The sequence below is a fragment of the Nomascus leucogenys genome, chromosome 14 (assembly GCF_006542625.1).
Source record: "Nomascus leucogenys isolate Asia chromosome 14, Asia_NLE_v1, whole genome shotgun sequence".
Taxonomy (NCBI): Eukaryota; Metazoa; Chordata; class Mammalia; order Primates; family Hylobatidae; genus Nomascus; species Nomascus leucogenys.
The window spans coordinates 70,681,085-70,784,395 of record NC_044394.1 but is presented as its reverse complement, the minus strand read 5'-3'; the positions used below and the strand labels follow the sequence as shown (position 1 = coordinate 70,784,395).

Here is a 103,311-nt window from a genome sequence, read left to right as displayed (position 1 = left end):
CCCACTTTAAAGGCAGTGCTGCATGAACACCTTCACACCTGCCTTATTATGCTCAGGTATGAGGAAGTATATTTTGCTGCACACAGAGCTAGACGTGATATTGGTTGAGAGCTCAGGCAATCTCTGGGAAAACATTGATAAATAGTCATTACAATGGATGGGAGAGGGGAAAGACGAGACAAAAAACAACTGTAACAAATAGAAAACAGTTACAAACAAAGTAGATACTAATCCAACTATATCAATAACCACTTTCAATGTGAATGGTCTAAATATATCCAAGTAAAAGACAGAGATTGTCAGAGTAGTAAAAAGCAGGGCCTAACCATATGCTGTCTACAAGAAACCCACCTTAAATATAAGACTCAGATGGGTTATAAGGAATAGAGAAAGATACATCTTGTTAACACTATCAAAAGAAAGCTGGAGTCGCTAATTTCAGACAAAGCAGACTTTATAGCAAGGAAAATCATCAGGGATAAAGAAGGACATTACATAATATTAAAGGGGTCAATTCTCCAAGAAGACAAAACAATCCTTAACATGCATGCATGTATCAGCAAAGCATCAAAATACCTGAGACAAAAAATGATAGGTATGCAAGGAAAAATACACAAAGTCACTATTATAGTTGGATATTTCAATACTTCTCTCTCAATAATTGATAAATCTAGCAGGTAGAAAGTCAGTAATGATTTAATTGACCTCAGCAGCACTCTCAACCAGTTTGATCTAATTGACATTTATAGAATACTCTATCCAACAACAAAATACATATTCTTCCAAGTTCACATGGAACATTTACCAAAAGAGATTGCATTCTGTCCCATAAAACACACTTTAACAAAGTGAAATGAACAGAAATCATATAAAGTATGCTCTCAGACCACAATAGAATTAAACTAGAAATTAATAACAAAAAGAGAGCTGAAAAGTCTCCAAATATTTGAAGATTAAACAATGTGCTTCTAAATAACACATGGGTCAAAGAAGACATCTCAAGAGAAATTTTAAAATATTTTGAACTAAATGAAAATGCAACTTCTCAAAATTCATGGGATGCAGCATTGCAGTACTTCGAGGGAAACTTATAGCATTAAATACATATATTTTAAAAAGAGATCTAAAATTGACCATCTAAAATAAGGAAACGAGAAGGAAGAGCAATATAAGCCTAAAGCAAGCAGAAGAATAAAAATAATAAAAATTAGAGAAATCAATGAAACTGAAAACAGGAAACAATAGAGAAAATAAAACAAAAGCTGTTTCTTTGAAAAGATCAATAAAATTGGTAAACCTCTAGTCAATCTAACCAAGAAAAAAAGAGAGAAGACAAAAATTACTCATATCAGAAACAAAAGAGAGATCATCGCTATGGCTCTCATAGACAATAAAAGGATACTGAAGGAATATTACAAATGAATGGAGCCACTTGTGTATGGCAAGCTTGGTTATTCCTTTTCTTTCTTATCCTGAAAGAAGGCAAAGGGTCCTAGCTCTCCATAATACTTTCCCTTCCTCACCACCTCACTCCCTTTCTCTGAGGGAAATTGAGACATGAATCTATCAATCCCAGGATAATCATGTAATCTCACTGGGCATTATTTTTTTCCATATTTTAGCCAAAATATATGCTAAAATCTCACCACTCAAAAAAAAAATGGTTAAAGAAGTTTCCCAAATTGCATAAGCTTTAGGCCCCATAGGAACTCTATCTGCTTTGTTTGCCACACTGAAATTTCTGCTAAGATCCAAGGGGGGAGCAGGGGCAGTCAGGGTGAATTGAGGCATCGGTTTGGTGCGCCGGAGTTTTTCTTTTTCAATAAAGTGTTTTGTGGTTGAAGAAATAGCATTGTAATTCCTACAGTGTAAGAGCTGAAAGACATTAACCTCCTTGAGTTAAAAGTTAGAAAACAGAAGCACAAAAGGACAAGAACAGACAATCCACAAACAAAAAAGATAATTCAAGTGATTACAGATCTACAGAAAAACCGTCAACCACAATAAAAATCAAAGGAGATTGTAAAAATTGTCCCACTTCTTGCTTCTCTCAAAATAACATTGATGCATGTACACACATACACACACACACACACACACACTCCACACATACTAAGTCCTCACTTAACTTCATGTATAGGTTTTTGGAAACTGATTTTAAGTAAAATAACATACAGCAGATCCTCAAAAAGTATTTTTTCATTCAAAGTTGTTTTGTTACAATGTTGATTGAAAAAATGGTTTTATTATATGTTGTTTGGCTTAAAGTTGCAGTTTCCAAGAACCTATGGATGACAGTGAAGACTTACTATATGCGTGTGTGTGTGTGTGTGTGTGTGTGTGTGTAATTTTTTTTAATTCCTGGGGCTGACCATGGGTTAGTGAAAGAAGAACTCTGATGCAGCCAACAGTATACATCTGTCAAATCTTTAAAAGGCCAACTTGCCTTTAACAGCCATTTCCTTCTAAAAATTCAAACCAAGAAAATAATTCAAATGCACAAAAAGATATATAAGCCAAAATGTTTCTTTGTTTATTACTTTAACAGCCATGTGGTTTTTATATTCCATAACATCACTTTAAAATATATAATGCACAAACTGTTAGAAATATAAAGAGGAGGCCGGGCGCGGTGGCTCACGCCTGTAATCCCAGCACTTTCTCGGAGGCCGAGGCGGGCGGATCACGAGGTCAGCAGATCGAGACCATCCTGGCTAACACCGTGAAACCCCGTTTCTACTAAAAAATACAAAAAATTATCTGGGCGTGGTGGTGGGCACCTGTAGCCCCAGCTACTCGGGAGGCTGAGGCAGGAGAACGGCATGAACCCGGGAGGTGGAGCCTGCAGTGAGCCAAGATCTTGCCACTGCACACCAGCCTGGGCGACAGAGCGAGACTCCGTCTCAAAAAAAAAAAAAAAAAAAGAAAGAAAGAAAGAAATATAAAGAGGAAATAGTAAATCCACAAACACATTTGAAAAACTTACAGCTCTTTCAGAAATTAGATCAAGTAGATAAAAATTTTAAAAAGACATAGCAGATATGGATAATACATTTTACAAAGCTTGATCTAATATAAAGAATTTTGTGCCCAATCATTTATACAAAACTGTGCCTAAACTTATTTACGATATCAACCATCAGTCAAAAACTTCAATTTCGAAAAGCGTAAATACAGCCACATTCTCAGACCATAGAGCAATAAAATTATGAACCAATGAAGGGGGAAAAAATATATCCACTTAAAAATTTGTTATCACCTTTTAAGAACTCTTATGATAACTAAGAAACAAAAATTGAAATTATACACTATTTAGAAATTACTGTATCATAATTTAAAAAGTACACACGACCTTAATGTCTAATTAATTGGGCAAAGTGTGAGTGGAATATTATGCAGATATCAGATAAGATTCATGAAGAACGTGTTATAAAAGAAATTGGCCGAAATAAAATTTTTATGGAACTTTACGATTAAAAAATTTTTAAAGCAGGCTGGAGACCTGAGTAGGAAATATGATGACAGTGATGGAAAAAAATTAAAAATACATAAGCATAAGATAAAAAGGAAGCAAATACAAAACAATATACCAAAATGTTAGGAGTGATTATAATTCCATATTGGCACTATAAGCCATTATTTTTGTTTTGTTTTCTATTCTCCAAAATATTTTTAACCTAAAAAAGACAGCAAAAGTGAGGCAGAGAGGAATTTAGGGACTTGCTAAAGTCACAAATTCAATGCACGGCCCAGGCCACCCCCAGCTTCCATTGCTGTGTCTAATCAGCCCGGGACTTCAGTAAACAACAACAACAAGAACAAACGAGGATTCACATCACCAGGAGAGAAACGGGCTCGGCCAAAGGACTTGGTGGTGGCTGACAGCAGGACACGCTTCGACTAAGGGGCTCTGGTTCCAAGCACCCCCAGAGCCAGCGCAGGAGAGGACCTTCCAGGTAAACTAAAACCAAGAGCGGAATGAAATCGGTGAATAAGCCAAAAGAACCTCAGAGGGACCTTGGCTCCCGCACCCCCGCCCCGCACCTTAGTGCTGCGAGCCTTTCCCCGTCCCTAGCACGCAAGGCTGTCAGATCCTTACGCCGACCCTTCTCTGCACCGCGACCTCAGTGTCCTGCGCGGGACATCAGAGGCCTGACGCTCCATCTGCCCCAGGGCACGCCCCGAGCGCCCAAGCCCATCTCCTTCCTGCCGGGTGCTCACCTCTTCCTCCCTGCGGGCCCAGGGCCTTCTTGAGGGGCTGCGGATGCGAATGAGCCAGTGAAGGGCCGCCCGCGGCCCCTCGGCACCTCTGCCCAGCCGTCCCGACCAGGGGACCAGCTCAGCCCCGGTCGGGGCCCCGACACCCAGCACCGCTCAGGATCTCCATTCCAGTCCCTTCGCACTTTCTGACAGGGAAGGAGAGTTGGGAGAACGAGACTCTCAAGTCTGGGAACTTCTACCCAGCATTAAGGCTTTGACATTCTGGCCATTTCTTTCTTTCTTTTTTTTTTTTTTTTTTCTTGAGACGGAGTCTCACTGTCGCCCAGGCTGGAATGCAGTGGCGCGATCTCGGCTCACTGCAAGCTCCTCCTCCCGGGTTCACGCCATTCTCCTGCCTCAGCCTCCCGAGTAGCTGGGACTGCAGGCGCCCGCCACCTCGCCCGGCTAATTTTTTGTATTTTTAGTAGAGAGGGGGTTTCACCGTGTTAGGCAGGATGGTCTCCATCTCCTGACCTCGTGATCCGCCCGTCTCGGCCTCCCAAAGTGCTGTGGGATTACAGGCGTGAGCCACCGCGCCCGGCCCCATTTCTTTCTTTTTAAAAAATTATTATTTTTTTTATTTTGAGATGGGAGTCTCGCTCTGTCGCCCAGCTTGGAGTGCAGTGACTCCATCTCCGCTCGCTGCAACCTCCGCCTCCAGGGTTCAAACGATTCTTCTGCCTCAGCCTCCCGAATAGCTGGGACTACAGGCTTGCGCCATCACGCCCGGCTAATTTTTTTTTTTTTTTTTTTTAAGTAAAGACGGGATTTCGCCATGTTGGCCAGGCTGGTATCGAACTCCTGACCTCAGATGATCCGACCGCCTCGGCCTCCCAAAATGCTGGGATTACAGGAGTGAGCCACTGCGCACCGCGCCCGGCCCATTCTGGCCATTTCTATAGATGGATGCATTGCACAGGAGGCTCAGCACTAATTGGTAGATGCTGCGAGATGCTGGGAGGTTAAGGGGCCTATCCGCAATATCTCTGGCCAGTGTCTTGGTCTAGAAATGCCGTAATTAGCCGCTCTTTTGATACCTTGCAAAATGCGAATTCCGCCGCACCTCCACCCCACCCGAGTGGTAATCTCCTAATGGTAACCTAAGTGAGCCTGTGATAAGATAGGTAGCTCCTGGTGGTGGGGGTGAGAAATTGGGGAGCTGGAGCCCCAGCCAGGGGCGAGGCTGTAGGGGCTGGGGCGAAGATGGAGGCTGCTGGGCTCCCAGATGGAGGACGGTAACGTGCACCCGCTTCGTTTTTGCTCGAGGTCAGTCAGGTGCAGACTGAATTCGAAGTCGCTCCCTCCTCCGCTCAACCGCGACCAGGCCAAAACTAAAGCAGCACCGCCCCCTGCTGGGCCGACAGGGCATCAGATTTTGCTGGACGCGGGTGACGGGCGAGATAGAAAGTGTCCCTGCTGCTAGCCTCCAGTTACCTGCAGTGCTCACCCTCCCTGGGCCTCAGTTTTTCTTCCTCTGTAAAATAAATGCGCTGGGCCGGATCTTTTCTGAGTTCTCTTCTCCCTACGAATTCTAGATCCCTCCTCTGTCCTCCCTGCGTCAGGGACCTTCGGGCGACCCTTCCCTGTACCCCCACCCCATCCTGTCTGGACCCCGTTTCTGCCTCCGTACGGCGCGCTGAGCTCTGCCCCCTGCCCAGGCCCTGACCTCCTCAGGAGCCGCGGCTTCCTGGGGTAACAGTGGGAAACGTGTCGGCCGTCTCCGCTCAGGGACTTGCTGTGCACAGAAAGGTGAATTCGTGGGAAAGGTGGCGGAGGGATCCAGGCTCTGGTGGACGCTTTACAGCTCCACCAACGCTGGCCCCGAGATTTGCGCAGAATGAGCGGCTGAGGATGGAAGGGCCGCAAGATCCACCGCCTTACTTAGCTGGGACCCGGCCTTACCTCCTCTACAGCCGACCCTGTCTCCACCGGTGCGGTTGGTGCTAGGTTCCCATACACACTGCTGCCGTTTCTGGTCTGATATCGCGGCCCTGCCCCTGCCTGCCTTCAGCCTGGCTAGCCCCCCGCACTTCCCCCAGCTCCCTGCCCCTGCGCCCACCACACTCGTCCTCCGTCTCCTTTAGGCTGATTCAGGCGCACACCGGCTCTCGTCCTCCTGGTGGCCCTCCCCAGCCCTCCTCCGCGCCTGCTCCGGGTGGCGCTCCGCCGGGCTCCTCGTGCGCCTGTCCGCGACCGCACCCACCGCATCCTGGCACCCCCATCGTGGCATCACGTGTTCCCTCATCTGTCCTCCTGGCTGGCGTGCCCCTCTGCGGTGGGACCTGCAGAACAGGAATTGGTGCGGGGTCAGCAGCCGGCGATGAAGCCGGACGAAGCCTGCAAACCCCACCCATACGCCAGCTTCACATAGCTCCTCTCCATTGCACAGCAGCGTGGGGAAGCACCGTTCTCTACCCTCCAAGTAAGAAGCTGACTATGGGGCACAGGGGAGATCCTATAGCATGGCTCTACTTTTGGGCACGGGCAGAAACATTCCCAAATGAATTTTTTTGTTGTTGTTTGTTTTGTTTTGTTTAAGAGACAGGGTCTTGCTCTGTCGCCCAGGCTGGAGAGCAGTGGTGCAATCACGGCTCACTACAGCCTCGACTTCCGGGCTCAAGCGATCCCCCACCTCAGCCTCCCAAGTAGCTTGGACCATGGACCCTCGCCAGCACGCTGGCTTTTTTTTTTTTTTTTTTTTTTTTTTTTTTTTTTTGAGAGAACCTGATTTCCTTCCAACCAATTGTGCTCTCCTGATTCCAACAACCAAATGAAGCTTCAGCGCTTCGTTTTGTTCAGAGGCCTCCTGAGTCCTGTCCTACTCACAGTAAAGGCTCTGGTAAAAACAAAAACAAAAACAAAAACATCATGGGGCAAAATAAACTGCATCTTAAAAAGGCTCATTTCTCTCTCTCTCTCTCTCTCTCCAATTTGTTATCTTGAAACGGTTTACCCAAAATAGAAACTTGAAAAAAATAGTGGAAAATTTTCTTTCTGCACAAGATGGTTAATTCTTTTGGGTGCTGGCCTGGGATCCATGATATAACCTACACTCGACCATAAAGCTTTTCACTCCCATGTTTTGCAAACTGACGACCTTGCTGGGGGCAAGCTCCCCGTGTGACTTTACGAGGGAATTTGAGTGGTGCAAGCCGAAGGATGGGGCCTCACTATGTTGCCCAGGCCGGTCTCCAACTCCTGGGCTCAAGTGATGCTCCCCTCACGGCCTCCCAAAGTGCTGGGATTACATGTGTGAGCCAACGTGCCCCGCCCAAAGGGCAGTTGACCTCAGCGTCTGAGATGTGGAGGGAGCAGCTCGTTCCTCTTTTTCCTGCTCTACTGGGACGGTACAAACCATACTAAGAAATCCTCTCCAGTCTGTCCCCACAAAAAGAGAAAGAGGAGTTGCTGCAGGCCAAGGACAAGGAGGAAGGGAGGAGAGAGCCCTTGACTTCTCCCACTTCTTGACTTTCCTTGCCGTGGTCTTTCTTTCCTCTCTCCAGGTCCACACCTCTGCTTCTATAGTCCTAGAAATGGGTCACCCCCTACGGGAGTGAGAGCCTTCACCCAGCCCTCATGCTCTGAGGGTAAGTGGGTGGAAACAGTCGCCTTCCCTCTCGCAATGTTTCCATCACTGCATACTCCAGCTTGCACCACTCAGATCCCCTCGGAAAGTCACACGGGGGGCTTGCCACCAACAAGGTCGTCACTGTTTGCATAACGTGGGAGTGAACAGCTTTATGGTCGAGTTGAGGTTATTTCATGGATCCCAGGCCAGCACTCAAAAGAATTAACCATCTTATGCAAAAAGAAAAATTTCCACTGGCTTTGCAAGGTTTCTATTTTGGGCAAACTGTTTTAAGATAACAAATTGTCACATACACATAAGAGAGAGAGAGAGAAAGAAAGAAAAAGAAATGAGCCTTTTTTTGGATGCAGTGTATTTTTCCCCATGATTTATTTATTTATTTAGTTAGTTAGTTAGTTATTTTGCCAGAGCCTTTACTGTGAGTAGGACAGGACTCAGGAGGGCTCTGAACAAAAAGAAGAGTTGAAGCTTAATTTGGTTGTTGGAATTAGGAGAGCACAATTGGTTGGAAGGAAATCAGGTTCTGTAAGCATCGACAAAATTCGTATTTTAAGTGATGTGAGTTATGGAAGGCAGAGAGTTCTTGGTATATGGAAGTTACTGAAACAGAGCAGTGGACCAACAGGCAGTCTGCAGAAGAGGAAAGCTGAATAGCCGGCAAAGATGGGGCCAGATGCTCGGTCTCAACCTTAATAAGAGAAGTCAGGTTTAAACAACAAGATACCATCACACCTTATCAGATTGGCAGAATTAAAAAGACTGACAAAACCAGAAATAACAAAGCTCGTGGGTAAATGAAAACTCCTCCACAGCTGGTGTGAGTGTGGGCTGGAACCATGACTTTGGAGAAAAGCGTATCAAAAGCTATGGGGCACATCTTTCGAATCAGTCATTTCTCACAAGGTTGCCATACTCCTCAAGTCATTCCTTTTCCAGGAAAACACCCTAGAGAAAATCTTGTACTTGGACTCTAGGGAATGTATACAAGGATGTCCATTGTAGTTTAGCTTATAACAGCAAAACCCAGCCGAAAAGTACATCAACAAAGGAATGAATAAATAAAAGTAGCAGTTGTCATTAAACCTTTTTCTTGTTCTTGTATCACCCCAAAGTATGGAAGACTAGGGACTCCTTCACTCATTAAAAAAAAAAAATTTAGGTCAGGTGTGGCTCATGCCTGTAATCCCAACACTTAGGAAGGCTTAGGCAGGTGGATCACTTGAAGTCAGGAGTTCGAGACCAGTCTGGCCAACATGGCAAAACTCTGTCTCTACTACAAATACAAAAATTAGCCAGGCATGGTGGCGCGTGCCTGTAATTCCAGCTACTCAGGAAGCTGAAGTAGGAAAATCGCTTAAGCCCAGGAGGTGGAGCTTGCAGTGAGCCAAGATCGCACCACTGCACTCCAGCCTGGGTGACAGAGTGAGACTCTGTCTCAAAAAAAAAAAAAAAAAAAAAAAGATTTAGCAAGGAACAGTGAATGGCTCACACCTGTAATCTCAGCACTTTGGGAGGCTGAGGCAGGAGGACTGCTTGAGCCCAGGAGTTGGAGGCAGCAGTGAGCTGTTGTCACACCAATGCACTCAACCTGATTGACAGAGCCAGACTCTGTCTCTAAAAAAAAAAATACTAATTTATTGTGGCAAAATACACATAACAAAATACACATTTTAACATTTTAAGTGTACAGTTCAGTGGTATTAAGTTCATGCACATTGTTGTGCAACCTTCACCACCATCCTTCTCTGTAACTCTTTTCATCTAGAAAAACTAAACCCTATAACCGTTAAACATAACTCCCAGTCCTCCCTCTCCCCAGCCTGTCCCAACCACCATTCTACTTTCTGTCTCTATTATTTTGACTACTTTAAATACCTCAAATACATAGAATCATACAGTATTTTTTTTTGTGACTGGCTTAATTCACTTAGCATAATATCCTCAAGATTCATCCATATTGTGGCATGTGTCAGAACTTCCTTTTTAAGGCTGAATAATATTCCACTCTGTGTATATACCACATTTTGTTTGTTTAAATAAATTTTATTGTGTATATGTAAGGTATATACAACATAATGGTATAAGACACACATATTTAGTAGAATGGATACTATAGTGAAACAAATTGATTTATCCATCATCGCACTTAGTTACCCATTTATTTCCTCCTGTAGCAAAAGCAACTATGCTCATCTAGCAAAAATCCTGGAATAATACACTATTATTAACTATAGTCTTCATGTTGTACTTTATTTGACTTGTTCATCCTGTATGTTTGCTACTTCGTATCCTTAGGCCTACATCTCCCCATTTCCTCTCTCCTACTCTAATCTTGATAACCACTGTTTTATTCTCTCTATATTTGAACTTTTTAAAAGATTCTACAGGCCAAGCACAATAGCTCACACCTGTAATCCCAGCACTTTGGGAGGCCAAGGCAGGTGGATCATCTGAGGTCAGGAGTTTGAGACCAGCCTGGCCAACATGGCAAAACCCCATCTCTACTAAAAATACAATTAGCCAGGTGTGGTGGTAGGTGCCTGTAGTCTCAGCTACTCAGGAGGCTGAGGCAGGAGAATTACTTGAACCCAGGAGGCAGAGGTTGCGGTGAGCCAAAATTGCACCACTGCACTGCAGCCTGGGCAACAGTGAGACTCCGTCTAAGAAAATAAATAAATAAAAGATTCCACATACAAGTAAGATCATGCAATATTTTTTGTCTGCGTCTGGCTTATTTCATTTAGCATAATGTCCTCCAGGCCCATCTAGATTATGGCAAATGGTATCTCCTCCTTTTTTAAGGCTGAATTCCCTTGTATATATCCATACCACAATTTCTTTAACCATTCGTCCATCGATGGTTGTCTAGGCTGTCTCCCTATCTTGGTTATTATGAATAATGCTCCAATAAACACACAAGTACAGATACCTTGGTGAGGTGGTGATTTCATTTCCTTTGGGTATGAGCCCAGAAGAGAGATTCCTGAGTCCACATTTTGTTTATCTATTCATCTAGTAGTAAACACTTGGGTTGCTACCACGTTTTAGCTATTGTGAAAAATGCTGTTATAAAATGAATGTACTTCTTTACTCACTTTTAACTTGACATCAAACATTTTTCATCACTATAAAGGATATAATTTCCAAAGTAAATGTTGATTTTTAAAATAAAACCTTATTCTTTTTAATTATTTCTAATAGCACATAAATAATATATCAATTTTATTTCAAGCATCACTCATTTTTAAAATGTAAGAAAAAGTTCTGAACTTTTGGAAATTTTTCATCACTCCTTTTTCTCCTTAAACTTATGAATTCTAGGCCAGGCGTGATGGTTCACACCTGTAATCCTAGCATTTTGGGAACGCAAGGCAGGCAGATCACTTGAGGCCAAGAGTTCAAGACCAACTTGGCCAATAGGGTGAAACCCCATCTCTACTAAAAATACAAAAATTAGTCGGGTGTGGTGGTGCACACCTGTAATCCCAGCTACTCGGGTGGCTGAGACACGAGAATCACTTGAACCAAGGAGGCAGAGGTTGCAGTGAGTGGAGATTGTGCCACTGCAGTCCAGCCTGGGTGGCAGAGTGAGACTCTGTCTCAAAAAAATAAAGAGTAAAAACAAATGGACTTACGAATTCTATTCTACTTCCTCCATAAAAGTTTAATATAATAGGTGCATATGCTTAAGGACCTTATATTGATCAATATTTCATACTTCTCTGCCAAAAAAGCATATTTATGAGATGAATTTTTAATTTCCTGCAACCATAAGTTTCTAAATATTAAAAGTCTTAGATTATGTCATCATTGCGACTATTAATAGTGCACAATTGTCCTTTATAGCATAAATAAACTGCAAGTCTTCAAAATTAATGAACATTAAAAGTAACCTTTGGCCGGGCATGGTGGCTCACACCTGTAATCCCAGCACTTTGGGAGGCCGAGGCAGGCAGATCACTAGAGTTCAGGAGTTCGAGGCCAGCCTGGCTAACATGGCAAAATCCCGTCTCCACTAAAAATACAAAAATTAGCCGGGCATGATGGCGGGTGCCTGTAATCCCAGCTACTAGGGAGGCTGAAGCAGGAGACTCACTTGAATCCAGGAGGCAGAGGTTGCAGTGGACCAAGATCACACCACTGCACTCCAGCCTGAGCAACAGAAGAAGATTCTGTCTCTAAAAATAAATAAGTAAATATAAATGTTAGGGGAAACTGGGTGAAGCGTGTGGAATTCTCTGTACCCTTTCTTGTATGTGCATGTCAATCTACAATTATCTCAAAAAAAGCTTTTTAAAAAATAATTTTGGGGGAAAATTCAGCTCTTAATGAAAATGGACCCCCCACAAATGAATTTTGGGGTCCAATTAATTAATGCACCCATAAAATAATAGGATTTATTGATTGCTAGAATGAGACGAGTTCAGCATTAATTTTATTTTGTTTTTGTTTGTCATACAATGTAAGTACTGAGAAATTGTGTCTCCATAAATAAATAGTTGGCTTTGTTATAGCAGAATCACTAAATCTTTTAACTTTTTCCTTTTTTTTTTTTTTTTTTCAAAAAGACAAAAGCATGAACCAGGTGCAGTGGCTCATGTCTGTAATCCCAGCATTTTGGAGGCAAAGGTGGATGGATGGATTCCTTGAGTCCGGGAGTTCAAGACCAGCCTGGGCAACATGGTGAACCCCCATCTCTACAAAAAATTAGCCAGGTGTGGTGGTGTGCACCCGTAGTCCCAGCTGCTTGGGAGGCTGAGGTGGGAGGATTGCTTGAACCCAGGAGGTTGAGGCTGCAGTGACTCCACTGCACTCCAGCCTGGGCAAAAGTGCAAGACCCTCTCTCTGAGGAAGAGAGAGAGAGAGAAAGGGAGAAAGAGAGAAAGAGAGAGGGAAGGAGGGAAGGAAGGAAGGAAGGAGGGAAGGAAGGAAGGGAGACAATGTTATCTATCATCAAAAATCAATTTTAATGATCTATTAGTTGCTATATTGGTTTGCCAGGGCTGTTTTAACAAAGTACCACAAACTAGGTGGCTTCAACAAAAGAAATTTATAGCCTCACAGCTCTAGAAGCTAGAAGTTCAGGATCAAGGTGTCAGCTGGGTGTGTTCCTTCTGAGGGCTAGAGAAGGCATTTGTTCCATGCCTCTTACCTAGCTTCTAGTCAGTTGCAGGCAATCTTTGGCATTCCTTGGCTTGTAGAAACATCATTCCATCTCTGCCTTGTTTTCAGATGATGTTCTCCGTATGTGTGTCCTGATTGCCCCTTTCCATAAGGACACCAGTTATATTGGATTAGGACCCATCCTAATGGCCTCATTTGAACTTGATTACCCCTGTAAGGACCTTGTCTCCAAATAAGGTCACATTCTGAGATGCTAGAGTATAAAACTTCAACAAATGTACTTGGGGGGACACAATTCAACCCATGATAGTTGCCAAATCTAGAAGGCCTTCTTCCAATTTTGTTGAAAGCAAAGACTTGGGAACCACTGACCTGCACATGGATTTGTTACCATCTTTAGATTTATTCACTTTCTCAGGTTTTGGAAGCCGTAAACTAGGTTTTACAGAAGCCTACCAAGTAGCCATCAATGACACCATTCTTCCTCCACCTAAAAACATTGCTGAAATTAACTTGGAAAGTGTTGGGATATTAGAAATACTTTAATTTAATTTCAAGGCAAATTCCAGCACAATTATATTGTAATATAATGCTTTCATCTTTTTTTTTTTTTTTTTCCTGAGACAGAGTCTTGCTCTGCCACCCAGGCTGTAGTGCAGTGGTGTGATCTCGGCTCACTGAAACCTCCGCCTCCCGGGTTCAAGCAATTCTCCTGCCTCAGCCTCCTGAGTAGCTGGGATTACAGGCATGTGCCACCATGCCCGGCTAAATTTTCTTTGTATTTCTAGTAGAGATGGGGTTTCACCATGTTGGCCAGGCTGGTCTTAAACTCCTGACCTTGTGATCCGCCCACTTTGGCCTCCCAGAATGCTGGGATTACAGGCATGAGCCACTATACCTGGCCAAATGCTTTGATCTTATCATAGATTTTAAACTTGTTAAAATTGTTTTCTTTTTTTTTTTTTTTTTTTTTCCTTTTCTAAGCTGTTTCTTAAGCGCTAAACTTGATTTTCATCAAAACCTTGGAGCTAAAGATTTGGCTTATTGGATTCAAGAAAATTAAAATACTGCCATTAACCTCATTGGCAAAGCTGGTCTTCAATGTCAAACCAATTAACAAATCATACTTACTTTCTGTTCAAAAAAAAAAAGAAGTCTGGCTCCTTTTGTAACCATAATGAACATGTTAATATGCATCCTCATAATGACTGTCTCACATCTGAACTCTAGCTCTACGATAGAGAGCTGAGTAGAGGGATGAGGCCCCAAAGTCTGCTGTGAGGCACTCTGCCTCCCGCATCCCCTACCAGATGACTCTTTTTTTTTTTTGAGACGGAGTCTCGCTCTGTCGCCCAGGCTGGAGTGCAGTGGCGCAATCTTGACTCACTGCAAGCTCTGCCTCCCAGGTTCACGCCATTCTCCTGCCTCAGCCTCCTGAGTACGTGGGACTACAGGCGCCCACCACCACGCCTGGCTAATTTTTTGTAATTTTGGTAGAGACAGGGTTTCACCGTGTTAGCCAGATGGTCTCGATCTCCTGACTTTGTGATCCACCCGCCTCGGCCTCCCAAAGTGCTGGGATTACAAGCGTGAGCCACCATGCCCGGTCCCCAGATGACTCTACCTGGATACTGGGGACTCTGCTCAGGAGAAATGCATTCTTTGGCAATTTCTAATGGATGGAAATTACATGAAAAATGTTTGGATTTGTCTTTTTATTGGTGGCCCAGAGGATTATGCATCCACCTCTGGGGCATAGTAAGGAACAGGAGGGTGGGAAGTTTGCCTTTCAGTTTTAAAGTGGGAAATAAAACAATCATGAAAGAATAGGCCAGAATGGAGAACCAGCTCAAAGCCTAAACACAGAGACTTGTTCTTGGGCAGATCCATTTTATGAAAAGAGAACCAATGGGAGTTGAGAATCTGGAAAACAATTTCCTTAAAATTATGTGTATCCCCAAGGACAGCCTCCATATACCTCCAGAGAGATGAACACCCTGGTTCAAGAACCACTGAACATGAAACTGTGGCACATTCACAGGATAATACGCCACAAGGCATTTAAAATAAATCTATATGTATCAACATAGCTCAAAGACACACAATATGATGACATTTCTGTATTTTGAAACTCTCAGAAAATAAAATTATATAGCATTTATAGATATATATACACATATACATGTATACATATCTAGTAAAAATTTCAAAACACAGAAGGGGAAGTTGAAAGTAAATGGATAGAAAAAGATACATTATGCAAGCTGGGCACAGTGGTTCATGCCTGTAATCCCAGCACTTTGGAAGGCTGAGGTGGGCAGATTGCCTGAGGTCAGGAGTTCAAAACCAGCCTGGCCAACATAGTGAAACCCCATCTCTACTAAAAATATAAAAATTAGCTGGGCATGGTGCCGCACACCTGTAGTCCTAGCTACTCAGGAGGCTGAGGCAGGAGAATTGCTTGAACCCTGAAGCCAAAGGTTGCAGTGAGATGAGATCGTACCACTGCACTCCAGCCTGGGCAACAGAGCTAGACTCTGTCTCAAAAAAAAAGAAAAAGGAAAAGATACATTATGCAAACGGGAAGCATAAGAAAGCTGTGTTTCTGGCCAGGCACGGTGGCTCACGCCTGTAATTCCAGCACTTTGGGAGGCTGAGGTGGGTGGATCACCTGAGGTTGGGAGTTCAAGACCAGCCTGACCAACATGGAGAAATCCTGTCTCTACTAAAAATACAAAATTAGCCAGACTTGGTGGTGCATGCCTGTAATCCCAGCTACTCGGGAGGCTGAGGCAGGAGAATAGCTTGAACCTGGGAGGAGGAGGTTGCGGTGAGCCAAGATCATGCCATTGCACTCCAACCTGAGCAACAAGAGGGAAACTCCATCTCAAAAAAAAAAAAAAGAAAGCTGTGTTCCTTATGAATAAAAGGTAGACTTCAAAACAAAGTATTACCAGAGGCAGAGGTAAAGATGAACATTTCATAATGATAAAAGAGTAAATTCATCCAGAAGACACAATTCTAAATGTGTATGCACCTAATAACAAAGCTTCAAAATATAGGAGACAAAATATGAACTAAATTAAAAGGAGAAATAGACAAATCCACACTCATTGGACATTCGGCATCCTTCTCTCTCAGCTCCATAGGAAAGGTTAACAAATTAAAAATTTAAAAACCTACCATCTTTCTGTCAAAATTAATGAACAAAACTCCAAATTTAGCTTTTGGTGAGAAGTCAGGTGGGGTGGTACTTGGGAGGGTACAATTTTATCTATAATGTTCATACAAAGGAAATGCGACAAAATGCTAACAACTTATAAAGAGTGGGCATTTTATATTATTTGGCATATTGTTCTATGTTAAAATGTTTTCAAAACTTTTTTTTTAAGTGAAGAGCAGAAATATTTAAATGAGTGAATAATGAATGAAGTTCGGAAGTCAACATCAGTTCATCTGACATTACCCTCCACAGTTCCCCATGCTGCCCCTACCCTCGCTTGTTGGCCTTTCTCCTATGAGTTCTCCTCATCTTATCATCCACCAATGGCAAACATGTGGGACATCCTCATGTGGGTCAGGGACAGACATGAGCTTACAATCTCTACCTGCCACAGGCTTTGATGTCCTCTCTGTGCCTCTCTTATAGCCCAAACCTCCCCTGTGAAGTTTTTCCACCTTCTCAAGCCCCATTCTGAATTTCCTGCACTACCTGGATTCCTTGCCAATGTTTTATTTCCTGCTCTTCAATGTGAGCCTTCCCTGAAGGTTCCATATCCTCTTCTGTATGTTCTTTCCACACCACCTTCCTTTGCAATGACACCCACTCTCACAATTTATCACCTCCTTCCCAAGGCTACATCCCCAGCCCTGGCCCCTCTCCTGAACTCAAATCCTGGCTCTCCAGTTGCATTCAGAATGCTTCTGTTTCAGTGTTATTGAGATTAAAGATCCACAACAATTTTGTTACCAAAACACCAGGGGATCCATCAAGGTCCTTCTGCTCACCTCGCAGAAAGCCAATCACTGAGACAACAAGTATTGCCAAGGAAGAAGAGTTTTGTCAGGTGCTGCGGCCAAGGAGATGGGAGATCAGTCTCAAATCCATCCCTCTGACCTGACTAAAATTAAGGGGTTTATATAGCAGGGAAGACATGTAACCATGTGTGGGAAAACAGGAAGTCGGGAGGAGTAAGGAAAAGGAGTTGGGCAACAGGAAACAGGAGGTTGGTTAGGCCATCATACCAGGTGAAGAGTCTGACGTCTTACTGTTCACAGTAAGTGATCTGGTGAGTTTCAGCTTGTTGCTACTATCTGGGAGGCCTGATAGTTGGTTTCTCTAGAAAGGAACTCAGATAAGACAAATGGAACTTTCTCAGGTTTTAAGACTGCAAGGATCAATTTATATGTTTATTCAAAGAAACCACAAACATCAACTCTATGGGACCATTGGATCAGTTTTACAGTAAGCATGTGTCAGCACCAAGGGAGGGGATGACAGAGAGTCAATGCAGGGTGTAACCAAAATGTGTATATTTTTCCCCATTACGGTTCAGCTCCTTACTCTCTCTGTCCAATCCAAACTGCAACAAGCATTCTCTCAAGTATATTTCAAACATCCTGGCTTCCTGAGATGCCCTCTTCTCTTTACTCTTGATGTTTATAATTCACTTTGATATGTGCAAAGATGTATATGTTTTTATTCTTGGCACTAAGTATTTTTGATCTGAGAATGTTTGTCTTTAATTGTGAAAAATTTTCAGCCATGCTTTCTTCCCATATTTCTTCTCCACATTCCCTTTGTTCTCCCCTTTCTGAAATCCTGTTAAAGACTTCACCATGCTAATATACATCTGAACAGGTTTTTCAAACTGCTTCTGTCTTCATCTCCCTGTGTTGCATTCTCTGTGAGTTTCTCAATGCTAGCTTCCAATTCATTAATTATCCCTTCAACTATGTCCAACCTAGAGTATATCCTAGTTTAATATGTAGAGTGTTCATTTCTAGTATGCTCAGTATTTATCATCTTCAACTGTTCTTCTTTAATTTCTGCATTTTCTACATTTGTTGTTCTCTTTGTTTTAAACTTTTTTCAAATTGTTCAATAATTTGCATCTTTTTGGAAGTGAATTCACATTCCACTTGTTGAGTCTTTTTTATGTATACTTTGAATTTTGAGTGTGTGTGCAGGGTTATCTTGAATAGAAATTTTTGAAAATCTCTTCCTCTCTTTACTCTCTCTTTTCCTGAGTGTTTTAAAGTAGTGTCTGACTTTCCAGGGCCCACAGTCAGAACTAGGCCTTACATGGGTGGCTGTGGGCTCTCTTTCAATCAAGAGAAACCCAGATCCAAATCCCTGTTTCAAGCAGAGAGCCTGGCTCCAGCCTTCCTCCATAGGCAAAGCACTGTGAAACTCTGTTAGCTGAAGGAGTCAAACTCTTGGTACCTCCACACTAAGAACAGACCCTCAAGACCCAGACCCAAGAATGGTTTGCTAAGAACAGATCCCAGCAAGCCAGCCCCTGATTCCAGCCATTGCCCTGCAATTACATCCTTGAAGATGTTTATCTTGCTTTTGAGTACATCTGCCTTCTCCCCTTCCTCCTCTTCCTTTTGTTTTTAACTATACCATTACTATGTGTTAAAGCATTGTATCAGCTGATCTTGATCAGACATATAAAATGCCTTATTCTAAACAACCTCTCTCCTAATTCTTCCTTTATCTTCAAACCCAACTATGTGTGAAGCCTTTCCTGACCACTCTTACTTGGAATGAACTATCTCAGCCTCCTCTGGTCTGCTGTACCCTACTTCTACCTTCCTTTAGCTTTTACTGAGCAAGAATTTCTTGAGTGTGTGCCACTCAAGTGTGTGCCAAGCCCGCTGTTTGGCACCCTGGTGTAAACATGAGAGGGACAAGGCTTCTTCCTCAAGGGACCAAGGGTTTGGTTGTCAAGCTGGACAGGCAAACAAACCATTGTGCTCCAGTCTGCAGATACCCAAGGTCCGGGTGACACAGAGAAGAGAAGGATGTGGTCTGTACTGTCTGGGAGTGGGAGGGGGAAGGAGCTGAACCCCACAGGAAGGAGATGCTTGAGGTGGGTCTTAAGGGAGAGGAGGTCGGTAAGCAGAGAGCAGAGGTGAGAACATTCTTGGCTGAGGGAATAGCATGTTTAATGGCTCTGAAGTGGAAAGGACTAGGGCCCCCTTGAGAAATGAGAGATGCTGAGCCTAGGAGGAGTGAAGAAGGTGACGGGCGAGAGGACAGAGACTATGAAACCAAGTGTGCAGGGCCTCACAGGCAACATTAGGGATCGCTGACATTCTACTAGGAACACCAGGAAGCCCTTTCAGGTTGAAGCAGGGAGTTGGCATGATGAGATTTTCACTAGAAGGGACCAGAGTAGAAATGGGGTTGGCAAGTTAACAGGCCATTGCAAAAGTCCAGGAAAGAAGGACGGCAGCTAGATGAACTTGGGGAACTCGGGGTGGAGGAAAAGAAAGATGACAGAAATGAGGCCAAATTGATTGGTATTTCTAATTAAGATAAAACAAAGCCCTTGATAACTCTACAGTTTCTAGCCCTGGACAAGCTAACTCCTTCCAAGAACAGTGACATCTCCACAGACCTGAATTGGTGATGGGGACAAAGCAGGCAATTTCCCAGCCATGATTCCAAGTTGTCCCTGCAGTTCATGTCTTAGAAGCAGTGGCACAGAACCCTGATGAATTTCCTACCACTGCTCTGCCCGGTTTTGCATTTTGAATATGTCTTTAGTCTACATTAAAATTTTCCTTTTCCATGGACCAGTTTAAATCAGTATAGAAACTGCTTACTATCTTTATCTACTTCTGGATATTTTTTAAAATAAGGGGCTTCCTTAAAGGAGTGCAGTCATTCACATTTCTTCATGCCATCCCAAGTGAGTGCTACAGCGTGGGGTTTCGGAGCTTACCTGGCAGTGATGGACAGGCCCAACCCAGCCCTCTGCACACCTGGTCTACAGAAAGTTTCTCCAGATCTTGTGCAATTGCATCTGTTCTGCCTACTGCAAGGCGGATGTCATTGTGGTTACATCGAAAATCCACCACGTTCTGCAAAAAATATCACTGGGGTCACAAAGCCTCCTTGATGGGTTTGACATGTTGCCTTGTCCTCCCCCCCAACCCCCATGGTGCTCTGTACAAAGGGGCTGCCACCCCCCGGCTGACACTTTTCTGAGTTGCAGGGCTAGAAGGCCCCCAAGCTGATTTCCGCGAGACTGAGATGGAACTACTCCATTTTAAAGCAGTACACCCCCAAATCTGGCCATCATCATACTCAGGGTCCTGATTCCCAAGATCCAAATATGTGGAGGTTGACTCTGGCCCCCTCAGTGCTTCCACTACTGGACGAGTGCAGTTTCGTGTCTAGCCATCTTCCTTACCACCCTCTTGATTGTAGCCTTTGGCCAGCAGGGCCATTTGACACTCCTGATACAGTGCTGGTGGTGCTGAGCAAAATGGCAAACTACCATCTACAGCAAGGACTGATGTGTTGGTGGCCTGTCTGGACTTGATTGCTTCCTTGTCTCCCTCATTCATGTGAGTTGAGGGACAGCACTGTGTCTACACAGCGAGGGACCCACGTACCATGCACACACACACATGCACACATCGATAGGCCAGTTATAACCATCATTGTAAAGGTGTTTTCTTCGCCAACCCCCTCATCTCCCATTTGAAAAAGCTGCAGGTACTGGTGCAAGCCCTCAGTGATACAGATACATTATATCTACCACAGCTTTGCTAGTGTTGCAATAATGAGAAATTGCCTAAATGATCACTAACAGCAGAATTAAATTATGGAACACCCATATAAAATGCGCCCATTTATAAGAATGGGGTGGATCTTCATCTGCTGAAAGCTCTCCTTCTACTGTGAAACAACATAGGTTGCAAAAAAATATATATCTCATACAATCCCGTGTGTCTAAGATGATGTATAAACATCTGTTTATGTACAGATAATATCTGAGGGACACATTCAACTGTAACAGTGGTTTTCTGTGGGGAGCAGGTGACAGTGGGGAGAGTTGAGACAGGGGACTTCGTGTTTGTTTTTGTACAAGAATATATTGCACTGTTGTCACTTAAAAGACATTTAAAAAAAATTCTGAATATAAAATGTTACATGTTCCATGCTAGAATAAGCATCTTGGATGCTTTGAGGGAGCTGGAAGGAGGTACTGAAATCAAAATAATTACAAAAAAAAAAGCCCATCCAGGCCCTGATATGGTGGCTCACACCTGTAATCTCAACACTTTGGAGGCCAAGGTGGGGCACAGCGCTTGACCTCGGGCATTGGAGACCAGCCCGGGCAGCATGGTGAAACCCCATCTCTACCAAAAATACAAAAAATTAGCCGGGCATGGTGGTGCACTCCTGTGGTCCCAGCTACTTGGGAGGCTGAGGTGGAAGGATCACTTGAGCCTGGGAGGTAGAGGCTGCAGTGAGCCGAGATGGTGCCACTGCACTCCAGCCTGGGCAACACAGCCAGACCCCATCTCAAACAAAAAATAGCAACAACAACAAAGAACCCATCCAACACTTAAGTTTGGACCTCACAAGGACAAGGAGAATGCAGTTCAACAAGCACAACTCAGCCCATGCTGTGTTTCTGGGGATGGAGGACACATCATGAAGTCTGGGGCATGGTCCTCGCCCAGCAGAACTCATGGGTGGGGCAGACACATGGAACACAGAATGCCAGGTGTCTTGTTTCTAGGATCAAGCAGTAGCAATGTGAGGTGCAGCCACTATGGGATTCAAAGTGGAAAGACTCAGAAACCCTGAAGAAATGGGAAGGGGGCATGCCACTGGAGCTGGAAGGTTTCAGGACAGCAACAGGCAAAAAGGAAAGATGAGCCTGTAGTCCCAGCTATTCAGGGGGCTGGGGCGGGAGGATCACTGGAGCCCGGGAGTCCCAAGGCCAGCCTGAGCAAAACAGCGAGACTCCAGCCTTTTTTTTTTTTTTTTAAAGAAACAAAAAGGAAGGGGACACACATGTGTTAGGGATAGAAAAGAGAAAACCGCCTCCACCCAAGCATTCACCCACGTCACCCACACCTCCCTGCAGAGCACCCAGAGCTGGGGTGAAAGAAATGAGGTCCAAATGAGACAGCACAGGAGCTGCCTCCAGGGCTTAAACAGACCAGCATTCCATGCGGAGGGACCGCAAGTGCAAGGACGTGAAAGCACAGAGCGCAGGGGTTGAATGACTTCAAGCCTGTGAAGCTGCAGCTGCAGCTGCAGGTGTATGGGAAAGGCAGGGCAGGGGGCTGTGCAGAGGCTGGGAGGAGCCAGCACCCAAGGGCTGGTCAACCAAGCTGGGGGTTGAGTTTCCATCCAGCAATGCAGGCCATGGGAGGCTGCAGGAGTGACGCTGTCAGATCCCCTTGGTGAGAATAATTTTTATAACAACGTGGCTGGAGGACTGGTCAGGAGAGAGACTGGTGTGGAGGCTGTTGCAATGGCTCCAAGAAGAGATGAGGCTGTGTGGTGAGTTTAGCCGCTGGATGAAAAGCCGGAAGGATGAGGTCAGCAGCGCACTGACACCGCCACCCAAAGCTTCGGCTGCTGCCGCCCTCATGGAAATCTCCTGGGGGAAGGGAGAGGGTCCTTCCTCGGTGAACACTGGGGCTGCTCTACGCGAGTTCCTGAGAAGCGGGCAGGTCGCTAGCTCCTCTTCCTTTTCAGCCCTCAGTGCCCATTTTGCCGACAAAAAGCCCCAAGGTGACAGTACAAGAGACTTCTTTAGTGAAGGCAAAAGAAGGGACACTCCCCTCCTTTCCTGCCTACTCTCGCCCTCACTTCTTGAAATCTTTGGTCTCCCTTCACCCACTCTGTCACTCTCACAAGACAACCATTTCCAAGGACTATTTCCAAGCCCTTTTCCTTATCCCCAAACCCGCACTTTTCAGCTGCCCCCAGTTGCCTGGCCAGGCTGCCTCGACGGCCCTATTCACGGGCCCCAGCCTCCTCACTGGCTGGAAGGCGACAACCGCGAAAAGGAGGGTGACTCTTCTCGGCGGGGGCTTCGGGTGACATCACATCCTCCAAATGCGAAATCAGGCTCCGGGCCGGCCGAAGGGCGCAATTTCCCCCGCTCAGCGCCCCACCGGCTCCCGCGCGCCTCCCCTCGCGCCCGAGCTTCGAGCCTAGCAGCGTCCTGGGGGGCGCGTCATGTCCTTACCCGTGACCGCCTTGCTCCTGCCGCTGGCCTTGATGCTCCGTGAGTTAGAGACCCCCAGGAAGGCAGGGGATGGGGCGGGCGGGGCACGGGGGGCGCGGGATTCGGGGCTCAGCCTCGCTGCTTGCCGCCTGCAGACGCCGCCAGGCCGAGCCAGTTCCGGGTGTCGCCGCTGGATCGGACCTGGAACCTGGGCGAGACAGTGGAGCTGAAGTGCCAGGTGCTGCTGTCCAACCCGACGTCGGGCTGCTCGTGGCTCTTCCAGCCGCGCGGCGCCGCCGCCAGTCCCACCTTCCTCCTATACCTCTCCCAAAACAAGCCCAAGGCGGCCGAGGGGCTGGACACCCAGCGGTTCTCGGGCAAGAGGCTGGGGGACACCTTCGTCCTCACCCTGAGCGACTTCCGCCGGGAGAACGAGGGCTACTATTTCTGCTCGGCCCTGAGCAACTCCATCATGTACTTCAGCCACTTCGTGCCGGTCTTCCTGCCAGGTCCGGGCGCCGGGTGCGGCACCTCTCCGCGTGGGGCTTGGAGTTCACCTCAACCTGTTTTCCACACGTGGGCCCTACTTTCAAGCCTGTTAGCGCACCTGGAAGCGACTTAGATACTGTTCCCATTTCACAGACACAGCAAACTGAGGCTAACGTGCGGCTGAGTAGGGACTGGGGATGGCTTTTTACGTCCGGCCGATCTGGGCTCCAGTTAGGATTCTTGTGTGGTTCTGGGCAAATGACTTAAATTCACTGCGCCTCCGTTTGCTCGTGGGTAAAATGCGGACAGGAATCAACCCGCTCTCCAGGGTTGCTGGTTCAGCCCCGGAGAGAGGCCAGGTGCAGGGGAGCCGGCTCCTGCGCTCGGGCTCTGGGCGCCGCGTGCGCCGGGCTGAGCCGAGGCCCGAGCACAGGGGTCCGCGCGCATCCTGGGGTCCCCATCCTGTCTCCTCTGCCATCCCTTCTCCCAGGAAAACCGGGGGGAGGCGTCCCCACGGGGAAAGGTGCGCGAGGCCGGGGCTGGGGCGGGGGCGCGTCCATAACCCCAGTCTGGCCCCCAACCACGCTCTGTTGCTCCTGCAGAGAAGCCCACCACGACGCCAGCGCCGCGACCACCCACACCGGCGGCCACCACCGCGTCGCAGCCCCTGTCCCTGCGCCCAGAGGCGTGCCGGCCAGCGGCGGGGGGCGCAGGTGAGGCGTGCAGGGGCCCGGGGCGGGGGCGGCACGGACCGCGGGGAGAGCGCATGCCAGGGACAGCCCTAAAACTGTAGGTAGAGTCAAGGGCTGTCCAAGTGGTGGGAGACCGAGATCTGAGGCGGAGAGACGTGCCTGGGACGGTGGGGCGGTTGGGAGGTCCCCGGCCCGCTCCTAAATGTCTGCGTCTTTGGTGTCGTCAGTGCACACGAGGGGGCTGGACTTCGCCTGTGGTATCTACATCTGGGCGCCCTTGGCCGGGACCTGTGGGGTCCTTCTCCTGTCACTGGTTATCACCCTTTACTGCAACCACAGTAAGTCCCGAGGAATCGCGGCGGAGAGGAGTCGGCCCCGCTCCTGCGCTTGGCTCTGCTAGCTCCAGGCGGACCTTGCGGGGAGGGGTGGGGGGGCTTGGGGTTGAGTTTTCTGGGACTCCCGAGCTGCCCCGCAGGTACAGGCACTTCTTTCCTGGAGATAGAATGCGAGAAAGCCCTTCCCGCTCCTCGCGCTCTCGGAGAGGTTTTGGGAGACAAAGCCCAGTTCCCAGAGCCGCTGCAGCGTGTGTGTTCCGTCGACGAAGCCCGCAGCGCGCGCACATGTCTGGACACACGACAAACGCCCGCCGGGAGGGGCTGCTGTGGCCCTGGGTCAAGTGCCCAGGAGGGTTAGTCAAAACTACGACCAGTTTGAGGTTCGTCCTTGGCCCTCTTCCGGCGAACCGCCCACCCTGCTTTGGGTCCCATGAAAGGGAGGTGCCTGATCAGGTCTGCAGGCTCACCGCTTTCGCCCGCGTCTGTGGTTGCAATTTTTTTTTTTTTTAATTGATGCCTGAGACGAAGGATGGATAAGAAGCCCTTACCCGGCTCTCAAGAGTTATAATCCTCAAGGAAATAGGGGAAAGGAAGGAGAATTCGTAGAGGCAATTCCCTATTTGCCTCATCCAATTTCAGCCCATGATCGTTCTGAAATGATTTTTTGTAAAACCAAAAAACAGCAGCAGCAACAACAACAACAACAAAATACACTGTCTTTGGGGACTATTGATGGATGGGGCACTCACTTTTTCCCTTCTTTTTCCTTATCCAGGGAACCGAAGACGTGTTTGCAAATGTCCCCGGTGAGTCTCTTTTGAACTCTCAGCCTGCTCACCTTGGCCAGCCCTGGGGTGGGGTCCTGGTTTCCCCAGAAGCAAATAGTGGGAACTTTTCCCAGAGAGAGGTCATGGCGGTGGAGTCCTGGAGCAGTGAGTCAGCTAGCTCCTGAGCAAAGGGAGACCAAGGCTGGCATCTGGCCTGTGTCTTTGAGAAAAAGGAGGCCCGGGTTAGGCTGGTGCCGACAGCAGTGTGACTCCAGTAAATCTCCATCTTATTTGGCCTGGCACTTCAAAAAAAAAAAAAAAAAACCTGAGGGATTCCCCCAATTCATCCTAGCTCCTCATAGGACCTGAACTCCTCTTTATTCTGATTATTCCATCTGGGTTTTGTTGTTTTCGGAAGAAAACAATTTTTTTTTCCTACTTGGCTGGTCTAGTTTTTTGAGGGAGAGCCAATCTTTTATCAGCTGAACCAAAAAAATAATGGCTTTGGTTCCTAACTTCTATGTGTCATGTAGGACCTTGGTTTGCTGCCAAGGACTGGAGTAGAAAAAAGGAGAATGAGATACAGGGACAATTGGCTATCTGGCAGCTCAAGTGACTGCCCCATCCAGTTTCAGCCCATGATCACACACGCGTGCACACACACACACACACACACACATTGTCTGTTAAAAACCTCTCTTCACCCGTTGGTTGAGGCATCCCCGTGGTAGCATCTAACAAGTGCCTGCTCTAGTCAGGCACTGTGGTAGGGGTAATACTCCCCATCTCTTTTAATCCTCACAGCAACCTTGTCCCGTCTCACGGCTCAGGGATTAGTAAAGTGGCAAAGGCACAATTAAACTCAGATTATCAATAATAATAACCATTTGATGAAAGTCTACAATGCACGTTACTTGCTTTATAGATTTTTTTTAATTTTAAGTTTTATGACAACTTTTAAAGTAGTCATGATTACCTGCATTTTACAGATAAGGAAACTGAGGCTTAGAACATTTAGTGATTTGTCCAAGGTCATACTGCCGGGGAGCTGCAACTTCCATCCAAAGCTCAGACACCTTCCCCATGGCTGCAGGCTGAAGTGTTAAGGATAACCGACTATGTACATTAGTTCTTTTCAGTAGATGAAATATTTTACATTTTATACCTGGAGTTTGCATTTTGTACTCCTTTACATTTTTTCTGAGGAAATCCAAGTTCAGGACTTTACACATTGTTATTTTTAGCAATGGAAATGCACTGAATTTCCAATGCATATGTTACAGGTGATATACCAAGGGAATAAAGACTCTTTAAAAATGAGCAGGGTGTTGTGGTGCATGCCTATAATCCAAGCTACTCAGGAGGCTGAGAAGGAGAATCGCTTGAACGCAGGAGGCGGAGGTTGCAGTGAGCTGAGATTGTACCACTGCACTCCAGCCTGGGTAACAGAGCAAGACTCCATCTCAAAAAAAAAAAAAAAAAAAAAAAAAAAAAAGTTTTTATGTTTTTTTTTTTTTTTTTTTTTGAGACGGAGTCTTGCTCTGTCGCCCAGGCTGGAGTGCAGTGGCACGATCTCGGCTCACTGCAACCTCTGCCTCCCGGGTTCACGCCATTCTCCTGCCTCAGCCTCCTGAGTAGCTGGGACTACAGGCGCCCGACTCCATACCCGGCTAATTTTTTGTATTTTTAGTAGAGACGGGGTTTCACCATGTTAGCCAGAATGGTCTTGATCTCCTGACCAGGTGATCTGCCCACCTCGGCCTCTCAAAGTGCTGGGATTACAGGCGTGAGACACTGCGCCTGGCCAGTTTTTAGCATTTTTATTATTCAGGGTGCACTTGGAAACTTTTGCAGAAGAACCATCCCTTTTCTCAAAACTCTCATTTTGAGAGGAATAACTGAGAATAAAGTTCTGCCTTAAAATACAAAGCTATACAGATTAAACACATCTGGGAAATTCCAACACCTGAGTTAATATACTCAGTGATGATGGTGGGCCGCTCAGCTTGAGCAGAGAGGTTTTAGAGGGCTGAGAGTGCAGACATGACACTCGTGATGAATTAGCATGTTTACAAGGTGCTAGCCTGGTGCTGAATTAACCATGTTTTTAGCGTAACATCATTTGGCTGATGGTGGTGTTTGCTCACATCCTCCTCTCTCCCTGTGATCCTCCGGGGCTGAGAATCAGGTCAGCTAACGACTTTGGCTATCAGTCTCACTCTCACACCTCTGTGGAGACCTTGACAAGGGCTCCAGGAAGCTAGACTAACTCCGTTTAGAGCCTGGCTCAGCCACCTCCTAGATGTATGACCTTGGGCAAGTTTAACTTCTCAATCTCAGTGCCCATCCTTAAGGCTGCTGTGAGGATTACATGAGATGGTGCAAGTAAGGCATTTAGCAGGGGTGCTGTGCTGAGGTCATTCACCCAGTCCCATGCTGGTGCCCCAGGAACAGGTTCTCAGACCTTTCAAAGGCTGGGGGATTGGGAGGCCGGACATGGCTGGATGGATGCTGCACTGATGGGGTTCTTGCTACAATAATGGTCGCTTTCCTCTCTTTCAGGCCTGTGGTCAAATCGGGAGGCAAGCCCAGCCTTTCGGAGAGATACGTCTAACCCTGTGCGACAGCCACTACGTTACTTCAAACTGAGATCCTTCCTTTTGAGGGAGCAAGTCCTTCCCTTTCATTTTTTCCAGTCTTCCTCCCTATGTATTCATTCTCATGATTATTATTTTAGTGGGGGTGGGGTGGGAAAGATTACTTTTTCTTTATGTGTTTGACGGGAAACAAAACTAGGTAAAATCTACAGTACACCACAAGGGTCACAATACTGTTGTGTGCACACCGGGTTAGGGTGTGGAAAGGGGCAGGCCAGAGCTACCCGCAGAGTTCTCAGAATCATGCTGACAGAGCTAGAGGCACCCATGCTGTCTCAACCTCTTCCCCACCCATTTTACAAAGGGGGAGGCTAAAGCTCGGAGACAGCTTGATCAAAGGCACACAGCAAGTCAGGGTTGGAGCAGTAGCTGGAGGGACCTTGTCTCCCAGCTCAGGGCTCTTTGCTCCACACCATTCAGGTCTTTCTTTCCGAGGCCCCTGTCTCAGGGTGAGGAGCTTGAGTCTCCAACTGCAAGAGAACAAGTACTTCTTGATACCTGGGATACTGTGTCCAGAGCCTCGAGGAGGTAATGAATTAAAGAAGAGAACTGCCTTTGGCAGAGTTCTATAATGTAGCTAAACAATATCAGACTTTTGTTTTATAATCAAGCCTAAAATAGTATAGACCTAAAATAAAATGAAGGGGTGAGCTTAACCCTGGAAAATGAATCGCTCTGTCTCTAAAGAAAATCTCCGTGAAACCACTACGTGGAGGCGGAATTGCTCTCCCAGACTTTGCATTGCAGAGGGGCCCGTGAAAGAGGACAGGCCACTCCTTTACAAATAGAATTTGAGCATCAGTGAGGTTAAACTAAGGCCTTCTTGAATCTCTGAATTTGAGATACAAACATGCTCCTGGGATCACTGATGACTTTTTATACTTTGTAAAGACAATTTTTGGAGAGCCCCTCACACAGCCCTGGCCTCTGCTCAACTAGCAGATACAGGGATGAGGCAGACCTGACTCTCTTAAGGAGGCTGAGAGCCCAAATTGCTGTCCCAAACACGCACTTCCTTGCTTACGGTATGGTACAAGCAATGCCTGCCCATTGGAGAGAAAAAACTTACGTAGATAAGGAAATAAGAACCACTCATAATTCTTCACCTTAGGAATAATCTCCTGTTAATATGGTGTACATTCTTCCTGATTATTTTCTACACATACATGTAAAATATGTCTTTCTTTTTAACATGGGATTGTACTATGCTGTTATAAGTGGCGTTAATGAATAAACATTTGTAGCATCCTCTTTAATGGGTAAACAGCATCCGATTTTGGTTGTGCCATCATTTATTTAACTATTACCTGGTATTTAGTTGTTTCCAACCTTTTCCTACTGTAACACTATTAAAATGTTGCATATATCTTTGTTTCTTTAGGATAAAAACCTAAAAGTAAAATTATTGAATCAGTCCGCACCTTCACCTGAGCCTGCCATTTTCACATAAATCAAAACAGATTAGCTTCATCCTGCATCACCCTTCTTCCTTTTGTTCTTTCTTGGTAACAGAGGAGACGATGCTCCTTTCATGATAAATCACGAAGTCATCTTGTTGTTGAGGTAAAATATTTGTACTGAAAATTGCTTAATTTGTAAATGTACAGCTCGATGACATCATAAAGCAAACACACCCATGTAATCAGCCCTCCAGAAGTCTGCCGTTAGTTTTAAAACCAAGATACTTTTAGAGAACAGAAAGCAAGAGTGGCTTTCCGTTCCCTAAATGAAATAGCCTATGTGTGAAAGCAGAAGAGAAAGCTGATAAATTACCCATGAGACAAATTCTCCATGTCGCTCCTCCCTGAGCCCAGCTGACAGGGCAGGAGGTGCCCAGCACACCCAGTCAGGGCAGGTGCCAGGTTTTGAGGCCTCCTGTGGAAGCAGGGCCTGGGCTCGGGGCTATCTCTGGATTCCCTGGGAAGGATGAGCATCTCACAACAGGTCGCTCCCCTTCTCATGGGAGAAACTTGTGAAGTTGACCCTGGAGCACCAATGAATGTCAAAGAATCTGTGCCAGGGCAAAAACAGGAAAAGGGCATTTCTGCCAAAAGCAGCATTTCCTCTTCAACCTTGAGCTCAAAGTTGGTGCTGGTGAGCGGTGGAGGGGCCACCCTTAGGCGGCTCCGGAGAGGGCCAAATACTCACTGATTTTTTTTATACCCTCAAAACAACCAGGATTTCACTTGCCACAAGTAAAATGGTAAACAATAATTTGGAAATTAAAAATATCAATATAGGAACACCCATTCATTAGAGTTGGCCCTCTGGACCAGGAAGAAAATAGAAAACAAATCTGCAAGCCATGCAGGCCTAAAGCATGCTTGTGGTGGGCTGTGAATTCAGGCTTAGCAATCACTGACAACCACAGACCTCCAACCTGTTCATTCTACACATGCAGAAGGAGCACCCAGCAGTTCAGACCTGCCAGCCTCGGGTCCAACAATGTTTATTTGCCACCTGCTAGCCTGAGACATTGGTTCTACAAACCCTCTTACTATGTGGAAGATGCCCATAACAGGTTTTTTTGACCCCGAAAAACACAAAGGAGAGAAATGACTCCTCTATTATGCTATAAACTTGGTATCAGCTGCTGGAATCCAGCCTCAGTGTGGTTCATTTAACATTCATTCATTTAATAAAAACATATCCTATTTGTGGAAGAGAAAAGCCAGAGAGAAATTTGTCATTTTCCTTCTCCAGCTTTCAATTGGTTTTAAGAGAGCCCATTCTACCTTTCAAAATTCCCCATGAATCTTTATCCGAGTGGGTTAGGAAGAAATCTCCCTTTTCTATCAGCCAGAAACTGCCCCCATTCCTGCCCTGGGTCTGTGTGCAAATACTTCTCTGCACGCAATTTTATAAATACCTGGGGGCAGCACCACTTAAGCTGCTCCTAAAAGCAGGGTTGAGCAGCATTTCTCCACCAAAGGGAACTAAAGGATGCCTCAGTAGCATAGTGGTTAAACGCAGAGGCTCTAAACCAGCCTCCTGACGCCAGGCACAGCAGCTCAGGTCTGTAATCCCAGCACTTTGGGAGGCCATGACAGGCAGATCGACTGAGTCCAAGAGTTCGAGACCAGCCTGGGAAACATGGTGAAACCCCATTTCTACAAAAAATACAAAAAAATTAGTCAGGTATGTTGGCACAGAGCTGTAGTCCCAGCTACTCAGGAGGTTCTCTTGGGCCCAGACGTTTGAGGCTTCAGTGAGCCAAGACGGTGCCACTGCACTTCATCCCGCGCGATGGAGCACAACCGTCTCAAACAAAAACAAAATAAACCAGCCTCCTGGCTCTGCTACTTGTCAACTATGTGTTCTCTGGCAAGCGACTTAATGTCTTGATCCCTCAGTTTCCCCACTTATAAAATGGAACTAATAATAGTCCCTACCTCAAAGTACATGAGTTTATACATGTTTTCTCAGTTGCCTAGAACAGCTCATGGAACATGGTAAGCAAATAATAAATATATGCTGAAAAAATGAACTTGTACTGAATTTTCCAAACCAGTGTCGTATTGATTATACTCTGAATGTAGCTACTTGAGTCTGATTCTTCTCATTTCTATTCTTCCCCCAAAAGGGTAAACAGTAGCCCTTTCTGACCGGTATATATGTTATTACATATACCCCAGGATCTCAGCACCCAGTGCACAGCAGGGCAACATCTCAGGAAAGCTCCATCCCAGATAGACTCAGCCCCTGACAGCACTGTGTCATTTGAAATTCCCCTCAGCCTTGAATCCTGAGTGCCACCACCCCACTTCTGCTGTTGATGGCTATGGCCATTCATTCTACAAGGGAGCTCTGTCATCCTCTGGGCAGCTGAGGAAAGGCGGAGGAGGAAAAAAGTGTGCTATACCATCTTGCCATCTCGGCACCTACTGAAGGCCCCTCCATCCCTTCAGACACATATCACTTCTGAGTGCCAGTTACTATTTCCCCCTTTTCTGTTCCCCCTTAGCTGACAGTGTTCTGCAAATGTCATTTATGTTTTATTGAGTTAATAAAACTACCAGTTTATTCAACGTTCACCATAGGTCAGTACCTCATTTAGGTCTCATCAAAACTATGATATAGGAACTACTATCATTCTACTTTGCAGATGAGGAAGCAAAAGTGTAGGAAGTTTCTATCACTTGCCCAAGACCACACAATTAGAATCTGAAAAGGTGGTAATGTGTCCACCTAAAAGACCACGTTTCCCAGACAACCTGCAGCCATACACAGTGAATAAGGTGCCAGGTGGGGCTTCCAGGAAGGACTCCTAGAGGGGCTATCTCAATGGGGAAGTTCGCTCTTTCCCCACCCACTTCCTCTTCCTTCCTGCCTGGAACACAACTAGGATTAGACAAGGGTAAATTTGAGGTCGTATGTTAAGGCCATGGAGCAGAAAAGAGTCTGGGACCCTGATGTTCATGAAGCCACCATACAAACCCCACGCTACCTACTCCACACCTGCCACTAAGCCTAGTCCTAACGGCACACCCTAGGAAGGACAGAGGCCCTCAGCCCCATATTTCCTGAGCTACCCTTGAAAGTTTTCAAGACAATTTAATAATGTCCCATGAAATTCCTCTTTAGGGCAGATTAGCTCACTAATCTGAAATAACTAAAGGCAACATAGTCTTGTGCTTAATTAAGAATGAAAGAAAACCTAAAATGCATTTCTCATCTATTCTGAAGGGGAGAGCTTGGCCTTGAATGCTGAGGACATATCTTCTAAGAAACATTTTTACTTCAGAGGGGAAATGACACACCAGAATCCTTCATTTGAATGGATCCAACACTTGAGCGATGGCTAAATGTCTTATATATTATTTATTTATTTAGAGACAGAGTCTCGCTCTGTTGCCCAGGCTGGAGTGCAGTAGCCCAGTTTCAGCTCACTGTAACCTCCACCTCCCGGGTTCATGCAATTCCCCTGCCTCAGTCTCCCAAGTAGCTGGGACTACAGGTGCACACCACTGTGCCCAGCTAAGTTTTGTATTTTTTAGTAGAGACGGGGTTTCGCCATGTTGGCCAGGCTGGTCTCGAACTCCTGACCTCAAGTGGTCCCCCCCACCTCAGCCTCCCAAAGTGCTGGGATTACAGGCATAAGCCACCGTGCCCAACCACTAAATGTCTTTAAATAGAGTAAAAAGGCCAACCCCAAGTGGAATTTGGGAGAATTTTACACAACCCACACAGTGTAGGAGACCAATATACAGCGACTGGTGAAGTTAGAAATTCATCCTTCTAGAAAACATAGATAACAGAAAGAAGTGGGAATACAGATAAAATGCTAGAGCAAGGAAGCCCACTATCACCTGAGACAAGAACATCATATTGCTTCTCTAAATAATGGGAGGTTCAGAGCACTGTGTGATGTGCACATTGCCTTCCTGTATTTCCTTCATGACCTTGATTCTCACTTAGAGAACAAGTCTGCCTCGTTTACCACTCTATCCGAGACCTCCAAGAGTACCCGAGACCAATACTCAATAAATACTCACATTGACTTTAATTACCTACTGTCCTCCCTGGCTCTAGCCTTATCTCCTCCCCAACCACCCTTCATCCCATTGTAGCTAGAGTGGGCCTTAAAAACACACGATTACAGCTCTCCTTTCTCTTCCAACACCCTCTTGTTACTAACCTCATTACAGGACCTTGGCTCTACTTTTCTGTATTTTCCAGCAGTTTGTAGGCTGTTTCATCTCAGCGCCCAGCAGAGTGGAATTTTAAAAATCTGTTAGATGAGTGACTGCTAAGATGTCATACCACATGTTAAAATACTGTCTTTTTATTAAAGGATTCTACTTTACATGCCAATGTCTAGCATGAAGCACTTTGTACTTTTCTAAGCCAAAAGGAAGTATAGCTAAATAAATGCAACATTGCCTGACACACAGGAGAGCTCAGTAATTAGTAGCTCTGGATTATACAAGCCTTGTAACATTGAGATGTATCGCCACATCTGCTAGCATAGGAGGCTCACACAAAGACATGAAATATCCTACTGCTACAAGGAAAGTGTTTTTTTTTTTTTTTTTAAAGTACTTTCTATCATAGATATATTGACAGATTTCAAAGAAGTTTGGTGGATAAGTGGACCACTGCATCATTGTCCCGTCACGCAAGGTTTTAAAAACTGGCTCATTAGCAGTCCACAAAATCAAATTAGTCTTGGTGAGCGTTAAAAATAAAATCACACATTTGTAGCACTAAATATTGTTTTGTAAAATGTTTCATAATTCTAAGTTTTGTGTACACAGAGTTATGCTATTAAGCTTCTTACTAGGTGCTGAAGGAAAAAGAAAAGAAAGCCTATCTTCTGCTGGGATATTGTTTATTATCAAGTTTCTCTGCTGGGGGGTGAGAAGCATCAAGCTGTTTGGTTTAAAGATGCATTTTTAGTCCTTATTTTGTCATTACGAAAATTATTTTTCATCTTTGATGCTCACCTTCCCCATTTTGGTGGAGGGGGTGGAAAATGCTTTTTACCATACTGCAAATACAGTACTCCCTCAATTACCTACATGCTTCAAGAAATACACTGATTTTTAAAATTAGAACTAGAGTTCAAAGCACACTAAATTAAAATTTTCTTGATGACTAACAGATTTACCCTTAGTTCTCAAGGGTAAATTCTGTTCAGTATGTGTGATCTTGACCTGCCACATTTAAGAAGGAGGATACTTCCTGAATAGGAAGCATCCAGGACACTCCTTATAAGGAAAGCCCGTTTTCTCATGAACATGCAGATTTTGGTTCAGCAGGGTTGAGCTGAGGCCTGAGATTCTGCATTTCTCACAGGCTCCCAGGTGATGCTGATGCTGCTGGTCCCTGGACCACACTTTGAGTCCTGAGGAGCCCAAATGCTGGAGGGAAAGGTGGTGAGACCTTGGCCTGGCCTGCCAGGCCTCTTCTATACTACCTGGGCCACTAGCTGCAACCTGACTAGATGGGACCACAAGGGTTTCCATAGGTAAGAAACATTCTAAAATCTCAGGTAACACCAAGTCTTTCTCTTAAAAAATATACAAAAGGAGTACAAATAAATGCTTGGTCTCTACCACCTTGGCCTGCCATAGAGGACAAGGCAATTCAGTTTCTGGTCTTCCCTGGTAATACTGACAGCACAAGTTCCACCCACTCCAGCAGCCCGGACATCGAGCTGTTTCTGGGCTCCACTTTACCAGTCATACACTCACTGTCACTCTGGTCAGTACACAGGGCAGGGTCCCCGCTGTGCACAGGAGGGGCGAGAGGGGGCAGCAGCCTGGAAACATTAAAACAAACCCCTACTCAGAAACTTGGGACTCAGCCGGGCGCAGTGGCTCATGCCTGTAATCCCAGCACTTTGGGAGGCTGAGATGGGCAGATCACTTGAGGGTCAGGAGTTCGAGACCAGCCTGGCCAACATGGTGAAACACTGTCTCTACTAAAAATAAAAATTAGCTAGGCATGGTGGCATATGCCTGTAATCCCAGCTACCCGGGAGGCTGAGGCACGGGAATCGCTTGAACCCAGGAGGTGGAGGTTGCAGTGAGCCGAGATTGGGCTACTGCACTCCAGCCCAGGCAACAGAGTGAGAGTCTGTCTCAAAACAGTAACAAAAAACAACTCGGGACACTGCCCAGTCACCTTCTCTTCTCACTGCTGGTGGCATAGAAACAGGGTTAAGATGGAGACAGATATTTTCTTAAATTCTTGACATGCAGACCCTTAGCAAATGCAGACAGCAATTTTCTCTTCTCACAGTCAGCACCTCCCTACTCCCTCCCTCATATCTTTGACACCTGGCACATTTATACAGACTGGTTCCACAAAACACTTTTTAAATGTGCATTTCTTTAATTTTTAAAAATATACACAGGAGAAGCCATGTGTTTTACATAGGAATACACACATTAACAAAGCATTTCTTATAGTTTTCCAAAACTCTATTGTATCAGTCCGAAATTTATAAATTAAATATATCAGAATTCTTAAAGTTAAAATGAATTCCCTGAAACTACTGGATATGCTAGACTTTTTCCAAAATCAAATGAACAGAGGATATGGATGTGGTTTGTGTTAAATAAGGTTTATTGTTAGCTTTATTGCCTATAGTCTATAAGATGCAACTTTATTGTGCCTTTGCAAACAGGATACATTTCTTAAAAAATTGATCAAAATTTTCCATACATATAGCTCTATATGATAGATTACAGTGCAACACTATTCTCGTTACATAATTATAGAAATACTATAGAACCCAAGAGCACGGGGTAAGCAAAATAAATACAATCCTGAGCCATCTGAACAAGATGATTTGATGAATCCTTTAGTGTAAGTTTAGAAAACACAGAGAAGGAAAAAAATACATGCATACTGCAGTCATGAGCAAAATACATCAAACACCTGTTCCTTGCTAGGTGCAGGTGGGGGCAATGGTGAACTTCAGACACATGCACACTCACTCACGCTCCCATTTTCTTCTGCTTCCCTCCCAGCCCCAACACATTCATTCCCGCCCCTTCCCAAAAAAAAGATCAGGCACTAAATCCTAGTGAACCCCACAACTGCCTTGCTGGAGAAGGTTAAGTGACTGCTAAAATAAGAGTGTATGTAGGTCCTCACCCATAACATGAAACAAAGCATGTGCTGTAAGCCAATTCCAGCTGCTTTTGCCTCTTTGGAAGTAAATGAAGCATATGCCCACTACAGCTTGAAACTGTAGCGGAAATGTCTTGAAAACAAAATTTTGTTTCTCTTGCTATGTCTTGAAGTAAAATCAACAGTGGAAAATTCATCCTAAAACTGCCTCATCTGCTATTAAAATACATTTGTCATTCTATTTTTGGTATCTATTCAATTATAGTTCATTAAGAACGGTTCATGAAGCTTGTACCTGCTTATGATAAACATCAGTGTACCACACAAAACCTGACACAGCTAGACAGGCTTATGAAACACCAAACCTTCTATGCGTTCGTTGCTAACATTCCCTCAAGACCACAGCATTCTAGTGTTACCAGAGATAAAGTACATATAGTTAAGTGATGAAAGAAAGGTATTTGGTTTGTGTCGTCACCTTATACATCCTAGTGATGAAACTAACCAAACTATGCCTCCATGCCTTCCCTGAAAATAACCTGAGTCGGCTGACTAAACAGACTGAGCAGCGTGGCTGTCAGTCCACTTTATCAGAGGTTGAGCTGGAAAACCAGAGGGCTAATGTAGTCTACCAGCAGCTTGTGCGGATAACCAAGTTCTTGGCTGTTGCAGTGTCCACTGTCCCAAAGGCTAAGCCACTGAGGTGGAAATCAATCACAGCATAAAGAAGACTGAACTTAAGCTGCATAACCTGCGAGACTACCTGGAGAGGACAAAAGAGGATCCTCATCTCCCACAAAATGTGGTGTGGGTTTTAGTGTCTCTGTATACATTAGCTGCTACAGAAAAGTTAAGATTTACTTCATAACTTTCTTATTTTCAATTAAATGCTCACACACTCAAAAAATACACACCCTATGAATATGAGGTGGCTCTTTTCTTCAAAATTTTTAAAATAAAGAGGCACCAATACCCGTTCATTTATGTATTAGAAGTCTTGTATAATCACCAATAAAACAGAAATAGCATCTGTGATCACACAACGGAGAAAAAAGATCAAGAGACAACCTTAGCCACTGTAAAACTGTACTTGAACACTCAGATGCTCTGGCTAAGTCGGAATCTAAAGATTTGCTAATAAGGTTTTATTGGTTTAGCATAGTCCCATGGCCTTTGTCTATAACTGATATGTGGAAACGGTTCCCAAGGAAATTTAAGAAACCATTCTGAAATTCTGTCTTTGATGTACATTATAATTAAATGTGACTGTTATAAACGTTGCCTCTATCATATTATCTTTTGTAAAGTGGAGGCAAAGAGAGACAAAAAGCATCCTCCTGGACTGCTGACATGCAGAAAGCATCAGTGATGATAGGGTTGTGACAGCATTTATGGAGTTTCTAGGGTAGGGAGGACAGAATGCTGTATCTCAGCATCTTTGGTTAAGGTCTGGCCTCTTTAAATCCACCTCTCCCTCACATTTAGTCTCTCATGAATTTTAAGTCCATGCACTTAAAGACGGTCACAAGATATAATTTCCATGTAATATGTCAGATTCACAACAGTTTCAGATTTTTGGTCCTCACCCTGCCCAGTGGGAGTACACAGGCCTTACATAGAAAGCTGCAGAGTCCAATGCTTCAGTTAAAGCATGTTCTTTTCAAAGTTTTCTTGAGCTGCACAAAAAACCGTCAACAGTTTTTTGGCTCCCAGCACTGGGAGAGGCATAAAGCTGAGCTCTGGCTTTTGTCCTTAGAAGTGGCCCGAGCCGATTGTATGAAGTGTCTGGTCATCAAACACATTTACCACCAGCCTTCAGAGTACACCTGTCTCATTCAAACCTTACAGGAAGCCTAAACGTTGTGTAGGTGTTTGGGGTGGTGGAAAGATGAGAATAAGCTAAACTTGGCCTAAAGAGAAAAAGGGGAAAAAAAAAAAAAAAGAAAAAAGAAACAAAAATACAACACTCTAGGTTTTAATTCAAAGGAAAAATATATATATAATAAACTGGTTTACACCCTTGGTCAGACCGTTGCCTGGAATTCTCTACCTTCTCTTTCACAGTCCAAAGAGTTTGTCTCTGTTCTCTTCCTTCACTGCTTTAGTAAAGAGAGGGGGAACTTCAAAGAAGATTCCAACAGTGAAGCAGAATCATGGGGCAAAAGTCACTATGGGGCCAGACTGAGGTTGGACCACACAAGCACTCCGAGCTGGGCCAATCCCAAGCGCTGGTGAACCCGCACAGCACGGAGTAGCCATCCACGTAGACTTGGCCACACGGTACTCATGCAGAGGTTTTCCACAGTACTCTTTCTCCTCACAAACCAACCCCAGCTCTCCCAGGTAAACATTTCAGAAAAAACATCCAGGCTGGTGTACTACTGTAAAACGCTGCCAGTTTCTAATTAACTTAGCACCAAATCTGTGATTCCCCCTCCCTCGAACCAAGTCCATCTGTAGTTTAAAATGTGAAGTGCCACATTTCTCTTTGCTTCTGTGTTTTCTTTTTTCATTTTCTTTGAAAGTATTCCTATTGATGTTCACTCTATGTCAGATGAAATAAAGTTGCAAAATATTTGGTGATTTCCGTGTAACATTCTTCTTATACTGAAGTAACTGCATGGGTTTCGGTCAGAATTATGTCCACAGAAGTTTTTTCCATGTAGTTCGTCATACAGAGAGACTCTTACACATGGCTATTTTTTGGACAGTGCATTAAATCAAGATACCTCACAAGAGAAAAGATCATTATCTGTATCCATTAGAATAATATACAGATTCACAGTCAATGAGATGATACACTTTGCAGAAGAGAGGCATCAAACATTATACTATTCAAACACAAAAACAGCAATAAACGTTCTGCACTAGAGAAAATTTGCTAGCTTCTAACTTTAAGGATTTAAAGTGATGGGTCTGGTAACTGCATTTTAGAACTGGAACATGCTGCTTTCCTTCCAGATACACAATGTTTGATGCTGGTGCACATATATAATACACACATGCACAACACTGTGTCTGCAATGATATAATAGGGCTACCAAGACCAAGAGAGCAAATATCAACTTAAGAACACTTCTAACTTTAGAATTTCATTTTATTAAACATACTTTTAAAACAAGCACCTCTTGGCAATAAAAGCAAAAAAAAAAAAAAAAAAAACCCCAACCAAACAATAGTACTCCTTCCACTCTATGCTAACGGAAGACTTCTCACACCAGCCGGTTAAACAATGAAATTCTTAAACACGCAGCCTGCTGGGGCTGCATGCAGAGCTAAAATGCAGGTGTGCTGACTTCTTGGAGCTGGAGCAGAGGAAAACATCAAAAAGCAAATCTGGAATCTATCACAGCTTTCTTTCTTAAGCAAATAAAAATGCAAATTAGTTTCATAACCACAATTCCATTTATCAAACTTTTTCTGAAGAATTTTCATTTAATTATGTATACATAACAGGAAATAAAACTTTTTCACAAACACTCTCAAGGCTTACGATTATCAAGAAAATGACAAAAGTAAAAGCAGGAGAAATATTAAACACATGGCGGGGAGGTCAATTTCCTTTTCTGCTCTTAAAAAGTAAAAAAATCACCATATAATTAAGTACAAAAACCTGCATTGAATGACAACTGCTGGTGTATTTACTTGATCAGAAATGAAGACCAAGAATATAATAAAGCCCTATGGTAATATTCACCGGGAGCACTCCCCTCAGTGTGTGTACACTAACAGGTTGGCAAAGTTTCTGGAGCATTAGCTTATAGAAACACAGGAGTCCTTGGTTAGCTGCATTATATGGAACGTTCTCTTCTGAAATGCACCCACGATTCAGTTTCACTTACAAACTGCAAACTAAAGTTATCTCTTCAGAAAAATATCTGTTTGGCATCTCCTGGACTTTGTTCCATTGGACAGTAGGGACATTTTAATCTAAAGACAAAGAAGGAAACACTGAGTGAAGGAGCAGGCTCAGTACTGTGTATTCAATTTTTATCTAGTTATAGAGTATCTTTAACAATCATACACACACATAAGAACACACAAAAACAAGTCTGTTTGTATTTTGCATTGAGGATGAACTATGCTTTCCCTTAATATAAGTGCCAAGATTTGAAGGGTCACAAATACATACCACCCATGCCAGATCCTAAATTGTTTCTTAAACAAAACAAAGGTAACTTTTCTGGAAATTGTTTTTGGGGTTTCGAAAATAAATTCAATTTATCTTTCCCAAAGGTTTAGGTTGCATCAGTCTTTAAATGAATTTCAAACGTACTGGTCACACAATCCATTCAAGGGCAGCAAATGTGATGGCAGCTACAGGCCCACACCAAGAATGGTCCACATGCCTCACAGTGACACATGAAACCAGTACAGCCTGAACTAAGATCAACAATTTTGGCCGGGCATGGTGGCTCACACCTGGGAGGCTGAGGTGGATGGATCGCTTGAGCTCAGGAGTTTGAGAACAGCCTGAGCAACATGGTGAAACCCTGTCTCTACTAAAAATACAAAAATCAACCAAGCATGGTGGTGTGCATCTGTAATTCCAGCTACTCAGGAAGCTGAGGCATGAAAATTGCTTGAACCCAGGAGGCAGAGGTTGCAGTGAGCTAAGACAGCACTGCTGCACTCCAGCCTGAATGATGGAGTGAGACTCAATCTCAAAAAAAAAAAAAAAAAAAAAAAAAAAAAAGCTGAGCTCACTAACTAAAATAAATTACAAATGCATATATCCTTTGAACCAGCAATTTCAGTTCTACGAATTTATGTATTAGGTATAGATAATTCACTCAGCACTCTGTTTTTTTGTTTTGTTTTGTTTTTTGTTTTTATTTTTTTGAGACGGAGTCTTGCTCTGTCGCCCAGGCTGGAGTGCAGTGGCATGATCTCGGCTCACTGCAAGCTCCGCCTCCCGGGTTCACGCCCTTCTCCCACCTCAGCCTCCTGAGTAACTGAGACTACAGGTGCCCACCACCACACCCGGCTAATTTTTGTTTTTGTATTTTTAGTAGAGACGGGATTTCACCGTGTTAGCCAGGATGGTCTCGATCTCCTGACCCTGTGATCTGCCTGCCTCGGCCTCCCACAGTGCTGGGATTACAGGCATGAGCCACCGTGCCCGGCCTTCACTTAGCACTGTTTAGAGAAACAAATGTTCATCAATAGGGAACTGGCTACCCAATCATATTTCTATACAGTAGAATATACTGTAGCTTTAACGAAAAAATAATGAGGGCTGTTTCTGCAGCATAGAAAAAGATCTCCAAGATACATCACTAAGTGAAAACAGCAAAGTATAGAACATTTTTTAGTATGTGACCATTTGTATAGAAAAGGGGAAAATCTATCACCTACCCCAAAAGTTAAGTTAAAGACATGCTTATAAATCTAATCACCAAATCCATAGACAAATTAAAAATACTTAACTCAGATACCACCCACTTTGCCAGATGAATAGTTAAGAAATTTATTTAGTTCTAAATCTAGCTACATTTTTAAAATCCTCATCACTTCTTATTCTCCTACCAAGTTCCAAAACAAAATTTATTTGCTAACATTTTTTAAAAGTCAGACACTTACTTGCTACCATTAAACATTTTATTCAGGGCATCTCTTGATATAATATGACCACAGACCAATTTCATGGGTGGATTGTTATCTGTTGTTTGCTGACGAAGAATGGGGCAGGCAAATATAGAGTGATACCAGCACTTTTTACCAAGGTCCACTTCAATCTGTTAAAAAAAAAAAAAAAAAAAGTAAAAAAGCTGAAGTCACATTTCACAAAACCATACACATGGTAATATACACTGTGCAGCAAAGAACACTGATCAGATCTATTCACCTGAATGTAACTTTCTATAGCACTCTTCTAACTCAGATGGACAGTCTTAGTGATTCAAAGTGTTAAATTAACCTTCAAGATTATTTTCAAGAAAGCTGACAAAGTATAAAAACAAGTCTGACAAACAATGACCAGATCACCACCTCTAATGGCTTTAGTGGCTTGACACACAGTCTTTAGGTGAATTCAGATTTTAGTCTGCTCTTAGTGCATGTCAGAGATGCTTACAACATAAATGGGAAACTGCCAGATGCCAGGCACCTGCCTCCACAAAACAAGTGAAGGCTCAAGTTCTTTTCACTTGTTCAAGTTAGCAGCAGTAGAGCAGGAGTGCTACTTGTGTCCTGACCACACTCAGGACCAGGACTGCACCTGTGCCTTTAATCAGAAAAGATCTTTGAGGAGAAGCTGGGGCAACCAACTGACAGGGTTACCCACTGGAAGAACAAGGTAACTGCAAATAAACCTGTGTACAGGTGTGGTATAAAACGGGCAAAAAAACAAATGCGTATGTTAGCTTTTCAGGGTCTGTGACACAATCATGACAGGAATGACAATTCCAGGCCAGAGCCTCAGTGCCTGTCAGAGACCTGGTGGAAACATACATACAATGACCTTTGCCACTTCACATCATAACTGCACCATGGCAGCCACAATTTGAGTGCCTACCATGTATCCCGTCTTGTTCTAAGCGTGCTTATGTTATCTCTAGCCTTCTGCAGCCCCATAAAGAGAAAGCTGGTCCTTGTCTTAGAGATGAATACACTACTGCTTAGAGAAGTTCTAGAGTTGGCAAGTGATTGCGCTGATGTTTAAAACCATGGTCTTTCCATGAGAGCAGTAGAAATACAGTACTAGAGACCCACTGATGACTGCAAGTGTTATGACCTTTAAGAGCTCTATACTTATTCTATTGGCATTAGGAAAATGTAACCAGAACAAACTCATGATCTGATCGACACCAATAGTTAAGACAAAAGTAAATCCAATTAAATTTGCGTTTATATTAGAAAAACAATCACAGGAGTGGTTTGTGAACTGCACTGAACACACTGCATGCTACTGTATGTACAACCCTCCCCACTTCTGATGTTTCCCTTCACCAGCTTTCAAAGGCACCTCGAGTCAAAATTATAATACTCCTCCTCCAGGGTCCCCAAAATGTACTAGGCTCCTCATTTGTATTGTTTAATCTTTTATATATCCATAAAAGAACTCCTGTCAAATGGCTACAATGTTTCCTGGTTAAAAGGTAAGATGAACATTTAAAGACGCCATATTCTTCTAATGGCAGTAAAAGTAAATAGCCAATAGAAAATGCAACTCACAGGTAATTCATCTTTCTGATTCCAAACTCCAGTACACTGCCTCTGTTCAATCACGGCTTTGATGTTAATTAAAGCTGGCAGTGCCACACAACCTGCTGAGAAACTGGGAGAGCAGAAGAAGAAACGTCAGTGACAGGCCAGGTGTCAGGCCGCTTGGTCCAAGGAGACATCAATTTCTCCAGACTCTATGTGCCACAGACCCTGGCCACTGGACAGGGTGAGAGCCTTCTGTTCTGCTAAAAGTAAATCCAGCCATTTCCACTAGAAGAAAAATAACTTGTTTTCCCTCCCCTTCTTCCCCAGGCCCACTGGTATATTTCCTGAAGTTACTGAAAACCAATCCCAGTTAAAAAACAAAACAAAAAATAAAACTCTAAATTTTCTAAATAAACCTCACCAATATGGGGGTAAATGCAGTTAAAGAATGCAAACGTTAAAAAAAAAAAAAAACTCATCTGCTAGGGTAATTTAACTTTAGCTTACTTCCTCACAAAATAGAAAAATAAAGTTTTAAAACATGCATTTTAAAAAAGAAAGCAACTTTGGAGAACCAACTAATTCAAATGAAGAGCAGAAATTAAGAACTACTACTCTTCCAAATACGGTAGTTTTAGCATCTGAGTTTGAAGGAAAAAGAGATGTTCTTGCACAAAATTCTTCATTCAGCAATATACAAGACATAACTTCCTTTCCTATTCCCTTCCTTACAGACCATATACCACCATATTTATTTTTCTTACAAAATGTGCTCCAAGGTATACGCTAATTAGAACAATGATACTCAAAATGTGGTCTGCAGATGGTGCTGATTTATATACCATTTTCAATCCATAGGAAAGAAGTATAGAATTGAGAATAAGGTTTTTAGAGAATTTCATAACAGCAGATGGTGGTGGCTCACTCCTGTAATTGCAGCACTTTGGGAGGCCAAGGTGGGAAGATTACTTAAGTCTGGGAGTTTGAGACCAGCCTGGGACATAGTGAGACCCCCGTCTCTGCAAAAGATATAAAAATTAGCCATTAGCCAGGTGTGGTAGCGTGTGCCTAGAGTCCCAGCTACTGAGCAGGCTGAGATGGGAGGATGCCAGGAGGTTGAGGCTGCAGTGAGCCACGATCGTGCCACTGCACTCCAACCTGGGCAACAGAATGAGACCCTGTTTCAAAAAGTAAAATACAATGAATTTCATAATAATCTTACATTAGTGCCAAAAAAGGTTTTATATTGCACAAAACAACTGGATTTAATGGGCTCAGCTTATCAGTCAAATGACATGCTTGCTCCTGAAACATGTTTTCTGCATAGTTCCCCTTATCCCCAGATCACCCCTGTCCAGGGTGGAAGCACTCGTTTCTCAGATCTGGAAGTGTTGGCAGCCAACTCTCAGCTGTGTCCGTCTCTTCAGTACTGTCCTCAGTTGAAGAGAGTCATCTCACCACAGTCACATCCAGCAATTGCTCCATGTGAGGGTACAAAAGCCCAGCCCTATAGGCCCAATTTGGGACAACTCCACAGGCCCACAGCAGCTCCAGAGCTCCTCAGGGATGGGAGAGACCTTGTTGCCACTCTAATACAGTCCAACTTTCCTCTCTGCCCAATCCTGCTGTTTTCATTCTCCCACAGGTGCTGATGTCAATAAAGTTTCTGCATGTACATTCCCACTTCACAGTCTTCCTCAGAGAACTTGATGGCATCAACGCCTCACATTATAGCTAATTGCATCTGTCCACTCCTACTCTAGGATGGAGCACCCTGTGGAATGCACCTTATTCATCTTCATATCCAACACGGTGCCCACAGTGCCTGGCACATAGCAGGTATGCAAAACATTTGTGCAATTAAATGAATAGAAGAGCTAAAAAGGAGTTATTTTCTTACAAGAGTTTCTTAAAATGTTTTGGTTTCAGGACCCCTTTATATGCTTAAGTATTAAGGATCTCAAAGAGCTTTTCTTTTTGTGGATTATATCTTTAATGCATTAGAAATTAAAATGAGAAATGTAAAAGGTGCCGATTAGTTCATGTAAAAATAAAATACCATGCAATTATTGCAAACATTCTTATAAAAAAATAACTACCGTTTCCAAAACAAAAATGTATTTGTGAGAAGAGTGGCACTGTTCCACACTTTCACAACTCTCCTGAATGCCTACCTTAACAGAAAGACAACTGGATTCTTATAGCTGACTCTGCATTAAATCTATTGTGATATGTTCTTCTGGTTGAGGTAAGTGAAAAAAAAACCTTGTTTCACACATATGTGTAGTACTACTTTGATCGCTTTGGATCACTGTGGATACTCCTCCTTAATACCACACCAAAACTGACTTTTCATAGTTTTGGCTAAAATAGGTAGTAAAGTTTTCTAAGGTTAGTTGCAGAGCAGAATCTGAAACTTTACCATTAAACTTTTTGTACCCTGCTACATTGAAATCCATTTGTCTGTCTTGTACTTTGAATGACTCTTTTACTTATGCATGCTTTCGTAAAATCATACTTAATTAAGACCTTTCAAATGTGACAGGCTTGCTTCATTCACTTAAAAAAATGGCTGGGTGATGTGGCACACAACTGTACTCCCAGCTACTCAGGAGCCTGAGGCAGGAGAATCACTTGAGCCCAGGAGTTTGAGTCCAACCTGAACAACATAGCAAGACTGTCTTAAAAATTTAAGAAAGAAGATTTAAAAAAAAAAAAAAAGAAAAAGAAAAAGAAAAAAGACTGCCAAAAACCTGAGTGTGAGTAACTATGTTAATGACTCTTCCAAGTAAAAACTATTCCATGGCTGGTGCGGTGGCTCACGCCTATAAACCCAGCACCTTGGGAGGCTGAGGTGGTGGATCGCCTGAGGTCAGGAATTCGAGACCAGCCTGGCCAACATGATGAAACCTTGTCTCTACCAAAAATACAAAAATTAGCTGGGCGTGGTGGCAGGCACCTGTAATCCCAGCTACTCCAGAGGCTGAGGCAGGAGAATCGCTTGAATCCAAGAGGTGGAGGCTGCAGTGAGCTGAGATTGCGCCACTACACTCCAGCCAGGGGACAGAGGGAGACTCCATCTCAAAAAAGCAAACACAAGAAAAAAACAAGTAACAAACAAAACAAGTATGCCATGAAAAAAAGTGACTAGCTAGCTCATAACTCAAAACAACATACTTTTTCTCAAGACAATTACCATACTTTGACATGAAACTGAAGTGCTTTATGCGGATTTCCTATTTTGTCATACAAATTATTAAGATGATGTGTACTGAAAGGTCAAGATTTAATAAAACTAGTAATTTTAATGTTTCACCAAGAACATCCTTTTTTTTAAAAAGTTTTTTGTAGAAACGGAGTCTAGCTGTGTTGCCCAGGTGGGTCTCGAATTCCTTGTCTCAAGAGATTCCCCCACCTCAGCCTCTCAAAGTGCTGGAATTACAGATGTGAGCCACCACACCAGGCCAAAAATATTTTTTTTTTTTTGAGACAGTCTCGCACTGTTGCATGGGGCTGGAGTGCAATGCTGCAATCTCAGCTCACAGCAACCTCCGCCTCCTGGGTTCAAGAGAGTCTTCTGCCTCGGCCTCCCGACTAGCTGGGATTAAAGGCACCCGCCACCACGTCCGGCTAATTTTTTGTGTTTTTAGTAGAGACAGGGTTTCACTATGTTGGCCAGGCTGGTCTCAAACTTCTGATCTCGTGATCCGCCCTCCTAGGCCTCCTAAAATGCTGGGATTACAGGCATGGTTAAGTAAAACTAGCATTTCTTAAACTGCAAGTGTGTGGTGGTGAGGAATCCAGCAAGTATTTGTGGAGTTTGTACCACTGCCCCGACTTGTGCTAAGGCTCTAGCAGTTTAGTCCACCACTGTTTCTGGACCATCTGTACTAATGTCAACACAGTGGAAAAGGCTCTCAGGATCCCGTGAGGTTCATACACCACACTTTCAAAACCGCTTCTCTAAAACAGCGTCATTGCCAATTGTGATATCTTTTGAAATACCAATTGCACTCTTCTTCAGAAAGACAAAAGTTATTTTGCCTTTAAACATCAAGAACCAAACAAGTTAAGGGAAGGTGATAATGCAGTGCATACTTCAATAACAGACAGGGCCAATTTCCATACCTGACACTGAGAGGGGACTCCACGGAGAGCCCCAGGAGGGCACAAGCATCCCGTGTAAAGATGTCACAGATATCAGCCCACTGGTTTGCATCAAGTAGGTGAACATATGGTGAGTTCTCAATCCCTTGTCTCAGGTACACAAGGCTTCCCATCAAAACCTGAATGTCTAAAAAAAGCACCAGCAAGAAAGCATTAGTTTGCTTGCAGTAATAAGCTGGGAAAAGCAAGAATACCCCCACCCATACTGATACAGCCTAAAATAATGTATTAACAGGTCTTTTAAAATTCCGGTCCTTAAGCTTGGTTTCTTCCTTCATCCTAAATTAAACAGCATGGAGAGAAAAGGGAAGAAAAGGAAAGTAGTGAAAATACTGAACTTATAATTTAAATTCTTACCTACAGCATAGTATAATTACCATTACCTAGAGGAGTAACAATTATGTCATCACATTATCTCTGACTGCAGAGTTAATGTATTCCTACACAGATTCGTGGGGTTGACAGTTGCCACCTTGGCTCTCTGACACTTTGCTGTGGCAAGAGCAGCAGCACACAGCCAGGTGGGGGTAGAAAAGAGCAAGTGCACACCTTGCTCTTTCTCAGATCTCCTCTTAGTTTAATATGGAATTCCAAAATCTGCAACATCTCTGACTTCTAAGACGCTTTAATATTTTTGTTTTTGTTCTAGAGCCAGTCAGAGCTTTTCCTGTAAGTGATTATCAACTACAACTGTTTACTGGCAAACATGTATTAGCTCTAGTTAAGAACTGTTAAGTTACAGTGGTGGCTATAGCCCTGTTTCAAACATTAATAACATCTGACTCCAGACTCACCTTTTTGATGATTTAGGGCAAATGGCTGAAAATTTTTAGCATATTGTAATGCCTCTCGCTGATTTGTGGTTCCACCCATTAACAAGCTAATAAAATACAGTCTGTGTAGCTTAAATTCCAAGGAGCTGTTTTGAGCTATAAGCATTTCCCGGTTTGACACTGCCCACCTAAAGAAAAGGCAAAAAAGACTTTAAGAATAATCAAAAGCATAAGCCAGGTGTCTTAAAAACTATTTGAAACCCAGTAAAACAAAAAAGGGGCTTGGTCTGCCATCTTGTGGAAGTCTATGGTAACATCAATCTCTAGGGCTGAGACTTTTGTCAGGAAAGTAACCACCAATAACTACACCTGCAGAGGCCCTTCAGCCAGTGAAAGAAACAGCATTAAGGTAGATGACAATCACTAGAATGACTCTGATGTGTCACATGATGCATCTGAACTTGCACAGGACCACACTTTGAAGCAGTGTCAGCCATGAGATTCACAATTAGATTGCCTAGGTCCACTGCTCTTTTCCTACAAAACTGGCCTAATATATACAAGAATGAATCAAAGATCCTGAAAGGGAACTATACTTTTAAACTTTCAACAGTTCCAAGATTTTGTTCACTTTGGGATTAAAAACAGTAAATACCATTATTTCCCCCCAAGGTGCTTTCAATCTGATCAGGAAGATAAAGCTAGACAAGTATCATACAGTAAATCTTACTCTGCAAAATGATTTGTACAAACAGTTCTAATAAGGGAAAAAACAAGATTCAATTTTAAATGAGCCAAAATACAGCCCCTCAGGCTTCTATAGAACAGTTGGAACAATCAATCTTGAACTGGAACTACCAGGTCAGGTGAGGGCAAAGGCAGGAAAGTATATAGCCAGCTGTTAAAATCAAATTTTGCGATAAGGCAATAAGGAAACATTACTTTATTTCTCTAAATATATTAACATATAGAAGTTGTTAGCATTGTATTACTTAATTTGACCATCAGTTAGACAAATACTCCCCACCTAACCTAATTCACCAAAGACCACTAGAATCTGAACTGGGTAAGAATATAAAATCTCAGTAACTCCATAAACTACAAGAGTAAAACCTTTCAAATTATTTATAATGAATTTGCTGATTGGGATTGGACTTCACAGAGCTGCACTTTACTGGGTCCTAACCTTCCCAGAAAGGGCTGCACAAGCATATAAACATTCTAATTAACTTGCTGATGTATTCACATCTTACAGTCAAATCATGAGGCATCTCTGACTTCAAAGTCAAAGTGGTTTTTAAAAATATTAATCATCTGGATTTAGGAAATATTTACCTAAATTTGTAAGCCTTGGTTCCTTGCCTGGCACTAAAATTATGCAGTCAAGTGGTAACACCAAGTCAAGTAAACCTGCTGACAATAATGTACTTTTTTTTTTTTTTTTTGAGACAGGGTCTCACTCTGTCACCCAAGCTGCAATGCAGTAGTGTAATTGTGGCTCACTGCAGCCTCAGCCTCTTGGGCTCAAGTGATCCTCCTACCTCAGTCTCTGAAGTAGCTAGGACCACAGGTGCATGCTGCCATTCCTGGCTAATTTTTTTAAAAATTGTTTTTGTAAACACTATGTTGCCCAGGCTGGTTTTGAACTCCTGGGTTCAAGTGATCCTCCCGCCTCAGCTTCCCAAAGTGCTGCGGTTACAGGTGTGAGCTTCCGTGCCTGGTCAACCAGCAAAGTACTTCTGGCAGTGGTCTTTCGTCAATGCCCCACATCAATCAACAGTACCAACAGCACTGTGCTTTTTGCAGTCTAATCTGCCAGGCACCTTATGGATTTCCAGTTCCAAGTAGTGCATTTAAATTAGATCACTTTCCAAAAGTTTATACACCCCTTCAATCATATAAGCATGAGTATGTTTTCCTACTAGCAAATAAGGAAAGGCAGTAAGATTTTTCTTTTTTCTGTTTCTGATATGAGATGTATGTGTAAGGGCTTGTAAAGTCAAAGACTGGAGCCAATAGAGTAACTACAAATTTTAATTTTAAAAAAGTCAATAGAAAAAAAGGAAAAATTCATAAATAGACAATTCACAAAAAAAAAATCTCATTTTCATAGGAATATGTTCATGATATAGTGTTAAATGGGAGGAAAGTGTGATTTTTTTATTTTTTATTTTTGAGAAAGGGTTTCACTTTCGTCGCCCAGGCTGCAGTGCAGTGGTATGGTCTCAGCTCACCACTGCAACCTCCACCTCCCAGGCTCAAGCGATTCTCCCGCCTCAGCCTCCCAAGTAGCTGTCACCACAGGCGCACGCCACCGCACCCAGCTAATGTTTTGTATTTTTTTGTAGAGACAAGGTTTCACCATGTTGCCCAGGCTGGTCTTGAACTTCTGGACTCAAGCCATCCTCCCACCTTGGCCTCCCAAAGTGCTGGGATTACAGGCGTGAGCCATCGTGCTCAGCTTGAAAGTGTGATATATATATATATATATATATATATATATATATATATGTGATATGATATATATATATATGATACATATATATATATAAAAAATATAAATTTTTTTTTTTTTGAGACAGAGTTTCACTCTGTTGCCCAGGCTGGAGTGCAGTGGCAAGATCTCAGCTCACTGCAACCTTCACCACCCAGGTTCAAGCCATTCTCCTGCCTCAGCCTCCCGAGTAGGTGGGACTACAAGCATGCACCACTGCACCCGGCTCATTTTTGCATTTTTAGTAGAGACAGGGTCTCACCATGTTGGCCAGGCTGGTCTTGAACCCCTGGCCTCTGGTGATCCACCCGCTTTGGCCTCCCAAAGTGCTGGGATTACAGGCATGAGCCACCATGCCCGGCCAAAAGTGTGATATATTTTTAAAAGTAACTTTTAGACACCAGAATGTTTAGCAGTAATGACTCTGGGATTTCAAGCATTATTTATCAACTGCTATACCATGGGCCATGACTAATCGGAACAAGGCACCAACTCTTACATCAGCACCAGGCGTCTGAAACCACCAGGAAGACACACCAATCAATACCAGCTGACCAGCAGTCCATATTACAGTGATTTCTATAACAGTTTATGCTGTCCTATATTTTCCAGGTTTTCTGTAATGAACATGTATTAATTTTACACTTTAAAAGGTAGTAACTTTTTAAGCTAATGTAAAAGTAAAATTTCTTAACTTCCTTTTTCTTAAATGAACAGGCCTATAGAGTAATTATAAATTACTTTTCCTGAAAGTTATGAATTATCAATTTAAGCTTTATAAGCTATAAACACCTGTACTCCACTTAACCTGGAGAGGCATTTATTTAGACAAATATAATTTTTAATGTACTAAATTTATGTTTGCACAGTTTCAAATTTTGCTATAAACAAGGCTATGAAATAAGAAAAAAACTAGCATTGCTTAATTCCTCCCCCCTCCTTGCCAAGAAATATTTAGAAAAGGAAGTAGATACCTTTACAAAAAGGAACTGGGAGGAGGAGAGGACAACACAAAACCCAAATTCATAGAATACAAGTTTTCAAATTTCTTAAAAGTCATATTTCTTTTCATCCTATTCTGAAACAATACTGTCCTCATTTAACTTCTTAATACTATATTAAGCCTAAATTGTACAAGGCAAGGGACTTCCAAGCTTCTCCCTCCCGGGCAAAATGTCATTTTCTAAACCAAGGATGAGACACCCCATTTTTAACTCTCCCAAACATTGAAGCACATGTAAGCAATTAAGGTGAAATCCTCATCTGACATGATAGGACCTCTCTACAGACTCCAGGATTGTACCCAGAAACCCACATTTGTATTTTCTTGACCTCAATTCCCTGGCCACAGTTAACTGGCCAAATAAGCATAGGTTCTATTCAAAGTTACTCTCCGCAGCTGCCTCCTAATAAGAAAGTCAATCTATTTTTAACTCTATTCACTATTCTTCACTATTCTATGCCTTTTGCTAAGCTCTGGTATCAAGAGTTGCCTTCTGTGATGATCATCGTTAACATCTGCCTTAACAAATCCTTGAAATCTGAGTACAAATTTCACAGTAGCATTCTTACAATAGCAGCTTCTTCAGACAGCTTTACATTAGTCAATTCACAACTTCTGAACATGATAAAAGCATCTTTTCCTGGCAGTGAAGTTCTTCAATATCCTTGTAATTACCATCTTCTTTCAATAAGGCAACTATTATCAATTTGGCCCAAATAGTAGCCAAACTGATTGAGACACACACACACACACACACACACACACACACACACTTCTCTCTCTCAATCCAAAGTAGAAGTAAATGCTCCATCTAAACCATAAGCACCTTTCTATTCTAGTGCAATATAAGTGAAAAGATGGTGAAGTGACTTTACCCTGGTCTTTATAGTGACAGGACTTTTCCAATATGCTTTGTACCATTAGCTTCCTGTAGGCTTAGGTCTTGCCCTAGCTTCATCTTGCTGTTGTCCTTTTCAAACCTTTCTAATCACATTCAATTTCACTTCTAGAGATTTTTCTTGTTGCCAAGTCTGTCTTCCAATTATCCATTTTTGTAAAATGTCACGTGGGTTTACCCCTGGGAGTTAAGGAGGTGACACAACCACACAGGTGTTGCCTGAGGGTAACTGACAGTAGATGTGCAGTGATCAAGAGCGAAGTAACAGAACTGGTCATGACCATGATGCACCTGTTATGTCCTGATGTGTAGACTGAAGAGCTGGCAGAGAAGTCCGTATTTTATACAATTGTTCACAGTTAATACATCATGGTGACTGAAATCTGAACTGTGTTGTTGGCAGCCAGGTGTTATTTAACTAAACTGTGGTAAAAACGAATTTATGTATGTTAGAAACCCGCAAAGACTGCCCATAGGTTCAGTAAAGAATACAAGGGCTGGGTGCAGTGGCTCAGGCCTGTAATCCCAGCACTTTGGGAGGCCGAGGTGGGTGGATCACCTGAGGCTGGGAGTTTGAGGCCAGCCTGATGAACATGGAGAAACCCCATCTCTACCGAAAATACAAAATTAGTCGGCTGTAGTGGTGCATGCCTGTAATCCCATCTACTTGGGAGGCTGAGGCAGGAGAATTGCTTGAACCCGGGAGGCGGAGGTTGTGGTGAGCCAAGATTGCGCCATTGTACTCCAGCCTGGGCAACAAGAGTGAAACTCCGTCTCAAAAAAAAAAAAAAAAAAAAAAAGAATACAAACAGGAGAGAAAGAACACAGAGATCTCAGTGGTAAGAGGTTACTTTATAAAGACAAGGAAGTTCCAGATTGATATAATGAGGAAAGACATAAAGTTTGAGAACCTGAGCAAGTCAGGGTGTCTGTGGCCCATTCTCATAAATCTTAAAGAATTACAAAGAAAAATTAGTTTTCTATTTCTCACTAAAATGATTCCTGCCCCTGCCCCTCCCCCTTCCTTCCTCCCCACGTTTTTGTTTTTGAGACAAAGTCTCATTCCGTTGCCCAGGCTGGAGTACAGTGGCGTGATCTCGGCTCACTGCAACCTCTGCCTCCCGGGTTCAAGTGATTCTTCTGCCTCAGCCTCCCGAGTAGCTGGGGTTACAGGTGCTCACCACCGTGCCTGGCTAATTTTGTATTTTTAGTAGAGATGGTGGGGCGGGGGGGGGGGGGGGGGGGGGGGGGTGGGGGGGGCAAGCAAACTAAAAATGCAGTGAAATTATTAACTCTATACTTTTTTAAAAAAAAAATTCTGATCCCAAATTTCCAGCATGGACCACGAGAACACTGTCACCTTTGGAATTACTCCATTTAGAGAAACACTGAAGACCCCAAAAATGACAGTAAGATCAACAGTGTTACACTGATCTCTATGCACTGCCACTACATTCTTCTGATGAAGAGCCTTTTGGGGCCTTTCCACCAACAAACCCCAAAACAATATTACTTATAAGAAGACTAACTTAGAAGCAATCCACATGTATACAATTACCCAGCAGAAACATTAGCATTAATTATCTTAATTGTCAGGCCTGTGAAAAGACTTGGCACGCAGTTACCTCCATATTTAGAATTTCTACATCATTCCAAAAATAAATACAAGATTTTACCTTCATAGTTAGTGGTTCTCCCTCAGGAAACTAACAGACAGCATTAGTAGGCTTATCTCTCTCATCTTACAATTTTGCCAGCCTGGGTGGGTGTCTATTTCTAGTAATACTGGGGAAAAAAGCCTCTTGCCAATCCCACAGCACATTCCACTATAACCTTTCACAGCATTTAAAGGCTTACAAAAACCTCTTTTTCTAATTTCCTTTAAGGCTATACTCTTGGAGGTAAAAGCTGAAGTCCAGGGGAATTAATGACATTTATTTTTACTCCACAGGTGTGGACCTGGTGAAATGTCCTTAGTAACATGAATCAAATGCTTAAAAATTCAGAGAATGGCAAACCTGACAAAAATCAAAGTTCAGTCAAAAAAGTGAGGAACTCTATAACTTTGCTTTAGAGACTGAAAAGAACACTCAATGTTTCATTTCTTAGATATTTTCAAATGGTAATTTTTCAGCTATGGGCTGAGTCCATTGCTGGAACTACTACCATTAAACTCATCTCAGAGTTGGTGTGAGTCTCTGTCCTTTTCACATGCTATTTAAGAAACCACACAAACTATGGTATTGCATATCTGACTCTATTTAAGACACACACACACCCTTTTATATGAGGTTCTCAGTAATGCACAGATTAGTAAGAGCTACACATAGGAGTGGTCACCATATTGGACAACACAACTCTACAGATTAGTGATCTTTTTAAAGTACTTAATATGACATTGCCTTATTTACTGCTAGTTTCCTACCACAAAAATAAAAACAAGATATTTTATAAACCTGATACTAGACCTGCATTTTACAAGCACATGTACAGTGTCTTTCCCAGGTCTCCCTTTTCTTTTCTATCATGTGTGTTTAGCCTCCCAGCTAGTTTAGCTCCTTAGGTTTTTAAACATTTATTCTCAGGGACCATTTAAATTTTCTCTTTCTGTGAAGACTCTCAATTTCTCTAGTCACAGATTGCCCACTTATTTCCAATACTGCTCAAGTCTTTGGTGAGGATGTATTCAGATAATGTCTATTCTTTCCCCTACGGAATACCTACAGTCTTGGAATTTCTATAAACTTTCACCAGCAACAAATATAAAATAGACAATAGAAAACAGTGTTATCAACGCAATTTTTTTTTCTCTTCTGGCTTTTTTCTATTCCTTCTTTTCTGTATCCTTCTGAAAAATGGCACCTCTTTCTACTTTCAATTAGCTTCTCTTTAAGAGGTATGCTTTCTCCACCAGACTTAGGGCATAGAGAGTGAGTTAAAATGTATCCATTAACTCTTTCCTCTTCTGCCTTTTTAAAATTAAGACCAAAAGGTGAGGGAGGAAAGAAAAAAAATGAACCTCTGGAAAAAAATCCAACTTGTTCAAGCCTTGATTGTTCCTTCTGTTAGGCCGGCACATCTATCAGAGCCTTGTTTCCTCTGTGGTTCTATGTGGCTATTAAAATGTGCCTGAGTCAGGGAGACCACTCACCTACAGGAAGCCACGAGTAGTAATAAGAAAACAGACACCAGGCCGGGCACTGCGGCTCATGCCTGTAATCCCAGCACTTTAGGAGGCCAAGGTGGAAGGACCGCTTGAGCTCAGAGTTCAAGACCAGCCTGGGCGACAACATAGTGAGACCCCATCTCTATCTATTCCTCTATTCAACTAAAAAAGCGGCGGGGGAGGGAGGGAAACTAGAAATTGCTGAATCACCGTTACCCTCATTTCCAGTGATAGTCAAGGCCCCGTGATCAGGCACCTCTGCCTCCTTCCTCCAATTTCATTTTCTACAACTATTTCCTGCTTATAAACTGTTTTACCCATTGGTACTAGAATTTCTATTAAGTCTGTCAAGCATCTTCACATCTTTAGGACTACTGGCCACACACACCACGAAGAAACCTGTGGCTTCTTTCTATACCCACCTATCTGCTAGCTTTGGAGATGGAGTCTTCCCATATTTCAGCAGCCTGCCTGATACTGTTCTTGGCCTGTCCAATCTAAACCCTTCTGTGGTCTGAAGTAATTTTTTTTTCTCTTCTGTGAAAAATGCTGTAACATCTCTCTTCCCTTTCTCATAACCATTCAGTTGCTTTTTTTTTGAGACGGAGTATTACTTTGTCACCCAGGCTGGAATGCAGACACAATCTAAGCTCACTGCAACCTCCGCCTCCCCAGTTCAAGGGATTCTCCTCCCTCAGCCTCCCAAGTAGCTGGGATTACAGGCATGCACCACCACACCCGGCTAATTTTGTATTTTTAGTACAGACTGGGTTTTGCCATGTTGGCCAGGCTGGTCTTGAACTCGTGACCTCAGGTGATTCACCCGCCTAGGCCTCCCAAAGTGCTGGGATTACAGGCGTGAGCCTCTGCGCCCGGCCAGCTGCTTTCGTTATGGCATTTTACTGAGGCTTTGCTATTAGCAAATTCTTTGAAAAAAGTGTTACAAGGTTCCCCAGAGGCAGTGATGAAATGCTCTCACAGGCCCATGGAAATGATTTTGTGGTATACATGGTCACATATCTCAGCACTGGTCCCTTCTGCCTTAAGACTGCCCTCAGAGTCAAAGACTTAGCCCAGGCCAGAAGTCTAGTGGACTTAGCCTTTGCCACAGTGAAGGTGTGAACATATCTAGAAAAGATGTGGTTCAACTCAACTCAACTCATATGATAAATGTAAACTGAAAATATGACATGTCATTCTTCCCCTACCACACATACCTATCAGTTATCAGGCTCACAAAGTTTTTTGTTTTTGTTTTTGTTTTTAATGGAAGGAAAATCAGCTGTGACAGCAAGGATGTGAAATGATCTTTGCTATTTTGTGGTAGGGTTGTATTTCAGGGCAACCTTTATAGAGAGAAATGTGGTAAGATCAATCCAAATTTTAAATGTACCTTAACCCAATATTCTAGTAATGTTCCCTACATATCTAGCAGGCATGTTCAAAATAATGTGCAATGGATATTCAATGCTGCATCACTTATAAAGCAAAAGATCGGAAACTACAAATGTCTATCCATAGGAACTGGTTAAATAAAATTAAGGTATAATCCCTAAAAGAGAACACTAAGCAGCCACCAAAAAAAAAAAAGATAGTTCTATATGTTCTGATATAGGCAAATACTTCAAAATTTTTCAAGTAAAAAGCAGAACACTGTGTATAGTATGCAACCACTTGTGCATAAAAATGTACATAAACATAATACAGTTAATGGTGGCTGCCTGTTTGGAGAGTAACTGTGATTAGAAGGCAAAGGTGGGGAGATTTACTTTTCACTGTATTTTTATTTTGTTGTGCCTTTTGATTTTGTACTCTTATTTATTACCTATTGGGATACTTAATGCTGACTCAAAACTCAACCAAGGCAAGCCAAGGACAATTTTGAGAAAAGGAGTCAGTGAATGAAGTCTGAACTGCCCAAAGGCTCTGCAACACAACCTCCATGGTGGAGATAATGGCATCAGGACATTTCAGCCTGAGAACTTTGAACATTTTCTAGAACAATCTCCTCTTATTCCAGCTCTAGGCTTAGCAAGCTCATGTGCCTTCCACATGGACCTGCCTGCCACAAGCTAGTTTCACAGCCACTAATAATCCAAACTATACATGCAGCTTAGCAATTCAGGTTTTTATCGTTTTTAAAGGCCTGTTCTTAGTGAAAACAAAACAAAATAAGGGGCCGGGCGTGGTGGCTCATGCCTGTAATCACAGCACTTTGGGAGGCCGAGGCGGGTGGATCATGAGGTCACGAGATAGTGACCAGCCTGACCAACATGGTGAAACCCCATCTCTACTAAAAATAGAAAAATTAGCTGGGCGTGGTGGCACGAGCCTGTAATCCCAGCTACTCGGGAGGCTGAGGCAGGAGAATTGCTTGAACCTGGGAAGCGGAGGTTGCAGTGAGCCGAGATCGCGCCACTGCACTCCAGCCTGGTGATGCTGCGAGACTCCATCTCAAAAAAAAAAAAAAAAAAAATAAAAATAAGGACACCAAAAACAAGTTTCCAAGTCTGCAAGGCTGAAAGTCAGATACTAGACTGTGGCAAATCCAGCAAGGTAGTATTACTATTTGAGACACGTTTAGGAAGGCAACCAAGCAGCTTCCCCTAAAGGTAGTGCTTTCTTTCAATATGTATGTTAATAATGCCATAGCTACAAGGACAGTTTCTATTTTTTCTAATATTTCCCCCACCTTGTTGTATTAAGTTACTATTCTCTCGTTAACACTTAACACTATTTTTGGCTTTCTATCTGCCACCATGAAAGAGGATGACAAGTTTGCTCTAAATTCTCCTGCGGATTACTGTTATTCATTGAGGGCCTACTATGAGGTAAGCACTACTCTAGGCACCAAGAGAAATTCAAAAAGCAAATAAAACAATCTGGGTGAGCATAAAAGAAATCTGGATGAGGGGGAAAATCTGTACAAACTCAGAGGTACAAGGGCACGGAACACAGGAGCAGGCAAGGTCCTGATTAGATCTATGTAATCAGGTGTTGTTCTGCCACTTCTCTCCACAATATCACCATTCCCCTAGGCCCTCAATGGCCTTTAGCTGGGCATATAATAACCACTCAAGAAGAGTTACTATAATTACCACTACATTCCCTCATGCTGATATTAAACACTATTCCCAGAAACATGAAATGAGAAAATTTTTACTTATGGAACAAGTCCTCTCTCTGCCTGAGAGGAATTGTCTTAAGGCAACAAATAATAGACAAAATTTACAGAAATAATCAATATACATAACATGCTTATCAATAAGAAACATATATATGCACAAAGTTAAAAAGGGTCTTAGGAGAAAAGTCTGGAGTACTCTGAAGGCTAAGGTGGCAAATACTATGTGCCAGTGACTATAGATATAGTATGTACATGACTAGCATATATGAAAAAAGTTTAATGAAAAAACCTAAGAAATGCATAGATAAGTGAATATTACCTTGAATAACAACCCAAATATTATTTGCTAATCACTATAAAACAACTGGGAAACCCATTACATGTAGGCTTTCTCGGGCACATTGGCCCATGCCTATAATCCCAGTACTTTGGGCAGCTGACCCTCCAGGAGGATCACTTGAGGCCAGCAGTTTGAGACCAGCCTGAGCGAGATAGAGAAATCCTCTCTCTATAAAATATTTAAAGATTAGCCAGGTGTGGCGGTGTGCACCTGTAGTCTTAGCTACTCAGGAGGCTGGGGCAGGAGGATTACTTAAGCCCAGGAGTTTGGGAGGGTGCAGTGAGCTACGATCATCCCACTGCACTCCAGCCTGGGCCACAGAGCAAGACTCTGTCTCTCTGGGGGGGGACAAAAAAAAAGTAGTTGTTGCCATATTTTGTTTAAGAGGTGTTAGAGGTATTTGGTTGAATTTATCTCCCAGATGTGTCACAATCTGAAATTTGCTTAAACAAATTCTACAAAGGTAATATGCATCTTACACAGAGGTACAGTTCTTAAGTGAGATCTATTATAATTTATACAAGAATTTTATATAAATTTATACAGGAATTTCTATCTAGTCATCTGCGCTGGTTTTAGAACTATACAAAATTTTCTCAGAACTGAGAAATGGCCGAGTACAGTGGCTCAAGTCTGTAATTCCAGCACTTTGGGAAGCCGAGGTGGGAGAATCGCTTGAGCCCAGGAGTTCGAAACCAGCCTGGGTAACATAGTGAGATCCTGTCTCTACAAAAAAAATTTTTTTTTAAATTAGCTGGGCGTAACGGCACAGTCCTGTAGTCCCAACTACTCGGGAGGCTAAGGTGGGAGGTTGGGGGGTTGGGGCTGTAGTGAGCCATGATTATGCCACTGCACTCCAGCCTGGATGACAGGGATACCCTGTCTCAAAAAGGAAAAAGAACTGAGAAATGGTCAGAAAGAAAAATCTAAGCTATGAAGAATTAAATGGGTTAGTGGAACTAAATTTTAAGGGAAAAAGCGTACATTTTATAAAAGTCAACTTCCCAACTAACCCCGTAACACCGATGGTTAATTTTTCTGGTTTTAAAATACCAGGATTCCAAAGGTATAACCTCACAACAAATCACTGCTTCTATAATCCAGTTTCTTTCCTTTATTTCATGAGCTATTTATTACAAATAACCTGGTAATCCTCACAGTAAAAAATTTTAGGACTGGGGCCAGCAAACTATGGCACAGGCCACATACAGCTTGCTGCCTGTTTTGTATAGCAGATGGCCAAGAATGGGTTTTTAAATTTTTAAAGGGTTGTAAAATAAAATGAAGAATATGCGACAGAGACCTTATGTGGACTAAAAAGCCTAAAATATTTCCTACTTGGTCCTTTATGGAAAAGCTTGCTGACCCTGCTCTAGAATAATATTTATTATAGCTTACTCAGTAATTTCAGACAATTCTTATCAATGAGAGGTTCATGGTCAATTACCAAAATCCACAGTAATTAAGAATAGAGTACCTTTATAAAAATATTTGTTCTCTTCATCCACACCACCTAGAATGCTAGCATAAAACCCAGCAAAACCCAGCACATTATGGAAGCTTAAATATCAAACTTGCACTGGCTGAACAATAGTGCTTGTTGTAATATCAGCCCACACAAAGTGGTGGTGTAGCCTGGAAACAGAAAACCCTTTTCTCTCATGGGAATTCAGACCAACTGATAAGTGAAATAGGCTCCAACCATTTTCTCATATTGCACACCCCCCATATTTCACTTAGCCGAAATAAATAAAATAATTATCCTTTGATTTCTCTGAAGTCTACCACAGGTAAGACAAATATATCTAAAAATCTCTACTGTGTTTTCTGATTGAGTTTTCTTACAGAGAGTTCTCAGAGTACTCAAAAGAAAGCAAACTCAATACTCACTCCAGAGCAGGTCTCAGAACTCTGACCTTTAATGCCTCTAATATTCTATTTAACTCCACAAATGGTTCCTTCTGACTTGGGTCTACAGAAAGACCAGATTCCTGGAAAAAAGAAAGAAAGAAAGAACTTTTGTTAGCAGTAATCAGGGTAAGGAGCTAGTGGTAAAAGTATATTCTAGATTGTAAAATATGGGGCAAGCCATTAAAGATAATTCCCTATAGTAGAGACTGATGACTGACCCCTAGTACCATTCTTCCCCTCTTTTCCATAGTAGAATCCCCAAATTTCAGCAGGGTACATAAGCAAATAGAATAAAGCTCGGTATGGCTTTGTAAGAAGTTCTGACCAGTGAAATATAAATATGCACCCTGCCCCTTCCTGGGATACAAATGTATGGCTGGAGCTGTGGCTGCTATCCTGGACCCTGAAGACAGGAGACACCCTGGGAATAACAGAGGTACAAGGTGCTAAGTCCCTAAGAGTTTCACGATGCAGAGCTACCAAACATGCTGTGGACGTCTTACTACCGATTTCTGTGCAAGAAAAAAACTTCACTTTTGCTTAAGCCACTGTAATTGTGGGTCTTTTGTTACTTAAAAGCAAACAATCTTCAATGACAGTTTACTGCAGGAAATTACATGGAGACATACACAAAATCCCTGTAAGGTACAGAGAAAAACCGAGTTATCATTTATCTGAATTGTTTAAAATAGAAAAGGCTTAGATTAGAGGTTTGGTTTACAGACTGATTTTAAACTATTTAATTCTTTCGGTCCTTCATGTTTCTAAACAAAAATGCAACAGCACATGGTGGCTTAGAATGGAGTGTGAAGACATCAATCAGGGACTGAATCCCAGTTCTTTCACAAAGAACCTGTTAAGGCCTCGGGCAACTTACTTCTCCAGACCTTAGATTTTTCATCTGTAGAATGGAAACAATAATTTGTACTTCATGGGATTGCAGCAAGGAATAAAGGCGGGGCTTGGCTTAAGGTAAGCACTCAATATATGGCAGCTGCTACTATTATGACTACATGGTATTTGTAAACTGTTCTAGAGTTCTAACTCGTGTGATAGAAATAAAAGACAAATGCTGCTAATGCGAAGTAAAAAATTTTGGTTGGAAATTCATTTGATAAAATTGTTTAAGCTGGGCTAGAACAGAAGAACAAACATCAATGTTTTTGTCCCTTTCCTCTTATCTGCTATACTAACCTTCTCTATCAAAAATGGAAATAAAGAAAGAATATCGCTTCTGAGCCCTTTGATTCATGAACTGGGACTAACCTTCTGGGACGGGAACAAGAAAAAAATGATCTGGATAACAAGTTCTAGAACTATAATTTTTGCCACTTAAAAAATTCCTCAAAATACGCCTAGTAAAATGAGGTCACCTCTGATAATTTAAATATTAAAAATCTATCTATAGCTAGAGGAAGACTCAAAACCCCATCCTGCAAATACTGTAAACTCCAAGGAGTTCCCTTGTTTCTTTTTCATATCCTCCCAGTTGGCACACTGTTACCTGACAGAGCTCCTCAGCTACATCCAGCATTCCTTGTCGAAAGAAGTGCTCCACCATCACCTCATTGAGAAGCCTTTGGCTGTCTGCCTGCCAGCAGCCATCTATTCCCACACTGCTAATGTCAGAATCAAAATTCTGGGGGAAAAAAGAGAAAGAGAATCATAAATAGATTATTTTCACCCCACTTAACAGGAAAAAAAATGGTCTTTGTTTCAGTCTGAGATACCCCAATAAGTACCCAACTGCAATTTATAGCATACCATAGGAAGGAATTTTTCCACTGCTCCTTTCTAAAACTTGTCATGCTAGAAGAGTAAATAGGTATAATTTTAGATAATATTTTTTAAAGTAGATTTAATAATGGTGTCCATGAATAAAATAAAATCAAGCGAATGAACTGATTCCTAGGCATTATATGCAGCAATATTTTTAGAGGAATGCAATGATGACCTGTAAAAGCATGCTCACTGCAGCACTGTCTATAATGGGAGGGGAAAAAAGGAGAAAAAACACATATGCCTATCAATAAAATAATCCATGGCACATCCCAACAACTGCAGTATTGAGGCTGAAAGTGGTTGTGGGGGCACGGCCAAGTAGTTAAGACAGGGGTTTAGGTACACCTCTGGGTTTGCCTTTGAGCTATACATGCATGGTCCTGACTCTGAACAGCATACTACAGATTTTGAAAACTGAACTAGGGAATAGACCTAATTCCCAGGTCCCATATTGGCTACCAGGTGGTACACACACAGGACAAATCTAAATAACTGTAATGGCTTTAGAAACAAAACTAACATTGAAACTACAACCCAGAAAAGACTGGTTAGAACTTGTGGCCTGAATCCAACAAGGTTGATTGCCAGCTAAAACAAAAATACCAACATTCTCCACAGAACTTAAACAAGACCCAGAGTACTATAACACATATTCAAAATGTTCAAGATACTGCAAAATTACTTGGCATACAAAGAACCAAGAAAATCTCAACTCACATGGAAAAAGATGATCAACAGACACCAATGCCAATATGACAGAGATGCTGGAACCATCCAAAACTTTAGAGTAGTTATTATAAAAATACAAACAATCTTGAAACAAAGGGAGAGACTTAGCAAGGAAAAAGCCGATACAGTAACCAAAATAAAAAATTCATTGGATGAATTTTTCAACAGCAGAAGCAAAGTGGCAGTGCAAAAAGTCAGTGAAGATCAATAGAATTCATCCAATCTGAACACCAGTAAAAAAACAAAAAACAAAAAACAAAAAACAAACAGAGCCTCAGGGACCTGTGGGAAAATTACAAAAGATCTAGCGTGTGTGTCATCAGAATACTAGGAGAAGAGAAACAGTATGGTATAGAAAAAAATAGTTGAGGAGTATTTCCCAAGTTTAGCAAAAGACATAAATCTACAGATTCTAGAAGGTCAGTGAACTCCAACATGGACAAATTCAAAGAAATCTGACCCAAACATCTCACATTTAAACTGTTAAAACTGAAGATAAAGCAAAAAATCTTGCAGGTAGCCAGAGAAAGGTGACATGTTACTTACAGGGGAACCATGATTCAAATGACTACAGATTTCTCAACAGAAACTATGGAGGCCAGAAAGAAGTGGCATGACATTTGTCAAGTACTGAAAGAAAATAACTGTCATCCTAGAATTCTATATCCCGTGAAAATATCCTTCAGGAATGAAGATGAAATAAAGACATTCTCGGACGGAGAGAAACTGAATTTACTGCCATCAGACTTGCTCTAAAAGCACTGCTAAAGTCTTCAGACAGAAGAAAATGACACCAGAAGGAACATGAAACATCAAGAGTGAAAGAAGAGCAAACGTACATCACAGTGTGAAAGCTTTCCCAGCCTAATTCCACTTCAGCACCCTTTATTTTTCATAGGCATTGCTCCCTAATAAATGTTTTGCATTTCTTTTTAAAAGTATATAAACTTAACTAGACAAGGCCATTTAGATTTAACTAAAATTGCAATCCTGGTCAACCACTGCTTAAATATACAGTCCAACCAATACGCAATTATTTTACATGATGTACAAGAACAGGTAGTAAGTAACCAGCAACAGCAACTGCAAACAATCCACTATTTACAGTCACAATGCAGGAGTGCTTTTCTCCAAAATTAAGCACATTTTTCTCCCTAAAAAGAGCTATCTACCCTATTTCTAGATGTGAAAACAGTAGCCTAAAACTGAATACACACATTAAGGTTTGGAATCACTCAAGACAAAACAAACACAAAAAAAACCAAGAGTGTTGTCAGTCTTAATTTTTATTCATTTTCTTTTCACAGACATTTTTCTTAGCCAAGTATTTAACCTAAAGAATAGAAATAACGAGGTGGGCATGGTGGCTCACCTGTAATCCCAGCACTTTGGGAGGCCGAGGTGGGAGGATCACCTGAAGTCGGGAGTTCAAGACCAACCTGGCCAACATGGTGAAACCTCGTCTCTACTAAAAATACAAAATTAGCTGGGCGTGGTGGCAGGTGCCTGTGATCCCATCTACTTGGGAGGCTGAGGAAGGAGAATCGCTTGAACCCAGGGAGGCAGAGGTTGCAGTGAGCCTAGATCATGCCATTGCACTCCAGCCTGAGAGACAGAGCAAGACTCCATTCCAAAAAAAAAAGAAAGAAAAAGAAATAATACAAAGTACCTAGATGCTAAAGCAACAGCATCCATGTATATAATGAAAAAACTGTTACCTAGCACTGAAGAACCACAACTGCTTGTACAAGATTATCCTGTTTAATTTCTATTTATCAGATTCTGCCTGTTGAGAGCTAATTTTATAACAGTTCATCAGTATTTTTAAGTAAATTATTTTATCTTTATGCTGTCTATGACAACTAGAATACTGGAGATGGTACTGCTTTCTGTCTCTTCTGGAATAGAGGCTCAGAGGCTGATCAGTGCTATTCTCTCCCAAATTCTACTTCCCAAAGGGCCATTCAAATGCATAAAGGAATGGGTTTCTAAAGATCTGAAGATGACAGTTTATTACAAACTCAGGAACCTGCCCATAACTCTCTAAATGTCTAAATGTACAGTATAAGCAAAGAATCAAGAGATTAATTAAGAAAGTTCTCTCCCTAACTTATCAACTGCATTAAATCCAAATACAACCTTCAGGTTTCTGCTTATTCATTTAATGATTTTTCCCCAAACAACACATTTATTAGTGCCTATTCCTTAGGGAAAAATAAAATAAAACAACGCTGGAAGACACGCTGGTCAGCTCAAAGCACAGATCATGTTGAAACAATTTTATCTGGTAGTATATATATTAGGTCAGAATTTTAATAAGCTACCATCTGACAGCATTTGCTCAGATCAAACAAAATAATCCCTTGAATTCTTTCCTTAATATACATATTAAAAGTAAATATTCATCACCTAGAAAATTACAAAAAAAGTCTAATATTTAAACAATTTTCTTTGGGTTTGCTACAAAGTTTTACAACGATGCCCTATGTGTATCTCTATTTTCTTAAGGCTTACTATGGTCACTACTACATAGGTAAGAAAAGTCAAACACCTTTACACTCAAAATCTAACTACATTCAAGCTCATGACTTATTTGCTGCTCTTGGAAAAGAAGCATGAATGAGCAATGCATTCGATTGTTTTCTGGACACTTCTGAGCTCCCCTTCTACCATTCTGATTTTCCAGTATAAACTACTGAGGTAGATAAGTAAACTTCCATAGCTTATTTTCTGGTCACATGCATTAAAAATTAAAGCTAAGATTATAAAATGTAGAGAGGTTGAGGAAATGCAATACAGTGTCAAACTCCTTTTGTTATAACTGCAGGTTCTTACTGTTGCATCAGAGCCAGCATTAGTTCCAGTTTCTGTTGCTAGGTAACCAAACTCGTTTGCATGGCTGCCCAGAAAATCCACAGCACTGCAAACCAGCCAAGAGGTGGCTAATGAAGAGAAATACCATCTATAATTAACATCTTCTGTCTTACTATACTTTTTCTTTTCATATTTTTTAAGCAAAGAAAAGCTTTGGCATCCTGTTCTTAATTGGGAAGAAAGGATCCAAACAAGAACCAAAAGCAAAAAAGCACACATCCAAGGGTGTGTCCATCCGGAGAGGATGTTCTGACTTGGAAGGAGAAATCCAGGACATACTAAATCTAGAAGCTGAGGCAGAAGAGGAGTAAATAACTTTGATACAACATCATTATGAAAATGTGAGATCTAAACACGCCACCCTACCTCTGTGGCCGTATCATGAACACATAAATCAATCAGAAATGGCTTTCACTGTTTACTGTCAAAAACCAATCCGTTTCTCAAATATATTTTATAAAATTATAATGACTGAGCAGACAGTGGTCACAATATATATATAAAACTCAGTATTTAATTCCTAAGTACCAATTCCCTAATAGTATTAACATGTATTTTGAAACTTCTCCAACTACTTTGAAGAAAAATTAGTGTATGAACCAACAATGTGCCATTGTTGCACCTATCAGGAATTAATTTCCCTTTAAGCATCCAGTTAATCTGGTTTAGCAGTGAGAGGCAGACAGCAAAGGATACTTAACAGAGTAAGAAGACCTGCATTCTGGTTCCCCTCAGACTAACAGATGATAGCTACTTCACATACAAACCACACAAGATTAGTATTCAGAAGAGTTTGAAACAAACACACGTCTCTCAATAAGAAAGACAACTTAACAGAAAAAATGGACAGAAGAACATGAAATGCACAAACGGGAAATTCCTGATGTTAAACATGAGAAGATGCCCCACCTTCAAGATGGTCAAAGAAAGGCAAAATTAGTACAACTAGATACTACTTCACACCCATCTGATTAATCTTTAAACATTTAAAGTCTGATAATACCAGGTATAGGTGAGAAATGAGGAAGCAGGAAGTGTTATAGGTGTTTGGTAGGGCTGTAAATTGGTATAAACCCTTCAGGGGAAAATTTTACAATACCTAGCAAAGCTGATAATGAGGCACCTGTCCTATGACGAAATAATCCATATTTAGGCATATACCAGATAGTAGTGCTTTACAAACCAAGAGCTGGAAAATAAACTTGGTAGTGTGTCATAATCAGCATTTTGTAGATGCATTTTTTGATGTAGACATTCCATTATTCTCCTTACGGTATTTACACCTCTTCTTTGGTTATCAACATTAAGAGAACAGTAGATTCACACTGTTATGTTATTGCTTTATTTAAAAAAGTGAGGGAGTAATGTGCCGAACCACTCTGCCAGGCCTTTCTGTCACATTTGCATCCCTATCCCTCCACTATCAGTTATCTGCCTTTCTGTGGCTATTTTATTAATTCTCCCAAGGATGATATGTATCTCTTACCATTCTATGGAAAGGAGAGAAATTCATATGAATTCTCTCAAGGAACTCCAGTTGAGAAAGGTTCCTCCAAGTCTTAAAATCTGGGTTTTAATCCCAACTCTGTGACTTCAGGCAGGTTACTTACAAATCTAAGTTTTCACATCTGTATCTAGAGACAATAATCTCGACCTTACAAGTGTTTGGTGAAGATTAAGGTAAATAATGTACACGAAAACCTCTATGAGTATCCATCCATCACTAAACCTTTAATACACAGTAGCTGAATCTGAGAGCCAGGCCAAACCTAACCAAACCTGAATCTGAGGGTCAGGTTGCCACCAAACCTTCTGCTTCTGTATTTAAAAGAATCCTTATTAGAAAATATAAATAAAAACAAATACACAAAAGCATACAGAGATTAATATTCATTAATTTAAAAGCACTTAAATGCAATTGCAGACTGGATTAGCTAGCACCGTTTAATGGATATTAAGTCCTTTTGTCCCTCTCTACCCAATACACATACCTTGTTTACCACACACCTACATAAAAGGCAGTTCTGGACTGCTCAACCAGAACTATCTTAAAATATTCTATATGTCATTTTTTTATACCATTACTCCATTCACTCCTTAATACAGTCAGCATTTTGCCTCTCCAATGTAGATACTCCACCCAGTGGCAAAAGATCTGTTTAGATAATGAGGTTTAAAAATTTTTTTAACTATTACTGTTCCCCTTCAACATTACCAGCTCTGCAATGGCCTCAGTGATTTCCTAGTATAGCACAGTGTTTAAGAACAGATTCTTGAGTGAAAACTTTTTCCAAACCTTGATCCACTACTTCCAAATTATATACCTGGGGTAAGTTATTTCATATCACTGAGTCTCAGTTTCCTCACATATAAAATGGGAATAATGTCCCTGCATCATGGGATAGATATAAATGTATGTAAAGCACTTAGCTCGGTATCTGGAACACGGTCAACACTCAATATGTGATAGCTATTATCCTCCTACCTATGACTACTACTTAGTCTGTTTTCATCCTACTTAATGAGGTCAAGTAAATCCTCAACTGCTTTCATCATCTGATCAAATCCACACCTCTCAGGCCTTCCATCATTTGCCCTTCCCTATTCCCAACAGGAGCTGTCACTCTAATCAAGTCAATCTTGAAGCATCTTAAACATGAGTCAGGCATATTCTCAGTTGCTGTTTTGCCCTTTCCCAGCCTCAAGGAAAAATCTCATCTCACTGTTCTGCTGCTCTAAATCTTACCCATTCTTCCAAGGCAAATTTAAGATAGCAACTACCTTTACTTTAAAATAAGCAGTGTCTATTCCATGCAAACTTCTTTCATGTAGCCTCAGAATTTTTCCAGTTATTTTACATATACAAAACAGCAATCTTATAAAGGACATTTAGTATGTGGTCAGCTTTTAATTATACCACATCAGATTTTAGATATTAAAATCTTTAGTACTATTTAACACATATGCACACATACCTAGAAGTCTAAAGCAATAATCATTTTTATTGACTTTTCTTAGGAAGTAAACTTTAAAAGTCAATTTGACTAAATAAAATACTGAATAAAATACCCTAAACTGGACTGAATTCTAGATTATCTAAAAATGGGAGAGGAAATTAAGAACAGCCCAAACACATTATTTTTACTTAAAAAAAAATTGTCACAGAGCAAATATTATTTATTTAAAATAAATAATGGGCCAGGCACAGTGGCTCACACCAATAATCTCAACCCTGGGAGGCCAGGAGTTCAAGACTAGCTTGGGCAACACTGCAAGACCACATCTCTACACAAAAATGAAAAAAATTAACTGGGCATGGTAGCAAGCGCATGTATGCCCAGCTACTTGGCTGGGACTTGGGTGCTGAGGTGGGAGGACCACTCAAGCCCAGGGAGGTCAAGGCTGTAGTGAGCTGTGATGGTGCCACTGCACTCCAGCCCAGGCAACAGAGTGAGACTCTGTTCATAATAATTAAAAGCCAAACAATATCTTGGCTACCACCACCAGAAACTTCTATTCTGCTTACATTTTCAGAGACATGATAGGTAGGGAATTTTAAAACATAAGTATTAAAATATAAAAGGAAAAATACCACTGAGCATGACTAAAATTTACTAATGTTTCTCACTCAAAACCAGCCTGCTCATATAGGAGCCACTGGCTTCTTTGTCCTCACCCTGTGAGGGTGGGAGCATGTGTCCATAAAGTGGCACTCACAGGCTGATGGACATTCCAGTTTATTACTCAGGTCTGTTTGGTGTGGTTCTTAAAAGCCTTGTGCCACACTGGATTCAGCTTTATCCTGTTTGGTCACCACCAATCAGGTCCACCCAGCCTTTACAACAGGCTGCCCAGAGCTTACACAACTACCAGGTTCAAATTAAAAGAGCTCCTAGAGGACTTAACAAGTCAATGGAGTCTTATGTGAAACAGCCTACACGGAATTCCTGATGTATGTGAGAAGCCCATTCACAACGTCTAGGTGCTTCTATTGGGGAAACAGCTTCCTCTTCAACTGAGGCCAAATAGATGCCAAAAATACGGGGAGAGTGTGTACTGAAAGATATTAGGGAACTGAGTTAAAAGATCCAGGCTTTCCTCTGTGGTGGCAGACTACAGTACCACAAACACTATTCAGTGTCAGCTAAATAATATAGTATGTATGTATTTTTTTTTTTTTTTTTTTTGAGATGGAGTCTCGCTCTGTTGCCCAGGCTGGAGTGCAGAGGTGCAATCTCGACTCACTGCAACCTCCACCTCCCAGGTTCAAGCGATTCTCCTGCCTCAGTCTCCTGAGTAACTGGGATTAGAGGAATGTGCCTAATTTTTTGTTGTATTTTTAGTAGAGATGGGAGTTTGCCATGTTGGCCAAGCTAGTCTCGAACTCCTGACCTCAGGTGATCCGCCTGCCTCGGCCTCCCAAAGTGCTGGGATTACAAGTGTGAGCCACCATGCCCAGCAGACTAAATAATACAGTTTCATATGACGGATGAGAAGAATCCAGAATCCAGGTCACCTAGAACCAAAACTACTTTCACAGGAACATAAAACAATTTTTTGGGCTGGGCACTACTCAGGAGTCTGAGGCAGGTGAATTGCTTGAACCTGGGAGGCAGAGTTGCAGTGAGCTGAGATGGTGCCACTGCACTCCAGCTTGGGCAAAAGAGCAAGAGTCCTTCTCAAAAACAAACAAACAAACAAACAAAAACACCCCATTTTTTTTTAAAGAAACTGTATAAGAATTACTTGAAAAAGTCCTTATAACTTCCAAGGGCATTAAAAAAAAAAGTCCTCAAAAGAGAAACGAGTAAATTAAAATATGTAATTAGGAATCTTTACCTCAAACACATCCCCCTGCCCAAATAAGCCAGAATGTAGAGTATTCATTATAAATGTGTTCCCTTGATATCCATTTCCAAAAAGATACTTCCATTTTTGGCACCAAGTACATCCAGACAATGTTTTGCCTTAAAGATTAGTCAAAATATCTGACAACCCTTATGAATATCTATAAAGACCTGCTAGGTCTGGAGTAAGACATGCTCAGTCAGGCACCATTAGCAAGCAGGACAACAGCAAAAGAAGGTTCTGATCATCATGACAGGACAACAAACATAAACTAGGAAACAGGGACATATATGGCATATATGGTCACCCTACCAGCTGCAGAAAGCATAATCGGTGAATTATTTGCCCAACTGCTCCAGATCCTGGTCAGTAGCCCACACACTAGAATTATAGTTGCTGAGCCCATCCCCCCTTATTCCAAGAATCTCTGATTGGCTGCCTTCGAAGCTTTAGCTCTTCTCACTGTCATAGCACCTTTGGTTCTACCGTCCAAATGCTGACCTTCTGTTATAACTGCAGGCAGCCTGGTAGTCACACAGATGTCCCCAGGAACTTCCTGGGGTTCTCTCTGAACTTTGAGCCATTTAGAATCACCAGGATGCCTTGGTCACTGTCAACATCAAAATCTGAATCTTCTTAGACACCACCAGTAGTTACTGTACCTCTAGAGGAACTGAGGGTTCTTCACCCACAGTGATTCAGACCATCTCTAAAGTGCTCCATCACATTCTAGAAGGATACAGCTGCTGGAAGAAAATAAAGAGTCTGCCTTCCCAGACTTTGCTGGTGACTGCCATCACTGACATAACGTGGCTGGAACTCTGCTGCTGCCAAAACCACCCTCCGACTCTCTGGCCAAGTCAAACCCCTCACACCACTATGGGAATGGTGAGAACTCTCTGAAAGACCACTAACACTTCTGTAAGCCACAACTACCACAACAAGTCCTCTGAGCCCATGCCACTCACAGTCTTGTCATACCACACCTACCAGTGAACAGTACTGCCTTATAAGCATTTAGTTCTGACTCAAGCAGCATCAAGCCTAGCCTTTTCACAGGATAATTTCTAACAGTTAGGTCTACCCATGAGTTACATGAACCACTCTCCAGATTCAGTGAGCTTCTATTACCTCTGTTACAACTATCACTCTTGTGAGTACAGACTAAGTAACTCATAAGACTGTTTAGAAGATGCCTTTGCTACAAAGGGCACTCCTCGAAAGTTCTTCCTACCCTCCCAGAAATTTATGATGTGTGAAGAGACACACCCCGACCAGTCACAATCTCCCCAATGTCTGAAGCAGTCAGAGGTATCACACAGTAACCTTGAACTACTTCTCTTAGGCCCCAATAGGACTATGAACTCCATGAATAAAATCAGCTGGTACTAACAATGATAACTGCTTATAAGTCAACCACCAGGTCAAAGATGGCTTACTCAAAAAACGTCCCAAGGAAAAAAACATCAAATAAAAGTGACCAGCCTCACTGCCTAGCAACCAACCCACTCACCCATTCACACAGAAGGCAAAATTGAAAGGTAGCTGGGATGCCCATAGGAAGAAAACAGTTAGGATGATGCAGGGGAGACTGATACAAGGCTGTTATTCTAATCATCCCATAACAGAGACAGAGTCACAGCTAGGGAATTACTCACGAATTAGGAAAAGTTACTTCTGGTAAACAAACTCCCGCATACTGGGTTAAAATTTCTTTGGAACTTTATTTATCATGACCCTAGGAGCTCTAGTCTTGTATGCAAATGGATAAACAACGAAGCTATAAAAGCAGAGGGTTTTAATTTTGCTTTTATTTTTTAAATAATAGCAACAAGGAACTTTCGTAAGAATAACATAGTAAAACTAGACCTGTAAAAGTTATCAAAAGCAAACATGACAGGAATAGCATAAAGTAATTTGTGACAGCTAGTGTTATCAAAGTACTGACAGAAGAAAAAGAATTATGCTAAAAAATACAAAACACTTCTTTCAATACCATACCTTATCAATGGCTTTTCCAACCCGAGAAACACTGCTGTGGATGTCTTTGTGGTCTGAGGCCAATTTTTGAACAGTATCCTTTATTCTTTTACAGCACTGTGTCAAAACAAGTGAAAGTGTCCCTGATAATTCAGCATCTTGGCCTATAAAAAAACAAAGGAAGGACTGGTTACTCACTGAAGCAAACCCAAAGATGGCAAGTTTCTAATGGGCCTTTTGGACCATGAAAGATGGAAGAAAAGTGAAGAAAAATCAGTATCTGCTTTGAAGCTGATGGTCATATTCATAGATGTAATTTTTCAAATGGATACTCAGAAAGATATAATTTTTTTATTTTTGGAAATAAGAAAATTTTACTGTGAAAGGAATCAGTTTTATCATTACAAAAACCAGCACAGGCTGCGAATAATACTGTCAAGGCAGTATTATTTTTGAGAAAATACGTCTAAGTGAATAAACTCACTTATTAAACCCAGTTACACTGTTCAAGTCATTCTCAAAACGTTCTGGTTGTTAGTAAATTTCCTCAAGAGAGATGATTTAGTGCAAATGCTTCATATTCCATATAAAGAGGTAGAAGAAAACAAACTTTCCTGGGTACCACGATGTGCAGAAAGGAGTTAACACAGCAGGTCACAGACTACTACCCTTAGAAAGTCCTGCTTACAAAGTCGCCTCTTGGCTGGCATATAGAAACTTGGGAGTTGGGGAGTGTTCCCATCATTCCCTAACTCAGTGTTCCCCAACCTTTTTGGCACCAGGGACCAGTTTCGTGGAAGACATTTCTTCCACGGACGAGGGCTGGGGGGAATGGTTTCGGGATGAAACTGTTCCACCTCAGATTAGGCATTAGTTAGATTCTCATAAGGAGCACGTGAGCCAGATCCCCCGAATGTGCAGTTCACAACAGGGTTCATGCTCCTATGAGAATCTAATGCTGCCACTGATCTGACAGCGGGTGGAGCTCAGGCGGCAATGCTCGTTCACCGCCGCTTGCCTCCTGCTGTGTGCATCCTGGTTCCTAACAGGCCACAGAGGGGTACTGGTCCATACCCGGGAGTCTGGGGACCCCTGCCCTAGCTGAAAAGAATGGCTCATTGTGCCTAAACTGTTGTACAGTGTGATTTATGGTGAACATCTGCTTTCCTTCTGGGAATCTAGAATTTTGATACATGCTAGGCAGTGAGTACCTGGCTTTCTCCTGGCTTGGAGAAAGTTTCCAATAGTCCTCTCCCGTGAAGTCACACGGAACATGCTTAATTCCTGCAGCCATGGTTTGCGAGAAGAGTTAAGTGTTGCCTACCAGGGAAGCTCATTAGAAGCTCAGTGCCCAGGGTTTTTATTGGGGGCTGGTCACCAGGGCACCCACTGCCTAACTCTGGACTGCCTAACTTTGGACTTTGGACTTTTGCCCCATGAGTCTTTTCCCTTTGGTGATTTTGCTTTACACCCTTTTGCTGTAATAAATTTTAGCTAAGAGTATGATTATATGCTGAATTATGTGACTCCTTTTAATGAATCACTGGAACCTAAAGGTGGTTTTGAAGGCCCCTGACACACATGATCAACCGAAAGTTACTACAGTTTACATCCTTTCCCTGAGCCACCTCCCTCCAAATTTTGTTCCTATAGCAGGAAAAAAAGGAGGAGAAGGGAGAAAAAGAGACAGATAAAACAAACCCAGTTATGGTATTTGTCATTTATCTCTCTATCTACATATTCCCACCTGTAAGCAACAGACCTGGTTTCTGAAATCCTAACCAACATTATATAGCAGAGGTTCTTGAATTTTAATTTACATCAGAATCACTTAAAGTTAAAACAAAGTAGCTGGACCCCATCCCCAGAGTTTCTCATTCAATAGGTCTGGGATGGAACCTGAGAATTTGAACAAGGAGCCCAAGAGTACAACACCCCTAGGATGCCCACTCATTTAACCAATATTTATTGAGCACTCACTATATATGACAGGTACAGCAGTGAAACAAAATAACCAAAAATCGCTTCCCAAGAACTTAACTTCTGGCAAGAGAGGTAACACACAAAATAAGCAAATTATATACTAAGACAAAAGATGATACATGTTACCTGGGGAAAAAAAGCAGGGTAAGAGAGATGGGGAGCGTGTGTGGGTGGAGCAACCGCAACTTTAAAACAGTGCTGGCATGGTAGGCTTCACTGAGTAGATGACACTGGAGCCAGGACTTGAAAAAAGTGAAGGAATTACCATGTGGCTGGCTACTTTGTGGAAAGCATGCCAGGCTGAGGGGAGAAAAGCCCTATTGCAAAAATACACCTAGACTATTCAAACAACAAAGAGGCCAGTGTGTCAAAAGTGGATTTCTGGCCAAGGAAAATAGAAGAAGAGGTCCAAGAGATAATGGTCTGGTTTGGTAGGATCTCTTTGGCATTGTAAAGACTTATGCTTTTACTTTGACTGAAAGGGACCACTGCAAGGTTTTCAGCAGAGAAGGCATGTAAACTAACAACAAAAAAAACCCCACGAAAAACATTTTTTTTTTTTTTTTTTGAGACAGGGTCTCAGTCTGTTGCCCACACTGGAGTGCAGTGGCACAATCTGGGCTCACTGCAACCTCTGCTTCCTGTGCTCAAGCAATCCTCCTACCTCAGCCTCCCAAGTAGCTTGGATGACAGGCACCCACCACCACACCGGATAATTTTTGTATTTTTTTGCAGAGACAGAGCTTCATTATGTTGCCCAGGCTGGTCTCAAACTTCTGTGCTCAAGCAATCCTCCCGCCTCGGCCTCCCAAAGTACTCGTATTACAGGCGTGAGCCACCATGCCTGGCCGATAAAACATTTCAATATGGTCAGTCTAACTGGCAATAGGAGTACCAGAACTGAGCAGGAAAATAAGAGGCTGTGGCAGCAATCCAGATGAGAAATGACACTGGCTCAGTCCAGGATTTCATGACTGGACATGAGTAAAGAAAAGGACTCACAGATGTCTCCAAGATTTCTAGCCTGGGTCAACTAGAAAGATGGAGTTGTCTTCAATTAAAACAAAAACAATGTCAGCACTTCGGGAGGCCAAGGCAGGAGGATCACTTGAGCACAGGAGTTTGAAACCAACCTTGGGCAACAGAGTCGGACCCTGTCTCTACAAAACATACAAAAATTAGCTGGGCATGGTGACACACGACTGTGGTCCCAGCTACTTGGGAAGCTGAGGTGTGAGGATCACTTGAGCCTGGGACATCTAGGCTGCAGGGGGCTACAGCACTACACTCCAGCTTGAGTGACAGAGCGAGACCTCAACTCCCCATCCTGTCAAAAAAGAATAAAGGCTAAGCATGTATGAGGGGTGAGGAGAGAGAGAAAGTTCAGTTTGGGGCTTGTTAAGTTTGAGACATTGAGTAGGCACCACAGTGCATAAGTGGAGGAGTTGGTGAGATATACAAACCTGGAGTTCAACAGCAATGTTAGGGCTGGAGATACAAATTTGTGAGTCACTGACATTATATATATATATATATATATATATATATATATATATATGAATGACACTTAATGCATGGGACTATATGAAATCACCAGGGGAGTCAGTACAGACACAGAGAAGTGATAAAAGAACTGAGTCTTGAGAACTCCAAGTTTATGAGGCTGGGAAGAAATAGAACGGGAAAAGGAGGCTAACAAAGACTACTGAAGCACTAACTGTGATGGAGGAGGAAACTCAAGAAAAGTATAATGTTGGGGAAACCAAGAGAAGAAAATGTGTCAAGGAAGAAGGAGTAACCAGCTGTGTTGATGTGCTACTAGGTCAAGTAAAATGTGGACTGAGAATTGGCCACTGGATTTACAATGTGGAAGTAATCAGTGATGATGACAAGAATAGTTTCTCTAAAATTCTATGAAAAGAAATCCCAGAAGGTTACAGGGAACTGTGAAGAGGGACTATATTAAGTCTGGTTCAATGACAACTACTGAGATAAATGAAAAGATAAGAAAAAAGCTTTCCTTATCTCTAAATACAGTTGCACAAAGTTTCTATCAAGTGTTTCCAACTTCCAATAACACAATTAGGCTTCTAACTTCTAATAACATAATTTAGGCTAAGGCAAGACTTGGTACTTCAAGAAAATTTCAAAATCTGTTTAAAAGGTGTTCCATAGATTTCTTGGACCAAAAGCATCTGATTGCTTCAGTAGCTCTGTTCTGGCCATTTCTGATCTTTCTGTACCTAAAGCACACCTAACCTCAATAGCCTTATCTTCTCTATGAACCCATGTGACCACAGACTCACTCCCTCTTCTGAATTCCTGGTAACTTCTGATCTCTCCCCTACTCCCCCAGCACTTAATTATAACCCATTTTAACAATTTCATGTATATATACCATCATCAGTCTCTACTAAACATAATCCCCCAAGGGAAGACCAAGTCCTTATTATAAATGGTATACTCTGGTTTTATATTAATAGTGCCCGCAAATGTGCAAGACATGTAAGTATCTGAATTGATGGTAAATAAAGTGAGGAAAAATAGTTTTTTTTTTTGCTTTTGTTAGAGCCATATTCAATAAATGGTGCTGAGACAACAAGATATCCACATGCAAAAGAATCATATAATATATAAAAACTAATTCAAATGAGCCAAATGCAGTGGCTCAAGCCTGTAATACAAGCACTTTGGGAGCCCGAGGTGGGTGGATTGCTTGAGCCTAGGAGTTTGAGACTAACTTGGGCAACATGGCAGAACTCCATCCCTACAAAGAATACAAAAATTAGCAGGGGGTGGTGGTGCACGCCCATAGTCCAAGCTTCTAGGGAGGCTGAGGTGGGAGGACTGCTTGAGCCCAGAAGATCGAGGCTGCAGTGAGCCGTGAGCATGTCACTACACTCCAGCCTGGGCAACAGAGTGAGACCCTGTCTCAAAAAAATAAAAACAAAAATAAAAATTAACTCAAATGGAATAAAGACCTAAATGTAAGAGCTGAAACTATCAAATTCTTACAAGAAAACAGATGCATTTCTGACCTTGAATTAGGCAATGGCTTTTCAGATATGACACCAAAAGCACAAGCAACCAAAGAAAAAATAATTAAAATGGACTTCATCAAAATTAAAAACTTCTGTGTTGCAAACACTATCAATAAAGTGAAAAGACAATTCATAGAAGGGGAGCAAATATTTGCAAATCACATTCTGATAAGGGTCTAGTATCCAGAATATATAAAGAAGTCTTCAAGCTCAACAAAAACAAGACAAACAATGCAATTTAAAAGCGGGCAAAGCACAAGGCACAGTTCATGCCTGTAATCCCAGCACTCTGGGAGGCCAAGGTGGGAGAACCACTTGAGCCCAGGAGTTTGAGACTAGCCTGGACAACAAAGCGAGACTCTGTCTCTACAAAAAAAAACACAAAAATGTGGCTGAGCACAGCGGCTCATGCCTGCAGTCCTAGCAACTAGGGAGGCCGAGGCCAATTGGATCCCTTGAGCCCAGGAGGTTGAGGCTGCAGTGAGCTACGATTGTGCCACTGCATTCCAGCCTGGATGAAGAACAAGACCCTAACTCAAAAAAAAAAAAAAAAAAAAAAAAAAAAAAAAAAAGGTCAAGGATTTGAATAGACATTTTTCAAAAGAAGATATACAAATAGCCAACAGGCACAAAGGCACAAAGATGCTCAATATTATTGGTCATTATGAGATGAAAATCAAAACTATAATGAGATACTACTTCATGCCCACGAGATTGGCTATCAGGAAAACACAATAATAACTGTTAGAAAGGATGTGGAGAAATTCAAAGCCTTATCCATTGCTAGTGGAATATAAAATGGTGCAGACACCATAGAAAACAATTTGGCAGTTCCTCAGAACGTTAAACAGTTACCATATGACCCAGAAATTCCACTCCTAGTTATATCCTAGTTATATACCCAAAACAACATGTCCACACAAAAACCTGAATTAGAATGTTCACAGTAGCATTATTCATAAGACAAAAACTGGTAACAAACCAAACCTCCAAAGAATGAACAGATAAACAATGGATTATCCAGTCATTAAAGGAAATGAGGTACTGATACATACTATGACATAGATGAACCTTGAAAATACTACATTAAGTATTCAATAAGCCAGACACAAAAGGCCACATATTGTGTCATTTCATTTACATGAAAGGTACAGAATAGACAAATCTATAGAGACAGACATAGATTAATGGTAGTTGGAGTGAGAGGAGGCAGGGTGGGAATGGAGAGTGACTGTTAATAAGTACTGGATTTCTTTTGGAAATAAAGAAAATGTTTTTAAAAAGAAGTCATACCTCCTATCCATCCAGACACATTTATTTCTACAATCAGCAGACAACAAGGTAGGAAAAATATAAAAAATAAAAAGGGTGCCAGGTGCGATGGCTCACGCCTGTAATTCCAGCACTAAGGAAGGCTGAGGCAGGCGGATCACTTGAGGTCAGGAGTCTGAGACCAGCCTGGCCAATATGGTGAAACCCTGTCTCTACTAAAAATATAAAAATTAGCTGGGCGTGGTGGTGAGCACCTGTAATCCCAGCTACTAGGGAGGCTGAGGCAAGAGAATAGCTTGAACCCTGGAGGCAGAGGCTGCAGTAAGCTGAGATTGCGCCACCACACTGCAGCCTCGGTGACAGAGCGAGACTCAGTCTCAAAAATAATAATAATAAAAATAAAAAAGGAGAAACCACGCTGGAGGAGAGAGGTCACCTAGAATTTACCACTGAACTTCCATGCACCAACCTTGAAATCCACTGATATTTTCAAATCGTAGTAACTTACATATCTGGAGTTTGGTGCTATTTGTTACCTCCTTTTCTTCCTTTACCATCTACAAATTCCTCTAATTTTTGGTTTTCAATTTTATGAATGACAGATACAAGCAGTTTATGGCCAATTAATTGAGAGTTCTCAGAATGCTCCAAGGAAAAATAATTTCTATAAGGTATTTGGAAACTCAAGAAAAGCAGAATGGAATAATCTGAAAGAGAACCCTGGGAAAGCCCTGTTAAGAGAGAAAGAGTTCACTAATGCATTTTCAAATGGATTCAGTGGAAAGCAGCCAAAGGTTTAAAACAGGTTTGAAAATTGCTATGATGATCAGACTGACAGTCAACCAAACTTCTGTAAGTCCTACTGGGAGAGTTCTAATGTTCTTTTGATTTCTCTGTATGAAAACACAACCTGCTTCTAGGAGAACCTTTATGTGAAAGAAACTGGATTCAGTTCCTAGAAGAAAAGCTGGGGAATTACTGTGACAGCCATCTCCACCATAACTACATCCAGGTTGGCCACTGCGGTGGTCACTTGTCACCCAGGAAAAAGTCCTGCACTAACTGTGTCTTTCAATGTAATAAACCCACGGAACCCAGGCCCAATACGTGAGCCTGAAAGAAACAACTCTGACGCAATGCTCACTCATCACTGGAGGGTCATAAGTACTTTTTAAAGTCACTTTTATGATTAAACAAGTGCAAGAATTAGCATGTTCAATATAAGCAAAGAACCAACATATGCAGACCATCTACATGTGTTGCTTTATTAAGTTAAAATTTTCAATAAAACAGAACAGCACCTTTTATCATATAAACAGATTTTAAGCACGACACTCAAAATTTTCAAGTTCTGCCCTTGAGCCTCACTGCTTTGCCATTTTAGGATGTATGCCCACTAGTTTCACAGAAACAATAAATTAGAAAAATGTTTGTTTCCATAGTATCCTATACTTCCCTATCAGAGTTTCACACTTTGTTGTAGTTATTTGCCCATTACACCCATAAAATTAACTTTAGTAGGAAATATGACCAATCCCCAACGTTTAGTATAGTAACTGACAAATACTACACATTCAGTAACTAGTTACCAAAAGAATATGAAAATAATTAATTATGTATTACATAATCTCAATTTCAAACCCAGCATTGAAGACTGTCTGGTACTACCAACACCCTCTGAAATTGCCAGCAGTTTCACTCAGCAGTTCACTGATCCCTCACTCTCTCACAGAATGTTTAGCGTCTGCTGCACAATAACACTGCAGCCTAAGTTCTGCAAATACCAAGTTAAGTTAGGAAATAATACTGTTCCTGTCTGTCAATAATATTATTGCCTAAGTAGAAAATCCCAAAGAATCTACACACAACCACAATCCAAGAATAGATGAGAGTTCAACAAGGTCACAGTATCCAAGATCAACACGAACATACAAACACACATATGCACACATATTTTCAAATAAGACACACTCACAAAAGAGTCCCCTGGCATCAATTATAAGTTCCTTCTCTCTTCCAAATAACGACCTCTCCCACCAACCCCAGGAATTAATGGGCTTGTGCTCTGACTCAAGTCACTTTTGAGACAGTTTCTTTTTTACAAAACTATTTCCACATTTGTCAAAGATGCAATGAAACATCTCTAATATATAATGTGACCCTATAAAAGTATATTCTAAGTCAGAATATAGGAAGGTAGAACAAACTTACATATTAAAAGGGTGACTGGTTTGCACAAAGCTAAAAACTATAAAATCCCTAGTTATACCTTGGTTATACCTTCAATACAGTTTTAGCATTTTGTACATACATTTGTTTTACTTTCTTCCCTACTGATCACAAGGCTCAAAAAAACCACGTCTCGTGTCCAGCTCCGTGACAAGATTTGCCCACTATTTTGGCTCACCTTAATACAATCAAGACAAATATATCATTAATATTGACAAGTATGTTTCTCATCCCTACTCAGTATTTGCACTTTTAATTTTCCGTCTGCCACTTATTTTTATGAGATGGGGGGAGGGGGTTCAACTGCACAAACACACTGTTAAAGATAGCATTGCTAAAACTAAACAGCTGGTTGGTAGGCAGCACACCATGTTGTAGCCCGAAATGTCTGCCATCAGGAGATAATAAGTTCTAATTTGGTCTATAAAAGGCAGTTTAAAGGTGTCAATTACACCATGAAATACATGCTGCCCACGAGTCAAACACATGAGAGATGAGACCCACCATACTTGAGAGCACTCTATAAAAAAATAGGGAGGCACAATATAAAAAAGTATTGTTATGGTGATGATTTTCAAAAAGGTTGAAAATATCACCAGCTAAGACTGGAATATTTCGAGAAATAAGATTCCCCAGAAATCACTAAGACCTGGCTTGACATTTTAATGAATATCGTGTAGGCAGGAAAAATTTAAAATATCCAAGTTTATAAATATTACATGTATTGCATTTGAGCCCTTCTGAGTTATGAAAAGTTAACTCCACTTTCATAAGATGGACAGAGATCTTAAATTTAGAATTCAGTGGAAAGCAAAATGGAACACAAGTTTTGATGGAGATAAATACGAAGAAATCCATTTAGGAAACAAACCTAACTGTACCTAAATGAAAACTCAGACCTCATAGAGATATACTCCAGAATTCATTCTAGATTAGCTATTTAAATAAAAACATTAAAATCAGAAAGCTAAAAGAGTATTAGGCATCACTAAGAAGGCTGGTGGGGGGGAAAATCTATGATATACTACTCTTATAAAAGCCATGATGCCTTAAAATACAAAATGAAACCAAGAAAAAACAGAAAAAAATATAAAAGGGAGAACTATGACATTTAGAGTCAATTAACATTTATTGAGTGCTGAAGGCCTGTGTCAGCAATGTTCAAGATACTTTTCCCATGTTATGAATTTCTACAGAGATTTAAGAAATTTAGAATGGGAATAAAGTAGATAAAGGATAAAAAGATCTAAGATTGACTCTAGAAAAGTCACTGACAAGGTGACCATGGATATCCTTGCGAAGTACTAGAATAGAAAAACTTGAAACTTGAAAAGGTAAGGTTGGTATTTTTAAAAAATAAGGGACTATTTCATTTTGTCTGTAGTAAAATACACTGCGGCCCATTGAAACTTTGGGATTCTTGTGAGCTACTTCAGCACCTAGGACACAGCAGCTGCTTAGAGGAAGGAGAAAAGGCACAAATAGAACACATTCATTTTTTTCTGGAGGAGGTAAACACTGAAAACAAAATTTTCTCAGTATATTAGTAGCTGGTAAATCTGCAAAGTAAAAGAAAGTATGGTATTTGGTGTTCAACTCCTGACCTTTCAGAGAATGGTAGACTGACAGACACGCGTTCTGATCCAGACAGATTATTAAAGACCACTGCATCAAATCAGAGGCACAGTGTGCTGCAAAACCAAACATGAGGAAGAAAAAAAAACGAAATAAAGTTAATATTTAGAGCGAAATTACATGGTACAGACTAATAGTGCTCCTGGAGCAAAGAATAGTATCAATGACTATCATAGAGAAGACAGGAAAGGCTTCAAAGTATATGAGGCAAGAACTGCAGAGAGAAGAAAAAAGATACAGGCACAAGATTTTAAACATGTGTCTGTGACAGTCACATTTTAGAGAACCTGTTCACTCCCTTCAAATTCCAAATATAAAGACTTAATCTCTAGGCATCTCATTTATCTCTGAAATGAATGGTGGAACCACACTAGGTTTCCCGTAGCATTGGAATCTGGATTTCATATTTAAAAATCAAACTCACGCTGGGTGCAGTGGCTCACGCCTGTAATCCCAGCACTCTGGGAGGCCGAGACAGGTGGATCATTTGAGGTCAGGAGTTCAAGACCAGCCTGGCCAACATGGTGAAACCCCATCTCTACTAAAACTACAAAAATTAGCCAGGTGGCAGTGGCGCATGCCTGTAATCCCAGCTATTCGGGAGGCTGAGGCAGAAGAATCACTTGAACCCAGGAGGCAGAGATTGTGGTAAGCCGAGACACTGCAAATCCAGTCTGGGCGACAGAGTGAGAGCCCCCCCCCCACCCCCCAAAAAAACAAAAACAAAAACAAAAAAAATCAAACTCAGATTTCTACCTTCCCCTCTCCTAAACTTCCTATTTTCTACCTGGTTCCATAATGATCTACCCATCATTCATGTTTAAAACCTTGGATTAGCCTTTGTTTTTTCCTGCCCTTTTCTCCTACTCTGTCAGACTCCATCTGTGCACCAACTCCTGGTCATTCCTTCCCACAGAAATCCCTTTCATGTGTCCCTTTAAATTTCTACCACCAGTACCCAAAGACAGGTCCCTATTTCATCAAATCTAGGTTGACAGCCTTAACTAACCTTCTTGCCTCTAGTCAAACCTCACTCCCAACTCTAAACCAACCTAAATACTGCTGACAACTGGTCTCTGATCGTGTCCCTGTCCCCTCCCTATTCAAAATGTCCCCACCCCACCCCCAAGTAATTCAGTATCTTCCCAGTCTACTACTTTCCCTGGTAGCCATGGCTTTACAAAACCTGATTCCAATTTAATTTTAATGCTCTTATCGCCTTTCCCCTGCAATCTGGTCCTTCACCTCTCACTCCTCTACACCTTTGTTCTCGCCATCTTCCCCTCCAGGCACTCCATCTGCTCTTTCTACTATCCATATTCAATCTCTGCTACTAAAACTTCCCATAAGTGAAAAGAGTCTCTCCTTGTCTCAAATCCTACCTCTTTTTGTCCACATCACTCATGTAGCATTTAGCCTAGATACATAACCGTGCATTACAGGGCACTGCTTTTGTTTGTGTGTTTGTTAAAAAATGCCAGTCTTATCTCCCTAACTGGACACAAAATTCTTAGCGGATGAAAATGCTTGTTCTTTGTAACTCCTAGAAGATTTTGCTTAGTTTTACCTATAAATGGTGATTAATAACTACTGATGAGGTGATCTAAAGTTCAGTTGAAATAATGCCTATCTACTCCCATGCAGTTCTTTCTAAGGGCTCTCTCTCTTCACTGGTGTCTGTACTAACCAGAAGCACTGTTATACACTGTGCCATGGTCTTGTTTTTTCCCCCTTTCAAATATGAGTCTGGTCTCTCCAACTAACTTCTAAGTTCCTTAAAGACTCTTTCTTATACCTTTTTAGCATTCTTTACAATGTTAAGCAGACCACTGGACACAGAATGGTATTTAACATAAACCAGTAATAAAGACACCTAAATAATACCCAAAATGTCTCAATTAAACAGTGCTTGGGCAGGGCGTGGTGGCTCACGCCTATAATCCCAGCACTTTGGGAGGCTGAGGCGGGCAGATCACGAGGTCAAGAGATCGAGACCATCCTGGCCAACGTGGTAAAACCTCGTCTCTACTAAAAAAAAAAAAAAAAAAAAAATAGGCCTGGTGGCATGCGCCTGTAATCGCAGCTACTCGGGGGGCTGAGGCAGGGGAATCGCTTGAACTTGGGAGGCGGAGGTTGCAGTGAGCCAAGATCATGCCACTGCACTCCGGCCTGGGTGACAGAGCGAGACTCAGCCTTGGAAAAAAAAAAAAAAAAAAAAAGCTTAACACTTCTTAAGGCACAGACTTTATAAATAACACGTCTACCCTGTTCTACAAATTTCAAAGCCAGTTCACATCTATTATCTATTTCACTCTCATAACTCTGTGATGTCAGTTTACTGAAGGAGAAGCTGGCTAAGCAAGATTGTAGGATCAGGCCGGGTGTGGTGGCTCATGCCTGTAATCCCAGCACTTTGGGAGGCTGAGGCAGGTGGATTACTTGAGCCCAGGAGTTCAAGGTCAGCCTGGCCAACATGGTGAAACTCCATCACTACTAAAAATACAAAAGTTAACCATGCATTGTGCACACCTGTAATCCCAGCTACTTGGGAGCACAAGAATCGCTTGAACCTGGAAGGCAGAGGTTGCAGTGAGCTGAGATCACACACCACTGCACTCCAGCCTAGGTGACAGAGTGAGACTCTGTCTCCAAAAAAAAAAAAAAAAAAAAAGATTGTAGAACCAGTAAATTGGCAGTGCAAGGATTCAAACCCAGACCTTCTGGGCCCAGGGTCAAAATTTTAGGTACTACTCCACAAGTACAGATTCATCTTCTCAATTAGCCTCCAAGTCCCTGGAGGACCAGGGCCATGAATAATGTTTCTTTTAAAATATTCTCTCCTCATCTCCTCCTAAATGTCTTCATGTATCAATAAGATGAATTAAACCTATATGAATTCTGCAGATACAACAAACTCATCATAAATAACACACAACCTGACACTACACTGTGCCCCCATAACAGAAGAAATCACCATCCAGGCCTCCATCTTAAGTGGAGAAAGACTTGGTAATATAAGCCTATGGTCTCTCCAAGCGGCATTCCCAAACAACCATTTTGAGCTCAGCCACACAATCACCACACCCATATAAGGTGAAAGCATACTGCATTTCTCAAAATCCTCGAGTTCTGCCAGACAGTCTAATCTTTGTTCTTTGAAGGGTTGAGTTAACATCTAATCTAAAGAGAACGGCCAGAAGTGTCTGATACTCTTAGAGCTTTCAAGGAAACGGCCAGTTAGAGAGCATCATCTCCTGGAAGTACCATGGGTCTCCAAGTACACATAGCTCAGAGCCAGGGCCCTCCACAATTTTCTCCTAAACTGCATTTTTGGATCATTTTTAAAGACTTTGGAAGCCTTACAGATGAAGAAGCAGGGCCCTAAATAAAAATAAGTTAGTTTTAATATTCCAAGTGAACAGTTTGGTAAAATACCATTTTCACCATCCTAAAGACTAAGAGACTAAGACATGAAAACAACAGAAACTTCTCTATTAGCTGTAGTATGACAGTATCACAGAAGTGTTGGCAAGTTTCTCCTTACCAATGTTATTATCCAGAGTTAGAAACTACTTTAGAAATAAAATAACTTTAGGAAAATAACTTTACTATGTCAAGCATTAAAGTAATTTCAAAAAAGTTCCCAAGAGGAACATGAACCAAGTTGTATTCTCTAGTCTATAGATTAAGTCATACTAACAACTCACTACTTGAATTATATGAGCATTATAGTTAGGAGGCCAGGCAAAAGCTGAGAAGGCGAGGCTAGACAGGAAAACATCTCAGAGAATGTTACTGATATAACATGTAGCTGTTCCACTGTAATAGACATAAATTACTCTGTCTGGGTTTAAGTGTTCCTTTCTAGAACTGTCTCTTCTCTACCTGATGAACAGTGTATCATAAGGCCATATACCTCCTGAGGGGGTGAGCACAGCTCAAGGTGGCCAGAAGACCTCACTCCCTGGTCCCAGTTACTGATTCAAGGAAAGGATCCATAACGGAATAATAAAGGTACTCCCTGGAGTATCTCCAACAAAATGGCCATGTTCCTGTCTTTTGAGCTCCATTGGTCATCTCTACCCCATGTGAAGAAAACTCCCCTGAAAATGAAGCCAACAGTTGACAGAAGAGAACAAGATCAGTCCTGATGACATTCCTGGTGCCCCTGGAGCCAACCTAGCCCTAACCTCAGCCTATTTATACATCAACAAATTCCATTTTAATGAAAACTATTATGTCACCTGCCAGTCTAAATGAATACGGTGCCAAATAAAAAAGAGTTAATTATCTCCAGAGTACGTCTGGAAAAAAAATGGCTAACAAAGTTAAATCTACTTCTAAACCCAACTGGAAACACCAATATACTGACTTTTTATTCTTACCACCTAAAATGGCCTAAATAACTTGAGAACCAGTCTGTTCTTCTCTTAGAATATTTGAACAATGTCCACCCAAACTTTCATCTATGACCTACTGATATACTATTTTCCAGACTAGATGTTAAAAACAGATATCAAATTGTATTCAAAACAAAGTCACTATTCTCTCAAGAGTGTCTTGTTAGTATTTAGCAAAAGTCTAGGTAACGAATGGGCAACCTGGCTATGTGGCCTACTCCATGTACACCAAAGAATAAGGCTAAAAGGGTAAACAAGCTACTAGTCTACCAACCCCCGATATAATACATTTACTTTCATTCAAAACAATATATTCAACACTGGTAGGCTCTGAAAAAGCACAGATCATTCATATATACAAATAAGCACACTTTTCAACACGTATGTTTAATATACACAACCCAAATTCTGGAGTGGAAGATTATACCTAACATGCGACCCTCAACCTCTGGTTTCTGTGTACTGATGCAATATCATACCACAGCAATGAGTTAAAAATGTGACCTCCACAAGTTTCTTTTTTTTCTTTTCGTGTTTTACTTGCCTGCTTACCTTCTCATTTGTTACCTTCACATTCTTAAAAAGAAAGCAGTTCTCCAACTGGTAACCAAAGTTTCAACAGTTTCTTTGATTCACCAGAGATAAGGGTAGGAGTTATGGTTTACATGAGTTTTACTACTAGAAGTCACAACGTACACACACACCAAAGGAGTTTTAGGTGCTAATACAGTATACGTTGATCACTCCCACAGATGAAGACATCTTTACCAACTTGCAAAGTGAGATAACACTAAGGCTTCATCATAGTAAATGGAAATACATATCCGATACGTTAAAGAAAAAAGGAAAAGTGACAAATTGTCATTTCACTGGATTCTTTTAAAATTTTTTCTGGAGGTCGGGCGCAGTGGCTCTCGCCTGTAATCCCTGCACTTTGGGAGGCCAAGGCGGGTGGACTGCTCGAGGTCAGGAGTTCAAGACGAGCCTGACCCACGTGTTGAAACCCCGTCTCTACTAAAAATACAAAAATTAGCCAGGTGTGGCGGCAGGTGGTGCTTGTAATCCCAGCTACTCAGGAGGCTGAGGCAGAAGACCTGCTTGAAGCCAGGAGGCAAAGGTTGCAGTGAGCCAAGATCGCACCACTGCACTCCAGCCTGGGTGACAGAGGGAGGCTGTCTCAAAAAAACAACAAAATTTTTTTTTTTCTGGAGACTCGCATTTATGTCTGTGAAGTGGGCAACCAAGTGGTCCAGGAACAAGAGTAGAAAGATTTTTCACTGGGTGTCCTTTTTTATCATTTGAGTTTATACCATTTGAATGTACTATTCACTGGATTATCTTTTTCATTGTTTGAATGGATACCATTTGAATGTATGACCTACTAAAAATTAATAAATAAATTTTAAATTTAGAAAATTCCTTGAAAGTCACTTTCAGAAACCACATTAGAACTCCGTTAGTCTAAAAATAATCAGAAAAGAATACTGCATGTCCTCTACTCTTACAAAAAACTGCAATTTTCCCAAGTATACTTTTAAATGTGTCCTGAAACCATTACTAACTGTTTCTGCCTAATTTTCTTTCACAAAGTATGAGTTCAGAACACCAGCAAAACATGATAAATAGTTCTTTTCTGTTTTTCCCTTCCACCACAGAGGTGCTAATGGGAAACAATATAAATTTGCCAATAGGAAAAAAATGCTAAAAGGCATATAATCACAAATCAAATCACCAAAATTTAACCATACAGTAGTTAACCCTGTTAATGCAGAGTTATCCAAAGCACGGCTCCCATACCACTGATGCGAATGGTAAATTTTAGCTAGTATGTAAACTAATATTTTAATTGTTACGAATTTATTTTAACATGTAGTTTATTATACCTAATACCTACATACCACATGTAGGACTACACAAATATCATTGCCTAAATCTACTTAAGTAAAATCGTGAATCCATCTGAAAAATAAGAGTGCACATGTGTATGAGTGAAGTTTTAGAAGCACCAGTGCACTATACATATTAGATCAAGGCACACTGGGAATGACCACCAGCCTACATTAACCACAATGAATCTTAGACCAAACTTCGTGCTCACAGGGAAACTCTCACTGAAAGGCTGGCACAACTAAATGACAGAAGTTGTGATCTCTATTCCTCTTACCTTGGACACCTTACTGCAGGCTCTGGATCACTCCCTACCCTCCTATCTACAACCCTAAGGATTCTAATTCCAAAGGCATGAAGAGAAGTCTAGAGTCAATCAGTCTCCAGGGAGAGGAATGTCTTGGCCTCGGCAGAGCTCTTCAGTATTCTCCCTGGTTCTTAGTGCCTCTTTATATTTCTATTACACCTATGTTGTCCCTGAACCACCAATATTCCCTGTCTATGGCACCAAGTCAAAGCCTGCACTTCCCTCTCAGAGCCTTATATTCCATTATTGTTCTCTGCTGCAGGCCTGATACCAGTCCAACCCCATTTAAAAGAAAAAAAAAAAAAAAGATATTCCTGTTCTCAGGCTGATGGATTTGGCTAGAGGTGGATTAAACGGCAGAGCACAAACCAATTCACCAGGTATGAGAGACCAGCCCATACTATCCTCATTCCTCCAAGGGTATTTGCATTAAGAAACTTGCATTTTAAAAAAAGATTAACGGGAGAAATTTCATGTAAAAGAATTTCAGGCTACTTAAAGGCGATTTAGACCACCTGAGAAATTTTAGGGCTCACTGCAGGACTATCTCCCAGACAGCAATTAGGCAGTATTTACAATCTGGAATCAGGGTGCTGAGACTAGAAAAGGGTTGTCAATGGGCTAACTAAACTCTTATTTATGTATGATCAGTTTCCATCACAAACTATCCTAACAGCTCATTTAGTATATAGCTGTCTGCTCACAACTTTAGGGATGAAAAAAAAATTTTAACACAAAACATTCATCCTCAGAAACTGAATCAATCCCTTTAGGTTGGCTAAAGGATGCTTCTGCAACAGTCATTCACCAGTATGATGCAATGATGTGTTCTATATAGTCCTCAAAAATTCTGTTTTATTCAGACCAGATTCTTGCAAGTACTACCACAAGTAATCTCAGAGAATGAGGTACGAAGTCCTGACAGAGGGGTCCCAATTAGAGCCTCTTAGGTTATCAGGATCATTTGCCCAGACAGGTATACTCAGAAGCCCAAAAATCTTCCCTTTAAACTTGAAAATAGAGTTCCAAACTCAGTTTTCAGTAAAATACCTTTGAGAAGGGTATATTTAAGTTTCAATGTAATATCTACCACATCACCTGCCGAGAACTTTAATTTAGAAATCATCCGTTTTCAAAAATACCATAGCCCAGATGCCAAAGCATGATGTTTATCTTTACACAAAAAAAAAAACACCAAAAGAAGAAAGATTTTATTTGGGAAACTAGACCTGGCACTTGTAGTATTTATTTTCTTTCACGTTTTATAACTACCTTTAGTCACTTAATCCTGTTATTGAAGAATTAAAGGAAATCAAAGAAATACCAATATAAGACTAGCAATTTGGTAGACAAGAGGGAAAAAATTAGGAGGCTGAAAAAGGAATACACAGACTCACCAAGTCAGACTTTTTTTAACAGCATAGCATACTGTGTGGCCAATACCCCTCAAACCATAAATTCTGAGAAAAGTTCCCTAGTACCCAGTGAAGAGTCAAAAACAAATTCCTGCCTCAGCAATTCCTCACCATCATTTTATCCATCTGAGTCTGGCCCTAAATTTTCTAAAACAAAGCTCACAATCACATCCCCCTCCAACTTACATCCTCTCTCATGGAAGAAAGGTACTTTCTGTTTCATCATTTTCCTCTCAAACTCTGCCTATGACCTGGTCCCTAAAAAGGAAATGTTCCTTCCACCTCTCCAAGTCTAGGCCCTTCATTCTCTTCCTCCACTGGTTCCTTGGCGGGGCGGGGAGCACAGTGGGAATACCTCCCACCGTTGTACTGGATTTCCCACACCTCGGTTCACATCACATTTTTCTTCTTAACACCCAGTAATCTGGCTTGTCTTAGCAATTCTATGAAACTGCAAGCACAGAGGGTTACTGACTCCCAAAAGCCAAATAAAAGCCGACCAACCTCTCATTTTCTAAACCCTCGCCCTTTTCGGTTTCTGCTGGCTCTATCTAGCCTTGGCTCTCCACTCACCAAGGAAAATTCAAGACTGTGGTTAGACCCTAGTCTTTCTTCTGTGCAATCTAAGCGATCCCCTCCACTGTCCTCCTAGAAATGACATCAGAAAACAGTCTTAGACCTATGCATCTCCAGCCACCAGTAAATATGAGAGCCCTCGATTCTATCTTCATTAAGCCCTTCAACTTTACTTCACATGTCCAAAACCAAATTCAAAGTCTTCCCAGGATTCCTGTCCCATTCCACCTTCACTTCCCTGTATCTACCAACTATATCATCATCGCCAGGTCAGTCAAATTTCCCTTCACAGGCAGCCACCAAGGTCTGCTCGTTTTTCCATACTAGTATTGCAACTCCTATGAGAATTAATACGGTTTTTCCATATTAATATCTTTATCCACTATGACTGCAGATTTGCTTCCTTCCTGGAGTTCAAAAATGACTGCAGTGTCCAGAATGAGAAGCTGCTGTAAGACTCCTTTCCCATTGACCAGCACCCATCCTCAACTGAAATGCAATCTGGGGAAGTGTGAAAAAATGAAGGAGAGAGACACTCAGCTAACGCCACTGCCCTCATCTCACCTGCCACAAATAATCTGCATCTTCCCCCAGCTACCAAACCGTCCTTCACATAAATTTCTGTTCAGCCCACAAGCTAAGAAGCCCCCTCAGCCTCTTATTAAAGACCCATTAAATAAGTCCTTTACTTCTTGATCAAAAGGAATCATCGCTGTGACTTTAAAAGTGTAAAAAAAGTGTAAAAAAAACAAGCCTTTAAAAGTACCTGTCCTCAGGGCTTGGGGCAACAACAAAAAAAATCTAGGTGAAACACCTTCTATAGGAAAATTTATTTTTTTTTTAAAGGACTTGACCAGGCAAAGCAAGTAACTAGCAACATGTGCACAATTTACTTGGGCAAACGTCGCCCGTTCCTCCTCGGTGTCATCAGAAGGTACACTAGGAGAACAGAAAGGTTTGATTGAGCTGGTTTCCAAGGAACCATGTCAGAGCCGCTGCGGAGTTAAGAGCTGCGTCCACACAGCAGCCAAATCATGAAGTTGCAGGAGCGGCTGTTGTTAACCCACAGCTAAGAATAACGCTCGACTTTCCAAAATAAGACGAAGAAACGAAGTCCCCTGGCCAAGGATTCGGGGCGGCACAGAAGGGAAAGGGAGCTTCCTGCACTGCCCTCATCACTCAGAGCCTGGGGTCCCAGGCGATTCGCTCACCGCCCGCAGGACCGCGCCGCGGGCACCACGTGAGACTCCCGGGGCCGGTTGGGGGCGGGGGACGAGGGGCGCCCACTCGGAGCGGGGCGGCAGTTTGCAGGTGCGGTGGGCGGCCCCCTCACCCACGTTTATCCAGACTAGAGCCAGCGGCTCCCGGCCGGGTTTCCGGTGGTTCGCGCTCCTTCTGAATTGGCAGCGAGGTCGCGGCAGGTTCGAGGTAAATCGGACGAAAAGAGGCGAAAAAGTCTCAGAGGTCTGGGGGCCTCCGCGCCTCAAGGGAGGCAAGGGCCGGGCCAGAGGCGCTAGGGTGGGTGAGGGGTTCCCGCCGCGGGTCCGGGACCGGGGCACGGGCAGTGGGCCCTGCCCCGCGCGCCCACGCGGGCCGCCCTACCGTGGCTCTGCAGGATCTCGTGCTTGAGGCCGCCGGTGTAGTCGATGAGCTCCTCCAGGCCGCGCTCGCACAGCTGCCCGTAGCCCGAGAACTTGTGCAGCACCTTCTCCAGCTCGCGCTCCACGGTCACGCACTGATCCATGCCGAAGGCGGCGGCGCTCGGCTACTCGGCGCCCGGGTGTCCGCAGCCGTTCGGCCCGGGCCCTGCCGAGACCGCGTCCTGCTCCTCGTCTCCCAAGCGGGCGGCGCGGGAGGCTGAGGCGGCCGAGGCGGCGGGCGCACTAGCCGCGGCGCCTGGGGAGCCCCGCGCAGCCGGAGCCCGCCTGCCCCATGGCGCCCTGGGCCCCCGGCGCGTCGCCGCTGCTCCCGTTCGCTCGCTCCACTCGGCCCCGCGTCCCCAGGCCCAGCTCGCGACGTTCGGGTGCCCGCGACGGCGCGGCCGATTGTTTTTGTTTTCACGGGAACCGACCGATGACCTGGTTCTCCCGGGCGGCACCAAGCGCCGCCGACTGGGGGGAGGGGGATGGCCACCCGGGCGAGGAAAGGAGGCGGCGCGGGCCGTACCAAGTACACCCTCGGGGTGGGGGGTGCGACCCGGGGAGAACGGGCGGAGGAACGAGACGGGCGCCCACACGCGCCGCCGCTCTAATGGTGTGGGCCGTACCACACGGAACGCGTGCGAGGAAGAGGGCGAGGGTGGAGCGAGGCCCCAATTGGCCTGAGGAGCTAAATAGGGAACTTTGGAGACAGCCCCAGCGCTCGCAGAGCGCTACAACTACGCGCTCCGTAAACAAGGGGGCGGGAACCGGCCATCACCACTCCGCCCAGAAGCGGGGAACCCCAACCAATGGGCGTGGGGAGTGGTAAGAAGCCAATCCCTGGCCGAGGCGTAAGCCTTCAGCCAATCCGGGCTGAGGGGCAAACCAACGGGCTCGCTGTTGGAGGGGGTGACTTGGAGAGCGTACCGACAAACGAGTAGTTTCTGGAAAGCCATGGGGGAAAACTAGACAAAAATAGAAAGGGCTGTTTTCCATAGGTCGTCGTCCTGACCCCAATTTATTTCGTCTCCTCATCGCTCTTAAGGGAAAGGGGTACCGTCATTCCGAAATTTTGGGCGACGGATCCATCTCCTGGGATGAAAAACCAAGCCAGGCCGCCCGGGGGCTGGTGCTGCGTCGGGTGGGGGTCCCTAATGGGAATTAAAAGCGGGGGTGATCCGGCCCGGGTGAGGGGAGCCGCTTGCTGCTCGCGAAAGGCCCGCGCCGGCTGTCAGCGCTGCCCCGGGCTTGCGACACCCAGGAGGTCATGTCCCCATCCCCCGCGGGCCGTGGCCCTTTGGCCCCTTGGCCTGGAACCTCTCCTGACGGTGGCCTCGCCCCAGAGCCATGTGCCGGGCAGCTTAGCCGGTGGAAAGAACACGCTCTGGAGAGCCGGGCAGCCTGGCCCTTGCTCCCTAGGAAGCCTTATGCTATCGGATCCGATCGGCTTTACCCCCTCGGGTAAATCCTTCCCATAGCTTGCTATGGCGTCTCCAGCCTTGGCCTGGACCTCCTTGATCAGCGTCGGCTGCACTACCTTTGCATTTCTTCAGGAGCCCAGCTAGTTCGTGCCTCAGGGCCTCTGCACTTGTCCTTTCCTTGGCCCAGAGACTCTTCCTCCTACCTTTTTCATCCTGAAGTTCCCAGCTCACTTGTCCCCTTGCAGGGTCCTCCCCTGGCTGACCACACTAATGTACTTCCTCCCCACCGTTTAATACCATAACACATTTTATTATTTCCACACCACTTAAACTCTGAAATGATCTGATGTTTTATTTTTCTGTCGGCACCACTTACATAAAACCATGAAGGCAGGCCCCCTGCCTGTCTGATTTTCTGCCTAGAACAGCCCCTGGCGAGGGGTGGTAGGCAATTCTTTTTCTTAAATTAAAGTGATAACGTTTTTGAGCCTTAACTTCCGTATAACTGAGAAATAATTGGAATTAATACTTAACTAAATTGTTAGATAAAGGAGAATATATGTAAATACCCGTAATAGGCTCATGATAACCACATGATAAAGGTGGTGGTAGTCATTGTTAGGGCAGCCCCAACTGATGTTATTTCAGATCTCCCTTCTCCCCACCCCATTTTTCTTCCCTCTTTTCTTGGCAGATGTCTCTGATTCTTCACTGAGATTAAAAAAAAAAAAAAAAAATCTAGCTCCAGCAACCTCTATCACTCTTCTCCAAGTATTGCTGTGTACCACCCATTTTGTGAATATTCTCATGTACCCAAAGGACCAGGAGTCCCTTCTCCCTGTCCAAGACAGCCGCTGGGGCCTGTGGGCTGCCTCTCACCCCTGTCCAGATCTTCCTCCTCTTTCTCTGCAGTAGGTTCTTCCTTTCTACTTTCAGCCCAAATGGGTTTGACCTACTTGGGGGAGGAACCTTCATTTAACCCTCCTCAAGCACTCATTTCTTTCACTGCCAAACTGCCTAGACAAATCTATGTTTATTCCTCCCTTTTCTTCAAGGATCTCCTTGATAAGCTCAGTCACCCTTTTCTCAGTCTTTTTTTTTCTTCTTCTTCAAAGGGTTGTTATAGTATGAAATATTCCATTTAAGGCACTCAACAAAATGCCTGGCACAAGGTAAGAGCCATGATAATCCACTGATCACAAATAATCAATGACTCCTCATTACGTACAGCTTCAGATCCTCTCTCCAGGACGTGGTCTGCCCAGTGTAGCAACACAGCACAAACCCCTATCCAGGCATGAAGCACTTTCCCACCCTCAGTGTGACCTGAGTACAGCTCATTCATACTTTGTCTTCTCCTGGAACACTTTTCTTTATTCTGTTTTTTGAATCCTCCCTTTCTTAAAGTAACAAGACAAGTCTTACTTTAACTAGTGACACCTTCTAGAACCTAGGCCTGCACTCTTCAATACCATAATCACCAGCCACAAGCAGGTTTTTTTTTTTTTTTTTTTTTTGAGATGGAGTCTTACTCTGTCACCAAGGCTGGAGTGCAGTGGTGGGATCTCGGCTGACTGCAACCTCCGGCCTCCCGGGTTCAAGTGATTCTCCTACCTCAGCCTCCTGAGCAGCTGGGACTACAGGCGCACACCACCACGCCCAGCTAATTTTTGTATTTTTGGTAGAGACAGGGTTTCACCATATTGGCCTGGCTGGTCTCAAACTCCTGGCCTCGTGATCCACCCGCCTCAGCCTCCCAAAGTGTTGGGATTACAGGCGTGAGCCACTGCACCCGACCCACATGTAGCTATTTAAATTGAAATATAAGCTAGATAATTTAAAATTTGGGGTTGGGGGGAGGGACAGCATTAGGAGATATACCTAATGCTAAATGATGAGTTAATGGGTGCAGCAAAACAACATGGCACATGGATACATATGTAACAAACCTGCACATTGTGCACATGTACCCTAAAACCTAAGGTATAATAATAAAAAATAAAATTAAAAAAATAAAATAAAATTTAGTTCCCCAATTGTACTAACCACATATCAAATAACCACATGTAGCTGGTGGCTACTGTATTAATCAGCGCAAAATAAATATTTCCATCACTGTAGAAAGTTTTGTTGGACAGTGCTGATCTAGACCATGACCACAGTAGTTACCAGCCCTACCTTTAACTGCTGTAAGACCTCTGTGTAAGTCATTTCATGCCTTACTGCATACTGCCCCCATATTTTTAGTTAACTTTTCCAACATGTGCCTTGTTGACTCAACTAGACTATCAGTTTTCAGATCTGGGCTGACTTCTTTTTATCTCCCATGATTTAATCAGCATGAAAAAAAGTGTTTGTTAAAGGAAAAAGAATACGCAAATTAGAGGAGAAGAGGCTTCAGAGTTTACTGGGAGAGAAAAATAGTGCTTGTAAGGGCAGAGATTTATGTTGCCTCTTTACTTTGTATTGGCCCTTTCTACACAGTGCCTAATTGCCTAATTGCTTTAAGCCTAAACTGTGAATTGTCAAAGAAGCACCTCTAGAAACAACAGGGAAACAAATTTAGTTTTCAGAGCAACTGCAAATTAGTTTTCTTTTTTTTTCTTTTCTTTTTTTTTTTTTGAGACAGAGTCTCGCTCTGTCGCCCAGGCTGGAGTGCAGTGGCGCGATCTCAGCTCACTGCAAGCTCCACCTCCTGGGTTCATGCAATTCTCCTGCCTCAGCCTCCCCAGTAGCTGGGACTACAGGCACCCGCCACCACGCCCAGCTAATTTTTTTTTTTTTTTGTATTTTTAGTAGAGACGGGGTTTTACTGTGTTAGCCAGGATGATCTCGATCTCCTGACCTCGTGATCCGCCCGCCTCGGCCTCTGAAACTGCTGGGATTATAGGCATGAGCCACCGCTCGCCATGCAAATTAGTTTTCTATAATTGCATTTTCACCACGCAACAAAGAACTCACACACACACACACACACACACACACACACACACAATCCCACTTTAGTATCAAGTGGACTCCTGCCCCGACATGCTGTTCAGCCTGGAGAAGCTTTAATTGACACTCATTCTGGACTTTGCTCTTGTCTTCCCCTCCACTCCAGATTTGACCCTCTAAAATATAAGTAAACATCAAAAAAAGAAAGGAAAAAGAAAACCTTTTGTCTTTCAGCCAAAATGCATATTAATTGTAGGAAAATTAGAAAATACAAACAAGTAAACAGAAATAAAAGTCCCATGAAAGCCCAAGACCCAGAAAAAGAAAATCAGTTTTAACATTCGGGGTGAATTTCCAGATTTTTTTTCTTTTTTGTGCATACACATAAACTCATATGCACATTTTTATGAAAGAAAGCTCTCATTGTATTTACTATTTTGTAAACAGCTTTTGTGGTCCTCTTAACATTTCTCCAACAACAAAAAGTTTTTAGAACTGCTTTTGACATCTTTTTAAAATGCTTAATAGCTGTTACACTAGCTTATAGCTTATTCAACATATCTCATACATATTCTTTTCACTTTGAATTATTCTTAGAAGACTGAAACCAGAGAGAGACAAGATAGAAAAAGGCAAAATTTCATCTCTTAAATTTGAGAAATTATATTTTTAAAAACCTTCTGCTTTTATGCAAAATACACTTTCAGATAAGGGTAAGAAAGACTACGTTTATAATTCTATTAATGAAAATGAATCAGCGAGGTTGGCAAAGAATTTACTAATTTCCTGACTACTCTAGCTCAAAACTAATATAAAAGTAAAAGTAAACTGACAAAATATGTTATTAAAAGAAATACTGAATTGCGAAAAATAGCATTTCTTCTCATTTAAACAAATCAATTTTTATCTTGTTTTGTTTTGTTTTGTGTTTTAAGAGTCAGTGTCTCGCCGTGTCACCCAGGCCAGAGTGCAGTGGTGCAATTATGGCTCACTGCAGTCTCAAACTCCTGGGCTCAAGCGATTCTTCTGCTTCAGCCTCCTAAGTAGTTGAGATTACAGGCATGAGCTACCCACTGCGCCTGGCATATTTTTATCATTTTCAAGTAAAATATATATATCTATCTGAGACATTTCTGGGAATTGCTGCTATGACCAGTTGAAGAAATGGGTGAAAGCACAACTATTAGCAAAAAGTCTTAATCTGAATATTTTCTACATCTTTTATGTCACCTGTGTGGTTTGGGGTCCGTTTGCTGGCTGGATTAATGATACTTGCTCGCCATTATGACTGACTCTTAGGGATTGGATATGCAGTATTGACAATATTGCACGTCTGTGTCCACCATCCCCGTCCTTCAGCTCCACTGTTTGTAGAAGATAGCCTCTGCTCAGTGGCATAGCCCTCCTCACTGTGGCCTTCTCCACTCATGAAGTCCAGGGCAGTTCTAGTCTGGTTGACTACCAGTTAAATTACCCCCTCATAGACTTCCTTGAGGACCTCATAGACTTCCTTGAGTATAGTTTGTAGGCACTGCCCTCGCACCTGGGTGCTTAGCCTGTAGGGGGTTATTTATAACTTTTGAAACCTGCTCTCTCAGGTTTTATTGTCTGAGTCTTTTCCTTTCTGGAATCTGGATGTTTTTCTTAGGTTTGTTTCCTGCTCACTGTTGGTGTGCTTTACCAGCTGTAGCAGGAAGAGTGCTAGCACTGTAATCTTGAAGTAATTCATTCAATCCCTCTCAGCCTCAGATTCTTTATCTATAAAATGAGAAGCTTGGAATAGATGACCTTTAAGTTCCTTCCAGTTCTAAAATTACAGAGATGCCAGGGCTTATTAAGTAACATGTGAGGTGCAACACAACCAAACAGGAATAGACAGAGGCATCTTTCCTGTTTTTGAAAGCTTGGAGTCTGAATCATTACTTCCTCATTATGGAAATGCGATGAGGTTTGTTTTTTTGTTTTGGTTTGGATTTTTGATTTTTGATTTTGGTTTTAATAAATAGCTACAATTTATTGAGTGCTTATAACATGCTAGGCATTCTGCTTTAAATGTGCGATTATCTCAGTCCTCAAAGCAACCTTTTAAAGTAAATAATGCGGGTGTGGTGGCTCATGCCTGTAATCTCAGCACTTTGGGAGGCCGAGGCTGGCAGATCACCTGAGGTTGGGAGTTTGAGACCAGCTTGACCAACATGGAGAAACCCTGTCTCTACTAAAAATACAAAATTAGCCGGGCATGGTGGCGCATGCCTGTCATCCCAGCTACTCGGGAGCCTGGGGCGGGAGAATTGCTTGAACCCCGGAGGCAGAGGTTGCGGTGAGCCAAAATCGTGCCATTGCACTCTAGGTTGAGCAACAAGAGCAAAACTCTGTCTCAAAATAAATAAATAATAAAATTTAAAAATAAATAGTATTTGGATTATTATCCCTGTGTTATAGATGAAGAAATTGAGGTACAGAGGGGATTAGTAATTTATCCAAGATTACACAGCTGATAAAGTGGTAGAGTTGGAATTTGAATTCAAATCTTTCTGACTCTATAACTTGTAAGTCATTGTACTTCAAAAGGTGAAATTATGCTCCATGATTACTTGTTAAGCATGCTATGTCCAGTAAAATAAAGGAGGACAATTTATTCTAGGTAGCATGGTTTGCTAATAGGAGCACAGGGCTAAAATTCACAAAAATTGTTAACATTTTCTCTTACCAACTTTTTAACCTTAGGTAAGAACCTTAACCGAACTTCATTGTTCTGTTTTGTTTTGTTTTCAATAACAAAGTCTACTCCACCTACCTTGCAACATTGTTGAGAGAATATATATTAATGTTGCAAGGTAGGTGAAGTAAACATTGTTAAATATGTATTTTTAAATTACACATATATTTTAAAATATACACATATTTTTATATATATGATTTTTTTTTAGTGCTCATAAACCATGAAGCCCCCTAGAAGTGCAGGGTGCTATTATTTCCTCCTATGATTTCACTTTCTCTCTTTCCTTTCTTAGCATATGAATTGTACTTTTTTCAACTTTTTTTAGTAGTTGCCCTAAAGTTGCAATACACATTTACAACTAATCCAAGTCCACTTTGAAATAGCACTGTACCACTTCATGGGTAGTGCAAATACTTTATAATAATGAAATATCCCTCATTATTCCCTCCAGTCCCTCATATAACTGCTGTCATTCTTTGCATTTATATATAAACTTCAATCATTCAATACATCATTGCTATCATTTTGAATAAACTATTATCTGGTAGATCAACTAAGAAAAAGTTCAGTTTTTTACTTTATTTTCAACTATTCTTTCTCTATTGCTCTTCCTTTCTCCACGTAGATCAGAATTTCTGACCTACATCATTTTCCTTCTCTCTGAAGAACTTCTTTTAACATTTCTTGCAAGGCAGGTCTACTGGCAACAAATTCCCTCAATTTTCGTTTGTCTGAGAAAGTGCTTATTTCTCCTTCGTTTTTGAAGGATAATTCCACAGGATACAGAATTCTACCTTGGAGGGTTTTTTCTCAACACTTGAAATACTTCATTCTACTCCCTTCTTGCTTGCATAGTTTCTGAGAAGTCCTGATATAATTCTTATCTTTGTTCTTCTATAGGTAAGGTACTTTTCTCCTCTGGCTCTTCCAAGACTTTTTTCTTTATCGTTGAATGCTCTGGCATATTTCAAAATAACTTTTTCCTTTCTCCTTCCAGAAGCATGGATTTTTTCTCTGATATTCACTGTGAGAACCTGCCAAAGCTCTAAGAGGTAAAACCCACACAAGTGTGAGTACCTTCTGATAGCCTCACCCCACTGCCCCATCCTAGGGTTTTTAACTCTCAGACTTGTCTACTGTGAGTCTCAGCATTTCCTCAATTTTTAGGTTTTCCTCATGAGTACTGCTTCACTCAGAGATTTCTGTTTCTGAGATTCTGCTCCAGCATGTTGCAATTCTCTGTATCTGCTTATCTGACCCTCCAGCTTAGGAGGCAGCAGTTTGCCCTGTGACCTCACTTCTGTAAAGAATCTAAGAGGCCGGGTGCAGTGGCTCACGCCTGTAATCCCAGCACTTTGGGAGGCCGAGGCGGGCGGATCACGAGGTCAGGAGATCAAGACCATCCTGGCTAACACAGTGAAACCCCGTCTCTACTAAAAATACAAACAATTAGCCGGGCGAGGTGGCAGGCGCCTGTAGTCCCAGCTACTCGGGAGGCTGAGGCAGGAGAATGGTGTGAACCCCGGAGGGCGGAGCCTGCAGTGAGCTGAGATCACGCCACTGCACTCCAGCCTGGGCGACAGTGAGACTCTGTCTCAAAAAAAAAAAAAAAAAAAAAAAAGAATCTAAGAATACTGGCCTCAGCAACATGGTGAAAAACACCTCTTCAAAAAAAATACAAAAAATGAGTCAGGCGTGGTGATGTGCACCTATAGTCCCAGCTACGCGGGAGGCTGAGGCAGGAAGATAACTTGAGCCCAGGAGGTTGAGGCTGTAGTAAGCCATGATCGTGCCCCCGCACTCAACTTGGGCAAAAGAGACCCTGTCTCAAAACAAAACAAAACAAAATCTAAGAAGAGTTTGTTCAGTTTTTGCTTGTGGTTAGAATGGAG

General features: G+C 42.4%; 2 protein-coding genes across 3 annotated transcripts; one reads left to right on the top strand and one right to left on the bottom strand.

The window, feature by feature from the left end:
* The first annotated feature begins 22,317 nt into the window (after positions 1 to 22,317).
* CD8A (CD8a molecule) lies at positions 22,318 to 29,401 on the top strand. 2 transcript variants are annotated; one of them, XM_003268783.1, is made up of 6 exons: positions 22,318 to 23,247; positions 23,343 to 23,696; positions 24,279 to 24,389; positions 24,596 to 24,706; positions 25,479 to 25,509; positions 28,033 to 29,401. In XM_003268783.1, exons 1-6 carry the CDS (start codon positions 23,199 to 23,201, stop codon positions 28,082 to 28,084), a joined length of 708 nt encoding a protein of 235 aa, XP_003268831.1. In that variant the 5' UTR covers positions 22,318 to 23,198; the 3' UTR covers positions 28,085 to 29,401. The 2 variants fall into 2 exon arrangements, with proteins under 2 accessions (XP_003268831.1, XP_004090492.1); XM_004090444.2 differs by lacking the exon at positions 24,596 to 24,706 and having other exon boundaries at positions 28,033 to 29,399.
* Positions 29,402 to 35,943: 6,542 nt separating this feature from the next.
* On the bottom strand, positions 35,944 to 94,945 carry RMND5A (required for meiotic nuclear division 5 homolog A). The gene is made up of 9 exons (XM_030827551.1): positions 94,302 to 94,945; positions 73,976 to 74,118; positions 63,246 to 63,380; positions 61,721 to 61,821; positions 48,824 to 48,990; positions 47,991 to 48,156; positions 43,887 to 43,989; positions 42,294 to 42,448; positions 35,944 to 40,640 (listed from the first exon to the last, which is right to left on the bottom strand). Exons 1-9 carry the CDS (start codon positions 94,441 to 94,443, stop codon positions 40,577 to 40,579), a joined length of 1,176 nt encoding a protein of 391 aa, XP_030683411.1. The 5' UTR covers positions 94,444 to 94,945; the 3' UTR covers positions 35,944 to 40,576.
* Between the last annotated feature and the right edge of the window lie 8,366 nt (positions 94,946 to 103,311).

Bases quoted from the DNA above. Each gene is read 5' to 3' on its own strand.
- RMND5A (XM_030827551.1), bottom strand. From the start codon at position 94,443: ATGGATCAGTGCGTGACCGTGGAGCGCGAGCTGGAGAAGGTGCTGCAC. The intron at 48,157-48,823 runs GTGAGTCTGGAG...TGCTTTTTTTAG, and splicing joins TGCCCTAAATCATCAAAAAG to ACATTCAGGTTTTGATGGGA. The intron at 40,641-42,293 runs GTAAGTGTCTGA...CTTTGTCTTTAG, and splicing joins AAAATGTTTAATGGTAGCAA to ATTAAAATGTCCCTACTGTC.
- CD8A (XM_003268783.1), top strand. From the start codon at position 23,199: ATGTCCTTACCCGTGACCGCCTTGCTCCTGCCGCTGGCCTTGATGCTC. The intron at 24,707-25,478 runs GTAAGTCCCGAG...TTCCTTATCCAG, and splicing joins CACCCTTTACTGCAACCACA to GGAACCGAAGACGTGTTTGC. The intron at 25,510-28,032 runs GTGAGTCTCTTT...CCTCTCTTTCAG, and splicing joins CGTGTTTGCAAATGTCCCCG to GCCTGTGGTCAAATCGGGAG.